The following is a 144,179-nucleotide window of genomic DNA, read 5'->3' on the forward strand; positions in this document are numbered from 1 at the left end:
CACTAGGCTTGATATTGCCTATGCAATAAGTAATTTAAGTAGATTTACAAGTAATCCTAATTCTGATCATTGGAATGAAATATTTAGAGTATTGAGATATCTTAGGGGTACAATAGATGGTTTACAATATTCTGGTACTTCTTCTATTTTTGAATGTTATTGTGATGCAAATTGGATATCCGATAAGGATTATAAATCTACAAGTGGATGGTTATTTACTTTAGGTGGTGGAGTTGTTTCTTGGTCATCTAAGAAACAAAGTTGTATTGCTATGTCATCTATGGAATCAGAGTACATCTCTATGTCTCTAGCAGGTAAAGATATCATATGGATGAGGCGATTATTGAGGAATATACCATTCCTTGAGAAACCTATACAACCTTTAACGTTATATTGTGATAACAGGTCGGCAATACATTTTGCGACAAATAAATGCTTTTCAAGCGAATCAAGACATATCTCAATGAGATATCATCATATTCGAAAGTTAGTTAAGAAGGGAAAGGTGTTGTTGGAATATCTTCCAACAAATCAAATGCTAGCATACCCTCTTACTAAAGCTTTACAAAGAATTTGAATATGTGAAACCTCGAGGGAGATGGGATTATTACCAGTAAGTAAGACACCCGAGTGAGATCCTACTCTCTAACCGTGATAGTTTTCAAATACAGAATGGTACGCGATCACTCTTCACATTAGGAGTTCAAAGGATATCACTAAGTGGTGCCTTGTTAGAAGTTTAGCGAGAGGCTATACTTCCAGTGCATTAAATATCATAAGAGTACTTCAGATGACTCTTATGAAAATCCCATTTCTGAGGTAAATGCACTCTTTACTTTCGCAATGGACGGCGAGGCTGAACTTTTAAAGTTCCTTACATACTTATAGATATGGTGGGGGCGAATAAATAGTTGTGAAAGCGCTCTTGATAAGTCTGCCTATTCAAGTGAGGAAGTCAGGGTCACTTCCAATGAACTAGACTGGTATAGTTCTAAAGCACTTGCGAAACGAGGTGAGCGCATGACCTAAGTAAATAGAACGCGCGACCGCCATGTGAACCAGTGCCCTTAATATATCACGTTATAACTGACCTATTACACTCCAATTGAGAAGATTAATTCTTATCACTCGGAGTGGTAGCTTCAGTTCTACTCGATATATTGCTTTTTATTTATTTTTATTTTTTTTAAAATAGTGGGGGATTAATAAAGAAAGAAGAGAAAGTAGGCAAGGCAAGCAAAAGGCTTTCTCTTAAAGACTTTAATTTCCCCACTTATGCAGGTGGCTACTAGGAAATAAGTCCCGAGGATACATGCCTACACTAAGAACTTAGGCTGCACCCCAAATTCAAAGCAACCAGTATTCCCTTTAGAGAAAAACAGAAATCGCAGAAAACAGAAGAGGGGACTGTTATTGCAGGGAAGAACAGAAGTTATTTTTCTCCACTGGTCTTTGTCGTCTTTTATAATATTCTAAAAGACATGAGACACCCCAAGAGTTTCTTAAGGCACCCCTTCCCAACGGTAGAAGTGACCATTGGACAAAGACCGTATCCCTTCCCAACAGTAGTATTGGCTGTTGGAAAAAGACCGTTATCCCAAAAGTTTATACTTGTTTTAGACCGTTGGGTTATGACCGTTGGTTCCCAACGGTTCTTACCCTTTAGTCTTTTTTATTATTTTATTTATTTATTTATTTCTTTCATATATATATATATATATATAAATATATATATTACCCTAGGCTAGCCTTATAGGCCATGACTTGAGGGCCTCACTCACATGAAGTCTTGTGTAGAAAGCAGAGGAGGAAAGATTTTTTTATAGCCTCTCACATTACCTCCAACTTTTCTCCCAACCGATGTGGGACTAAAGAAATAGAGTTTTGCTTTGTTACTTTTACTCTTTCTATAGTTTTTGTCTTCACATAGTTTTGTTTTATTCAAAACCACTTTTTGACTTTTTCTTTTACTTTTTATTAAAAAATATAACACAAATCACCTTGAACCCTGTGAAAGAATTCTAAGATACTTAAAAGGCTCTCCTGGTAGACGGATTTGGATGAAAAATAATTCACATGTAGATATTATGGGATATACAGATGCAGATTGGGCCGGAAGTAAAAATGATAGAAGATCTACAAGTGGGTATTGTATGATGGTTGGTGGTAACCTTGTTACTTAGAAAAGTAAAAAAGCAGTCAGTGGTTGCTAGATCCAGTGCCGAAGCTAAATATAGAGCTATGGCAGCTGGAACAAGTGAAATTATCTGGATAAAGTCTCTTCAAAACATGGGTTTTCATACGAAAGAACCCATTAAAATGTTTTGTGATAATCGTGCTACTATTCACATTACTGCTAATCCTATTTTTCATGAACGGACCAAACATATAGAGGTTGATTGTCACTTTGTACACGAGAAGGTTCAAGAAAGAATCATTAGCACTGCTTATACTCAAAGTGAAGACCAGCTTACAGACATATTCACAAAGGCAGTTTCAAAGACAAGATTTCAGCAGATTCTTTCCAAGTTGGGCTCCATTGATATCTTTGCACCAACTTGAGGGGGAGTGTTGGAGCGTGAGATGCTCTTGCCATTTGTATCCCTTGCCATTTCTGCATGTTTCCTATTCAGCCTCTTGCCATCTCACCCTCTTTACCGTTATGCCATTGTTGCCTTTGTTGGAGGATCTGATTGAGCAAGATCAGATTTGATTGAGCATGATTATTGTATCCATTTTCTATATAAGAGTGATGTATGTGTATGGATTTTATATGAAAGAAAAAACCAGAGATCTCTCTGTGGAGTAGGCATCTTGCTGAACCACGTAAATATCGTTTTCTTGTGTTGTTTCACATAATTACCATGATACAATTTTGTGCCTAAAATAGCTTTTTTTTTCTCTTACCCATTATACCCTTCATTATATTACCCTTACAAATCTCTAAAGGGAAATGATATTTTCCCCGCTTTGACGGATAAAATCCCCCCCTTTAACATTTTCGTGAGAATGGTTAACTCTTTGAAGATAAATTCACCCCCTTTAACGTTTTTCATTACCTATGAAAGTTAACGGATAACGTTGAAGGGGGGATTTTATCCGTCAAAGGGGGCGAAAATATCATCTCCCATCCCTAAAACCTGTTATGTGTATTTTCTTATGTTGTATGTGGGGTTAGTTAGTGCATAGTAGTGGGTATGTGTTTTAGTGTAATGGCCATTAGTTGTGGCTAATGTTTTTAGGGTAGTTGGAGTTAGTTACTTGTGATGTGACACTCCCTCTTACTTGTATTTATGTAGTAGCAATTCAATGAAAAAAGGAGGAGAAGATAATTTTACAACAAAGAAAACTTTGTAGGAGAGTCATGGTTCCTCTCGAATCGAGCCATTAGGAGGTCCGGTTGCCTCGAATCAACCTCTCCCTCCTCTTTTTTATTTTCTTTTTGTTTAATTTTGTTACGGCCAATTAGCCACGTAACAAATTGGTATCAGAGTGGTAGATCCTACGCCATGGCTGTGCCGTCAGAGATTTTGGAATCCCTACGCAATGATTTCCAGCAAATCAAAGTGCTTTTTTTTAATATGATGGAAGAACACCACCGATTTGCGGAAAGCTTGGAAAAAATCAGCAAAGAGATCAAAGAAATGTGTAAAGAAAGAGAAAAGTTAAATCTTGAAAGTGTTGATGTTCATGTGGAGAGAAATGTGAGAATCGATGGCGACAAGAATAGTTCTGTTGAAGACACCACCAAGGATCATCATGATCATTTCATCATTTTGAAGTGACTTCATGAAAAATCTTATTTCGTCACAACTTTGATCACGATGTGTTAGCCCAAGGGTTCAACAAGTACTCCCATTGAAATGTTTTGATGATTAACAAACTCAATTTGTTATAAAAAAGGTTTTATACACTAATCATTTTCATTGGCAAAGTTATTGTGTTCATAGCTTTAGCATCCTCGAGATTGAACGGCAAATGACAAATCATTCAAGCTCATAGGCATGAAAAAGGCATCACCATCACAAAGGCAATTCAAAGACAAAAGAAGACCAACACAAAGGCAAGTCAAAGGTATTCAAAGACAAGTTTGAACTCATGCTCAACAATGATGGCAATCAACTCAAAAGTTCAAGCTTGGCTAAAGCATCAATGGGGTTGAGCAAAGACATATCAAAGCCTCTACAAGGTGCCAACAAGATTGAAGACCTAGCAATTAGAATGTAAATGGTCTATCATGTATAGTCTAGGTCTAAGGCACAAAGGAGAGTTAAAATCAACATAAATGGAACTTAATGGGTTAGTGAATGTTCATAGTGGTGTCCCAACATTGTTGGACCCTCATGACATTCCATTTAACTTGATAAAATAAAGTTCCAAAAGCCGAAACAAAATCAGCACAAAATATAAGGAAAAACTGCTGTGTATAGGCTTCTCGGAACTTCGAGAATATTCTCGGAACTCCGAGAAAAGTCTCAGAGCTCCGAGAATGGTTCTAGGTTAAAAAAAATATAGGACTGCGGTCCGCTCCGAGCCCTGACTCCGAGAAGACCGATGAGGAGTTTTAAAAAAGCATATTTTCTCCCCTCTATAAATATGAACCTTGAGACTTTTGGGGAACCATCTAAGGAGTTTACAAAACATTCTAAGAGCACTAAAAGGCATTCATTCTCCTTCTTCTCAAGATTTTCACTCTCCATATCTCTCTTGTGCCTTTACCTTAGATTATTCTTGAGAGATTTTAGGGTTTTTCATTTGGTGATCTTTTTCTTGTGAGAGTGAGTGAGCTTTACATGTAATTAGCCTATCTAGAGGCAAGCAAGCTAAAATCTTTCATCTTCTTTGTATTTGGCACAAAGGGCGCCGTAGAAGACCCTTGGAGCTCGAAGCTCGATTTGTACAAGGCGGAAGGAATGCCGTATTTAAGTTCCTTGGAGAAGATAGTGGAATCCTCAAGGAGAGCAACTTGAGAAGAGTGGAGTAGGTCTTGAGCTAAGACCGAACCACTATAAAAATTCTTGTGTCAAAGCTTCTTTGTCTCTTCACCTCTTCTCTCATGTGTGGACCCCGATCCGTGATACGGTGAGGAAACGAGTTCCCCAACAGCCTCTGGATCATCCACATGAAAGGAGAGCTCTACCAAGGAACTCTCGAAACTGATGCCACCCTCATAGCATAGCACGAGTGGTGATAAATGAGATACCTCTTGATCCAAGGATAAATCCCTAAACCAAGAGGTACCTAAAATAAACTCAGAGTCGCCATCCATGAATAGGCCATGGAACCCCAAAACCAAATCCTCTGTGCAATGGATAACAAGAAATATATATGGGCTCGTGCCTGATTACGAATGGAGAAGGTCTGAAGAGAACCTCCAATTCGTCGGAGTGCAAGCACTTGGTCTCTTATGCCATTTTCATTAACTCCAAAGAAGTTTGGGTAAAATCATGTGAAATGGGAACAAATATCCCCGAGTGAACGTCTACCTAATCATGCATGACTCGGAGATGAAATAATAACCACATACAAAACAAGATAAGAAGATGTGTCACCTAATCACAACTGGGTTATGAGTGACATACCTAACTGGTGTTTATGTTCGAGTGGACGAACGCATGCATGCTATAGCTAAAGGTATAAGGTCTGCGCATGTGTAGACACCCCATTTTGACCGAACCCCATTTAGCCTCATTTGATTAAAACCTTATTAAACTGGTAGTTAGTATCACATTTTATTTTTTGTAAGGTAGGTCAGGTCCTAATAAGGAGTAGAAGTATGGTAGATTATCCAAGATGGGGGGCCCAATTAAAAGGAAGGGGAAAATATATTAGTTGCTTTATTAAAATTGTATGGAATTGAATTAGTGTAATAGGGGTTGTCCAAGGAAGAGTGGGACCTGCATTTATCATAAAAGGGGAGTGGTTTATCGAGACAAGGGTGTGCCCATGCAAATACTAGCTCATAAATTAGCTAATGAGGGCTGTCATTGGAAAAAGGGGGGGCGATTATATCATTTCCTTCAAAAGCCACCGAATTAGGGCTTTCAAAGGGTCCTCATCTCTTTTTCTTTTTTTTTGGGGTAGAAAACCCTAGCCGCAAGAAATAGCAAAGAGAAGAGGGGAAATGGCAGCTCCAACACCACCTCCTCCACCTACCTTCTTCATCCCTCACCACCACCATTATTTTGATCTTCAACCTCTCTAACCCTCATCTCTACAGAGAGCAAGCCACCTTCTTCTTCTCCACCCCCATCAACCATCTCCTCAGCCATCATCATCTCTGTCTTTCAAGCTTTTGAAACCCCATTTCTCTGCAACTCCGGCTACCACCTCCATTAAATCCGAGCACCATCACTCCCAATCGCCCATCGAAACCCTCTTCTACAATACTCCCGCCATTAAATCCGAGCTCCGGCTCCATCCCCATCGCTGCCACCATCATCTTCCTCCCCCTTTTACCTCTACTCCAAACCCATTTCATTCTCACCTCCTTCATCCGGCCACCACCTCCATTAAATTCGGTCTGTCACCCATCCAAATCATCCATCTCCACCCCCAAACCCTCTTCATCTTTGCCCAACTTCACTTTCTTCTTATTCTAATTTCTACTTCCTCCATACCCATTTTCCATATCTCTCTAACCCCATATCATATTCTCCGACCACCACCGCCATAGATTCCGGCCAACACCTTCTCGGCAAGCCCCATCGAAATCCTACCACCCAAACCTCTTCATCTCCCATGAAGAAACCCCCAACTACCAAGATCTAAACCCCTTTCCAACAAAACATTAAAACCTGCAAACCCATTCCACTTTCTAAAAACCCATCTTCTCCGGCCGGATTGCCGGAATCCGGCCAAGCCACGACCTCCATTTTCGTCTTGTTTATAAACCCAAACCCACCTTCAAACCCATTTCATTCCCCCCATCAACCTCCATTGAAAGCCACCTCCTCCATCTTCCTTTTCCTTCAACCACTATCTTTCCCACCTCTTAATTTCCAGCCACCAACTCTTTCTTCTCCGGTCGGATTCTCGCCGGAATCCGGCCACAACCTCCATTAAATCTGGTACCCCATCCCTTGCAATAACCATTTCATCTCTCAAACCCTCTTCACAAACCCCATTTCCCATCAGTAAAATCCGGCCGTGCCGCCTCCATCTTCACCTAAATCAGCCACCATGACCACCACCCCATCTTCCCTTCCCTTATACCTTCACTCCAACCCAAATCTAACCTTCTAATTCAACTCCACCATCAAACCCACCTCGCCATTTATTCTGACAGTCCTCATTCGGCTCCGCGCTACAAAAAGGAAAAGAAAAGCGATCTTGGACGTACATCCACGGCCTTAGAAATTCCATCGGAGTTGGAGGCAGAAGCTAAGAGGAGAAAGGAAGAAGAGGAAGGTAAGCAAAAAGAAATCTCAGATTTCGAGAATCTGCAAATTTGTACAAAAAGCAAGGATACTCAGAAATTTTCAGGTGCGTTTGTTATTTTTTTTTCAGCACATAAGAATCATCTTCAATCGAATAATCTAAGAAATTATGGTCTTAAGATGGTATTTGTAGAATTTATCGATTCTCTCACGTAGATGAAGTTGAATGAGATTGTTCTATTCAATTCTTCTTATCGTTCCAAGTTTTGGAACCAGTTTGTGTGAAATTCTTAAAATTTTGAAACATGTTCTACTACAACTGGATCATCTTTGAAATTGATTTTTAGTTCCTGCTGAAAGTTCAGCTTTGTCTTCGCGTGAATCTCATAAAGGAAATATATCAGTTTTGTTCTTACTAATGCCTATGTTGTAGTTGAGAGGAATTTTTTAGCCTTAAGCATGAATTGAGGTATTCTTTTTTTTAATTGTTGTGGCTGACATTAGCATGAATTCTGATTGTATTGATCCTGATTTTCTCCTCTGATTTTTAAAAAAAAATGTATTTAAGTAGAATAAGGTGGAGCGAGCGATGAGATACTAAATGAGTGATGAGTGGTAAGGTCAATTCGTGTGAGTATATGAAATCTCATTGTGGTCTCCTACCTCTCTGAATTATGAATGATGACTACGAGACTATGGTGTGCTCATTTGGTATATCTCCTAGAGGAGATGATTTTTCATGCTACAGAGCTAGCTCAACCGTGATTTTAGCATTCTAAAATCAGCCCATTTATTTGCAATTTAGTCCAAGTTCTCTGTCAGCTCAGCTACTCACAATTCAGCCAAAGGTTAGCCCCATGTTTTGGCACAATGTGAGCCCATGGTTCAGCCACTGTTAACACAATTCTGTCCACCAAATATGTCCTTGTTTTGGATTAGAATCTGTCCCTGTATAGCACAAATTCTGTCCACCAAATCTGTCCTCTGTTTGGCACAAGTTCTGTCCACCAAATCTGTCCCTGTCTTGGATTAAAATCTGTCCCTGTTTTGGCACAAAATATGCACAAATCTGTCAATCGGCATCGGCTCTTTCTATTTGCAAGTTCGTTCATTTATTTTTAATGGTACTAAGGAGAAGAGTTAGATTTATGGAAGAATATTTAGCTCAGTAGCACCAATAGATAATGCCTTTGTCTATTGGTGCTAATGCTCTTATCCTCTGTCCTCTATGAGTATCCTAAGCCTAGTTCTGGCTATTGGATTCAATTGATTTGAATTTTAGAATGGTTTTCATCGGTTGGAGCAGTATTCTATCATCTTCGTAATAGTATAATCTGCTTGTTGTGTTCCGTTGAATGTGTTTGTTAGACTCAAGCATCACCTGCTATAATTCTCTTTTGATTTCCAGTAGATGTATATGAGAAATTCCTTTTGAATGCAAAACTTCCTAATGTTACATGCAAAGATAAATCTATCTGGGGCATTGTGAGTCTATAGGCTGACGATCAGTTGCAGCATGTTGGGATTTCGGGCATTATTTCAAGTGAATTTCTTTGTGTCGAGCCACTAGTTCTCACTCAAGTTTAGTTTTATGCGCTCTTTGGCAATGTAGGTAAAAGTTTGCATCATAAGTGCCCCCAATGCAATTGTTTTGGTAGCATGGGTAAACCTGATTTTTAAAAAAAAGGATAATGAGGTGCTGCATCAAGTAATTATTGGCTTTGAATTCATAAGAGAATTGGAATAGCTTCATGGCTGGGGTCTTTCATTTCTTCGTTTTTAGTTTCACTCTATTGGGCCAATATATCCTTATTTGTTGCGCCTTGGTTACTTGTCGGTGGTTTCCATTGTATTTCGTGTATCGTCATAGAACATGCTTCAATTTTCAATACAATGGTTATTTGTATTGTTCTACTTAGGAAGCGCTCAACTTGCATCTTTTGAATATGGTATTGAGGTTTGGATCGTCACTCATTGTCTGAAAATCTGTTTTATTTTATTTTATTTTTCTTGTAAGAATTTAGGACATGTTTGAATAATGCTTGATATCAAAGCTCTTCAACTCTTTTCATTCTTTGGATCATGTAATCTGTTTAGCATCATGATAAAATCTGCGATCAGCTGAATGAGGGAATGGAATCACTCTATAGTGATTAATGTCTTGTTAGTTGTATTGTTATCAATGGAACCATGGGAATGGCGATGATCGGGATACTTTAAGCCCTCCTTTGTATATAGGAGACTTGCCCAGTCTCATCAAAACCATTGTTTACGTCATTTGTGTCTCAGAGACAAGCATTGTCTCATATAGAGAGTTTCCCCTTTAGAAGGCTTACCTAGCCTCATGTTAGAGTGGCCTCCTCTTTTAGAGCGAGTCTTTGACTTGGTAGTGTTATTAGAGAGTCTCTGACTCATCGGTACTCCCTCCCTAGTGTTATTAGTTAGGAGTTTTTCCATTAGAGACTAACTCAGTCATATAGAGCCTTCCCTGCTTGGGATCTTAGATTGTTTTCTCTGTTCTTGGGACACTAATTTGCTTGTTTTGGATCGTCTCTTTGAGACACTGGTTGCTTGTTCGGGGTTTTCCCTTTGGATTTAGGCTTTGCCCTGGTCTGTGGTGTTACTTGCGTGTTCCCTTTAAGAGTGAAAATATTTAAAGGTCCGAAACATTGAAAAGCTTTAAAAAAAATATTAGAAATTTGAAACTAAAAAAAACATTCAAAAACTTTAAAAATATCAAAACATTGAAATATCTTAAAATAAAAAGCATTTGAAAACCTTAAAAAATCTAAAAATGTTAAAGTTTTAGGAGCATATTAGGAGAGTTCGTTTCGAACTACGTTGGCTTGATCCTCTTCCACGATGTACGTAGTGCAGCTTGGGATACATATCCCAAGTCCAGCCAAACTTTGTAAATAAATCATTTAACCCTTTTAAAAATACCAAAAATCTTCCAAAACATTGTTTTCGAAAAAATCTTCCTCTAGAGTTAGGACTTTGTCCTAGAGAGAGAGTTTTTTTTTAGAGTTAGGGTTTAGCCTTTGATTTGTTGTGTGCTTGTTTGTGATTGTTTTAGAGTTAGGGGTTTGTCCTAGAGTTATAGAAGCGCCTCCGTCCGGTCAGTTAGCGATTCACATCGCCGACTGATGACTAGAATATGATGCGTTAGTCCACCATTTATTTTTCTTAGGGCATACAGCCTAGTTACACGTAGGTTGTAGGAATCACCTGCATTAGCTTAAGGCTAACTTGCATTTAGTTAGGGCATAAAGGGTGTCATAAAATCTACAATTCACTAAAATTTAAATAATCGCACAAGAAGCTTTAATAACTAGTCTGGTCTTTTAGGTCGAGTCTAGGATATAGGTCTAGATGTCTTAGGTATCATAGCTTAGAATAGGTGCGAAGAACTACGTTGCTTTGATTCTCGTGGAGGCGGGGATACGTAGGCTTCTTTGGATGAACATCAGACCATCCAAGGACTCGGGCTAAATCGTTTAGAGTCTTAGGATTTGTTGTGTTGTCATATTGTATATTTTTTTGTGTTTTCTTACTTTCTTGTGCAGACCCTATACCTGTAGCCGTAGCATGCATGTGTTTGTCCACCAGAACTTAGACACCAGTTAGGTATGTCACTCATAACCTAGTTGTGATTAGGCGACACCTTTTTTATTTTGTTTTGTATGTGCTTATTATTTCATCCCCTGGTCATGCATGATTAGGTAGACGTCTTCCCGGGGATATTTTGTTCCCATTTCACATGATTTTACCCAAAATTCTTTGGAGTTAATGAAAATGGCATAAGAGACCAAGTGCTTGCAATTGGACGAATTGGGGGTGCTCTTCGGACCTTCTCCATTCGTAACCAGGCACAAGCCCATATATATTTCTGGTTATCCATTGCACAGAGGATTTGATTTTGTGGTTCCATGGCCTATCCATGGATGGCGACTCTGAGTTATTTTAGGTACATCTTGGTTTGAGGATTTATCCTTGGATCAAGAGGTATCTCTTTCTTTTTTTATCGCCACTCGTGCTATGCTATGAGGGTGGCACCGTTTCGAGAGTTCCTTGGCAGAGCTCTCTTTCATGTGGAGATCTAGAGGATGTTGGGGGCTCGTCCCTCACCTCTCTCTCAGGATCGGGGTCCACAGCATGAAAGTAAGAAAACATAGCAAAACACACAATCATAACAAATCTTAAGACTCTAATGATTAAGCCCGAGTTATTGGATGGTATGATGTTCATCCAAAGAAGCCTATGTATCCCCGCCTCCGCAAGAATCAGAGCAACGTAGTTCTTCGCGCATATTCTAAGCTATGATGCCTAAGACACCTAGACCTCTATCCTAGACTCGATCTAAAAGACCGGACTAATTATTAAAGCTTCTTGAGCGATTATTTAAATTCCAGTGAATTGTAGATTTTAGGACACCCTTTATGCCCTAACTAAATGCAGGTTAGCCCTAAGCTAATGCAGGTGGTTCCTTCAACCTATGTGTAACTAGGCCGTGTTTCCTAAGAAAAACAAATGGTGGACTAACGTATCCTATTCTAGTCATCAATCGGCGATGTGGATCGCCGACTGACCGGACGGAGGCGTTCCTATAACTCTAGAATAGACCCCTAACTCTAAACAAGCACACAACAAACAAACAATCAAACAACCTATCAAGAAGAAACTCCTAACTCTAAAACTCTCTATCTAGGAGAAACTCCTAACTCTAGAGGAAGATCTTTTGAAAACAAGGTTTTAAAGGTTTTTGAAAGATTTTCGAAGTTTATTTACAAGGTTTGGCTGGACTTGGGATAAAGATCCCAAGTTGCACTACGTACCTCGTGAGAGAGGATCAAGCCAACGTAGTTCTAAACGAACTCTCCTAATTACTACTCCTAAAACACTCAACACTTTAGGCTTTTTAAGATTTTTAAATATTTTTGATGTTTTAAATTTCTAATGTTTTTGAGTTTTGAATGTTTCAATGATTTTTAGATTTTAAAGTTTTTCCAATTTTTTTTTTTGGATTTTTAAAGGTTTTCACCCTTTTGGTCAAAGACATAAGGGAATACACAAAGCAACACCCTAGGGCTAACAGGGAAAACCCCTAAACCAGATAAGCTAATTATGAAGGATAAGGACAACGATCTAAGATCCCTAACAAGCAAGGCTCTAATGAGACTGTGCTAGTCTCTAAAGAAGAAGAATAATAACAAGACTAAGGAGAAACTCCTAACTAAAAATACTGAAAAAGGGGGAAATGAGTTAAAGACTCTCTAATTCCGCTAGCAAAAGAGAAGGATGAATGAGTCAAAGATTCCCTGATTATACCACGAAAAGATGAATGAGTCAAAGACTCTCTAATAATATCGCTAAAGTAGACAACTGAGTCAAAGACTCCCTAACAAGGATAAATGAGTCAAAGACTCTCTAATAATACTGCTTAAATAAGACAACTGAGTCAAAGACTCCATAATAAGGACAAATGAATCAAAGACTCTCTAATAATACTGCTAAAAGACGAATGAGTCAAAGACTCTCTAATAATAACAAATGAGTCAAAGACTCTTTAATAACCACCTAAAGACAACTGAGTCAAAAACTCTCTAATAACAAAACCTGAAGGACGAGTGAGTCAAAGACTCTCTAACCATACTACCAAAAAGGGAGCTAATGAGACTAAGTAAATCGCCTGGACACAAAGGCGGGCTCCAAGTAGCCTAATCATCGCCCTAGCAATGATTAAAGGCATAGGCAACTAACATACCAAGTTGGTCTTCAACTAGCAAAGGTATAAGTTGGGATAGAACTTAGAGAGGGACTCTTTAAATGAGGTAATGCATGCCTCCTATGGGTACACTATCTATTAAGATCAAAGTAACCTCCCTGAGGGTAGGCTCTAAACAACGAGGCTCGCTCCTAGAAGAGAGCTGCCTAACGAGACAAAGCGCGTCTCCTAGAATGGAACTCGCTAATAAGACCACAATGGTCTCCTAAATGAGGAAGAGAAACTACCATCTAATGGTTTCTAAAAGACTAGAGAAGTCTACTAAATAGAGAGGGGAACCTTACTTGGACTAAACAAGTCCCCTGAGGTTGGGCTTGGGCTAACGCCTTCATCGCCCTCATTGAAGAAAAATCATTTTTCTCATAGCAAACATCACAACAAGGAACACTAATATCAAATCAATGCAAAGAAATTAAACTTAAATGAGAATCTCTACTAATCTGAAGCAAGCAAATGAACAAATAACATTTTTTTTATCATCACAATATGAAATATGAACATACAAGTCAATAAACAAGTGGCATTCTTTTTACCATCACAATATGAAATACGAGTATACAAGTCAATGAACAGGCGGTATTCTTTTTACCATCACAACATGAAATATGAGCTTACAAGTCAATGAACAGGTAATTTTCGTACAAATAATAATATCAAATCATCTCCAAATTGTGATCATAATATTACCCTAGCAAAATCAAGCTGATGCTCTTTCCCAAAGAAATGTGTACACTAATTTGCACATCATTATGACTAATAGCGCACTCATATAATGTCCCCAGTATCAAATTACATAATCAAACCATATGGACAAACAAGAAGCTATGACTTAAACTAATCAGGGAACTTGGTTCGACCTTCATACTTTACATTTTCTTATAAAGGAGTAAAATAATAACAACTACTCCAAAGACACACTCACAAGCATACTCCTTTGCATACAGATTCATTTATACCCAGCTACATGCACATTGATTCATATATATGTTCCTTCATACGCACTTACAATCACATATGCATGCATAGCTATGCACATATACTCTCTTAACAGAGTATTTCCCGCTTATCTTAACAGTGCTTATAGTGTATAAATCACCATAAGATGAGATGCCTTAAATGAAACAGAGCATTTATACACCCTTTAAAAAAAAAAAAAGACAACAATCATAGCAAGTTGACCTTATTAAAGTGAAAAGGCATAAGCATCAGCCCTCATTTTCATCCAAGTTGAATTTACTATGACAGCAACCATGCTTTCCATGAAATGGAGGATTGAAACATGAATTGAATTGAGTTAAAACTGGGAATGAAGCATGGACTTGCTGTGCCAACAAGAACCTGAACTGTAAACAGAATTGTGCAAGAAAACTGGGGCTAACTATGGATAGAATTGTGTCAAAATAGGGGTGAAACATAGACTGGATTAGTCAAAAGAAGGGCTGAATTTTGTCAAAGCAGGGGCTGATTTTGTAAAATAAGGAATGATTCATTCAAAGAGGAACTATATATGTGTAATTTCAAAGGCCAAAGTTTCCCAAGTTCCATGCTCAAATTCAGCTCGGTAAGCCACAAAGTTACCATGAATTTTGTGCAACTCTAAATATGTCCATTATTATACAAGTCATACTATTAGACATACATACACACATGTAGCCACACTTATACATATATACATAGCGCACTTATACATAGGCATGCACGAGTCAAAGCAAGGTGAAGATGCATATATCAAAGCCAAGTGAGTGCTACACATATTGTAATGAAGAGTCAGAATTCGTTCATTCTCCCAACACCAGACAGGTATGATGAGCTAAAATGCCTCAATTTAATACTGAATCTCATATCTAAACAGCCATCATGATTACTCCAAAACATGAACAAAACATATCACCTATTCTAATCTTGGTATCCATCTTATTGACATACTACCCTGCTCAAGTTATCCTTATAAATGATAAACTATTACATAAAACACACATAAACCTGCAGGGTCTTAGAGACACTTACCTATACACATACCCATTCGCACACATACTTATGGATATAGCCATCTGCACATATTCATATACACCCTCATATACACAGAAAAGAAGGTAAGGTAGTTGCAAAAAAACCCAAAGTGAAAAGAGGGGCTGCACATTATAAAGTGAAATGGGAAATGCCTAAGTGAAATGGGGGGCTGAGAAATGCCTAAGTGAAATGGGGGCTGCTATTGTGCTCTTTAAAAAGGTTCAAATATGAGAATCAGAAAAGTCTTTTATCAAAGATCATGAAAACATAAAGTAGTTCAATTACAAATGAGAAGATTAACTTCTGAAGGTGTATTACCAGATGGCTACTTGTCATGCATAGATAGGTAAGCAATTCAAACCACTGTAACATTGAAATGTATGGAATTTAAAAAAAAAACAGCTAGCCAATATGACTATTAAATCACATATCTGAGTAAAATGGGAGTCAAATCAAATTCTGAAAAAGAAAATATATATATATATATATATATATATATATATATATATGAGGAAAGTGAAGCTACACCGCCGGCTTAAAATACAATGGGCCCACATTGTTTTGGTGATCCAAAGAATTCATTTGATTGGCCCTCACATAGATAGGGTGTCCACCAAAAATCAGCTCCATAGGATCATCCCAACCCTACGATTTGTGGAGGCAAAAATGAACGTGTAAAAACCTTCACAAATTTGTCCATTTTTGCCTCCACAGTTTGAAGGGTTGGGATGATCCTATGGAGCTGATTTTTGGTGGACACCCTATCTATGTGAGGGCCAATCAAATGAATTCTTTGGATCACCAAAACAATGTGGGCCCATTGTATTTTAAGCCGGCGGTGTAGCTAAGTTAGCTACACCGGCGGTGTAGCTTCACTTTCCTCATATATATATATATATATATATATATATATATATATATATATATATTGAATGGCTCTAATTAATGATACCAATCTTGCTAAAAGCTCCATTTGATTAACATTTCAACAACAACATCCACAAAACCAAAAGAATATAACGTTCATAGTGACTTATTCATGATATTTTCAGAAAAATCTTTGTGTGCATAACTAGGACAGGTTTGTGTGCATAACTTCTGCCAAAATAGGGACTGATTTTAATCCAAAACAGGGCAGATTTGGTGGACATAATTTGGGGCCAAATAGAGGCTAAAATGGGGACTTGCATTGTGCTAAAAGGGACTGAACCACAAGTGTATGATATGACAATAGCCCAAATTGAAGAACATCATGCACAAGAAATAAATAATTAAAACCCAAAGATATCACAGCAACACCATTATGCCCGATAGCACATGACCAAAATCATCTTCAATGATCTAATGAGATAACTCTTACCAACTTGTAGAACAACACTCTTGATTTTATACAAACAAAAGAATACTGAGTCAAAGCAAGAAAGTTATTAATGAACTCCAGTAACATCCACTTCACATACGTATCCAAAAGACTAAGAAAGTGTCCACTGGATATCTGAGCTTATGAATTCTGGCTACAGCATTGCATCAGGTTTCATATTTCCATAATAAGGCCAGTCATTCCATTAGTCACAAAAACTTGTAAAAGACACATCAAAGAGGAGATCATGCATGTAGGGCTGAAAACTAGCATGCAGATCTAGGCAAATAGAACAAAGAATTCTCATACAAGGATCAAGGACATGACCATTTTGTTTGAAATTTTCCTTTTAAACTTTAAGGAAACTGACTTTAAAGAGAGGAAATCATCATTTTGTTTTTTTATGAGAAAATCTAATTATTAACTTGAAAAGACTTCAAATTCTCACACAAAACCAAAGCCATGTGCCACTTATCGCTCAGTAGAGAAGAATCACCACGGGCCATAAGAGAATTATCTCAAACCTTAGGTAAAAAATCATAACCATAATTTCTCAAATAATCATCTAGAACATCTATCACAGATTCATGAGAGGAGCATTATAAATTCCAAGCCAAGACCACAACTACACATCGTCAAGCAATTATTTGAACAAAACTATTACAAATCATGCAGAATCTCCAATAATGACCATCCAAGAAGAATCATCACAGGTCAACAAAATCAAGCAAAATTTAGGCAAAAGAAAAATTAATTACTTTTTCTTCAACATAATAATAAGCTGAGAATCACCTTGTAACTTGCTTAAGATGATCGAAGATGGGATTTGTACCAACAAGAGTTGAATCCGTACCAGCTGGAGAATTTCAGATCTGAGATCGGAACAGAAGAAATGGTCGGAGCTAGGCTAATGAGATGGATCCAATTCTTCTTCCCTTTGCCTTGTTCCTCCTGCGAATTAAGTGAGGATCGGATGACGTGGGAATGATAATTAGAGTTGCGCAGAGTTGCCGGAATTTAGAGGGCAGGATGCTCAGATTTCAGAAATGGGTTTCTAATTGGATCTAAGGGAAAATGGGTTTTAGAGTAATGAGAAGAGGGTTAGCAAGATTGTGGAGGTGGCTGTCGAAGGTGGATGGAGATGGGGTCGGAGATAGATGTTGGGGGAAGAGGGTGATAAAAATAGGTTTTAAGGGTTTGAATGGTAAAGAGGAGAGGTGGCTGAGAGATGGGGTTGTGGACGATGAAATGGGTTTGGATGTTAAGGAGATGGTCGGATTCCGACAAGATTGCCGGAATCAATGGAGTTTCTTGGAGATTGGGTTTTGGGTAAAGGTTCGAAGTGGGTTTGGGTGTTAGAATAAGATCGCCAAATAGAAGGGATAGGAAGAAGGTGGTAGATAGAGGCTAGGAGGTGGGTATGGGTCGGAGATCCGGCGGATTTGCCGGAGAAGAAGGTGCGAAGAAGAAAAAAAATGGCCGAGGCTCCTCTCTCTCTCTCTCTCTCTCTCTCTCTCTCTCTCTCTCTCTCTCTGTATGGGTTTCTCCCTCTCTCTGCTATTAGGAGCGAAAATGAGGCTCTCTCCTTCCAAACCCTAACCGATTTAGACTTTAAAGAAAATGGGCTATGATATATTCGACCCCCCTCTTGCTTCAAGGGACAACCACCTCTAGTGCATTTTTAATTTTATTTTTAAAGTTTTTACTCTACAAGGGGTGGCCCAAGTAGAAAAAGGGAAGTGATATATTCGACCTCCCCTCTGTTTCAAGGGACAGCCACCCTTAGGGTATTTGCCACCAACATTTCCAAAACAGAGGTGGTCCCGGATGAAAGCAAAGGGGGGAAATATTATGGAAAATATCTCTTTAGGAATTGATCTCAACCCTCCAAATCCCCTTTATGCTCAATGGTGAGGATTTGGGGCATTCTAACCACCTAGGAAGCTTCCCAAGATTCCCCTCTAACTAATTTTAGCCTTAAGCCACCAATAATCCGGATTAGGCTTTAATTGAGACTTGGGAAGGAAGAAAGGAATCCTTTCTCTTTCTCAACAAATAACACACATGAAAATTAGCATTGGCACCCACTTATTACAATAAACTCACCCCCCTTTTATAAGGAATGACATTAATTCCTTGATTATTGTACATGAAATTGGTAGAGACACACCCTCTTTATTTAAATCACACCCCCATTGCACTACACTATGCCACGACGCTCGTTTGCTCAAACACTCATGGATTCAGACTAAACTTCCGAGGGACTTAAATGAGACCCTAACCTATTCTAAAAAAATAGATTCGGGACTCTAAGACACTAGTCTAATAGGGTTTTTAATTGAACGAAGCTATTTGGGGTTCGGTCAAAATGGGGTGTTTACATCGTGGTAAGCATTTTACTCTTGCTTTGAATCCTATTTTTAATTTTCTATTCAATCTAAAACTAGTGCAATCAAAGTTTTCAAAATCCTTAAAATTTGAAAAGACACCCAATTCACCCCCTCTTGGGTTGCTAAGTGGAATTTCACTTGGTATCAGAGCATAGGCTCTTACATAGGACTTCTCTTTGAAAACCTACAAGGGAAAGATCCAAATGACAACCTTTTCTCATAGCAATGAGGGGCAATCCACTACTAGACCTCCCTTCTTCAATGGCTCAAACTATCCATATTGGAAAGCTAGAATGAAAGTGTATTTAAAATCTTTAGATTTTGATGTTTGGAGAAGCATCCAAAGTGAATATAAAGAACCTAGTACTAATATGGACCTATGGGATAAAAATGAAAGAAAAGAGTCCACTATCAATGCAAAAGCAATGAATGCCTTAATTTGTGCCTTATCTCCTGAGGAGTTCAATCGAGTGTCTACTCTTGAAACCGCTAAGGAGATTTGGGATATGCTAGAGGTAGCTCATGAAGGGACAAATCAAGTGAAAGAGTCCAAGATGAATCTTCTCTATAGAGAGTATGAACTATTCATGATGGACCCTAATGAAACCATTGCGAAATGCATAATAGGTTCACAAACATAACAAATGGTTTGAGATCATTAGGTAAACAATTGTCCAACAAGGAATTAGTTACCAAAATACTTAGGTCTTTACCTAAAGATTGGGATTCCAAGGTCACCGCCATTGAAGAAGCAAGAGACTTATCAAGAATGGGCTTAGAAGACTTAATAGGTTCTTTGATAACTTTTGAAATGATTTTAAAAGGAAGAGAAACCTTAAACAAACAAAAGGATGATATAAAAAAGAAAGGAATAGCTTTTAAAGCAAGAGTTGAGAGTGAAGAAGAAGAGAGTGAAGAAGACATACAAGATGATGATCTTGCTCTCTTCACATAGAGATTCAAGAAATTTCTTAAGTTCAAGAGAGGAGGCAACTCTAGCCAAGGAAGAAATAAGCCTTCAAGCAAAGAGGAGATGGGATGCTATAAGTGCAACAAGGTTGGTTATATAAGGCCAAATTGTCTACTCATCAACAACAATGACAAGAATAAGAAGAATATAAGAAGTGGCAAAAAGACTTTGTGTGCAGCGGCTTGGGATGAAGGAAGTGCTTCATCTGGAAATGAATCCAATGGAAAGGATGAAGATGACCTTTGATTCATGGGACTCGCCGATGTGACACAAGACATCTCTGTATCCGAGGTAAATGATGTTGATGATATGTCTCATGAATTCTCTAATGATGAACTATTAATTGCTTGTGAAAAACTTCATGAAAATTTGGATTTACAACTTGCCAAAAATAAAACCATGAAAAAATTCTTGCAAGATATAACTAGGGATTTTGGGTTCTTGAAAAATGAACTTGATTTGAAAACCAACACAAGCGAAAAAATGATTTTGGAAAACAAGGCCTTAAATGAAGAAGTAGACAAATTAATTTTCGAAAATAAAAGCTTGAAAGAGGAAAATGAGAAACTCATTTTGAAATGCAAAGAACTTGATTTAACGTTTAGAAAATTCTTATATGAAAAAAATAAACTAGATGAAATTCTTGAAAATAAGCTTGTTTCTCTAGAAAAAGTTGGTCTTGCATACCAACCCCTTTCTAAAGGAGAAGCCTCATTCAAGAATAAGTTTGTAATGCATTCTTCTCACATGCATGCTAGCACTAGTGTATTTGTCCCTACTTGTCACTATTGTGGTAGAGTATGACACTTAAGGTTTGCATGCAATGTTAAGAAATCAAAAGCGTCTAAGTTTATTTGGGTTAGAAAAGATGAGCTTTATGATGTTGCTAACCTTGAAGGACCAAAGAAAAAGTGGGTACCTAGAACTTCAACATGAGCTTTGATTCTTGTAGGTGTGCTTGAAAGGAAAACCCTCAAAGGACAAGTGGTTCTTGGATAGCGGTTGCTCAAGGCACATGACGGGAGACGTAACCAAGTTCGTCTTCGTCACCATGAGCCATCAAGGAAATGTCACATTTGGGGATGATACAAGAAGCAAAATCATCGGTGAAGATACCATCAAAATTAAAGATATTAAAGTTGAACATGTTTTGCTTGTTGATGGTCTTTCATTTAATTTGATAAGCATTAGTCAACTATGTGATCTTGGTCACAAAGTTCTTTTTGAAAAAGATAGATGTAAGATTTTGAATGCTAAGACTAATGAAGTTAAATTTGTTGCATATAGAGATGGTAATATGTATTCATTAGCATTAGAAGACCTTCAAAATCAAAACATCCAATGTCTCTCCACCATGGATGATAACCCTTGGTTATGGCATAGAAAACTTGGTCATGCTCATATGGATTTGATTTCAAGATTATCTTCTAAGAATCTTGTGAGAGAGTTACCTAAACTCAAATACATTAGAGATAAAGTTTGTAGTGCTTGCATTCAAAGAAAACATGTTAAAGACTCTTTTAAACCCATAAGTGTATTATCTACCTCTTGTCTACTACAACTCCTTCACATGGACCTATTTGGTCCCATGAAGACTCGTAGTAGAAGAGGAATTAGATATGTATATGTGATTGTTGATGATTACTCTAGGTTTACTTGGGTGTTGTTTTTAACTAGTAAAGATGAAACCTTCAAGAAATTTGTCAACTTGTGCAAGAGAATTCAAAATGAACAAGGGGTTTTCATAAATGAAATTAGAAGTGATCATGGAACCGAGTTTGAGAACATTGAGTTTGATATCTTTTGTAATGAAAATGGAATCAAGCACAATTTCTCGGCTCCAAGAACTCGCCAACAAAATGGGGTAGTTGAAAGGAAAAATAGATCGCTTATTAAAATGGCTAGAACCATGTTAAATGAGCACAATGTTCCAAGAAACTTTTAGGCGGAAGCCGTTCACACGGCTTGCTATATTTTAAATAGAGTGCTCATTAGACCTCACCTTAACAAAACACCTTATGAACTATGGAGTAGAACACCCCTTAAAGTTAGCTATTTCAAAGTTTTCGGTTGTAAATGTTTTATATAAAACATGAAAGACACCTTGCACAAGTTTGATTCAAAATCCGATGAAGGTATCTTCTTAGGCTATTCAACCCATAGTAAAGCTTATAGAGTCTATAACAAAAGAACTCAAATTATTGAAGAATCCGTGCATGTCAAATTTGATGAGTCATTTGAACCTCCCAAACTCATTAATGAAGATGATGATGGTGCCAATCTTCTAGAGCGTCATAGTCAAGTAGAGTCCATTGTTCAACCCTTAGAAAATCTTGATTTAGAAGGTCAACCTATAGAAGAGCTTGAAGTAGAAGGTCTTCCCAAACATAGTAGAATCATGTCTAGTCACCCTTCTACTCAAATCATAGGTGAAACCTCACAAGGAGTCAAGACAAAATCTCACTATAGGAATGTTTGTGCCAACATGGCCTTTACCTCCCAAATAGAACCCAAGTCCATAAAAGAAGCCGAAAATGATGAATTTTAGATGGTTGCTATGCAAGAGGAACTAAACCAATTTGAGAGAAACCAAGTATGGAGGTTAGTTCCTAGGCCTAGTGATCACCCGGTTATTGGGACTAAATGGGTGTTTAGAAACAAACTCGATGAGCATGGAGATATTCAAAGGAATAAAGCTAGATTGGTAGCCCAAGGTTACAACCAAGAGGAAGGTATTGATTATGATGAGACCTTTGCTCCGGTTGCTAGATTGGAATCCATAAGGATGCTACTTGCATTTGCATCCCATAAAAACTTTAAGTTGTATCAAATGGATGTGAAGAGTGCATTCCTAAATGGGTATATTATGGAGGAAGTTTATGTTGAACAACCTCTCGGTTTTGAGGATTTCAAATATCCTAATCACGTATATAAGTTGGACAAAGCCTTGTATGGTTTAAAGTAAGCTCCTAGAGCTTGGTATGAGAGGCTTAGCTCCTTCCTATTAGAGAGTGGCTTTCAAATGGGCATGGTTGACAAAACCTTGTTCATTAAAAGAAAAGAAAAGATAAGCTTATTGTTCAAATCTATGTAGATGATACAATATTTGGTGCTACTAATGATAAGATGTGTGAAGAATTCAAACAATCCATGCAAAAAGAGTTTGAGATGAGTATGATAGGAGAGCTTACCTATTTCCTAAGACTTCAAATCAAACAATGTAAAAATAAAATTTTCATCAACCAAGAGAAGTATACTAGGGAACTCCTTAAGAAATTTGGTATGGATAGCTCACAAATCAAGCCAACTCCTATGAGCACTTCCACCAAATTAGAAAATGATGAAATTGGCAAACCGGTTGATAAGAAGAAGTTTAGAGGAATGATAGGTAGTCTATTATATTTGACAGCTAGTCGGCCGGATATAATGTTTAGCGTTTGTATTTGTGCTAGGTTTCAATCGGCTCCTAAAGAGCCTCATTTTAGTGCTGTTAAGAGGATATTCAAATATCTCAAAGGAACTCCTTCTCTAGGTTTATGGTATGAACGATCGAATGAATTTAACCTAGTAGGATATTCGGATGCCACCTTTGCCGGTTGTAGAATTGATAGAAAAAGCACAAGTGGCACTTGTCAATTTCTAGGAAATCTCTACTGTCTTGGTTTAGTAAGAAACAAAACTCTGTAGCCTTGTCTACTTCCGAAGCTGAATACATTGCGGTCGGAGCTTGTTGTGTACAAATCCTATGGATGAAGAACACTCTCATGGACTACAATCTTGCATTTAGTAATGTTCCAATCCATTGTGATAATACAAGTGCCATCAACTTGACAAAGAATCCAATTCAACATTCTAGAACCAAGCACATAGAAGTAAGGCATCATTTCTTAAGAGATCATTCTCAAAAAGGGGATATTAAAATTACATACATCCACACCAATGAACAATTGGCGGATATTTTCACAAAACCCATTAATGAGGATAGATTTTCTGACCTTAGGGGTGAACTCAACATTTGGAGTTTGGATCAAGTCAAAGAGCTTGCACATGAAGCATGAATAGTAGACAATATTCCCCTTGTATGTATATATATCTCTTGGCTTGATAATGACTACATGGTTTAAGATGATCCAACCCTAGCTCTAAAACTCACTCAATTAGTACCCATAGCCCACTTCATTTCAAGGGGGAGTCGGTACCATCACCCTTAATTAAGATACCTAAACCTTTGGCCATGTGCCATCATCTAAACTTTTGGTAAGTCATATGTGTGATTCATGCATTGGATCATGGTTTGAATTTGCAATGTCACCTATATACATATCTATCTATGTGTATGTGTGAATAGTGTTATGCATGAGTGTTAAGAAGGACCCCATGTGTGTGTCTATAGTGTTATGAGTGAGTGAATTTGAAATATCACCTATAAACATATGTAACTATATCCTCTATACAAAAAAAAAACTCTAGGAACTCTGAGAATAGGGGCAGAGGGAACCTGGAAAGGTTCTCTGAGCTCCGAGAACATTTCTCAGAACTCCGAGATTTCGTCCAAGTGCTTCCTCGGAGCTCTGAGACAATTTCTCGAAACTCCGAGAATTGAAACAGAACAAAGTAAAAAAAAAAATATCCGTGTTCTCGGAACTCTGAGATTTTTCTCGGAGCTCCGAGAATCGGGCCAGGGCGGTTCAAAACCTTGGACCCGGCTCATTTTTTTATTTTTTTTCTTTCCTTTCCCTCTTCCTTCCACTTCTGTTCAAACCCTAACTCTCTTGGTTCCTTTTTTCCTCATTTTTTACCTCACCCTAACCCTCATCCACTCTCTTCTCCCTTCCAAACCCTCATTTTTCCATCACAACCTTGTTTCTTTCTCCAAAACCCTATTTTCTCCCTTGAAACCCTAGGATTTCGTCCTTTTTCCTCACACACCTCTTTTCTTCTCTTTTTACTTCCATTTTCTCTTGCTTATCTTCTTTCTCTTCCATTTCCCTCCATCTTCCTCCATTTTCTTCCCTTCTCTTCCCCTATTTCTCTTTTTTCTTCCCTTTTAAGGCCATCTTTTTTTTCTCCACCCATATTTCCTCTCACCATGCCTCCTAAAACTAAAAATCTCAACATTAGAGGCTCCTCCCAAGTTGCCGAACCCGAATACGATCCCGAAGAAGAAGGCCCTTCACGGAAGAAGGCAAAGGGCCAAGGTTGTGGTAGGCGAGGTTGTGCCAAACTTCTTCTTTACTGGGGATAAGGCCAAGAAACTCTGGGCCGATGTCGGCACTCGGGGTGTCTTAACCAGTAGGTACATTGATCCCCCTGTCCTTCAATACTTTGATTTACAAGCCAAATTTGATGCTCTCCATTGGACGCCCATCCTTCACATCAACGAACCAATTTATCTTCGCTTGGTGCATCTCTTCTACGCCAATCTCACAATTTCCCCTTCCTTCTTCAAAATCGAATCTAAGGTCAAGAAAAATGTCATTAAACTCAACTATCACACGTTTGCCACACTTCTTGGGATTAGCCATGAGGGCTTATTACACTATTTCTGGCCAAAAGATGGGACCCATTCCCTTGATGATCTTACCCATGACACTGTCTTTGGTAGGATTGTCTACCGCTACAAACCCAATATGGCTGTGCAAGCCTCCGATCTCATCCCGGTTGGGCACATGCTCCATAATTTCATATACCACATCTTCACCCATCGTGCTGGCATGCGCGAAGCCCTACGACCCTTAGAGGCCTATCTCATCTACTGCATCCTCGAGGGTCGCCAGTTCTGTCTCCCCTACATCGTGTTTCGATACATGTTTCAGAAACCTGGCCGCTACCGCTCTTCCTTGCCATATGGCATGATTCTCACCCGTGTCTTCTGCCACTTTGGCATCACCTTGGATGGAGAGATGACCATGACTCCTACTGCCCCGTTTGATAATCAGACATTTAAACGTATGGCCCTTAATAAAGCAGTGGTTGAAATTCACTCTGATGAGGCCGATTCTGACGCTGGCGGCGGAGACGAAGCAGAGGACCAGGCTGCACCAGCACCCCAGCCATCACAGGATACCTCTCAGTTCTGCACCCGACAAGATTTGGCTCACATGCAGGAGGCCATTGAGCAATCCATGGCCTCACAGTTTGAGCGGCTGTAGACACCCCATTTTGACTGAACCCCAATTAAGTGATTTAACTAAAAACCTTTTCAAATTAATGATCTAGTGTCCCAAATTTCGTCCTAGCGTAGGTTAGGGTCCCAATTAGGTCCCTATAAAATTTCGTGGAAATCCGCCGCGGTTTGCCTAGCAAACGAGCATAGTTTGTGAGATAGTGTAAACATAGTGTAGAAAGATGGGAGTGGTTCATCCAGTTAGAAGGTGTTCTACTTAGACTAATTTTGCAGTCAAGGGTTGTCCTAGGTAGCTTAGAAGGGCTGAATTTTTTGAAATTTTCATTAAGCCATTTTCCTTTGGACCACCCATTTTAAGCCAAGCCAAGTTAAAATATCCTATTTTGAGGCTGTCTTAGCAAGTTGAGGGGCAATTAATTAAGGCAAATTCCTATAAATAGGAGGTTAGAGTCTCATTTTTTCTAATTTTATAGTTATTAGCAAACCCTAGCAGAGCTTTAGAAAGAAAAACCCAAATTCTTTTTCTCCCCGATTGAAACCCTAACCCTTCGTATCTTCTTTTCCGGTCAATTCTGTAAGATCTCCGGCCAGATTCTGGCAAGTTTTCATCATTTCTCGTTGCTTTTCTCTTTACAGGTCATTAGATCTCTTCATTCTCATACTCTTCGTACTTGAAACCCTAGTTTTGCACTTTTCCTCTTTAAAACCCTAATTCAATTAGGGAGAGAGAGAGAGAGTGAGGGACCTAGTGAGAGGAAGTAGATCTAGCTTTCTTCTCCGGCAAGCTTCGTCGGATTCCGGCCAAAATTTATCCATCGCTGGTGATTCTCCGGCAAGTCTCTTTCCCATCGGTGCATCCGAGCTTCGGCAAAGATTTCGGCTACACCTTTTTGCAACGATCTAATCTTCATCATCATCATTCAGAGGATTTCATTGAGGTATTTATCTAAAGAAAGCTTAATTCAGCAGTCTATACCTTTATTTTTATCAGGTTAATGTGCACTAATGATAAATATTTCTGTTGTATGTGTTTGATAGTTTCGATTATACAATTTTTTATTTTATTTTATTTCATAGTACTGTAATGAGATGTTCATTGTTCGTGTCCATCAAATTTTTTAAGATAACAGTTTTCTTTTGTTGCCGGATTGTTTTGGTGAAAGAGTAATGCTCTGTACATAATTAGCTGCATGAAAAATTGATGAGTAGTGCTTTGGATCTAACTGTTTTGTGGAGATGGACGTGTGATGCATTGTTTTTATGAGAATTAGTGTATGATACTTTAGGTTTAATTATTTTCAAGAAAATAAAGAATAATGCTTTAGATTCAGTTGAGTCATATGGAAAATAGATGACATGTCGTCTTAAAGCCATATCTTTTGAACGAACTTGTGTCTCTTATTCTTGTTGAAGTTTTTATTTCTTTTGGATTAGTATGAAAATCTGTATTAGGCTAGTAATACTCTTAATTATCATGTAGTGAGGATAACATTGCTTTATGATTTGGCATTAGTATGAGTCATTTTATTTTTACTAGGTGCTGGCTTTATCAGTAGGTGAATAGTGGAATCCCTCAATCATCACTTAAATTGATCTACATATTCCGTTGCATGATTGAAATTAGTTTATACATTTGTTTTTCCTACTGTAACGTGATGAACGTTTCAAAATTTGGTTGGTTAAAAGAGTTCACTCTTACTATCTTGTGATGGCTGAATTTAGAGGAAATTTTGAACATAGCTTGAAATGTAATCCACTTTATCTAAACATATTGTGAGCAATTGGAATTAATGTCCTCCTGATGCAATTCATTTAAGCTTTCACCCCTTTGTTGGCTCCTTAGTTTGGATTTACCTAAAATCTGTAATTCCCGCCACAAGCTTCTGCACAGTTTTTAAACCACGTTTTTGGGTTAGTAAATGGCAGAATTAGGGAAAATGATAAACTACAAAGTTTTAGATCTTTTTGAGATCTTTCCAACAAATACTTATGGTTGAAATTTGGAGCAGCGGTTTAAAAGTTATGGCCGTTTTAGTATGTTGTGTCTGTTAGTCCTAGGCTAGTTAATGACAAAATCAGGTTTTGACAGAATCATGGTCAGTTTGTATGCCCTGTTTTGAGGTTTTCTTTAGAACTGTTTGGAAATGGCAATGATGTTTCACGATTTATTTTTTAACGAATGACAAAATGATTTTTAGTGGCATAGGGTCAAGTTCCATCCATGGCAAAGCTCATTATGTTGTGACTTTACTAGCCTAGCATAATCTGTGTGCGTGTTTGAGTCAGGTTCAACACTACTTCATGACAACTAAATTTCCCCTATTTGACTGAAGTATGAAGAAGAATTTTCTTGCATGCATCTACTCATACATTCCATAATTCATTAGGAAAGTGTATAGCAAAACAGTAGAAGTGCTTACATTGTGATATTACCCCTCCTTTGTCTTTTAGCTTTACCTGTGTTTGTGAACAATGTTTATAAAATAATGATGCTAATATTATTGTCGCATTGAACCTGTTTAAAGGGTGTGTTGAATGGATAACAATAATGTTGCTAGGTTTTATTTAACAGTGGATGACCCCAAGTTTTGGAAAACAAAATATTTTTTTTATCTTCGAATTTTCAATGAGCAGCAACATCATGTTTATAAAAGTTGAGGGTTATCATAAGTGTAGGAGTTCAAGTTGTTGGATGGTGAACTATGAAGATTTAGCAATGATATGAATCGGTGGTCATTTACATTCAAAAAAAAAAAAAAAGCTTTCATTTTTCAATAGTTGGCCTTCAAAATTATTTCATATATGTAGTAGTGGTGGTGTCATTTCCAGTTTCACTAAGTATTGATACAAATTATGAGGAAACAATTTCACTCCTAGCTTTGAAATTCACATTGATAATTAGTTTTGAGTGGTATAGGGATTATGTGCTTGGTCCCTCGCTTATTTTGACATCATAATATTTATTGCTTGTATTCAAAAGATGAGTATGTTCAAGGGTAGGTGTGATAGTACTTAATCTTTACTTTAATTACTTTTGCTTTGAACTTTAAAACTATTGTTGCCCTAATGTATTTACATGAGAATACCAGTACAACCATGTTTTGTTGTATGCACCATTTCAGTTTTTTTTATTTTTGAAGGAAATTATGGTTGTATAATTCTTTTTCACAAGAAATAGGAAGGATACCTTGTTGTTATATAATTGTGTTGTTAAGTTTTTCCTTTCTTCATCACTAGGGCGATGAAGGCGATAGCCCAAGCCCATCTTTAGGGGACTTGCTCAATCCTAGTAGCACTCCTCTCTGTTGTTTAGTAAGCTTACCCATCCTTTTAGATGTTTTAATCATTTTTTTTAGAATCCTTCTCTTTGCGAAGGCGATGAAGGAATTATCCCAAGCCCATCTTTTAGGAGGACTTGTTTAAATCCTGTGTAGCATCCCTTTCTTTTCATTTTAGAAGACTTTACAAGTCTTTCAAATACCCCCTTTAGACATGTTTTATATGATTGACATTTCACTTGTTTGTGATCATGCTAGTTTACTTGTTTGTGACCACCCTGGTGTACCTGTTTGTGAGCACGCTAGTTTACTTATTTGTGAATCACACATGTTCACTTGTTTAGCATCTTTATTTCGGAATATTTTCCGAACTACATTGGCTTGATCCCTTTCCATAGGGTACGTAGTGCAGCTTGAGATCCACATCTCAGGTCCAACCAAACCTTTAAAAATAAACATTTCAAATTCTCCAAAAATATAAAATTCTTCAAAACATTTTCGAAAAGATCTTCCCCTAGAGTTAGGAGTATGTCCTAGCTATTTAGGGTGCTTTAGAGTTAGGAGGCTGTCCTGATTTGTATTGATATGGTGTGTCCTGTCGTGTGAGTGTCCCTAGAGTTAGGAGGCCTCAAGTCGATCGGTTAGATATTTAGTCGAACCGATGACTAGACTATGAAGCATATAGTCAGCCCATGGTTTTCATTATGTTGCACAGCCTAGTTATACATAGGATGTAGGGCCCACCTGCATCAGTTTAAGGCTAATCAACTTGCATTAGTTAGGGCATATAGAGAGTCCTAAAAATTACAATTCACTTGAACTTAAGTAAATTGTGCAAAAACTTTAAATATCAGTCGAGTCTAGTGGATCAAGTCTAGGATAGCGGTTCTAGATGGTTAGGCATCGTAGTTAGAATAGGTCATCGAACTACGTTGACTCCGATTCTTCCCAAGGCCGGGATACGTAGAGCAGCTGGGATGGACGGCCATCTCGGTCTGAGTCAAGTCCTGCATTAGAGTTTTAGGATTTGTCTTGTCCAGTCATGTATAGAGTTGATTTGTGTTGTGTGTTTTGCTGTATTTTCTTACTTTCTTGTACTGATCCTATACCTTTAGCTGTAGCTTGCATGTGTATGTCCACTAGAACTTAGACACCAGTTAGGCATATCACTCACAACCTAGCTATGTTTAGGTGGCACAATTCTTTCATTTATCTTTTGTATGCTTATTATTTCTAGAAATGCATGCTTAGGTAGACGACTCCTGAGGATTGTTCCCATTTCATATAATTTTACCCAAAATTCTTTGGATCTAATAATAAATGGCATAAGAGACCAAGTGCTTGCACTCGGACGAATTGGAGGCACTCTTCGGACCTTCTCCATTCGTAATCAGGCACGAACCCATTCATTTCTGGTTATCCATGGTATACAGAGTTTATTTTTTTAGGATCCATGGCCGTATACCATGGATGGCGACTCTGAGTTTTGTTTTGTTTCGAGAGTTCCTTGGTAGAGCTCTCCTTCACACGTGGATGATCCAAGAGGCCGATGGGGGCTCGTCCCCCATCCTCTCTCCCGGATAGGGTCCACAGCGGCTGTCTACTCATGTCGACTCTGAGATCTCCACTCGCTTCCAGACTCTTACTACCCATGTTGATGACCAGTGGGCCGCCTATTACCACTACATCTCCAGTGGCCAGTGGGGCCAGCAGCCGAGCAGTTCTTCTCATCAGCCATTGCCTCCTCCAGAGCAGTAGATGGCTTTAGTTCTCCGATACTGGACATCATTTTGATCAGATTTCTCTTATATCTTCGGCTTATATATATGTTTGTATTTAGCTAGGTTGTATTCGGATCATTGGTTGTTTGTATGGATTCTATTTAGATGGATGCTTTTATGATAGGTTGGATCTTTTTGGGTTGTATTAGGTTTATATTTCTGTAGATGTTATGAGTATGGTGGATGATATGTCCTTTGAATGGTTGTATACACTTCTCTGTGTGGCATTTCACATCATCTATATATATATATATATATATATATATATATATATATATATATATATATATATATATATATGGTTTGCTGTGCGATGTGCTTCTCCGTTCTATTTCCTATTGCTCGCATACCTTGTACTCCCATTACTTTCTCTATTGCATTGCCCTTTCATTGTCTCATTGGTTCTCACATGCCCTCGTTCCTTTTGTTCCACCTTTTTTGTGCTAACAAAAGGGGGAGAATATTTGAGCTCCCAAGTCATAATATTATGCATATATCGAGGAGGAGCAAAGCTCCATGCTTAGAATTTTGCAATAAATTTTCATCATTAAAATTAATGCTTTAAATGTTCAATTAAATCAATCTCTTAGGGGGAGCAAAAATTGTTCTATTCATCCCTCAAGAGGAAGCTCCTACCTTAAAGCAAATTGTGTTTGTCATCATAAAAAAGGGAGAGATTGTTAGCCCAAAGGTTCAACAAGTACTCTCATTGAAATGTTTTGATGATGAACAAACTCAATTTGTTATAAAAAAAGGTTTTATACACTAATTATTTCATTAGCAAAGTTATTGTGTTCATAACTTTAGCATCCTCGAGATTGAACGGCAAATGACAAATCATTCAAGCTCATAGGCATGAAAAGGCATCACCATCACAAAGGCAATTCAAAGACAAAAGAAGACCAACACAAAGGCAAGTCAAAGGTATTCAAAGACAAGTTTGAACTCATGCCCAACAATGATGGCAATCAACTCAAAAGTTCAAGCTTGGCTAAAGCATCAATGGAGTTGAGTGAAGACATGTCAAAGCCTCTACAAGGTGCCAACAAGATTGAAAACCTAGCAAAATTAGAATGTAAATGGTCTATCATGTATAGTCTAGGTCTAAGGCACAAAGGAGAGTTAAAATCAACATAAATAGAACTTAATGGGTTAGTGAATGTTCATAGTGGTGTCCCAACATTGTTGGACCCTCATGACATTTCATTTAACTTGATAAAATAAAGTTCCAAAAGCCAAAACAAAATATAAGGAAAGACTGCTGTGTATAGGCTTCTCAGAACTCCGAGCTCGGAACTCTGAGAAAAGTCTCGGAGCTCCGAGAATGGTTCCAGGTTAAAAATATATATAGGACTATGGTCCGCTCGGAGCTCTGAGCCCGGACTCCGAGAAGATCGTTGAGAAGCTTTAAAAAGGCATATTTTCTCCCCTCTATAAATATGAACCTTGGGACTTTTAGGGAACCATATAAGGAGTTTACAAAACATTCTAAGAGCACTAAAAGGCATTCATTCTCCTTCTCCTCAAGATTTTCACTCTCCATCTCTCTCTTGTGCCTTTACCTTAGATTATTCTTGAGAGATTTTTGGATTTTTCATTTGGGGATCTTTTTCGTGTGAGAGTGAGTGAGCTTTACATGTAATTAGCCTATCTAGAGGCAAGCAAGCTAAAATCTTTCATCTTCTTTGTATTTAGCACAAAGAGCGCCGTAGAAGACCCTTGGAGCTCGAAGCTCGATTTGTACAAGGCGGAAGGAACGCCGTATTTAAGTTCATTGAAGAAGATAGTGGAATCCTCAAGGAGAGCAACTTGAGAAGAGTGGAGTAGGTCTTGAGCTAAGACCGAACCATTATAAAAATCCTTGTGTCAAAGCTTCTTTGTCTCTTCACCTCTTCTCTCGTGGTAAGCATTTTACTCTTGCTTTGAATCTTATTTTTAATTTCTTATTCAATCTAAAACTAGTGCAATCAAAGTTTTCAAAATCCTTAAAATTTGAAAAGACACCCAATTCACCCCCTCTTGGGTTGCTAAGTGGAATTTCACGATGGATTTTGGAGGCGAGGTTCAGCTGATCGCGACCATTAAGATTTGGGACCCTGGTGGAATAAGTTTTTCTCCAATAAATCAACCTTGAGGACAAGGTCGTTTGTAAGGGGGAAGGAATGTTATGTGTATTTTCTTATGTTGTATGTGGGGTTAGTTAGTGCATAGTAGTGGGTATGTGTTTTAGTGTAATGGCCATTAGTTGTGGCGAATGTGTTTGCTAGTGGGAGTTAGTTACTTGTGATGTGTCTTGTTAGTGGGTAAGTGCGCTTGTGACGTGGCACTCCCGCTTGCTTGTATTTATGTAGTAGCAATTCAATGAAAAGAGGAGAAGAAGATAATTTTACAGCAAAGGAAACTTTGTAGGAGAGTCATGGTTCCTCTCGAATCGAGCAATTAGGAGGTCCGGTTGCCTCGAATCAACCTCTCCCCCCTCTTTTTTATTTTCTTTTTGTTTAATTCTGTTACGGCCAATTAGCCACGTAACAAAATCTCTCCATCACTAAAGCATCATTAAATCCTCTCTCTCTCTCTCTCTCTCTCTCTCTCTCTCTCTCACGCAAGATGAAGATGGTGTAAGCTCCAACAGACCATTGCGATTCAAAAAGTACTATATGGACCACACCGTTGGATGCGTCAATTTGATGGTACACCATAGTATGATCCAACCATCTATTTGATGGGCACACCGTTGTATGATCCCAACCATCCATTTGATGAGCCACATCTTAAATAGATTGTGGCCCAAAAATTACTTCCAAAGGATGATCCCAACCATTAGATCTATAGCAGTTTCCATAATATGCAGTTCCTCTATAGATCAGAGTGTTGGAATTATCTTATGGAAAAGATTTTTGGGCCACATCCTATTTACATTGTTGCCCATCAAATGGATGGTTGGATCCTACTACTGTGTGCCCATCAAATGGATGGTTGGATCCTACTACTGTGTGCCCAACAAATGGACGGTTCGCATCATCCCACAGTGTGGCACGTACAATACTTTTTGACAAATAATGGACTATAGGGGTGCAACTCGGGTCGGGCGGGTTTTCATTTTTTAGCGTAGGATAGTAACTAATTTTAAAGATTGTAGAAAAAAAAATCAAATCTTCACACCCAAAATCTCTAAATTTATGTCATCATGTGTATAAATTTAAGGAGGACACTATATTTTTACATAACAGACATGATCACCTCAATGAAATTAATTGTAACAATATTTTGGAAAAGAATTCCCAATGTTATTCAAGAGATATTTAAGAAAGTCAGAGTACACCCATAAGAGTCGGGTCAGGTCGGGTTTCGGGTTTCAGGTTTTTTTCCTTTAAACCCGCCCCTATCCAAGATTGAGTCGGGTTTTCTAATTTCAAACTCGACCCTACCCAAGACCCATGATTTCTAAACCCGGCCCATGTTATTTTCGGGTCGGGTCGATGTGGGTCGGGTTTTACCTGACCCAAGTTGCAACCCTAGGCATACACCATATAAAACCTTACAAGAGAGATGTTGCCTTCATAAGAGAGATATTTAGGCTTGCCTTTATTGGTGAAGTGAGAGATTTTAGGGATTTCTAAGTTTTTTTTGGTCGATTTTAGGGATTTCCAAGTTATCTAGAACTAAGGGGTCAAATGGATAAAAGGAAATTTTGAGGCGATTCTTGGATAGACGTTTTTATCCAGGAGAGTGATCAATCGACTCTCATATATCTTAAATCGACTCCATGTGTCTATCTCTCTTCTTTTTGTCTCTCTAACCCAGAGGAGAGAGACACATAGGGAGTCGATTTATCACTGCCCGGGTTTCTAGTGGTTTCCCCTTTTTCGATGAGTAAGGCTGCTGATAATTGCATTACCGTGTTTTGATAATGATACAAAGTCTTTTCGCCCCCCTAAGGATTATGCGACCCCCTTTCTTGTAGAGACGTTTTTATCCATGGGTTTCTAGTAGTTTTCCCTTTTTTGATGAGTAAGGCTACTGATATTTGCATTACCGTGTTTTGATAATGATACAAAGTCTTTTCGCCCCCCTGTAGGATTATACCCCCCAAATCACGTTAACAGGGGGCACATAATCCTACAGGGCCTTATGCAAATTAACCTTGTCTTTTCTTTTTTAATCGGCAGCAGATAGCTTTTTGGGGATTGTAAGAGCTTTTGACAGCTGGTTAAATTATAAGAGGAATGCTAAACTCACAGGAGCCCTTGCAAAAAAAGGGGACAAGCGCTCTCCCATTGGTCGATTTTGGCTTTTGACAGTAATGATTGTAATTTTCTGTGCCATCATAGATGGAAATCGACCAATAGGAGCCCTTGTACCCCTTTTTTACAAGGGCTCCTGTGAATCTAGCATTCCTCTATAATTTAACTAGCTGTCAAAAGCTCTTACGATCCCCAAAAAGCTCTCCGCTGCGGAGTAAAAAAGAAAAGACAAGGTTAATTTGCCTAGTGCTCCGTTTGGATGCCAGAATTATTTTGGTTCTTGGGACTTTTGTGGAACAAAAAATTTCCTGGGAGATTGGTGGGGAAAAAAAATTCCCTAGAAGTATCCTAGTAAAATAAAAATCCCATGTTTGGTTGACCGGACTATGGTGGGAAAAAAAAAATCCCGGTAAAATAAAAATCCCATGTTTGGTTGCTTGAACTGTTGGGAAGAAAAAAGTTATTCTTTTGGTTATTTTGGTTCCTCGGATTTCGTGCGGGATTATTTTGGTTCCTGAGATTTTTTTTTTCCAGCTTTGGGTTTCGTGCGGGGTTATTTTGGTTTGTGGGATTCTTTTTTGGCCCACTATATAACTAGCAACCAAACGTGGGTTTCCTGTGGAAATTCCACAAAAGTCCCAAGAACCAAAACAGTTCTGGCATCCAAACGGAGCACCGGGAGATGATAAAGCTCTTACAATCCCCAAAAAGCCAATTAAAAGGAGATGATAAAGCTCTAACAATCCCCAAAAAGCTCTCTGTGGCTAATTAAAAAATAAAAGACAAGGTTAATTTGCATAAGGGAGATGATTTTTTCGCCCCTGTAGGATTATGAGCCCCCATTTTAACGTGATTTGGGGGCGCATAATCCTACCTGGAGGGGGGGGGGGGGTGTGAAAAAAAAAATTTGCCCTTTGAGTGATTATAAAAAAATGGCAATGCAAATTATAAGATATTCATATTTGAGACAGGCAAATTATATTTAATTAAAATTATCTTTGTTCTCAAATGAGCTGATCCTCTGCAAATTATATTAACTTTAAATTATCTTTTTCTCAAATGAGGACAGACGATGGTGGTATGCAAAGGTGCTCTTAGTATTTCCTACAAATTTTTTTTAATGAAGAGAGATATTCATGTTCGGAGAAAAAGTATCTCACAGATTCGCATCAAAAGGGAGAGAGGACCTAGGATTTAGCCAATTGGTCGGCAAGATCATTGACACATCAGATTCAGCCTACTTCCTATGCTTTGGAAATCAATATTTGTTGCAATTACCTCCTCTCTCTCTCATACAAAATGAGCATGAGCATGAGCATGATTGACGTATTTTTGCATCCAAAACTCAAATCCAAATCCAAATCCAAATACAAAAACATGAGGTATGGCCTAAGAAAATTTGTTTAGATATGGGAAATGATCACCCCTTCTCTTTACATGGGACAGTCAACACGTGGCAAGGGCAAATATATCACTTCCCAGTTCCCTCAGATATATGTAGTTGACTTCTCTCTAGTTGTTTTGGTATGGGTCTAGATTAGCTTGGATTGGGCCTTAGGGGTTTCAGAAGAAGTGAAAGAGTGAGTTATCTATTTGATATAAAAACAAGTATTTTTTTGAAACCAATGAAGAAACTTGTTCCAGAGAAAGAGTAAGAGTGCCTTTGCTCGCAAAGGAGGACAAACCCTACCCTCAAAGTGGGTCAAGAGGCTGATCTTAAAAGGAAATCTAGGATAGAGACAAGTCCATCAAATAGGAATTAGTGGGAAACACATTTTACTGTTGCAAAGCTTCCAGTTAATCGGCCTTGCTTTGGACCTCAAATAGCCCAAAAAATTCAAGCCAAACATTGGATATTACTAACATGCAATCATATGCATTTTTGTTGTCAAATGTGAATTGTTGCTTATCAGTTACGGTTTGACAGTCAATGTTCATTGACACAAAATATGCATTATCAGGATTTCAAATTCAGCTGATGTAATTTTTAGTATATAGTAAATCAAAGCAAGTTCAGATCAAACAAAGGTGGGACCTGCCTTAAATTCTGGAAAAAATGTTTTGGAACTAACAAAGGTGGGACTAAATAAAAGTGGGAACTTTGAAAGTCTGTTCAATGAGCAATACCTAGTGCCAATCAAATTGTTAATGCACTCACCATGTCACTCAGTCACTCAATACAAAACATCATTTGCTTTAACACTACAAGATTACAATGAGATTACCATCATTTCACCAACAAGGGTTTGTTTAAGAGAGGTAAGGTAATACTAATAGTACGAGCTTATCATCATATAACATAAGACAGTTCTCTGCACTCATTTGTCTTCTACTTTCTCGCCTGCTAATTTGTTGGTTACAGATAGACCATGCCACAAATTTTCTCCATAGAACAATCCCAATCCTTCGGTAATTAGACCAATATTAAATTGAAAAACTAAAAACTAAAAAAAAAGTGGAGAGATTGCAAGGCTTACTGATATTCGAATTACCATGTTTTGAAAATACACATTGAGTGCTTGTATGGCAGCATAGAAATCAATTCAATGAAGAAAAGTCAGGCTATTCATACTAGTATTATCATGTTCTGATAACTGCACTAACACATGGTCTTTTATTGTTTAACCAGTTGTCAAAGGTTAATACATCTCCCCAAAAGCTCTCAGAAGCCAATTAAAAAACAAAGGACAAGCCGCAAATATTAAATCATGTTAGTGCCAATATCAGTAGCCAAAAACAATAAAATCACTCGGGAGGGTATGAGAAGAACAGATTTCCAGAGAAACAAGAGGGTGCAATCTTGCTGACAAGAATACAATTGTGGCTTCATAAGGTGGGTTTACCTCCACTGCATTTTCAGGCATTTTCTGCCCAAAAGTCAATTTACCAACTTTTCACACACTACAAAGTGGAGCAACACAAAATATGTAGAAACAATTTCTGCAATATCCATTCAGCACTTTTCGTTTCCTATGTATACATATATATATATAAGTTGGTTCAAGCAATAAGAAAGAAGAGAGGTAGGACAAGCTTGGTATCTGGCCATGGACTCTACAAGCATTCAATGACATCGACAGGAAGGAAGAAATATTTTATTTTTTGAAATGCAGAAAGGTATAAATAATCTAACCATGAAACACCCATTGCAGATTTAATTCAAAACTTGGCCTTTCTGTGAATGAAATAGAAGTTCTGGCCAACAAAGAAAAAAATAGCATATGGGGCTAGATTTTCGTCCATTTACGAAATCACCTCTATTTGGTTGATTCATAGCTAGATTTTCGTCCTCAACTTTCCATTTCCTCATCGAGATAGGCAACTGATCTACAAATGAAAACAAACAAAGATTAATAAAACAAGGGGAGTGATAAATCGACTCCCAAATATGATAAATCGACTCCCCATGTGTCTTTCTCTCTCATCTGGGGTTAGAGAGAGATAGACACATGGGGAGTCGATTTATCATTTTGGGGGGTCGATTTATCACTGCCCTAAAACAAGCAAACTTATAAATAGAGGAAACCCAACTAACCATATCCCCGCCTCCCCCCTGCTCTAAAGGAATGAAGTGAAGGGGAGGAACTCCGTGAAATCAATGGACCAGGTGAAATAGGAAAATATCTACCAATTAAGTATAAAATAATTCTAAAAGTACCGATGAGACTCAATTTGAAAATTCTACCTTTACGAATGCAATGGAAAATACACTGGTCTCTCTCTCTCTCTCTCTCTCTCTCTCTCTCTCTCTCTCTCTCTCTCTCTCTCAAACCTTTTTTTTTTTTAAACATGACTTATTTGTAAATGAAAAAAATGCTGTCATTTGATTGAACTTCAGACCATATTTAGGTAATTTGGTTATCTCATAACTAATTCTTGGAACTTTTTCATTTTCCTTTTTTTAATGGTACTTGCAGCTGCATTTTTTTGAGATTTTATCATATCTATTCCTACTTTTGAATTTTTTTTATTTACAAGTAATTATGTATAGATTAGACTTGTTAAATTTTTTATAAGTAATAGGATTTAAATTAGGGAAGTGATATATCCGTCCCTTTCCATTACTTGAGACCATAGTTGCCGGAAACTCCTTGGGTGGGTGGGAAACCCGTTACCCATAAAATGCGTTTCTCGCGGTTGGGAAACTCGTTTCCCCTAAAATGAGGGAAACACGTTTCGAAAATGTTTCCAAAATATGATACAAAATTGGAGAAATGTTTATGAAACACATGGGAAGCATATGGAAAACTTATGTGAATAATGTGTAAACGCATGAAAAACGTATGCAACACTCGTAGAAAGTGCATATGAAAAATGTGTGGAACTTACGAAAATCATTTTGGAAAAAACACATCATTTCCTAAGACGTTTCTCATACGAATTTCTATTGTTTCTCGTTTCCCCAGTATTTTCTTTCATGCGTTTCCCGTTTCCGTTTCATGTTTCGTTTCACGAATTCATTTCCGACCCTGGTAACTATGCTTGGGACACACCAATCTAGTGTATCTATGACTGGCAGAGGACCAGACTGACGTCATGGGGGAAGTGTTCAACGGTCCAAATTTCCCCGTACACAGATTTCGGGTGTCCCAACAATGAAAAGGACCGGATATATCACTTCTCTTAAATTATACTAAATAGATGAGTTTTTAAATGAAATTCTTAAAAATATTGGAATACTAGACACAGGTTTCAATAAAAATTACCAAAAGTTCCAAAGATCGTAAGCCATTTTTGGTTAACCACATTGAGCTTTACTTATTTACACAAACATAATGGTATTTTTGTTAAATAAAATAAGAAAGTTAAATGAAATAAGGTCATTGTAAGGTCTCAAAGTTTTTTTTTTTTTTACTTTAAGCATATCGTTTCAACGTTTGTCAATTAAAAACTCATGGAAGATAATTCAAGCCCAATTACTTATTGATTCTTTTTTAAAAGAAAAAAAAACTACTAAATTACAGCCACCATTAAAAATAAAAATACAATAACTTGACTGTAATTTGAGCAAAATACCCCACTATGATGTGAAATAGAAGTAAATTAGAATATTTATTTTCTGAAAAAATAGAGAAAATGAGACAGAAGAAAGAAGGTGAGAGAGAGAGAGAGGGACCGACATGGAGATATGTTGAGTAAATAAAATGTTAGATAAATAAGAGAATATCGTATAAGTCTTCAAATAAAGTAACAAAATAATTTTCAATGCATCAAGAAGAAGGGCAGAATGATCTTTTTCTTTGTAAAACATGTGTCTTAGTTTAATTTGATTTCAAAGAGTCTGATCAGTAGGTGCAACCGTGCAATATTATAATATACTTAATTAATTTTTTCGCTATAAATATATTTAAAAGAGAATTTTTCCTAGCCACCCATCTCCACTAACTTCAAAGAGCTCTTCACCCTTTCCGTACACCTCAGATACTCCTATTGGACCTCTTCACTCTCCCATTGATGCCTCTTTTCCTGCAATAAGAAGATAGTGATTTTCAGCTTCTAGTATGAAGATAGCTGTTGTTGAGATCTGTTGTCTTGTAGTATGAAGAAATTAAGAAGTAAATTTCCAATTAAACCCCAAGAAACAAATTAAACAGTAATAACTTGTTGCAAAAGCAGATTAAATAACTAGATCAATAGACTATACAAAGGCATGCATCAAGAGATCTACAATTAAACCCTAATGCATTAGTAGTGATTAACACAAGATTGCCTCCAGCTGAAGAAAAGGAATATAGCAAATAACAAAGATATTTTTTGGAGATAATAACCAGCTATACAACTAAACTAAACTCAACTAAGCCTTTTTCCCAAACTAGTTGGGGTTGTCTAATGAATCCTTTAGAAATTTTCATGAAGAAGGTGAAAGGATCTACCTGGATCAAATTAACTAAAGTCTAATCCTGACACTAGTTGGGTTCGTCTACATGGATCATTTTCTTCCATTCTCTCCTATCCACAGTTATGTTCTCTATTATGTTCCTAGCCCTCACTTCTTCTCACTGGAGCATCCAAAGGCCTACGTTGGATATGCCCAAACAATCTTAAGCGGTGCTCTATCATCTTCTCCTAAATTGGTGCCACCCCCACCTTTTTACGGATGTGTGGCTGCACATCCATCTAAGCATTCACATCTCCGCTACACTCATCTAACCTTGTTGGTAATAACCATCTATACTCAACTCAACTAAGCCTTTGTCCCAAACTAGTTGGGGTCAGCTATCATGTCAAAAAAAATATATAAAAATGATAGATCTTGGATGATATTATAGGTAAATCACTTGGAAGATAGTACAGATCTAAACAGATCTGTTTGTTTTCAGCAGTGAAAGGCCTCTAAACAAATCCGTTTTTTTCAGCAGTAAAACACCTCAGATCTAGATACTAAACAAATCACTTAATAATAGTAAGAATATACAAGGATGGTTAAAAAAAACAATTCTGGGATGATATAATAGGTTTTCAGATCCAAACAAATCACATAAAAAAGGTAAAAATATACAAGGATGACAAATAAACTATTCGATTGAAAGATAGTTCAGATCTAAGCAGAGATCTAAGCAGATCCGTTTGTTTTCAGCATCAGATATAGATCGATACTAATCAAATCACTTAAAAGGATAGCAAATTACAAGGAAAATTACAAGGATCACAGTTCAGATCTAAACATATTAGTTTTCTTTTTAGATACCAAACAAAACACACACGAAAAAAAAAAAAAAAAAGGGCAAGAAGAGAAAGAGAGATGCTTTTTGAAAAAAATGTAGAGAAACAGAGAATTTTCGAACCTATGAGAAAAGCGAGAGTAGACGAACGATAGAGATGGATTGGGAGGGTTTTTTATTTTTGAGGCAGACGATTTGGGGGGGGGGGTTATAGCCCAAAATTAGGGTTTCACACAAAGTGCGAAACAGAATGTTCCCGGTTCTCGTCTAAATTACGAAAATGCCATTATTGTTTAAACGGGGCTGATGATTGCACTACCATTTTTCATAATAGCACCAACTCATCTTGTCTTTTGCATTTTAATTGCCTTAGAGATTTTTCGGAGAGGCTGCTGCTATGGAGCCCAAAAAAAAAAAAAAAACCAAAATATTTGCAATTTAAAGCCCAAAAGAGCATGCTATTTGTTCAGTTCACTTTGCCCAACTTGGTTACCATGTCATTATTTATGACCATTGATTTGACTTTTCAAGGTGTATTTATTGCCTTCAGCGGATTTGAGCCCGAGAAAAGTACGGAACGCGGGCATTTATTGCAACATAGTACTGAAACGCACTCACCTTTCATCTTATCAATGAAAAACGGACGATTCTTTAAAAAACAAGTGGAAAACGGACCCCAGTGCCCGTATTTGGTGCAAGATAAGACACCTCAATCATTCTATTTGCAGCCCCATTTTCATTATTTTAGTATTTCTTAATGAGAAAATAGAGCTGCATTTAATGCACTTCTCGTTGCCCATTAATGCATGGAACGCTGACGGAATTGCACAAGTAATCCACGCTTTTCTCTCCATACTTATCTCTATACACATCAAATAATGGGGATATTGCTCGTATAAACGTTATTTCACATAAAGTGCATGTGAATTTTAAAGATTGTCTAGAACCTTGCCGGTATTCAGTTTGTGTATTAACTCCTTTGAGTCAAGCCATCGGGTTTTTTATAGCCCAAAATTAGGGTTTCACACAAAGTGCGCAACCGAATGTTCCCGGTTTTCGTCTAAATTACAAAAATGCCGTTATTGTTTAAATGGTGCTGATGATTGCACTACCATTTTTCATAATAAGCACCAACTCACCTTGTCTTTTGCATTTTAATTGCCTTGAGAGATTTTTCGGAAAGAGTGCTACTACGGAGCCCCAAAAAAAGAAAAAAAAAACCGAAATATTTTCCATTTAAAGCCCTGCTATTTGATCATTTCACTTTACCCAACTTGATTACCATGTCATTATTTATGACCATTGATTTGACTTTTCAAGTTTTATTTTCTGCCTTTAGCGGATTTGAGCCCGAGAAGAGTATAGAACTGGGGCATTTATTGCAACATAGTACGGAAATGCACGCACCTTTCATCTTATCCATGAAACACGGACGATTCTTAAAAAAACAAGTGGAAAAAGGACCCCAATGCCCTTCCTGACATAATCAAAGTGTATTTCGTGCAAGACACTTCAATCATTCTATTTGAAGCCCCATTTTCATTATTTTAGTATTTCTTAATGAGAAAATGGACCTGCATTTAATGCATGGAATGATGACGGAATTGCATAAGTAATCCTCGCTTTCTCTCCATACTTATCTCTATAACACATCAAATAAAAGGGATATCGCTCGTATAAACGTTGTTTCCCATAAAGTGCACGTGAATTTTAAAGATTGTCTAGAACGTTGCCGGTATTCAGTTTGTGTATTAAGTCCTTCGAGTCAAGCCATCGGGTACGCCCTTGGAATCTCGAATACGCTGCCAAAATTTATGGGTTCAAACACATGTTTAAACATATCAAGTACGCCGCCGGAATATAGAGTACGCCATAAGAATATCAAGAATGCTGCAAGAATTTTTGGTTTCAAACATATCAAATACGCCGTCGGAATATTGAGTACGGTGCCAAAATTTCTGGGTTCAAACACATGTTCAAACATACTGAGTATGCCGTTGGAATCTCGAGTACGCTACCGGAATATCTCTAGTACATTAAAATATGTCTACTTGTCAAGGATACAATGGTCTCTGCTTATGGGTGACAGCCAATATTTAATTGAATCCGAGGTTCTCTGGGTTCAAACACATATTCAAACAAAACCAAATTCAGCATTAAAGAAAGACGTCACCGTTCAATCAAAATTTGTCCACGTGTCAAGGATCCACCCGTCTGCTTATTGTTGACAGCGAAGATTAAAACAAACCTAAGGTTTTTTTGGTTTCAAACATATGTTCAAACAAATTAAAGGATAACAGGTTTTTTTAGTGAATGTTAAGATATTTGGATCTGACATATGGATTGCATGATGGTAGACTAGGTAGTTGGGTTAGATTAGGAAGCTTGATTGGATTAGGATGATATCCTCCTAATCATATTAAATCTTATCCCTATCTCTATCTATGTTTATCTGTGAATGCTTATTTAAGCATCATTTACTCATTAATGAAAATATCCAGAAATTAGTGGAATACTGTAATTTAACAGTGAAAAGGGTGCCTGCAAAGAGAATCATTCCAAGTACCGCCTTCCCCCAAAAATGAGGAGCTTATCTCGGCTTTGATTATATCAGGAAGGGCATTGGGGTATTTTTTTCCACCCATTTTTGAAGAATTGTGCGTGTTTCAACGATAAGATAAAAGGTGTTCGCGTTCTATACTACATTGTAATAAATGCCTACGTTTCATACTTTAGCACCCTTCCTCGATAGGATAGTGGGTCCCACTCTCAGTTGATGCCCTTGCTTAAGATTTTCTACGAGACAAAAAAAAAAAAATCATGTTGACAATCCAATCCTGACCCTGAACGGTTTACATTTCGTGAATAAAAACATGTTAAGATTACTCGATTCGTGTAATTTTTGTGCGGTAGATCTGAAGTGAGATGTATCAAATGGACGGCTCAAATCAATCAAACGTAGGTCGCACTATGAGGTAAATGTGCAATTATTTAAGGGTTTTGTTAGAAAATGTAAATCTACAATAATTTACAAAGCGATTAAGAGTTTTACATGGCTTTTGAGTCTTTTTTCTCAAACAATGTGTATATTTACATTTCCAATGCACCTTAACGATTGCCCCCGGTGCACTCGTTAACAAAAACCCAATATTTATTGTTAAATGTAGGCCTTTATGCATTAATTTTCCCACCATTTACCGAAAATCATTAGTACAAATGTTCGATCAAAAAGTTATGGCCGATATCTATGGCCCACCCGATCAATGGTGACTCATAGCATATATCAACATGGTATCATGGTAACAGGTAGAGATGATCGAGAGAGTACTCATTCAAACGCTTGTTGGAATGTCTATCTTCATTCTATGAAGATGCCATCATCCTATGGAGATGATTTATGGGTTACAACCTATTTACATCGTGGTAACAGGTAGAGATGATCGAGAGAGTACTCATTCAAACGCTTGTTGGAATGTCTATCTTCATTCTATGAGGATGCCATCATCCTATGGAGATGATTTATGGGTTACAACCTATTTACATCGTGGCCGTTCGAATGAATGGTTTCAATCATCCCGTGAAGTAGGCCCCACATGACCTTTTATAATTTAACCAGCTGTCAAAAGCTCTTACAATCCCCAAAAAGCTCTCCGCTGCCGATTAAAAAAGAAAAGACAAGGTTAATTTGCGTAAGGCAGATGATTTTTTCGCCCCTGTACGATTATGCGCCCCTTTTTAGCGTGAATTGTTGCGTCAAATCACGTTAAAAGGGGGCGCAAAATCCTATAGGTGGCGAAAAAAAAATAATCGCTCTTGGCGTAACTATCAAAAAATGGCAATGCAAATTCAGGAAAAGGTATATGAGGTATCGCGCAGCCTGAGCAGCCCTCTATATACGCCATCTGTAAGACCCAACATAGGTATGGTGTCCTTAAGAAATCATGTCCATAGGATCACCATAGGATCATGGTATCTGTTGATTTGTGGAGTTTTAGAATAGACGGCTAGAAAATGAGCTTCTACAGATCAAGTGGTTAGGATGATTGTATGAAGATGGTTTATAGTGGCCTGCTCAAGCTGCGCTAGCTTAGAAACCTCACCCCCATGGAAATTATAAGATACTCATATTCGAGACAGGCAAATTATATTTACTGAAAATTATCTTTTTCTCAAATGAGGACAGATGATGGTGGTATGCAAAGGTGCTCTTAGTTATTTCCTACAATTATTTTACGAAGAAAGATACTCATATCAAAAAGGATCTTACAGATTCGCATCAAAAGGGAGACAGAGTAAACGGAGTCCCTCAGACATGTGTAGTTGACTTCTCTCTAGTTGTTACTCTAAGAGATAATGCTCCAGGGTCTAGATTAAAAACAAGTCTTTTTTTTTTTTAAACCAATGAAGAAACTTGTTCCAGAGAAAGAGTGTCATTGTTCGCAAAGGCGGACAAACCCTACCCTCAAAGTGGGTCAAGATGCTGATCTTACAAGGAAATCTAGGGTAGAGACAAGTCCATCAAATAGGAATTAGTGGGAAACACATTTAACTGTTCCAAAGCTTCCAGTTAATCAGCCTTGCTCTGGAGCTCAAATAGCCCAAAAAATCAAGCCAAACATTGGATATTACTAACATGCAATCTGATGGGGTGCGAAAAAGCAGCAGCCTGTTAGCTTCCAACACGTGGCTAGAGGAGGGCCCACTGCAGAACCCACGTCAGCAGGGGTAGTTTGGTAATTCCCTCGGGTAGGTGAACCTGAACCTATAGCTGGTCGACACCTGCTTTGGGGGCATTAACTCCCCACCTACCCCAAACTTTCCTTATAAAAAGGCTTCCAAAGCTCATAAATCGGGAGATTGAATTCTTACCCACTACTCTAAAATCCACCCCTTCACTCCGGCTGTTATTGACTTGAGTGTCGAAGGGTCTGTCCGGAGTACACTCCGGGTCGGCCATTCTGACCTCGTTTGCTTCTGTGCAGGGCACAGTTAATCAGGACTCTACCCTCCGTTTCACCTCACTCGAGCCCCCCAGCTCGGCTCTTACGTCACTGTCATATCTGTTAACCAATTTCGGGCCTAACAGATTGGCGCCATCCGTGGGACCTCTGAACTAAAGGTTGTTCCAACCACTTCACAAAAATGGCAGGACGCAAGAGTGTGCGGGTGCCAACCGCACGGACCACCCGAGCCGTGCTACCCGGCAGGACTCGAAGTGAGCGACTCGCCTCGCTGATAGTGGCAGCTTCCGCCACGGCTGAACAGAACCAGCCTCGCTCCGTAAACCTTAACTCCATGCCCACTCCGGAGCAAGTCCAAGCTCTCTTTCAACAGATGACCGCCCTCGTTGGTCAGTACCAACAGCTGCTCCAGGCCCCCCCCCCCCCCCCCCCCCCAATCTCCTCCGGAAGTTCCACAACCTGTCCTAGAAAGGCCAGAAATCCACAGGGGAGAGTCGTCGCGCCGTAGTGAGGACCAGACTCACCATTCCCCCGGACAAGTCCGTTACCCCATAGCCAGGCATGCGCAGACAGAGCCGCACCGCCGTCGGAGGTCTAGGTCTCGCTCTGCGCCAAGGCGCCGAGCTCACGAAGAGCGCGCGCCACAGGCAAAATCAGGGTCCCGTCGTCGGAGTCCGGAGAGCCACTCCGGCTCCGCAGCAAGCCAATCCGTGGGGAGAAACAGGTCACCAAAACATAAAGATGACCCGATGATGCGAAGGATAGAAGAGATGAGTCACAGAATCGAAGAGCTGGCTAAGGATCAAAGCCGGCCTGTGTCTAGGGCGTTCTCGAGCAGAACGCCGTTCACCGACGATGTGATGGGCGCCCCGGCACCCAGGGGGTTTAAAATGCCAGCTATCCCGCAGTATGATGGGACCACTGACCCCGTGGACCACTTGGAGACGTTCCGGACATTGATGCTCCTCCACGGTGCGTCAGACGGTTTCCTCTGTAGAGCATTCCCGACGACCCTGACAGGTGCAGCTAGGGATTGGTACTCAAGGATCCGACCGAACTCCATCAACAACTTCGATGACTTCGGGGAAGACCTGGTCCGCCACTTCATGAGCAGCCGCAGGCCAAGGAAAACAACAGCATCCCTGATGACCTTGCGGCAGGAGGATAATGAACCTCTCAAAGCCTTCGTCAGCCGCTTCAACAGGGAGGCACTCCAAGTGCTAGATTTAGACCCCTCGGCCGCTACGAACGCGCTTCTCGCGGGTGCTAGATCAAATGATTTCCGCCGAGCAGTGGCCTGCCGGAATCCTCACTCCCTAGCAGACCTAATGGCCGGGGCAGAGGAGTACATATCTGTAGAAGAGACACTGGCAGCTCTGGATTCGAGTCGGAGGAGAACCTCTGATGACAAGAACCAAGATAGGCACCATGCTAAGCAGCGCAGGGACGATAAGGTTGTCAGAAGGGACAAATCCCCACAAAGGAGGGAGGAAAACTTCACCCCTCTCAACACCTCCCGAAGGCATATCCTGGCGGCCATCAGCGGAGAAGAGTTCATAAAATGGCCAACTCCAATGATCTCCAAGGGAAACAGGAGAGACAAGTCGAAGTACTGCCGGCTCCACAGGGACCACGGACACGATACAGACAATTGCCGACAGCTGAAGGAGGAGATCGAGCAGTTAATCAGCAGGGGCTACCTGAAAAAAATATGTCCGGAGTGACACCCGCGGAAGTGACCCCAAGGAGAAGGGCCCCCAGGGCCGAAGCCCTCGGCGGTCTCAACCGCCCCCAGTCCGAAGACAATCTCCATCGCCGCCCAGTCCACCGCCAGAAGCACACTGCTCCCAACCAAGAGGAGTCATTGGCACAATCATGGGCGGTCCGGCGGCTGGAGGCACCTCCTCCGCTGCTCGGAAAACATATGCACGCCGAGTCAATGCCGTGCACGCATGCAGTAAGAAAGCAAAGACGGAGAATGAGATCTCCTTCTCGGACGCGGACCTCGACGGCCTGATATTACCACATGACGACGCCCTAGTCCTGACTATGCTCGTCGCAAACTGGGAGTTGAAGAAAATCCTGGTAGACAACGGGAGCTCAGCCGACATTCTATACTATTACGCCTTCGAAAGAATGATGATAGGTGACGACCGCTTAAAGCCGGCGAACTCAGATCTCTTCGGCTTTTCAGGAGAAGTAGTCAAGGTTGAGGGACAAATCGAGCTTCCTGTCCTCGTCGGAGAGCCGCTCTGCCAAGCATTCGCAATGGTCAACTTCCTAGTAGTGAGGGCCACCTCGGTCTATAACGCTATTTTAGGACGGCCTGGCCAGAACCTGATCCGCGCCGTCGCGTCTGCTTATCACCAGAAGATGAAGTTCATAACGCCCAATGGCGTGGGAAAGTTCGAGGAGACCAACCGCAATCTAGGGAATGTTATGCAATGGCGCTTAAGGGCAGAAATGCGACGGAGTCGTTGCCAATCGAGCTACTAGACCTGAGGGACGAAGCTCAGGGAACTCAGCCCGCCGAAGACCTTGTCTCCGTCCCCCTGTGAGAGAGCGATGATGAAAAGGTAGTCCAGATCGGCTCCTCTCTTGACGACGGCGCCCGGCACAGCCTCACCCAGTTCCTCCAGGACAACGCGGATGTCTTTGCATGGGCCCCCACGGACATGCCCGGCATCAACCCGGAGGTCAGTTCGCACAGACTAGGTGTCGACCCGACCTGCAGGCCGGTGAAGCAGAAGAAGAGACATTTCGCCCTCGAAAGGCGGATGGCGATAAGAGAAGAGGTGGAGAGACTCCTAAGAGCTGACTTCATCCGAGAAATCCAATACCCGGACTGGCTGGCAAACGTAGTCTTGGTGAAAAAGGCCAATGGGAAATGGAGAACCTGCGTCGACTTCACGGATTTGAATAAAGCCTGTCCCAAGGACAGCTACCCGCTCCCAAAAATCGATCAACTCATTGACGCCACCGCAGGCCACGAATTACTCAGCTTCATGGACGCCTTCTATGGACATAACCAGATCAGAATGTATGAGTCAGATATCCCGAAGACCTCCTTTGTAACGGACCAGGGGACCTACTGCTACCGTGTCATGCCCTTTGGCCTGAAAAATGCTGGGGCCACGTATCAGAGGCTTGTAAACAAACTCTTCCGGAATCAGATTGGCCGCAACATGGAAGTATATGTCGACGACATGCTGGTCAAAAGCCTAAGCTCGCAAGATCATGTCTCCGATCTAGAAGAAACGTTTCAAGTCCTGAGAGACAATAAGATGAAGCTCAATCCCACCAAGTGCACTTTTGGGGTCAACTCGGGAAAGTTTCTGGGGTTTATGGTCAGCCAGAGAGGGATAGAGGCCAATCCAGAAAAAATCAAGGCCGTGGTGGAGCTCGCTCCGCTGAAAACCATCAGAGAAGTGCAGCGACTGACAGGGATGATAACCGCGCTGGGGCGCTTCGTCTCAAAATCTGCAGAGAGGTGTCTCCCTTTTTTCAACGCAGTCAAAGGACTCAAAACCTCGCCCTGGACAGAGGAGTGCCAAACCTCCTTCGAGGAGCTGAAGCGATATTTGTCCTCCACCGCTATTGACAAAACCGGAGCCCGGTGAGGAGCTAATCTTGTATCTATCTATAAGCCCCCTGGCTCTGGTTGCGGTCCTAGTTCGTGAAGAGCGCAGCCAACAAAAACCGGTCTACTACGTTAGCAAAGCCTTGCACGACGGTGAAATAAGGTACCAGCGGGTCGAGAAATTGGCTTACGCGCTGGTAATGGCGGCCAGGAAGTTGAGACCATATTTTCAAGCTCACACGATAAAGGTCCTAATTGACCAGCCGCTTAGACAAGTCCTCCATAAGCCAAATACTTCGGGACGACTGGTTAAATGGGCCGTGGAACTGAGTGAATTTGACATCCGGTACATGCCCAGGCCCGCGATCAAGGCTCAAGTGTTGGCAGATTTCGTAGCTGAATGCTCCATCCCCCAGCAGATCACCGAACCTGAAATCGCCCAAGCCCCAGCAGCGAAAGGTGCTATTACAGCCGGAGAACCAGCAGAAGATGGAGCCAGAGCAGGAACCATCCCCCTGCCACCAGTTGAGCATGATCCTTCAATCGCCGAATCACTTTGGGAAGTGCACGTGGACGGATCCTCAAACAATGCTGCTTCCGTCACCTCCTCCTTCTGCGCAGCCAGCTGAGCGGCAAAATCCTCTCTCAGCCGCTTGATCTCGTCGGCAGATTTTTCGACGGACTTCTTCAGCTCCTTCGCCTCCTTTTTCAGCTTCCCATTCTCCTCCTCATACTTGGTTATAGCATCGAAGAATTTCTTACTCTTCCCCCGAAGATCATTGAAGTATACTCCGATCTATAAAATATAGATGAGCAAGTGTTAACACAAGCAAACGAAGTAGAAGGCGAACAAAGAATGAGCACACTCGTCAGCCATCTTACCTGATAAAGAGAAGAAAATACGGCCTCTTCGGCCGTAGCTGGCGGCTCGTGGAGAACCTGTTGCTTGTCTTTGTCAAGAATACATTTACTTTGAATCTCTACAGCCACCCGGCTCTCTCCAAGGCCAGTATTAGTCTTTTGGACGGCCCAATTTGGCCGAAAAACGTTATCTCCGGACCTCGCCGGGGGCGGGAGGGTGCCAGCGGATGTCGCCACGGTCCTCGAGGACCCTGCACCCCGGCCGGATGAACTCACCAGTTTCACCGAACTCTTGGCCTTGGGCGGGAGTGGCGCGTCCTGGGTTGGAGCCGGACTCGCCACCACCGGGGCCTTCCTTTTCTGACCCTGACGGACCGTCCCGAAGGCCCCCTTCCCCATCTTATCGACTAACGACTGCTGCTGCATCTCTGAAAGATAGACGAAAACAAAACCAGTCAGAGACAAGAAAAAGGAGAGACAAATTTTAAAGGAGGCTATCTACGTACGTGCCCGGGTCGCAGTACTAAGGCCCGGGTCCAGCACCTCCCGAAGTAGAGCGAGGGTTCTCGCATCTACACTCTCAAGGAACGGCTTGCAACTCATCGCGACTGTATCCGGGGTTCCCCATTTCAAATGGACCGGCCAAGGCTCGCTGGACTCCGCGTCCTCGACATAAAAGAACCTGTTCCTCCACAAGTGTATGGAGGAGGGAATGCCAGTGATCATTTTTATCTCCGGACGCTGGCTAATCCGGCCCTGAATGAGGTATACAAACCCCGTCAGCAGCCTCCATGAGTTCGGCGCCACCTGGGCCGGGGCCAGCCTGTAATGCTGAAGCACCGAAGCGAAGAAGGGGTGCAGAGGAAATCTGAGTCCGGCCCTCAGTGACTCGTCATATATGCAAATATCGGAGCTTTCATTACAGGCTCTATCTCCCTCCATCGCCTCCCTCAGTCCAAACCTGGATGGGATGCAATACTTATCCCTAATCACTGCCATGGCGGATTCGTCCAGGTAGTTCTCCTCATTGAGAGCCTGTATGTTGTATTGGCATCCATACGGGCCCGTGCCACGACCTCAACGGCCCGGCCCGGGTGAAACGTTGTGGACGCCTCGCCGGCGTCACTACCAACACTTCCTCCTTGTGGGACGTGGCTATCCGTCAGAAGCAGAGCGGTGTTCAAGTCCAATATTGCCTCGTCCTCCACCTCCTCATCACTACCTATAACAGTCACACTCACCATTTTCGGGGCCGGTGACCAGGTAGGCCTATCCTCGGTCCTAATCAACGATCTAGACCCTGAACTACTAGAAGACGACTCCCCCGAACCGGACTCAGAACTAGAGCTACTAGACATGAAAGCAGGAAAAGAAATGAATGAGACGCGCTCAAGAAAAATTACCGGATCACACTGAATGCTCCTGAATCCACCGCCGTTCACAAAAACTACACGATCCGAACTGGGCTTCGCCGAACCGACAGAGAGAAAAAGAGGGGGAGAAGGAGGAGAAGTAAAAAAGTGAAAATGAGAAGGTAAAACCCACTCTTATATAGATTTCTCGGAGGCGGTGTGAATTAAATGAAGGGCACACGTCTCGACAACGCCCGAGTGGTGCCACGTGTCTTTTATTAATGGCGGGCACAAACTTCGAGACAAGAGCGTAAGCGAAGATACGCGCGTACCTCTAAAAAACCAAGGGGAGTCATACAAGTGCTCGTGCGGAGAAAAGCAGTCCGGCCCAAGCCGGACTGGATATAACGCGTTCCGCAAAACGACAAAAAGCAGTCCGGCGCAAGCCGGACTGGGTGGCTAAACGACAAAAAGCAGTCCGGCCCAAGCCGGTCTGGATATGACGCGTTCCGCAAAACGACAAAAAGCAGTCCGGCCGAAGCCGGACTGGGTGGCTAAACGACAAATAGCAGTCCGGCACAAGCCGGACTGGATATGACGCGTTCCGCAAGACGACAAAAAGCAGTCTAGCCCAAGCCGGACTGGATATGACGCGTTCCGCAAAACGACAAAAAGCAGCTCAGCCCAAGCCGGACTGGATATGACGCGTTCCGCAAAACGACAAAAAACAGTCTGGCCCAAGCCGGACTGGGTGGCTAAACGACAAAAAGCAGCCCGGCCCAAGTCGGACTGGATATGACGCGTTCTGCAAAACGACAAAAAGCAGTCCGGCCCAAGCTAGACTGGGTGGCTAAACGACAAAAAGCAGTCTGGCCCAAGCCGGACTGGATATGACGCGTTCCGCAAAACGACAAAAAGCAGTCCGGCCCAAGCTGGACTGGGTGGCTAAACGACAAAAAGCAGTCTGGCCCAAGCCGGACTGGATATGACGCGTTCCGCAAAACGACAAAAAGCAGTCCGGCCCAAGCTGGACTGGATATGTCGCGTTCCGCAAAACGACAAAAAGCAGTCCGGCCCAAGGCGGACTGACAAAGATCCGGACTGCTCCAAAATCCGGATTGCCCCCAGAATCCGGACTGCTCCAATTTCCGGACTGCCCCAGATTCCGGACTGCTCCAATTTTCGGACTGCAGATTCCGGACAGCCCCCAGAATCCGGACTGCTCCAAAATCCGGGCTGCTCCAATTTCCGGACTGCCCCAGATTCCGGACTGCCCCCAGAATTCGGACTGCTCCAATTTCCGGACTACCCCAGATTCCGGACTGCCCCAGAATCCGGACTGCTCAAATTTTCGGACTTGGCCTGTGGCATTCCTGAATATGAAGCAGTCCGGAAATTGGAGCAGTCCGAAAATTTGAGCAGTCCGGATTCTGGGGCAGTCCGGAATCTGGGGTAGTCCGGAAATTGGAGCAGTCCGAATTCTGGGGGCAGTCCGGAAATGGAGGCAGTCCGGAATCTGGGGCAGTCCGGAAATTGGAGCAGCCCGGATTTTGGAGCAGTCCGGATTCTGGGGGCTGTCCGGAATCTGCAGTCCGAAAATTGGAGCAGTCCGGAATCTGGGGCAGTCCGGAAATTGGAGCAGTCCGGATTCTGGGGGCAATCCGGATTTTGGAGCAGTCCGCCTTGGGCCGGACTGCTTTTTGTCGTTTTGCGGAACGCAACATATCCAGTCCGGCTTGGGCCGGACTGCTTTTTGTCGTTTTGCGGAACGCGTCATATCCAGTCCGGCTTGGGCCAGACTGCTTTTTGTCGTTTAGCCACCCAGTCCAGCTTGGGCCGGACTGCTTTTTGTCGTTTTGCGGAACGCGTCATATCCAGTCCGGCTTGGGTGGCTAAACGACAAAAAGCAGTCCGGCCCAAGCCGGTCTGGATATGACGCGTTCCGCAAAACGACAAAAAGCAGTCCGGCCGAAGCCGGACTGGGTGGCTAAACGACAAAAAGCAGTCCGGCCCAAGCCGGTCTGGATATGACGCGTTCCGCAAAACGACAAAAAGCAGTCCGGCCGAAGCCGGACTGGGTGGCTAAACGACAAAAAGCAGTCCGGCACAAGCCGGACTGGATATGACGCGTTCCGCAAGACGACAAAAAGCAGTCTAGCCCAAGCCGGACTGGATATGACGCGTTCCGCAAAACGACAAAAAGCAGCTCAGCCCAAGCCGGACTGGATATGACGCGTTCCGCAAAACGACAAAAAACAGTCTGGCCCAAGCCGGACTGGGTGGCTAAACGACAAAAAGCAGCCCGGCCCAAGTCGGACTGGATATGACGCGTTCTGCAAAACGACAAAAAGCAGTCCGGCCCAAGCTAGACTGGGTGGCTAAACGACAAAAAGTAGTCTGGCCCAAGCCGGACTGGATATGACGCGTTCCGCAAAACGACAAAAAGCAGTCCGGCCCAAGCTGGACTGGGTGGCTAAACGACAAAAGGCAGTCTGGCCCAAGCCGGACTGGATATGACGCGTTCCGCAAAACGACAAAAAGCAATCCGGCCCAAGCCGGACTGGATATGTCGCGTTCCGCAAAACGACAAAAAGCAGTCCGGCCCAAGGCGGACTGACAAAGATCCGGACTGCTCCAAAATCCGGATTGCCCCCAGAATCCGGACTGCTCCAATTTTCGGACTGCCCCAGATTCCGGACTGCTCCAATTTTCGGACTGCAGATTCCGGACAGCCCCCAGAATCCGGACTGCTCCAAAATCCGGGCTGCTCCAATTTCCGGACTGCCCCAGATTCCGGACTGCCTCCATTTCCGGACTGCCCCCAGAATTCGGACTGCTCCAATTTCCGGACTACCCCAGATTCCGGACTGCCCCAGAATCCGGACTGCTCAAATTTTCGGACTGCTCCAATTTCCGGACTGCTTCATATTCAGGAATGCCACAGGCCAAGCCTGACCACTTCCAATCGGAAACGTACTCTACCACATTTCCCCAAGTCACCATAATAACTTCGAGAACTGGGGGGCAACTGATGGGGTGCGAAAAAGCAGCAGCCTGTTAGCTTCCAACACATGGCTAGAGGAGGGCCCACTGCAGAACCCACGTCAGCAGGGGTAGTTTGGTAATTCCCTCGGGGTAGGTGAACCTGAACCTATAGCTGGTCGACACCTGCTTTGGGGGCATTAACTCCCCACCTACCCCAAACTTTCCTTATAAAAAGGCTTCCAAAGCTCATAAATCGGGAGATTAAATTCTTACCCACTACTCTAAAAACCACCCCTTCACTCCGGCTGTTATTGACTTGAGTGTCGAAGGGTCTGTCCGGAGTACACTCCGGGTCGGCCATTCTGACCTCGTTTGCTTCTGTGCAGGACACAGTTAATCAGGACTCTACCCTCCGTTTCACCTCACTCGAGCCCCCCAGCTCGGCTCTTACGTCGCTGTCATATCTGTTAACTAATTTCGGGCCTAACACAATCATATGCATTTTTGTTGTTAAATGTGAATTGTTGCTTATCTGTTAGTCCATGTTCATTGACACCAAATAAATATGCATTATTAGGAATTTAGATTCAGCAGATGTAATTTTTAGTATAATATGAGACAGTTGTCAATATAAGTGGGAACTTTGCGTGTCACTCAATACAAAACATCATTTGCTTAAACGTCACAAGATTACAATGAGTTTCTCATCATTTCACAAACAAGGGTATGCTTAAGAGAGGTAAGTTAATACTAATAGTACGAGCTCATCACCGTATAATATGAGACAGTTCTCGCCTGTACGAAAATTTTCTCCATAGAACAATCCCAATACTTCGGTAATTAGTCCAATATTAAATTGAAAAACTAAAAATAAAATAAACAGGAGAGATTGAAGGGGTTAGGATTGCACTAACGCTTCACCGTCTTTTATTTTTTAAACAGTTGTCAAAGGTTACTGATATTCGAATTACCATGTTTTGAAATACACATTCAGTGCTTGTATGGCAGCATAGAAATCAATTCAAAGAAGAAAAATAAGGCTATTCATACTAGCATTACCATGTTCTGATAACTTCACTAACACATGGTCTTTTATTCTTATTCAAAGAAGAAAAATCAGGCTATTCATAGTAGCATTACCATGTTCTGATAACTGCACTAACACATGTTCTTCTATTGTTTAAACAGTTGTCAAAGGTTAATACATTTCCCCAAAAGCTCTCAGAAGACAATTAAAAAAAGAAAGGACAAGCTGCAAATATTAAATCATGATAGTGGCAATATCAGTAGCCAAACAAATAAAATCACTTGGGAGGGTATGAATTCAGGAAGAACAGATTTCCAGAGAAACGAAAAGGTGCAATCTCGCAGAGAAGAATACAATTGTGGCTTCATAAGGTGGGTGTACCTCCACTGCAGCACTAGCATAAAAAAAGATTTCAGACATTTTCTGCCCAGATCCAATTTACCAACTTTTCACACACTACAAAGTGGAGCAACACAAAATATGTAGAAACAATTTCTGCATTCTCCGTTCGACACTTTTCGTTTCCTATGTATACATATGTATAAGTTGGTACAAGCAATAAGAAACAACAGAAGTAGGACAAGCTCGAGAATATTAGCTTGCTATCTGGCCATGGACTCTACAAGCATTCAATGACAACGACAGGAAAGAAGAAACAATTTTTTTTTGAAATGCAGAAAGGTATAAATAATCTAACCATGCAACACCCATTGCAGATTTAATTCAAAACTTGGCCTTTCTGTGAATTAAATAGAAGTTATGGCCAACATAGGAAAAATTAGCATATGTTCCTAGATTTTCGTCCATTTACTGAATCACCTCTATTTGGTTGATACATAGCTAGATTTTTGTCCTCAACTTTCCATTTCCTCATAGAGATAGGCAACTGTGATCTACAAATGAAAACAAACAAAGATTAATAAAACAAGCAAACTTATAAATAGAGGAAACCCACCTAACCATATTAATGTTTCGGAAGAGAAACTCCGCTTAAGTCCCCGCCTCCCCCTGCTAAAGGAATGAAGGGAAAGGGAGGAACCCCGTGAAATCAATGGACCAGGTGACATAGGAAAATATCTACCAATTAAATATAAAATAATTCTAAAAGTACCGATGAGACTCAATTTGAAAATTCAACCTTTACGAATGCAATGGAAAATACACTGGTCTCTCTCTCTCAAACCTTTTTTTTAAACATTATTTATTTGTAAATGAAAAAAAATGCCGTCATTTGATTGAACTTCAGACCATATTTAGGTAATTTGGTTGTCTCATAACTAATTCTTGGAATTTTCCATTTTCCTTTTTTTAATGGTACTTGCAGGTGCTGCATTTTTTGAGATTTTATCATATCTATTCCTATTTTTGAATTTTTTATTTATAAGTAAGTATGTATAAACTAGACTTGTTAAATTTTTTTATAAGTAATAGGATTTAAATTAGGGAAGTGATAAATCCGCCCCTTTCCATTAGTTGGGACACCCCAAGTAATATCTATGACTGGTGGAGGACCAGACTGACATCATGGGGGAAGTGTTCAACGGTCCAGATTTCCCCGTACACTGATTTCGGGTGTCCCAATCAATGAAAACGGGCGGATATATCACTTCCCTTAAATTATCCTAAATAGATGAGTTTTTAAATGAAAATTTTAAAAATATTGGAAAACTGGACACAAGTTTCAATAAAAATTACCAAAAAGTTTCAAAGATTAACCACTCTTGGTTAACCACATTGAGTTTTACTTATTTACACAAACATAATGGTATTTTTGTTAAACAAAATAAGACAGTTAAATGAAATAAGGTCATTGTAAGGTCTCAAAGTTTTTTTTTTTTTTGAAACTTTAAGCATCTTTTCAACGTTTTTCAATTAAAAACTCATGTAAGATAATTCAAGCCCAATTACTGATAGATTTTTTTAAAAAAAAGAAAAGAAAAAAAAACTACCAAATTACAGCCACCATAAAAAAAAAAAAAATACAATAAATTGACTGTAATTTGAGCAAAATGGGCACTATGATGTGAAATAGAATTAAATTAGAATATTTATGTCATTTATAAATTAAGTTACTTTCTTAAAAAATAGAGGATATGAGACAAAAGAAAGAAGGTGAGAGAGAGAGAGAGAGGGACTGACATGGAGATATGTTAAATAATAAAATGTCAGATAAATGAGAGAATATCGTATATAAGTCTACAAATAAAGTAACAAAATAATTTTCAATGCATCGAAAAGTGCAGAATAATCTTTTTCTTTGTAAAACATGTGTCTTAGATTAATTTGATTTCAAAAAGAGTCTGATCGGGAGGTGAAATATTATTTTATACTTAATTAAGTTTTTCTCTATAAATATATTTAAAAGAGATTTTTCCTAGCCACCCATCTCCACTAACTTCAAAGAGCTCTTCACCCTTTCCGTACACCTCAGAGACTCTCCTATTGGACCTCCCCTTGATGCCTTTTTTTCCTGCAATAAGAAGATAGTGATTTTCAGCTTCTAGAATGAAGATAGCTGCTATTGAGATCTGTTGTCTTGTAGTATGAAGAAATTAAGTACTAAATCCCGAATAAAAGCCCAAGAAACAAATTAAACCCTAATAAGCTGTTGCACAAACAGAAGAAAACTATATCATTAGACTATACAACAGCACGTATCAAGAGATCTACAATTAAACCCTAATGTATTAAGCTGAGAAGGGAACCAATTGCACACGAGAAAGAAATTTTATAAAAGAGGACAACTGAGACGTTAATAGAAACTCACTTATACTTGAAGGGGTCAGATGATATGGTCGGAAATTGAAATTTACACATTTCTGACAAGAAATTGCTAATTGAAGGCTCCAGCTTCAGTTATAATAGGAATCAAATGATAACGATTCTCCTGAGATATATTTTGGTGCTAATAACCAGCTATCAGTTAATAGAAATCAAAGATATCTTAGACGAAAGGGAAGAGAAATCCAGGAATCCTAGAGAAATGAAGAAGAAAGCAAAAAATGAGATATTTTTTCGTGCTAATAACCAGCTATCATGTCAAAAAATATAAAATGATAGATCTTTGATGATGATATTATATGTAGATCACTAGGAAGACAGTTCAGATATAAACAGATTCGTTAGTTTTTCATCAGTGAAAGGCCTCAGATCTAGATACCAAACAGATTGCTGAAAAAAGGTAAGAAAATACAAGGATGACAGAAAAACTATTTTAGGATGATATAATAGGCATATCAATTGAATAATGGTTCAGATCTAGATCAAATGAAATATAGTTCAGATCTAAACAGTTCCTTTTGTCTTCAGCAGTGAAATGCCTTAGATCTAGATACCAAACAAATCACTTAAAAAAGATAAGAAGATACAAGGATGACAGAAAATATATTCTCCGATGATATTATATGTATATAAATTGAAAGATAGTTTAGATCTAAACGAATCCATTTGTGTTCAGCAGTTAACCGCCTCAATTCTAGATACCAAAAAAGTCATCTAAAAAGGTAAGAAAATACAACGAAGCCATAGAGGTTTTTCTTGAATGGTATAATAGGTATACCAATTGAAAGATAGTTCAGATCTAAACAGATTGCTTGTCTTCAGCAGTGAAACTCCTCAGATCTAAGTACCAAACAAACCACTTAAAAAAGATAAGAAGATACAAGGATGACAGATAAAATCAAGGAAGCATGAATCTCTACTCATTTCGGGGAATCACGATTCCCCGAAACGCTATTCAGAAACGGGAATCTTCTCGATTCCCCAATTTTTGGGAATCCTGTTTCGGAAACGTGGGAAACACGATTCCCATTCTATGGGAAGCGCGTTTCCTATCTACCCTCCTTGTCTCTTGCTAGTCTTCTTCTCTTCTTGGTGGTCCATTACTTAAGATTTACATGTAAATAAGGGAATAACCCCATTTAAATCTATTAAAAATGAGAAATTATATGGTGGACGCCCTTTACATATAAAGGGCAGAGAGATAGAAAAAATTAACCACGTTGATTTTTGATCAAGTTAAAAGTAAAAAAGGGGAGTTTGACTTGGATCAAAAATCAAGTGGGAGAATTTTTCTCTCTGCCCTTTATGTTTGGACTTTGGACGGTCGGTCACCATATAAAAACTCATTAAAAATAGTTTCAAGACCCAAATCTAAAAGGATCAAAAGTCAACTTTTCAGTTCTAGTACAAAATTCGAAAAAGGGGTCAAAACCTTAACTTCTCCGATGGAATATTTTTCCAATTTTAAAAATTCATAAATTCTATCATGTCCAAACATTATTAAATCTCAAAAGTCAATTAAAAAAATCTCATAATTTGGTTTCTAAATTTTTTTCATTTTGTCAGGCACGGGTCAACATAGGCTAATAGTGATTTTCCTTTAAGTAAATGCTAAAACTTTTCATAAAAAAAAAATTCTCTTACACTTCCTGCTCTAGCAACCTTGGATAAAATATTCTTGAATGGCATAATAGGTATATCAGTTTAGATCTAAAAATATCCGTTTATTTTCTGCAGTAAAACGCCTCAGATCTAGATACCAAACAAATCACTTAAAAAAGGGTAATTAGTGGCATTCTCTTACCGAAACTATTTGATATCCGTATATCAAGTGAAATATAGTTCAGATCTAAACAGATCCATTTGTTTTCAGCAGTGAAACGCCTAAGAACTCGATATCAACCAACTAAAATTACAGAAAAGATGTAATAGGTTTATTAATTGAAAGAAAGTTCAGATATAAACAGATTCATTTATTTTTCAGCATAAAAAAGTTAACAGATTAAAATGATAATGAGAAAGATTTTCTTGGATGAATTGAAAGGTAGTTCAGATCTAAACAGATACCAAACAAATCACTCAAAAAAGCTTATGAAAAGGGGAAAGAGAAAGAGAGAAAAGTCGAACCTACGAGAAAAGAGAGTGTACAAGAACGCCAAAAGCCAATCGAAAAGTATATCTAGGGTTTTTCATACCACTCATCTAGGGTTTTTATAGGCCGGAATTAGGGTTTCATAGTTCTTGAGGCGGCACAAAGTGCTCAACACAATGTTCACGGTTTTTGACCAAACTACGAAAATACCATTATTGCTTAAAGACTCTTGATAGGGAAATGTTATCAGCAGTACTGTATTTTGACGACCGCACTCCTCACTTTATTAAAAGTACGGTATGGCCTGCACCACAGGATGATCCAATAGATGGGTCGGAGGGTTAGGATCAACCTATGGAAACCATTTTTAGGGGAACAACCTATTTAACATGTGGCCCATCTAATGGACGGTTTGTATCATCCTATGGTGCGGGTCATTCCGTACTTTTAATAAAGTTAGAGTGCCATCATCAAAAGACAGTAGTGCCGAAAACATTTCCCCTATTGATAATGCCAATATGTTGTTTCAATAATGGCACTAATATCTGGCTCTAATATCTTTAACGGCTACGGCTGTTTAATTATAAAAGGCAAGATGAGTGATAATGCCACTATGTTGTTTAGACACAATTCTCCCTGGTCTTTCCTTAGGAAAGGCTCTCACACATCTGGCTTGAATCGAACTCTCTTCTAGCCATCAACATCATCATGAATTTGGTAAACTGCCCATGGAAATAAAAAAGAGACAACTCTTGCCCGGATTCATCACATTCTCGGAGTTCCAACACCGGAAAATCTCCCACACTTGGAGAGAAGCAAATGAAGAAGCTGATTATCTTCCGAAATCAGATTGCCCATGTAAATTTATGATCCCTCTTAAAGACTCCTGTGGAGCCCAATACTGCAGTTTGTAAGATTGTAGCAGTCTTCGGCATGACCTTTATTGTCTTCGCTTGTTTTCTTTGCTGCCTATTGGGCCCTCTTATTGTATTTTCTTTCTTATTTAATATATATGGTCGGGGTCATGCCTAACCCTAGCTTACTCATCCAAAAAAGAATTGTAATAAAGTGTGGTGCGCCCCACAACAGGATAGTGGGTCCCACCCTAAGTTGATCTGACATCTGAGCCATCTAGTTGATGGGCCCTGTTTTAGATTTTCTATGAACAAAAAATCATTTCAACGATCCAATTCTAACATTGAACGGTGTACAATTCATGAATAAAAACATGAGTAGAAGATCCGAAGTGAGGCCTATCAAATTGACAGCTCAGATTAAACAAAGGTAGACTCCACTATGTGGGGGTGCAACACATTACATTAAATGTGCAATAATTAGCGGTGCAACTTGGGTCAGGTTCAACCAGAACCTGATGGGTTCAACCCGATTTAATTTCATGTTGGGTTAGGGTTCAGGCCTTGGCAACTCGAACCCAACCTCTACTAATTTTATCTTGATTTTCTTTGATTATGTTTTTTCTTGTATTTTTTTGTTTGACCCAACCCAGGTCAATCCAACCCGATCTGGTGAGAAGACGATTAGAAAGGTTGGGTTAGGGTTGAGATATTTAGAGGCGGGTTGGGTTAGAGTTGGCCATCCTCGGCCTGATGCTCGGGTTACGGTTGAGGGAATGCTATCTCGGGTTGGGCTAGGGTTGGCCTCAACCCGATCCAACCTGACCTGAGTTGCACCCCTATCAATAGTTTTTTGTTAAATGTGTGACGTTATGCATTGATTTTTCCACTATTTACAGAAAATCATCAGTACAATACTACAATGTTTGATCGAACGAGTTATAGCCTATATCCACATGGTGGCCCACCAGATCAAAGGTGAGTTATAGCATATATCAACATGGTGGCCCACCAGATCAACGGTTATAGCATAGAACAGGTGAGTTACAGCACTGATTCAAACACTTGTTGGTAAGTCTAGCTTCATACTATAAAGAGAGGCCCAAAATGGCCTTAATGACCCTTTTGCAAATAACTGTTATAATAGTTATTTATGAGCAATGCTAAACTCACAGGAGCCCTTGCCAACTGAACGGTTTGGATCACCCTCTGAAGTGGCCCCACATGGCCTGTTGAAAAAATACTGCGCCTTGATGTCCCATTTGAAAAAAGGTACTGGCATTTGAACAACCATGTTTTTCATAGGTTAGTTTATGCAATTATCAAAATATGGTAGTTCAAATATCAGTAACCTATGCAAATTAAATTAAACTTAAAAGAGGAATGATAAATTGAAGGCCGCCCTTGCAAATACCAGCTACAAGGACGCCCCCATAGGTCAAAGCCACCAAAGTGCATTTATAAGGGCATTTATAAGGGTCTCAGAAATGTATGATAATGGTGCAGAGAAACAAAACAATGAATGTACTTTTTGAAAACCACCAATAGGATCGCCCTAGTAGCTGGTTTTTTGCAAGGGTGGACTCCGGTGTATCGTTCCTCTTACCAAAAGGTGTTCATACAAGCTTATATGTAAAACCAAGAATATATCAGAAAAGTACAACACTTGATATTTCAAGTCTCTCTGGTGCAACAAGCATCGACCAATGAATCTGCAACAGCATGCTTGAATATATTGTATTTGTGAGTGATTTCAATACGGTTAGATGTCGATGTTTCAAATTTAATTTTGACGGGTGTATGGAATTTAAATCCGAGAATGTCATTGTCCTAAAGGTTCGACAGCAGTCTTAAAGAGAAGAATGTAGACCTTATCAATGGAGAAATATAAGAAACCTCCCAAGGAATGAGTGACATACGAACCGAAGCTCGTCCCCACAATGCAGTGCCAAGCTGGACCATAGAATGAATCGAATTCCTGTGAACAAACAACAAAAGAAAAAAGACATCACAATTGATCATAGCCCGGGAATAAAGTAGAGCTTGAAACAATTTTAATGAGTATAGGCTAAGGCAAAACTGAATGACATTGTGTGCAGCAATAATCACAAATAGGGAAAAGCTCGACAGTATAATAACAAATATCTCAATGCCCGGTTATGTGCGATCATGTCAGAACTGATAGGGGACAAGGATTTTAGCCATTGTGATGTGTTTAGGAGGTGGGGTTGGATTTGACTAGTTGCGGGTCCCTTGGATCATGGGCCACAACTACTTGGGTTTAGACTGCTGAACATCATTTGGTTGGACCGAGGCTATATGAGCATAGGCCTTTTGACAAGCATCATTTGATTGGGGGCAGAGGCTTCCCCCTAGCTGAAGTCCAAATATTGTTACCGTGATGTCACAAAGACCATCCTTGACTATAGCTTTTAACATTTTCTAAATTAAATATTCCGAGTTTCAAGCCAAATATGAATACAAACATAAAATAAGCTAATTTGTATATTAACTCCCACTGTCTGAATTTTTTGAGAACTACTTGTGCATTCTCTGCCCTGAAGTCACTCCCACTTAGGTCCTTGCTTCATACCAGTAAAGGAGAAGCAGGTGGGATGACAAAAAAATTTAACCACATGTCTCGATGTTTTTTCTTTCCAATAGGATACATTCTGAGGTATTCCATGTTCTAAGGATCTTTCATAAGCAAATGCTTCCCTGAGGACCTATTTTTTTTGGAGGAAATGGAGAACAACAACAGTAGAATTGCAGATAAATTGGTAATTGACTCTGGCAGAACAAAGAAAAAAGAGAACAGAAATTAGAAGAGAATGGTTGTGACTTGTGCCATCTCAAACAGAAATCAAATACAGAGAATATGCTCGCCACAGAACAAGTGAAGGGAAAGAAATAGGTTATGTGATGATAGACTTGTGAAGTCAATTATGAGAATCTCTAACCCCACAATTGTACTCATTATCCATGCAATTCAAAGAAAAAAAAATATTCAGATGCATGCAACAACCATTAAAAATTTAGTTTGAAGCTACATGCAATGTTTTAAAACATGGATGTGGGACAAAATGCAACCAAAGCAAATCCTAGTTGACTAGGCGCTATGCGTCCGAATACTCAGTTTATGCAGTTATAATTCAGGAGAGTTAAAAATTCAGACAAGGCAAAAGGGGGCCGACTTGGGCGAGTTGACGATTGACAGAGTTTTGAAAGAGTGGCTACATGACAGTCTAGGAAACATGTTGCTTCTGTGTAACGAACTTGTGAAGTATACACCGAAGAAAACAATAGCCCAACACCCCAAATTTTTTTCAACTCTACACAACTAGAACTAGATTTTCAAGGAACATGGACCACAACAACCTTAATGGCATGATGAAATAACATTATGCTGACCATTTACATCTAAATACAGCAGACAGTACATTAGTAACAAAATGGAAGTGGAAACCTTTAAAATTTAACCCAATGAGAAAGTGCGTAAAAAATCCAAATTGCAAGACTAGCCCAGTTTCTAGTGAAGTTCCATAACTGCTAAACAAAAGGGTGCGTTACATGTATTTATTTTTATTTTATTTTTAGAAAAGAGGGTGCATTACATGTTATGAGCACAAAATGGATGCGTTAAATGTTACAAACAAGTCATGCCCTAAACAGCAAATTCACCTGGTAATAATGGTTGCAGGCAGTTCTACAACCATGTTTCCGGCTATCATGACATAGGTTAATTAGAAGCTGAATAGCAAGTGTATAATGGAAATAATAGTTAAAGTTGAATGAGCTGGCGTTTTAATCAAAGAATTCATATGAAACACCTAAGGGAAGAAAGAAATCTCCAGCACTGTTATCCTAAACGATTCATTGAATTAGAAGGAAATTTAGACTTTCATGCCAAGGGAAGGTAACTGAGCTGCGCACTCCAACGGAGTATTTACCATGACTTTTAACTCTTTCTCCGTCTCGGTCGACTAGAGAACCTTCTCTAGTCCACGGACCAAACACACAGTGGGCCCACATTATTTGGATAATCCAAAACATTCATTTGATAGGCCCTGGCATAGATAGGGTGTGCCCAAAAAATCAGCTCCATAGGATCATCCTAACCCTTCGATTTGTGGAGGTTAAAAATGGACCGATTTGTGGAGTTTATACAAATCCATTTTAACCTCCGCAAATCAAAGGGTTAGGATGATCTTATGGAGATGATTTTTTGGGCATATCGTATCTATGTCAGGGCCCATCAAATGAATGCTTTGGCTCATCCAAACAACGTGGGCTCACTATGTTTTTAACCTCCACTCCCCATTTTTAACCTCCACAAATCGAAGGGTTAGGATGTTCCTATGGAGCTGATTTTTTGGGCACACCCTATCTATGTTAGAGCCTATTAAATGAATGCTTTGGATCATCCAAATAATGTGGGCCCACTATGTTTTTGGTCGGCGGACTAGAGAAGGTTCTCTAGTCGACCGACTAGAGACACTTCTCTCTCTCTCTCTCTCTCTCTCTCTATATATATATATATATATATATATATATATATATATATATATATATAGAGAGAGAGAGAGAGAGAGAGAGAGAGAAAACAGCTCCTACACACATGTGTAGATAAGTTATCTACACACTAGCTTAAAATACAGTGGGGGCCACATTATTTGGGTGATCCAAACCATTCATTTTTAAGGCCCTCTCATAGATAGGGTGTCCACAAAAAATCAGATCCATAGGATCATCCTAACCATTCGAACTTTGGAGGCAAAAAATGAACTAATTTTTGAAGGTTTAAAGACATCCATTTTACCTCCACAAATCGTAGGGTTGGGATGATCCTATGGATCTGATTTTTTGTAGACACCTTATCTATGTGAGAGCCTTTAAAATGGATGGCTTGGATCACCCAAACAATGTGGGCCCCCACTGTATTTTAAGCTAGTGTGTAGAGAACTCTCTACACATATGTGTAGGAACCGTTTTCTCATATATATATATGAGAAAACTGTTGGTGAGCTTAAGCGCACCAAACCTATGGTGCGCTTAAGCTCCCCAATCACATGGGGGCCCACTTTGTTAGGTGATCCAAAGCATTCATTTTAAAGGCCTTAGATAGATAGGGGGTGTACCAAAAATCAGCTCCATAGGATCATCCTAACCCCTTTATTTGTGGAGGACAAAAATGGGCAGATTTGTGTGTGTCCATTTTTGTCCTCCACAAATGGAGGGGTTAGGATGATCCTGTGGAGCTGATTTTTGGTACACCCCCTATCCATGTAAGGGACTTTAAAATGAATGCTTTGGATCACCTAACAAAGTGGGCCCCCATGTGATTGGGGCGCTTAAGCTCACCAAAAGTTTGGTGAGCTTAAGCGCACCAACAGTTTCCTCTCTATATATATATGAGGAAAGTTTTCCTAAGCTATATATGAGGAAAGTTTTCCTAAGCTATAGCTTATCTAAACTTATCTAAGCTATAGCTCAAAAACACATGTGACCCCACATTTTTTGGGGGATCCAAAGCATTCATTTGGAAGGCCCTTCCATGGATCGGGTGTGTACAAAAAATCAGCCCAATAGGATCATCCTAACCCAATCAAAGGTGGAGTGGAAAATGGACAGACACTGTGTGTCCATGTTTCTGCCCATTTTTTCCCTCAACAGATGGCAGGGTCAAGATGATCCTATAGGGCTGATTTTTGGTACACACCCTATCCATGGAAGGGCCTTCCAAATGAATGCTTTGGGTCCCCAAAAAATGTGGAGCCACATGTGTTTTTGAGCTATAGCTTAGATAAGCTTATCTAAGCTATAGCTTAGGTACTAAGTCAAAACTGAATGACATTGTGTGCAGCAATAATCACAAATAGGGAAAAGCTCGACAGTACACTAACAAATATCTCAATGCCCGGTTATGTGTGATCATGTCAGAACTGATAGGGGACAAGGATTTTAGCCGTTGTGATGTGTTTAGGAGGTGGGGTTGGATTTGACTGGTTGCGGATCCCTTGGATCATGGGCCACAACTACTTGGGTTTAGACTGCTGAACATCATTTGGTTGGACCGAGGCTATATGAGCATAGGCCTTTTGACAAGCATCATTTGATTGGGGGCAGAGGCTTCCCCCTAGCTGAAGTCCAAATATTGTTACCGTGATGTCACAAAGACCATCCTTGACTATAGCTTTTAACATTTTCTAAATCTAAATATTGTGAGTTTCAAGCCAAAATATGAATAAAAACATAAAATAAGCTAATTTGAATATTTACTCCCACTGTCTGAATTTTTTGAGAACTACTTGTGCATTCTCGGCCCTGAAGTCACTCCCACTTAGGTACTGGCTTCATACCAGTAAAGGAGAGGCAGGTGGAATGACAAAAAAATTTAACCACATGTCTCGATGTTTTTTCTTCCAATAGGATACATTCTGAGGTATTCCATGTTCTAAGGATCTTTCATAAGCAAATGCTTCCCCGAGGAGCCATTTTTTTTGGAGGAAATGGAGAACAACAACAGTAGAATTGCAGATAAATTGGTAATTGACTCTGGCAGAACAAAGAAAAAAGAGAACAGAAATTAGAAGAGAAAGGTTGTGACTTGTGCCATCTCAAACAGAAATCAAGTACAGAGAATATGCACGCCACAGAACAAGTAAAGTGAAGGGAAAGAAATAGGTTATGTGATGATAGACTTGTGAAGTCAATAATGAGAATCTCTAACCCACAATTGTACTCATTATCCATACAATTCAAAGAAAAATAAATATTCAGATGCATGCAACAACCATTAAAAACTGAAAATCCGATATAGGGGGTCCCAAGTTGAATTAGAAATGGCAACTATGAGGAGGGAGAATACGGTTGTTTAAGAAAACTAGAATTTACCAATTTGAAAAACTTAAACCGATTAAGAGATCAAAAACAATATTTTAAGCATACAAGTTAAATCTAATGGTGCAATGCAAATGAAAGAGCAAAGAGATAGAAAGAGTGCACCCGAGATTTAAAGTGGTTCGGTCCTCAAATCCGAGGCCTACTCCACTCCACCAACCAAACCCGTTGATGGCTTCACTATTTGATCTTCTTAACCTTGGCGAAGATCGAATGCCAATTACAATAGCTTTAACTTTGGTGGCTATCCTCACCCCAATAGCTTTAACCTCGGTGGCTATCCTCACCACGGAGAATGGGCTACGCTTCTCCGAATACTCGCCCGAATACAACACTCGAAGGTTGAAAGAAAGAAACGAAAAATCCCTCACAAGGGTTACAAAATGGATGTACAAATTTGAGCCTATGATCCAAATCCTAAAGATGGTGATGAGAGGCACAATTGAAGTTTGATTCACTCTTGGATATTCAAATGAAGTTTTAGAGTGTTAGGATTGATGGTTTGTATGTTTAGAACACCCATATTTATAGGAAAAACAAAATATGACCGTTCAGTGGCATTACGGTAATTCCAGCAAAATTCCAAACGGCTCTTTTTCAGACCGTTGGAGTGTTCTCGGAGTCCGAGAATAATTCTCGGAGTTCCGAGAAAAAATCTCGGAGTTCCGAGAAGCCACACAGAAATTGGAAAAAGTCTACTGGACCATTTCTCGGAGTTCCGAGAAGCCTATGCAGAGCAGATTTTCAATTCTGTTTTTGGGCTTCCAGTTCTCAACCAAGATGGGATTGCTATGAGGGTTCCAAGGTGTTGGAACTCCACAAGTACAATCACTTGTTTATTTAGGGTGTGTGAGATTACTTTAATTATGCCTCTAAAAACCTAATCTAGGTTTGGATCAATTACATTTAAGAAATGGTCTTCAATATTAATTTCTTCATGTCTTCAAGTCTTCATGACTTCTTGCTTGATGACTTTGGCCTTCCAATTAGTGGTCCAATGTGGGCTTCTTGGCCTTCAATCCAAGCATCCTTGATCTTACTTTATCAAGATCTACAACTTAGACAAACAAACACATTAGTGATAAATGATCACTTGTGTATTGGAATCATCAAAACAAGATGGGAATGCCAAGGTAAAAACCATTGGGCTTACAAAAACTTAGTTTGAAGCTACATGCAATGTTTTAAAACATGGATCTGGGGCAAAATGCAACCAAAGCAAAATCCTAATTGACTAGGCACGATGTGTCCGAGTACTCAGTTTATGCAGTTATAATTCGGGAGAGTTAAGAACTCAGACAAGGCAAAAGGGGGCCGACTTGGGCGAGTTGACAGAGTTTTGAAAGAGTGGCTACATGACAGTCTAGGAAACATGTTGCTTCTGTGTAACGAACTTGTGAAGTATACACCGAAGAAAACAATAGCCCAACACCCCAAATTTTTTTCAACTCTACACAACTAGAACTAGATTTTCAAGGAACATGGACCACAACAACCTTAATGGCATGATGAAATAACATTATCCTGACCATTTACATCTAAATACAGCAGACAGTACATTAGTAACAAAATGGAAGTGGAAACCTTTAAAATTTAACCCAATAAGAAAGTGCGTAAAAATCCAAATTGCAAGACTAGCCCAGTTTCTAGTGAAGTTCCGTAACTGCTACAAAAAGAGGGTGCATTACATGTATTTATTTTTATTTTATTTTTAGAAAAGAGGGTGCATTACCTGTTATGAGCACAAAATGGATGCGTTAAATGTTACAAACAAGTCATGCCCTAAACAGCAAATTCACTTGGTAATAATGGTTGCAGGCAGTTCTCAGCATGTCTCCGGCATCATGACATAGGTTAATTAGAAGCTGAATAGCAAGTGTATAATGGAAATAATAGTTAAAGTAGAATGAGCTGGCATTTTAATCAAAGAATTCATATGAAACACCCAAGGGAAGAAAGAAATCTCCAGCACTGTTGTACTAAACGATTCATTGAATTAGAAGGAAATTTAGACTTTCATGCCAAGGGAAGGTAACTGAGTTGCACACTCCAACGGAGTATTTACCATGACTTTTAACTCTTTCTCCGTCTCGGTCGACTAGAGAACCTTCTCTAGTCCGCCGACCAAAAACACAGTGGGCCCACATTATTTGGATAATCCAAAACATTCATTTGATAGGCCCTAACATAGATAGGGTGTGCCCAAAATATCAGTTCCATAGGATCATCCTAACCCTTCGATTTGTGGAGGTTAAAAATGGACAGATTTGTGGAGTTTATACACGTCCATTTTAACCTCCACAAATCGAAGGGTTAGGATGATCTTATGGAGATGATTTTCTGGGCATATCCTATCTATGTCAGGGCCCATCAAATGAATGCTTTGGATCATCCAAACAACGTGGACTCACTGTGTTTTTAACCTCCACTGTCTATTTTTAACCTCCACAAATCGAAGGGTTAGGATGATCCTATGGAGCTGATTTTTTGGGCATACCCTATCTATGTTAGAGCCTATCAAATGAATGCTTTGGATCATCCAAATAATGTGGGCCCACTGTGTTTTTGGTCGGTGGACTAGAGAAGGTTCTCTAATCGACCGACTAGAGACACTTCTGTGTGTGTGTGTGTGTGTGTGTGTGGACACACACACACACAAAGAATAGTGTTCCTGCGCGGCTGCCCACACACACACACACAAAGAATAGTGTTCCTGCGCAGCTGCTCAGATAGCTTATCTGAGCAGCTGCTTCAAAAACTCTTGTGGCCCACATTTTTGGAGTGATCCAAAGCATTCATTTGAAAGGCCCTTCCATGGATAGGGTGTGTACCAAAAATCAGCCCTATAGGATCATTCTAACCCAATCAAAGGTGGAGGGGAAAATGGACAGACACTGTTTCTGACCATTTTTTCCCTCCACAAATGGTAGGGTTAGGATGATCCTAAATGGCTCATTTTTGGTACACACCCTATCCATGGAAGGGCCTTCCAAATGAATGCTATGGATCACCCAAAAATGTGCGGCCACATGAGTTTTTGAAGCAGCTGCTCAGATAAGCTATCTAAGCAGTTGCGCAGGAACACTTTTCTCACACACACACACACACACACACATATAAGATCAATCCAATTTGCTGACAAATTCCCCAATGAAATTAAATACAAAAAGCAACTACAAAGATTTCTCAGAAGTCTTAATTATGTCCGCAGTTTCTTTCCAAATTTAAACATACTTTATGACAGACTAAAAAAGAATCCTCCTTTGTGGACGTCTGGTCATACAAACTATATATATATATATATATATATATATATATATATATATATAGAGAGAGAGAGAGAGAGAGAGAGAGAGGAAATGGTTTGTGAGCAGTTGCTCGGATAAGCAGAGCTCACAAACATAGGCGGAGGGGGGGCACATTGTTGGATGATCCAAAGCATTCATTTGATAGGCCCTCATATAGATCGGGTGTGCCAAAAAACTCAGCTCCATAGGATCATCACAACCCTACGATTTGTGGAGTTAAAAATGGACATGTATAAACCTTCACAAATTTGTCCACATTTTGCCTCCACAGTTTGAAGGGTTAGGATGATCCCATGGAGCTGATTTTTTGGGCACACCCTATCTATATGAGGGCCTATCAAATGAATGCTTTGGATCATTCAAAAAATGTGCACCCCCCCCCCCCCCTTCTCCCCCAATGTTTGTGAGGTCTGCTCAGATAAGCTTATCTGAGCAGCTGCTCACAAACTATTTCCTCATATATATATATATATATATATATATATATATATATATATATATATATATATATATATATATGTATGGTATAGAATTGCTCAAGCTTCACAAGATGAGGGTAATAGGATATTTAGTTCTTAAAGTGCTTTGGTTAATATTCCGTCTCGACAAATAATGCGGTTAGCATAGTGTAACACTAGAGAAGAGAAACCCCCACTAAAACAATTGATTCTGCCCCTTATTCAGGGACACAAAATCCCTACAATTGAGTACCAACCGAATCTACAGTGGCCAACACTAATAAATTAGAACTCCAACGGTCCACAAATGAAATTTGAATCTTTTCGCGGGAATTATTACAATGCCAAAAAGGCAGTCTAGGGTGTTCCTGACTGCATATAGAAGCCATAGATAGTCTGTTCCTTTGCAGGCATCCATGATGTCATACACCACAAAAGGAAATACCTAGATTGTTCCATAAAGCTAAAACCATTCCCCTTGTGCTCAGAACTCAAAGTAGAAATACCTGTTGGCGTTTCATTGTGTGGCCCACATTGACAGGACCCACTATAAAGAAAGAAACGTTGGTTTTTCTTTGACATTGTGTTGTATTAAAAAAGGGAATCTTAAGAGATAAGTCCCAAGTGTTTTGAAACTCTAAAACACGTGAGTTTTAGAGGTGTGGAAGGACACAAACTCTTGTGATCCGAAATCTATAAATATGGGTTGCGTTTGATTGGAACACTCATACGTTATAGCTAAAGTTCCATCATAAAGAGGGTCCCTAATCTGAGAGGAAAAATGTGTGCCTGCGATTCCATCATCGAGCCTTAAGGTCTTCTCAAGATTAGAAGATCTCTCTTCTCTTGTTTGAGTTGCGCAGCGGAGATCGTGGTTCGTGTTCGTGGTTTGCCAAAGCTTGAGGGATACGTGATCTTTGATTCTAATCGTCATGGCCGGAGGTATTGAAGTAAATAAAGTCTAACAGTTGGTATCAGAGCAGCCTTTGGGCTGTGACGATTGATCAAGAAAGGATCAATTCCTTTGGATCATGAAATTCAAATTGATTTATATCCATCCGCTCTTCTATATTTAAATCGGATTGCGATTTAATAAAGTTTAGAAGTTCGGATGATATGAAAGTTGATTTGAATCATAAGGAAGATGATTCTGGGATATATCAATCCCTCCGTGTTGTTATGGCGAAATCGCCATTGAAGTATGTATATTTAAAGTTTATGTGATACTTTAACCCGGAGATAAAGAGGTCTAACTTGTGATCGGATTATGTGATTGTGGAGTGGGCAGTCCCACGGTTCCAACGCCACCAACGGCGGGTCGATCTGACGATTAGATCAAAACCTATAGAGGCCCAAAGTTTCCCAGAAAACAATTTCAAAAGGGGTTTTCGACTGAAGACGAAGATGAGTTGGTGATGCACTCCCTACCATTGTAAAAGTGTGAGTGCGTCACTAACGCACCTTAATAAAAGTAATATATAAATATATTTATATATTAAATTTGGTTCGTGCATCAATTTAACCCCTTAAATTTGAGATTCGTGAAAAGTAGTGAACTGTAACCTATATTTTTTCGGTGTTCCGGACACAACAGTACTGGTTTCGGAACAATCTGAGACCTATAGGTTGCTTTTCTGCAAATCTCCGTTTTTCTTTGGTACTGGATATTCCAACTTTTCTTGGGTTTAAGATAATAATCAGAAAAAGTTCTGAAGTGTACCCTAAAGTTTTTTAGCGTTTCGGACGCAATGGTATAGTTTTCAGAACAATTCGAGATCAGCAAGTTGTTGTTCTCTTTATTCCTACTTTAAAAGGGCTTCGAGTTTTGTCCCTAGGGTTTGGGAAACACTCCCAAATTTTGATAGAATGTTTCTAGCACCCTAAGGTACTATGTGTATCAATTTCGGAACGATTGGATTAATGGATTTCAGTTTTGAAGAAGTTTAAGCTGTTTGTGATCAATTTTGCCTTACAGCCTAAAGGCTCTTAAAAACTGATTTGGGTTTTCCATTAAGATAATCTGATCAATCCAAAACTTCTATATTAAAGTTAATAATTGCTTAAAATTATACAATCTGAATTTAAAGTGTTTTTGCTTAAGTTTTAATTTATATGCATATTTCTTTAAATTCAGTTGTGGTTATTGTTTGCAATTCCTTCAGTTGTATTGGATGTTTGCAATTATGTTAATCATACGCCATAAAGTAAAATGTGGTAATATGACATAAAGACCAGTCATACTCCCAAAGATACCATTATAAAGAGGCATTTGATTTGTCTGGGAGGGCCACAACATCCCATGACTATGAGGATACCAGTAACAACTGGTGCATTTATAGTGCCCATTGACACATAAAGTGCAACTTTTCAGTTGCTTTGCTCTAATGGTATCTAAGATTGCAATGGATTTATAGTGCATAGCCGTTTGGCCCACAGGAAAGCGATTGTGTATTGTAAATTGATTGGAATCGTGAGATCAATGAAGTTAGATGAAGGTTCTTATCATAGGCTCACAAGTATGGAGAAGTGACCAAATTCTAATTTAATTGATCGGTGCGATTACTAAGGGTAAATCTAATGCGTCCTGTAGCTTGGCCCACAGGAAGGTTATAGTGATGCGATGCGTTTACAACCAGATATGTCAATATGAGTTGGCATTCTGGTATTATGGCTTAATTGGAATTTAGCGCGTAGTAAGCATGTGTTTGTCTTTTATATTTTGCAGCTAGTGAGTCAATATTTTGTATCCTGAATCTATTAGGATCCCTTTCCATACCGGGGATAATTTTCTGAGTGGAAGGATAGGGTTATGCTCATTTTCGGCTGGATGGACATTAATCTTCCTCTCATAGTGCGTGAACCACCCACTTCTACAGATGAGAGTGCATAAGATGAGAATGAGCTCCATAAAGAGTGGAAGAGATCGAACCGCTAAAGCTTGTTGCTCATTCAGAGTCACATTGCTCAAAGCATCAGTACATCTCTCCCTAGGACCACCAATGCTAAGGAGTTTATGTAAGCTGTTCAAGAACAGTTTGTTAGTTCAGATAAGGCATTGGCTGCTACCCTTATGAGCAAACTCGTATCTCTGAAGCACACTGCGGATAAAGGAGTTAGAGCATATCATAGAAATGCACAACATTAGTGCGCAATTGCAGGCTCTAAAAGTTGAGATCTCCGAGTCATTCCTAGTATTCTTTATCCTCAACTCCCTCTCTGTTAAATACAGGCAATTTAAGATTGGCTACAACATTCATAAGTGCAAATGGTCTCTCAATAAACTTCTGACCATGAGCGTATAGGAGGAAGGGAGGTTGAGACAAGAAAAGCTGGAAACAGCCAATCTTGTCGTTCGAGGAAAGAACAAAGGAAAGAAAAGCAGAAGTGTTCATATGAAGAAGAAAGCAAATAACTCGTCAGTTAACCAAATTGACGTTAACGATACTAAAGTATGTAAAGTGACTCAAAAAGGGAGATAATCTCATTTCGTTTGCATGAATCTAATATAGTTTATGTTCAAAATGACACGTGGTGGATTGACTCCGGTTTTTCAATCTATGTTGCCAACACCTTATAGGGATTAGTTAGTCATCCGACACCGACGGAAAGTGAGCGTTTATCTTCTCAAGAAACTAGAAACGCTCACGGGTGGAAGATATAGGGACCTAACAGCTTGAGCCATCTACATGATTTGTTTGACGGGACCTTTTACATACTTTTATCTATTTTAGACTTTTGGATCATGATAAGAACCTTGATTTCAATTCTTCTTCCCTTCATATAATTAAGGATTCTATCATTAGTATTGGTACCTTATTTTGATTGCCTAAATCGTTTGAACCTAAATATTTTTCCTCAAAGTATCCTAACTTTACAAGATTGTGTTGGCATTAAACGTAGTCATGAGAATATGGAATCCTCTACATTATGGCACAGGAGAGCAGGTTACACTTCCACAGATTGCAATAAAGAATACTGAATGTTGCAATCATAGAGACTCTTGATTTTACGAACTTTGGAACTTGTGTGGACTACATAAAGGGAAAGCAAGCAAACAAGTCCAAGAAGGGTGCCAAGGAGTTCAGAAATTAGAAGTCATACATATTGATATTTGTGGGCCAATCCAACTCCTTGTGTGAATGGTCTAAGGTGTTTTACCCCTTTATCGATGATCTTACAAGTTACTTGTATCTCTAACTTCACTTTGAAAAGAGTGAGACAATAAGTGCCTTTAAGATTTACAAAGCAAAAGTAGAGAGACAATCTGGAAAGAAAATAAAGATCGTTAGATCAGATAGAGGAGGTGAATATTACGGTAGATACACTGAAATGGGATAAAGGCCAGATCCATTTGCGGAATTCCTAAAGGAAGAGGGCATTGTTGCTCAATATTCCATGCTGGAAACACCTCAACAAATTGGTGTGGCTGAAAGGAGGAATCGGACGCTAATGGATATGGTTAGAAGTATGATTACTCACTCGACCCTCTCATTGAATTTGTAGAATGAAGCCTTAAAGACAGCTGTATATATGTTTTAAATAGGATTCCCAGTAAGGTAGTTCCTAAAACTCTATTTGAGTTGTGGAAAGCTTGAAACCCCCGTTTAAAACACTTAAGGATATGGTGGGTTGTCTAGATGAGGTTAAAGTATTCAATCCACATGAGAGGAAATTGGACCTAAAGACCGTTAATAGCTATTTTATTGGCTACGCTGAAGGGTCAAAAGGTTATAGGTTTTATTGTCCTAATCATACTACCAAGTTTATTGAAGGAAGGAGTGTTGCCTTTCTTGAGGATTGTGACAACAGTGGGAGCGAACCAACTCGACACTTAGTTTTCGAGGAAGTGCAGACTCCAGTTTCTATATCTGCACCTTAGGATCAATTGGTCGGAATTCATGACCCTCCACAGGATATGGTTATGGAGGACGAACCAATAGATGGTTTGTCATCCCTAAAGGATGTTGTCATTGAAAATGGCAACCGGAATCCACATGAAGTGGAGGATGCAGTGGCACTAAGGAGATCCTCAAGAATAAGTAGGCCAACTATCCCTTCAAATTATATCGTGTATCCTCACGAAGTTGACCAAGAGTGTGCGAAAGATGGAGACCCTTTGACGTTTTCACAAGCTATGAGTGGTGAAGACTCTAATTTATGGCATGAAGCCATGAAGGATGAATTAGAGTCTGTGGCTTAGAACCAAGTCTGAGATCTTGTCGAATTGCCTAACAGAGCTAAAGCCATTGTCTGTAAGTGAGTCTATAAGATTAAAAGAGACTCTACTGGCAATATCGAAAGATATAAAGTGAGACTTGTAGCTAAATGATTTACTCAAAGAGGGCGTAGATTATCATGATACTTTTTCTCCAGTTTCGAAAAAGAACTCATTAAGAATTATAATGGCCCTTGTAGTTCATTTTGATTTACAATTACATCAAATGGATGTGAAAACAGTCTTTCTCAACGGTAGTTTAGAGGAAGAGGTTTACATGAGTCAACCTGAAGGATTTTGTTGGAAGTAGTAGTCATACAGTTTGCAAATTAAAGAATAGATATGGACTAAAGCAGGCCTCCCGCATTGGTACCTCAAGTTTTCTGACATGATTGAACAATCTTAAAGTCAGTGGGAGTAAATTTTATCTGTTGGTCCTATCTGTAGATGATTTTGCGGGCTACTAATAATTTGGAATGCTATGAAAAGTGTAACAGTTCCTAACTCAAAACTTTGATATGAAGGATATGAGTGAAGCGTCATATGTCATTGGCATTGAGATTCACAGAAATAGATCTCAATGTATATTGGGATTATCTCAGAAGGCATACATTAACAAAGTTTTGAAAAGTTTTAGGATGCATAACTGTTCGCCAAATGTATCACATATCCTTAAAGATTATAAACTCAGTGAGAAACAATCCCTTAAAATGATTTGTAAAGAGAACCGATGAAGAATATTTCCTATGCTTCAGCGATTGACAGACGATGTGAGCACAGGTCTATATTATACCTGACATTGGATAAGCTGTGAGGATGCTAGGAAGATATCAGAATAATTCTGGGATGAATCATTAGATAGCTACAAATAAGGTTTTATTGTTCCTTCAGGTACAAAGAATTACATGCTTACATACAGACGGTCGGATCACTTAGTGGTGATCGGATATTCAGTTTCTGACTTTGCAGGTATCTTAATACTAGGGAGTTGATATTGGGGTATATCTTCCTACTGGAAGGAGGCATTATTTCGTGGCATAAAGCAAAAATAGATAGCTTCTTCCACTATAGAGACAAAGTTTGTTGCGTGCTATAAGGTAACTATACAGGCGTTATGGTTGAGGAATTTAATCATAGGGCTTAGGATTCTAATTTCTATCTCCAAGCCGTTAGTGATAATTCTGTTACGGTATTCTTATCTAACATGGAGTTTCTTAAACTTAGAATTTTCTGAATCATTGAGTGACTATTAAGCACATTCTACTTTACAGTTGACAGTGGATCCCATGACTAAGGATTTCCGCCTAAGTTGTATGTGGAACATGTGGATCATATGGGTCTTGTAGTATCTGGTGCTTAAGAACATTGATGTCACTTTTGGTTGCAACATAAAGTTGATGATTCTATTTATATGTTTTTTACATATATTCTGTCTTATATAAAGTGTATATACATCAATGTTTGATAAGACAGGACTGTCCATGAGGGCAGATAAAGTTGGACCCGAATAAGCATTAGTGGGCTTATTCAATAAAGTTTTAAACCACACAGAAAGTGTACATTAGTGTGAATCGGTGTATGTGATACATAGAAGGTAACATTTCCGGTTGGAGGTGTATGCCGCTATGATTCGTACATTTGAGACATACTATAAGGGTGTACAATAAAGATAAGAGTTAAAGATATTTGGGATTGATGTTTTTCTAATACAATGGTCATAAAGTTTTAAAATAAATATCTTAAGACTCTAAGTTATTTTGAGGATATACCAATGTGGACCAAGTGGGAGAATGTTGGCGTTGCATTGTGTGGCCCACATTGGTGGGACCCACTATAAAGAAAGAAACGTTGGTTTTCCTTTCACATTGTGTTGTATTCAAAAAGGGAATCTTAAGAGATAAGTCCCAAGTGTTTTGAAACTCTAAAACACGTGAGTGTTAGAGGTGTGGAAGGACACAAACCCTTGTGATCCGAAATCTATAAATATGGGTTGCATTTGATGGGAACAACACTCATACGTTATAGCTAAAGTTCCATCATAAAGAGGGTCCCTAATTTGAGAGGAAAAAAGTGTGCATACGATTCCATCATCGAGCCTTAAGGTCTTCTCAAGATTAGAAGATCTCTCTTCTCATGTTTGAGTTGCACAACGGAGATCGAGGTTCGTGTTCGTGGTTTGCCAAAGCTTGAGGGATACGTGATCTTTGATTCTAATCGCCATGGCCGGAGGTAAGTTTCACATTATTTAGAATTAAATAAAGTCTAACAATACCGCCTCAAGCAACAATGGAACCAGTCCCAACTCCCACCTAAAATCATTAGTAGAGAATATCCAGGAGGCCACTTGATATGAATGAAATTTAAAATTTGCCATTCTTCACATGTTTTCAGCCAGTATCACATTTTACCATTCTTTCGCAAGACAAAGAAGCTCCACAAACATCACAAGAAAACACCAATTACTCAATAACCAACTTTATTGTCAATGAAGAAACCAAAGAAACGACTTACATTTGGTACTTTCTTGACCACTTTGCTCTCTGTCCATCCTAAAGCATTCCTCTTAAATGATGTTAAAGATTTTTTTTTTTTACCTTGGTAATTGAACTGTTTTCACGAGGGAGGCTTGACATTGCCGAAAATACAAAATAAGGATACTTCACATTACACTAAGTGATGCCGGACCAAATGGGAGGGAAATTTAATAGAAAAATTGCAGAACCTGATCCAAGAAAAAAAAATTGATCGTGAGCAAGAATTAACAGGCTCATTTTTTAGAGGAACTAAAATCAGGTTCAATCTGAACTGGTTAGGGTTATTGGCAACCTTTTAGGAAGATTGTCCATCTAGAACATTCGCTTCGGCCAACTCGTCAAGCTCTTCGACCAAGTGTACATACCTTCGGTTTGGGCATTCCGAAACTACATGGCCGAAACCCAAGCACATGAAGTACTTAGGTGTCCTGCCGGTCTTTAGCTTGCCAGGGGGATTAGAGTTCTGTCCAACATCCCTTTAGTCGTCATTCCATTTGCCACGTTCTCTACAATCATTTTAGCCACCTATATGATCAAAATTCACCGTAGCCTAAGTGAAAATTAATTGATTTCCCAGTTGATATTGTATTTCGGAGCAAGTTCTCGAGCTTAGCCATCGTCGGACGCCTTGAGTGCCACTTTTGTTACTTTTCGACATTGATCGTCAACTTGTACACGTCATTGTAACTCCAATAACGTTGTAATGTCACAACAACCTGAATCTACTTCTGTAAGCTTCCCAAATAGTGGACAACAGTTTGCTCTTCAATTTTGATTGCTACACAACACACTGTTGAAGATTATACAGTTTCAAATAGTTGTCTTTTTTTTATAAGAACTTCAACTCCATCTTCTCCCACAAACTCTTCGTTTTTTCCAATCTTTCTCTATGGATCTTTAACTATTCCCACCAAGTTGAGGGATGATTTTTCAACTTGATAGCCATAATTTTTGCCTTGTGATGATCCGGAACCTCTTTGTGTTAGCTTTATTTTTAATTCGAAATTAATGCAGAACTTACCTCCGGCCATGGCGACTAGAATCAAATATCACGAATCCCTCGAGCTTTGGCGATCCACGAATACAAACACGATCTCCACTGCGCACGAACAAGAGAAGAGAGATCTTCTAATCTGTAGAAGACCTTAGAACTCGATCGATGGAATCACAAGCACAATTTTCCTCTCAAATTAGGGACCCTGATGGACTTTAGCTATAACGTATGAGTGTTGTTCCCATCAAACACAACCCATATTTATAGATTTCGGCACACACGAATTTGTTTCTTTCCACACCTCTAACACTCATGTGTTTTAGAGTTTCAAACACTTGGGATTTATCCGTAAGACTCCCTTTGTGAATAGAATACAGAGTGAATAGGAAAGCCAACATTTTGTCTTGAAGTGGGTCCCACCAATGTGGGCCACACTAAAAACGCCAAACATTCTCTCACAGTCCACACTGGTATATCCACAAAGGAATCTAGAGTCTTAAGATAATTATTTTGAAAACTTTATGGCCATTGTTTTGGAAAAACATCAATCCCAAATATCTATAACTCTATCTTTATTGTACACCCTTATAGCATGTCTCAAATGTACGAATCATAGCGGCATACACCTCCAACCGAAAATGTTACCTTCTATGTATCAAATACACCGATTCACACTAATGTACACTTTATGTGTGGTTTAAAACTTTATTGAATAAGCCCTCAAATGCTTATTCGGGTCCAACTTTATCTGCCATCATGGACAACCCATCTTATTAAACCTAAATGTATATACACTTTATATAAGACATAATATATGTAAAAATATATGAACAGAATCATCTTTATGTTGCAACCAAAAGTGACAAATGTAACTAAGCACCAAATACTTCAAGACCCATATGGTCCACATGTTCCGCATACAACTTCAGTGGAAATCCTTTAGTCATGGGATCCACTGCTAACTGTAAAGTAGAATGTGCTTAATAGTCACTCGATGATTCACAAAATTCTTTCTAACTTTAAGGAACTTCTTGTCAGAAAAGAATACCATAGCGGAATTGACACAGTAAACCACTAACGGCTTGGAGATGGAAACCAGAATCCTAAGCCCTGTGAATAAATTCCGCAACCATAATACCTGCATAGTTACCTTATAGCACGCAATAAACTTTGCCTTTATAGTAGAAGTTATCTATCTTTGCTTTATGCTTTTCCACGAAATACTAGCTCCTTCAAGTAGGAAGATATGCCTCAATATTAACTTCCTAGTATTAAAACATCTAGCGAAGTCAAAAACTGAATATTCGATCACCACTAGGTGATCCGACCGTATATATGTAAGCATGTAATCCTTCATACCCTGAAGGTATAGTAGAACCTTATTTGCAGCTAACTAATGATCTATCCCAGAATTATTCTGGTATCTCCCTAGCATCCTTACAGCATAACCGATGTCCGGTCTAACATAGACCAGTGCACACATCAAACTGCCAACTGCTGAAGCATAGGGAATATTCTTCATTTGTTCCCTTTCCAAATCTTTCTTTTTGGGGATTGTACCTCACTCAGCTTATCACCTTTAAGAATAGCTACACTAGGTGAACAGTTCTGTACTCTAAACCTTTCCAAAACTTTGTTAATGCAAGCCTTCTGAGATAGTCCAAAGATACCTTGAGATTTATTTCTGTGAATCTCTATGCCAATGACATATAAGACTCCACCAACATCCTTCATAACAAATTTTGAGTTAGGAACTGTTTCACTTTTCATAGCATTACTAAATTATTAGTAGCCAGCAAAATATCATCTATATATAAAACCAAAAGATAAATGTACTCCCACTAACTTTAAGATATGTTAAATTATGTCAAAAAACTTTAGGTACCAATAAGGGAGGCCTGCTTTAGTTCATATATAGACTTCTTTAATTTGCAAACTTTATGACTACCACCTTCAGACGAAAATCCTTCAGGTTGATTTATGTGTATCTTCCTTCAAACTTCCATTGAGAAAGGCCGTTTTCACATCTATTTAATGTAACTCTAAATCAAAATGAGCTACAAGGTCCACTATAATCCTTAACGAATCCTTTTTCGAAACTGGTGAAAAAGTTTCATGATAATCTAAGCCCTCCTTTTGAGTGAATCCTTTAGCCACAAGTCTCGCTTTATATCTTTTGAATATTGCCAGCAGAGTCTCTTTCAATCTTATAGACCCATTTGCAGCCAATGACTTTAGCCCCTTTAGGCAATTCGAAAAGATCTTACACTTGGTTCCTAGCCATAGACACTAATTCATCCTTCATGGCCTCATGCCATAAACTAGAGTCCTCACCACTCATAGCTTGTGAAAACGTCCAAGGGTCTCCATCATCCGCACACTCTTGGTCAACCTCCTGAAGATACACAATGTAATATGAAGAGACAGTCGGTCTCCTTATTCTTGAAGATCTCATTGGTGCCACTACATCCTCAACTTCTTGTGGATTCTGGTTGGCATTTTCAATGACAACATCCTCTTGGGGTGGTAAACCATCAATTGGTTCGTCCTCCATAATCACATCCTTTGGAGGGTCATGAATTCCGACCACTTGATCCTGAGGTGCAGATGTAGTAATTGGAGTCTGCACTTCCTCGAAAACTAAGTCTCGAGTTGATTTGCTGCCATTGTTGTCACCGTTCTCAAGAAAGACAACATTCCTTCCTTCAACGAATTTAGTTGTATGATTAGGACAATAAAACTTATAACTTTTATACCATTCAGCGTAGCCAATAAAATAGGCACTAACGGTCTTTGGGTCCAATTTCCTCTCATGTGGATTGACCACTTTAACCCAAGGTTTTAAATCTCGGTTTCGGTTTCGGTACGAAATTTCGGACGAAATCTTGTAAAAATTTCACCGAAATTTTGTACTTCACCGAAACGTTTCACCGAAATTTCCGAAACGTTTCGGCGAAGTTTGGTACTTTTCCGACTCACAGTGAATTTCATTTTGGTTTCCACCGAAACCGAAATTTAAAACCATGCTTTAACCTTAACTGGGCAACCACATATCTTTAAGTGTTTTAAACTAGGTTTCCAACCAATCCACAACTCGAATGGAGTTTTAGGAACTGCATTACTTGGAATCCTATTTAAAACATATACGAATGTCTTTAAGGCTTCGCTCCATAAATTTAATAAGAGAGTTGAATGGCTAATCATACTTCTAACCATATCCATTAGAGTGTGATTCCTCCTTTCAGCCACACCATTTTGTTGTGGTGTTCCAGGCATGGAATATTGAGCAATAATGCCCTCTTCAATGAGAGAGTTGCATGGCTAATCATACTTCTAACCTTATCCATTATAGTGTGATTCCTCCTTTCAGCCACACCATTTTGTTGTGGTGTTCCAGGCAGTGTTCAAAAACTCCTTGACTCGACAAGGAACTCCCCCGAGTCGACTCCTTTTTGCCTTGGCCGCGTTCCGCATTGCACCACATCCGCATTCCGCGTTTTGCCCTACATGGTCATTAAACTCCTTCGACTCTCCCAAGTTATGACCGCGCCAACCTCGTCAACCGCATTCTTGGCCGCGTCCGCGTTGAGTCGACAAGGATTTTTCCTGGCCGCGTTCCGCGTCAAATCCGGGTTTTTAAACACTGGTTCCAGGCATGGAATATTGAGCAATAATGCCCTCTTCCTTTAGCAATTTCACAAATGGACCTGGCCTTTGTCCCATTTCAGTGTATCTATCGTAATATCCGCCTTCTCCATCTGATCTAACGATCTTTATTTTCTTTCCAGATTGTCTCTCTACTTTTGCTTTGTAAACCTTATAGGCACTTAATGCCTCACTCTTTTAAAAAAGAAGATAGAGATACATATATCCCATATGATCATCAACAAAAGAGATGAAATATTTTTGACCACTGACACAAGGAGTTGGAAACAACCCACAAATGTTAGTATGTATGATCTCTAACTTTTCTGAACTCTTGGCACCCTTCTTGGACTTGTTTCTCTGCTTTCCCTTTGTGCAGTCCACACAAGTTCCAAAGTTAGCAAAATCAAGAGTCTCTAGGACCCATCTTTTACCAACCTTTTAATACGCTCTATAGAGATGTGACCTAATCTCCTGTGCCATAGTGTAGAGGAATTCATGCTCTTATGATCACGTTTAATGCCAACACAATATTGCACAGTTAGGGTATTTTGAGGAAAATACTTAGTCTCAAACGATGTAGGCCATCAATTAAGGTACCATTACTAATAATAAAATCCTTAATTATATCAAGGAAAGAAGGATGGAAATTAAGGTTCATATAATGGTCTATAAGTCTAAAACAAATAAAGGTATGTAAAAGATCATGTAAAACAAATCATGTAGATGGCTCAATCTAGTAGTAGGTCCCTATATCCTCCACCCGTAAGCGTTTCTTGTTTCTTAAGAAGATAAACCGCTCACTTTCCGTCGGTGTCATGACTAACTGATCCTTATAAGGTGTTGGCAACATGGATTGAAAAACCGGAATCAATTCACCACGTGTCATTTTGAACATAAACCATATTAGATTCATACAAACTAAATGAGATCAACTCGCTTTTGAGTCACTTTACGTACTTGAGGCAGTCTTCCTTTATGTGTCCCTTCTTTCTGCAGAAGAAGCACTTTACTTGAGTATCCTTGCGTCAGTTTGGTTAACTGACGGTTTCTTTAATTTCTTCTCCATAGGAACACTTCTGCTAATCTTTCCTAGGCTCTAACCATAAATGACAAGATTGATTGTTTCCAGTTTCTCTTGCCTTAACCTCCCTTCCTCCATTACGCACATGGTCAAACACTTGTTGAGAAACCACTTGCCCTTATGGATATTGAGCCAATCTTAATGATTGTATTCAACATGGAAGGAGTTGAGGATAAAGATCACTAAGAATGACTCGGAGATCTCGATTTTCAGGGCCTGCAATTGCATATCAATATTGCTCATTTCCATGGTTTGTTCTCTCACTCCTTTATCTGCAATGTGCTTCAAAGATACGAGTTTGCCCATAAGTGTGGCCGCCAATGCATTATTTGAAACGACAAATTGTTCTTGAATAGCTTCCATAAACTCCTTGCCGTTTGTGGTCTTGAGGAGAGATGTCCTGATGCTTTGAGCAATATGACTTTGAATAAGAAGTAAGCTCAAGCAGTTTGATCTCTCCCACTCTTTATAATGGTCCTTCTTCTTGCGTACTCTCATCTGTAGGAGTGGGTGTTCATCCACTCTTAGAGCAAGATCAAGGTCCATCCAGCCTAAAGTGAGCATAGCTCTATCTTTTCACTCAGAAAAATTATCCCCAGTAAGGAAAGGGATCCTAGTAGATTCAGAGTTCAAAAAAATTGATTGATTTGCTACAAAAGATAAAACAAAGAACATGTTTACTACGTGCTAAATTCCAATTAAGACATATTACCAGAATGTCAACCCATATTGACATATCCGGTTGTATATGCATTGCATCACTGTAGCCCTCATGTGGGCCAAGCTACAACACGCATTAGATTTACCCTTAGCAATCACACAGATCAATCAAATTAGAATTTGGTCTCTTCTCCATACCTGTAGGCCTAGGATAAGAGCCTTCATCTAACCTAATTGATCTCACGATTCCAATCGATTCACAACACACAACCGCCTTCCTATGAGCCAAGCGACTATGCATTAAAAATCCATTGCAATCTTAGATACCATTAGAGCAAAGCAACTGAAAGGTTGCACTTTATGTGTCAATGGGCACTATAAATGCACCAATTGTCACCGGTATCCTCATAGCCATATGATGTTGTGGCCCTCCCAGACTAGTCGAATACCTCTTTATAATGGTATCTATGGGTGTATGACTGATCTTTATGTCATATTACAACAATTTACTTTATGGGGTATGATTAACTTAATCGCAAACATCAAATACATCTGAAGGAATTGCATACAACAACCACAACTGAATTTAAAGAAATATGGATATTAATTGAAACTTTAGCAAAAACCACTTTAAATTCAGATTGTATAATTTTAGGCAATTGTTAACTTCATTTTAAAAGTTTGGGATTGATCAGATTGCCTTAACTGAGAAACCAAATCAGTTTTTAAGAGCCTTAAGGTTGTAGGCGAAACTGACCACAAACAGCTTAGGCCTCTTCAAAACTAAAATCCATTAATCCAATCAATCCGAAATTGATACACATAGTAACTTACGGTGGCTCGTAACATTCTAGCAAAATTTGGGAGTGTTTCCCAAACCCTAGGTTCAAAATCCGAAGCCCTTTTATAGTGGAAACATAGAGAACAACGACCTACTAATCTCAGATTGTTATGAAAACTATACCATTGTGTTTGAAACGCCGAAAATTTTTAGGGTACAGTTCAAAACTTTTTTCTGTTTATGATCCTAAACCCAAGAAAAGTTGGAATATCCAGTGCCCATGAAAAGAAAAGTAACCTACAGGTCTCAGATTGTTCCGAAACTAGTATCATTGCGTCCGGAAAGCCGAGAAAAGGTAGGATGAAGTCCAACACTTTTCCTGAATATGTCTTTAAAGGGCCCTAAATAGTGCCCAAAGGTAAATCTAACAAAAAGACAAATTTCCTTTTACACGTTAGATGTGCTAACTGTGACATGTGCATCATCATGACCAGTGTTGTGTCACGGTGACACTTGAAAAGCACCTTTTTGCTATATATATATATATATATATATATATATATATATATATATATATAGGGAAAATGACAAAGCCCAAAGAGATGTACCGAAAGAATTACGGCACAGGCCACCAATACCCGCCGGACCACGATTTCCGAAGCTAGACCGATCAAAGTTAACTTTCAGACAACCAGATGGAGGAGGGATTCACTTTTGCACCACCTTGTGACAAGATAACTTCTCCAAGCAGGTGATACTCCAGCCTTCCCATAAATCATAGGCGGATACAAACTGAAAAGAGGGTAAACACCTGACCCTAGCAATAACAGAGGCAATATTATTAACATAAACTCGTTGTGCAGGCTTGTGAACACCTTCAAAAACTCTAGCATTCCTTTCCTTCTAGATCTCCAAAAACGTAGAAAACAAACACAAATGCCACAAAATTCTCCCTTTTTTCTTCCACGTCACTCCTTCCTAAGCTTCAAGTAAATCCAAAATTGGGAGGGAAATACCCAGCTCAAACCGAATCTAGCCAAAATCATACTCCACACAGATTGAGCAAAACTGCAATGCATGAAAAGGTGACTAGCTGATTCCCTGTCCAAAAGGCATAAAGGGCAATGATCAATCAGGATCATCCCTCTTCTCCTAAGGAGGTTTATGGTTTGAATCCTATCCCTAGATACCGCCCATCCAAAAAAACAAACCCTAGGGGGACAAAGAGATTTCCAAACCTTTGCCAAGATAGAAGGATTAGGACAAATACGAAGGTGTGAATAAAAAGACTTAACAGAAAAGAATCTGGACTTGTCCCATAGCCAAATTCTCATATCAGCCCCAGATCTCTTTAAATAACACGACTCTATGGTTTGGAAGAGATGAGTCAGTGCCTCCAATTCTCTCTCGAAGAAATTTTTGCGGAAGGTTGGCATCCACAGCACTCTCCCATTCTCCCGCACAAAGCAATCTTTGACCAGAACCTCCTTATTAAGAGTCACCCTACATAATGCCGGAAACAGTAAACTCAAAGGCTCAGACGCGCACCAGGCGTCCAACCAAAATCTAACTCGATCCCCTGAGTAAACCTTGAATCTGGTACCCTTGACAAATTTAGGCCAAATTTTCAGAATATCCCGCCAAACAGTTAACCCTTTAGAAGAAAACAAATCTCCCGAATCCCACTTACCAACCTTAGAACCATACTTGCTACTAATAACTTTAACCCATAACAGATCTTTCTCGATACCAAACCTCCAAAGCCATTTTCCAAGGAGAGCCTGGTTAAATTCTTCAATTTTTCGAATCCCCAACCGCCCATTTTTAAAAGGATAGCAAACCTCCACCCATTTTACAAGGGGTATACTTGCAGAATCCCCGGAACCACCCCACAGAAATCTACGCTGGATAAGTTCAATCACTGTTCGTATTTTATTGAGGACCGAATTACCCTTCCTACCCATTCTTCCCTCTGACAGACATCTTTTTCACCTAATAAAAAGCATTCCCCCCCCCCCGCCCTTGAGGCTGTAAACGTTTAAGTGTGACGTATATAACATGTTTCCCAACTTTTTACCTCTCTCTCTCCCAACAGCAACCGTTGGTGGGCCCATCATTTGAACCCTACCCATACTTTTTAAAATGAACACAACGCCATAGGATGATCCAAACCGTCCATTTGATGGGCCACAAAGGTTGCATCCCAAAATATCATTTCCATAGGCTGATCCTAGCCCTTCAATCTAAATAGAAACTACATATTATGCAACCTCTATAGAATGGAGGGTTGCGACGGGTTGCACCCCAAAATATCATTTCCACTGGTGGGGCCTACAATTGGGCCTTAATGTTACTGTACGACCCTCGCCATAGGATGATCCAAACCATCCATTTGATGGGCCACAATGTAAATAGGTTGCGCCCTAAAATATCATTTCCATAGGATGATCGCAACCCTCCAATCTACATAGGTTGGATCATCCTATGGTGTGGGCCATACACTTTATTTTGAAAAATATGGGTGGGGCCTACGATTGGGCCGTAATGTTACTATACGACCAACTCCATAGGATGATCCAAACCATCCATTTGATGGGCCGCAATGTAAATAGGTTGTGTGCCAAAAATCATTTCCATAGGATGATTGCAACCCTCCAATCTATAGAGGTTTTATAATATGTACTTTCTATTTAGATCGGAGGGCTAGGATCAGCCTATGGAAATTATATCTTGGGACGCAACCTATTTACGGTGTATCCCATCAAATGGACGGTTTGGATCATCCTATGGTGTGGCATTCATTTTGAAAAGTATGGGTAGGTTTCAAATGATGGGCCCACCAACTGTTCCTGTTGGGAGAGAGAGAGAGAGAGAGAGAGAGAGAGAGAGAGAGATAAAAAGGTTGGGAAATGCGCCATATACGTTAAGTCTAACGTTTAGCCGTCAAGGGAGGGAAATAGCCTCCAAGGGGGGGGGGGATATCAACGCCCATTTTTTATCCCTTTTGCCTTCTTCCAACGTCATTTTCACCTAACAAAAAGCTATCATCTTCAACTTCTACTCTTTTGCCTTTTACCTCCTCCCATTAGAGGCGTTTGAAGATTACTGTATATGTAGTCTCTCTCTTTCTCTCTCTCCATTTTTCATTTTGTGCTTTGTAGTGGTTGAGGTAAATCCGTTGGGTTGAGGTAAACCTTATTCAGTGGTGGTGAAACGGTGTATGTAGATTTGTAGAGGGTTTTATGAAAACCTATTGATTTGTGTTATAGTCAATCATCAAACATGTGTTACAGTCAATCCTCAAGCACTATTAAAGTTGTTCAAATGTTGTTCATTGGATTGGATTCCATCTAGTAGATATTGTGTCATTGGATTGGATTCCATCTACTTTAATAGTGTTTGCTGTCAATAGTGGGTAATGTGTGTAAGTAGTTGTTCAAACTCTTCCCACACTGGTTCGGGGTTGTTCGAATGTTGATGATTAGATTGGATTCTATCTAGTTCATATTGTGTCATTGGATCGGATTTTAGCTACTTTAATAGTGGTTGAGGATTGTTGGAATAGTGGTTAAAACTGTGTGTTCAGAGTATGAATAATGGTTGCAACACTGTCAATAGTGGTTAATGTGTGTAAGTAGTTGTTCAAACTTAGAGTAACACTAGTTCAGGGTTGTCCAAATGTTGTTCATTGGATTGGATTCCATCTAGTTCACATTGTGTTATTGGATTGGATTCCATCTACTTTAATAGTGGTTGAGGATTGTTGAAATAGTGGTTAAAATGTATAATTAGTGGTAGAAAGGGTATGAATAGCGGTTGTAACACTGTGAATAGTGGTTGTGTGTCAGGAGTTGTTCAAACTCTTCCCACACTGGTTTAGGGTTGTCCAAATGTTGTTCATTGGATTGGATTCCATCTAGTTCATATTGAGTCATTGGATTGGATTTCATCCACTTTACTAGTAGTTGAGGATTGCTGGAATAGCTATTAAAACTGTGTAATTAGTGGTTGAAAGGGTATCAATAGTGGTTGCAACACTGTGAATAGTGGTTAGTGTGTATAAGGAGTTGTCCAGATGTTGTTCATTGGATTGGATTCCATCTAGTTCATATTGAGTTATTGAGTGATTGGATTTCATCTACTTTACTAGTGGTTGAGGATTGTTGGAATAACAGTTAAAACTGTGTAATTAGTCGTTGAAAGGGTATCAATAGTGGTTACAACACTGTGAATAGTGGTTAGTCTGTATAAGGAGTTATTCAAACTCTCCCCACACTGGTTCAAGGTTGTCCAAATGTTGTTCAATGAATTGGATTACATCTGGTTCATATTGAGTCATCGGATTGGATTTCATGTACTTTACTAGTGGTTGAGGATTGTTGGAATAGTAGCTCAAACTATGTAATTATTGGTTGAAAGGGTATCAATAGTGGTTGCAACACTCCAGAGTCAACTTTGACTCTACTGTTTCAAAAAAAAAATTACACTTTAAATTGTGTCTGAATTACATTATACAAAGTGATTCGTTTACAAGGTCGTTTACAATCAGTTACAAAATTTCAAGCCCATTTCCAACAATAAGTACAGAGTACGGTTTTCAACTACTATTTCAACTAATTTCAACCACTAAAACAGATTTCAACCACTAATTCAACTAATTTCAACCATTAAAACAAATTTCAACTAGTAAAACAGAATTCAACCGCTACAACAGATTTCAAACACTAATTCCTCACTACAAAGAAGACACAAAGAACAACTAAAACAGATTTCAACCAAAATTTCAAGCCCATTTCAAACAATAAGTACAGATTACAGATTTCAACTACTATTTCAACCAATTTTAACTACTAAAACAAATTTCAACCACCAATTCAACTTATTTCAACCACTAAAACAGATTTCAACCACTATTTCAACACATTTCAACCACTAGAACAGTTTTCAACCACCAATTCAACCAATTTCAACCACTAAAAGATTTCAACCACTATTTCAATCAATTTCAACCAGTAAAACATAATTCAACCACTATTTCAACATATCTCAACCACCACAACAGATTTCAAACACTAATTCCTCACTACAAACCACTGATTGAACTCAATCTCCACAGAGAAAAACTTTAACAAAGCTTTTGCAAAACCCTAACAAAACCATAAAGGAATAATACTCGAAATTAGATTTCAAAAACCCTAAGTACTCGAAATTGATTTTGCAAAACCCTAACAAAAGCCTAAAATAGTGGTGCAAATTAGTTTAGCAAAACCCTAACAGAATAGTTGTTGAAATGGGTTTAGCAAAACCCTAAATAGTGTTTGAAATTGGTTTTGCAAAACCCTAGCTAACAAAACCCCATGAAAAAAGATTTCCAAAAGCAATGGAAGATGAGAAAAGATGAGAAGAAAACATACTTCAAGTTCCTTCAACTACGGCGGCCGATCTTTAACGGGATTCACCGGCGTGCAAAAGCGGTTCAACGACGTGAATAAAGTTTTTGCGAAGTGAAGGATTCACCAGCATGCAAATAACGAGGGATTCACCGACGTGCATAAATAGGGTTTTCTTCTCCGTCAAAGGGGATTCAACGGCGTAGCGAAATGGGGTTTTCTTCTCCGTCGAATGGGATATAATTTCCATAGGCTGATCCTAGCCATCCGATCTAAATAGAAACTACATATTATGCAACCTCTATAGATTGGAGGGTTGCGATCATCCTATGGAAATGATTTTTGGCGCACAACCTATTTACATTGCGGCCCATCAAATGGATGGTTTGGACTTTGGACCATCATATGGAGTTTGTCGTACAGTAACATTACGGCCCAATCTTAGGCCCCACCCATATTTTTCAAAATAAAGTGTACGGTCCACACCATAGGATGATCCAACCTCTATAGATTGGAGGGTTGCGATCATCATATGGAAATGATATTTTAGGGCGCAACCTATTTACATTGTGGCCCACCAAATGGATCATTGGGATCATCCTATGGTGAGGGTCGTACAGTAACACTAAGGCCCAATTGTAGGTCCCACCAGTGGAAATGATATTTTGGGGTGCAACCTGTCGCAACCCTCCATTCTATAGAGGTTGCATAATATGTATTTTCTATTTAGATTGAAGGGCTAGGATCAGCCTATGGAAATGATATTTTGGGATGCAACCTTTGTGGTCCATCAAATGGACGGTTTGGATCATCCTTTGGCGTTGTGTTCATTTTAAAAAGTATGGGTAGAGTTCAAATGATGGGCCCACCAACGGTTGCTGTTGGGAGAGAGAGGTAAAAAGTTGGGGAACATGTTATATACGTTACACTTAAACATTTACAGCCTCAATGGGGGAAAATACTTTTTATTAGGTGAAAAGATGTCTGTTAGAGGGAAGAATGGTTAGGAGGGATAATTCGATCCTCAACAAAATATGAACAATGAAAAGCAATTCATTTTGGTCGTTTTCAACTCTCCACTGCTTTTTGAATAATAGTCCAAAAAAGACTCTTTTTGTCATTTTCCCACATATATATATATATATATATATATATATATATATATATATATATATATATATATGAGGACAGTGTTCCTGAGCTCGAGCTCAGATAAGCTTATAAGCTTATATGAGCTCGAGCTCAAAAACACAGGTGGCCCCACATTTTTTGGGGGATTTAAACCATTCATTTGGAAGGCCCTTCCATGGATAGGGTGTGTACCAAAAATCAGCCCTATTAGATCATCATAACTCTGTCATTTGTGGAGGGAAAAATGGGCAGAAACATGGACACACAGTGTCTGACCATTTTTCCCTCCACCTTTGATTGGGTTAGGATGAACATATAGGGCTGATTTTTGGTACACACCCTATCCGTGGAAGGGCCTTCCAAATGAATGCTTTGGATGCCCCAAAATGTGGGGCAACATGAGTTTTTTAGCTCGAGCTCAGTTAAGCTTATCTGAGCTTGAGCTCAGGAACACTTCTCTCTCTCTCTCTCTCTCTCTCTCTCTCTCTCTATATATATATATATATATATATATATATATATATATATATGTGTGTGTGTGTGTGTGTGTGTATATATAGTTTTTCTGTCACCGTGACCCATGTGGCGTCACCCTCATTGTTAGCGCAAAACGCACCCCGTCATCTTCAACCTCTTGAAAACACAGAAACCCACTTCGTTTTTTATATTTCTGGAAAATTTCAAGTTGCCTTTAAAGATTTTTTTATGAATAATCTCTCAACGCTTTGGACGGAAAAGATGGGAAATGATGTGGAAATGACCAAACTACCCTTAGAATGCAAGAAACCCTGAAAAATTCTTTCTGTCTTTCTAAGGTTTTCGTAATGATTCATGCTCTTGAAGGATTCTAGGGTATTCCAAAGGATCCATGGAGCGCCGTCAGAGGCGTTGGACTCCATGGATCATGGGCAACGATCCCATATGATCTGATCGCGGATTGGTCCTTTTTATTGCCAAAGTTATTTTTCACTCGAAACTCAAAACTTAATTTTGCTAAGAAACTTTAACGGGGTGCACGCCATGACTGCACAGATTGTTTTATCCCAGTTGCTTATAATTTATGATTTAAATCAATTCTTCATCATCTACCCTCTCATAGATAATAAACCGAATTCAAAAGGATAGATTTATGGAAAAAATTGATTTGAATTTCCTTTCAAAACGAATTGATCTTATCTTGATCAATCGCCACAGTACGAAGGCTTCTCTGATACCAACTGTTAGCTTTATTTTTTAATTTGAAATTAACGCGGAAGTTACCTCCGGCCATAGCGACTAGAATCAAAGATCACGAATCCCTCGAGCTTTAGCGATCCACAAATACGAACATGATCTCCATTGCGCACGAACAAGAGAAGATAGATCTTCTAATCGATAGAATCGCAGGCACAGTTTTTGTAATCCCCGGCCCCACTCCTTTCTTTTATGATTTTTTTCTACATTATATCTTCTTTATTTGGTAATAGGTGTGTATCTTCAATCTAATTGGTTGAAAATCAACCGATGAGATACATCTTGGGGTTAGGGGCATTTCAGAAAATTGCAAAAACTAGTGGCCTTGGTGTGAATACTTGGAAGTTCATGGGGGTGATTTAAAGGGAAAGGATTTGGCAGAGAGAAAACGCGATTTAAAAGGGGATGTGTGTTTTGCATCAAAATGGAAGGGGGGTGTAAATGGGTACTTGTATGTTGTAATAAAAAGGGATGAATGGGATTACGGTTTTGCAAAAACCGTAAGAAGTGTCTTAACTCGACGACTCTTCCTTCATCCCTATTTAAGGAACCAAATTACCCCTTACTTTCCCACTTTTGTTTTGTTGTGGAGAGAGAGAGAGAGAGAGAGAGAGAGAGAGGAGAGAAAACCTAGGAGAAAGAGAAGGAACGAAGGAAGAGTACTCGGATCGATCGATCGATTGGAAAGCTTGATTTCACGAAGACGTGGGTGAATCCTAACCCACTAGTTTATCACATTAATATAATATATTACCCTATAGGGACCTCTTCTCAATATTTTCGAAAATTATAAGATATTTGATTTTTCCATCGTATATGGAACCGTAAATTTCTATCCTTAAGTCTCTTTGAAAAGCTTATATTAGGGAAAAATAAATTTTGTCTTCCCTAATTTCTCTTTGCCATATCATCTAAGACCAATACCTGTAAAATGAATGGTTTATAATCATCCTAAGATGAGATCTATTTTACCATAATAGATGTGCCATTTTATTACATTAGAATGCCTACCATTACAATACATGTTTTGATTCTGTGGGTCCCTACCATTTTACGCCATGGGTCTGTAAGGCCAATAAAACTATTTTACCCTAATATTAGTGCTAACAGTGATGTGAGGTCCACCCTCTCTGTCGACAAACATGCATATGGTAGGCCAACCTTTACACCATGTGATTTAATATTGTGGGGTCTGACCACCATTTACACCATGTTTTGATGGTGTTATGCCTACTATTTTACATCCACACATAACATGGGTATTGAATGCTACTGTGTGGGTGAGTGTATATATAAATATAGTAAATATTTACATATAAGAAATGATATCAGTACTAACATGTTTTGATAGTAATTTATACTGATGAATCTTGTCTTTTAGAATTTAAAGATCATAAGAAATGATATCAGTGGTAACCATGATTTTAAATCTCGACTGAAATTTCGGATTTCGGTGGGGACCGAAACCGAAATTTCCCAAAATTTGAAATTTAGCGAAATACCAAATTTCGGCCCGAAATTTTGAGAAAATGGCATTTAAAAAAATAAAAAAAAGGTGTTACAAAATTTCGTCCGAAATTTCAAAGCTTAATACCAAATTTCGGATTTCGGTGGGGTCCGAAATAGGTACCGAAACCGAAATTTAAAACCTTGGTGGTAACATGTTTTGATATTAATTTACACTAATGAATATTGTCTTTTAGAATTTAAAGTTATGTCAAAAAGTTATTACAGTTCTCTAATGCCAATTAAAAAGAAGACATGATGGACCATACACCGATTAAAACATGGTTGTGTTGATATTATTTGCATACATATATATATATATACACACACACACATATACAGACACATGCACCTATACATATTATGGCTTCTAAGAATGGTTTTCAATATATATATATATATATATATATATATATATATATGTGTGTGTGTGTGTGTGTGTGTGTATTAATTATAAAGAAATTATATTTCCACCCCTACTTGTAAACATTTAATGAGGTGGAAATATAAAAGAAGTTATATTTCCACCTTATAGCACATGTACCCACCGTAAGGGTAAGAATAATAATAGTTTCCAAGTAAGTTAAACATGTGTAGTTTTCTTGGAATAGAAAGATACCGTTGTTATATGTAAAGGGCTGAAAGATACCCTAACATAACACTTTGGTCGGGTTAAAAGATACCTTGATACGCTTGTAAAGGGTTCAAAGAACCATGAGACCTAAAAGATCTTCCAAAATTAATTATAATCTCCGAATATAAATTTACCCCAGTTTTAGTATGGAATCGTCAGTATGATTGTGTTTCGCTGATGTGGTAACCACCACCTATCAACGGGTCTGTACGCTGGACATGATCACATCGATCATGGTCGAGATGGAGCCTATAACGTAGCTTGGGCCTCGGTGATGGATTTCGCTGGTTTATTTGTGTCCTTTGTCATAGACGATGGATTTCGTAGGCCACCACTTATAGATTTCAGGGTGAGGACAATTGTTTATATATACTTGCGCGCACTTGGGACTACGGTCCCGTGAACATTGGTCACTGCAGTGTGGCCTCATTCGTTTGGGTACTTGCTTATTAATAAAATGTGACATTGATCTCAAAGAAGGCTAGTAAATCCTTGGATAATGACTTTAAACTAAGTCACGAACTTGAAAACCTCAAGTGGAATCTAGCATCGTAAGTTGCTTTCCAAATGATCTTTTTTTTTTAAATATTTTTTATTGAAAACATGAAAAGCATGTCATTTATAGTAATTGCATAAGTCAAGATTCAAACAACACATCGTAATTGTATAAGTATGTGTGCATGATTGTTTTGGTTTATCTGCTGGGTTGTTGTGCTCATTATGTTGATTACCATTTTCAGATCCTGAGGATCACCTGTAGATCCGTTGAGCTATGGAGATTAGTATTGCTGGTCAGGAGACACCTTCAATCACTTACCTGTTAAGTTTAATGTTTCTTTGTTGAGGGAATAATATTGATGTATTGAAAGACTTCTATTAGTATCTGTAATTTGAGATGTTACTTATTTTATTTAAGTTAGCTTCCGCATTAGTTTGATTAAAGTGATTGTGATATAAATAAATTGAGAAATTTTGGAAGTCGAGCCTTGCATGTTCGTGGTGGTAACTCTACAGATATTGTGGCGGCTGTTACGGGCACCGACCTAGGAATACGGGTCAGGGCGTGACAGTTAAAGTGGTATCAGAGCATGGTTTTACCAATGCGCGTGGAGCAGACTTTTGGCTATCGGAGATTTGAGATCGACAATAGCTTTCTTAATTTTGTGTGACTATCGAGTTTTAATATGACAAATGTGTTTTGTTTGTTGAATTAGGATTATGGACCGCTTACCTGAGATTGTTGGCGTCCCAGTTGAGGGGCAGGTCCCTATTCTGCACGACCCCGTACCAACTCCTGTGCAGCCTAATCCAGCACAGGCAGAGTCACACCAGTCAGCGGCTCACGTTGAGGAGGGGGGACAGAGGCAAGAGGTCGAGGGTATTTCTAGGCTTGAAAGGATGATTGAAGGCCTGGTGAGGGTGGTCACCTACCAGCAACAGCAGCAGGTGCAACAGCAACAACTGATGTAGCAACAACAGGTTCAACAAGAGAAGGAGAGGGCTGAGCCCCGACAGTCGAGCCATACGTCAGAATTTCAGAGGACGACTCGTACTTTTGTGGGGACCACTGATCCTATAGAGGCAGAGGAGTGGATTTTGGATACCGAGAAGGTGTTCGAGTCTCTAGGGATACCAGAGCAGGAGAAGGTAGCGGCAGCTACCTTATGTTGAGAGGCAGTGTAGACTACTGATGGACGATGGAGAAGAGGCTGTGTGGGGATGATGTGATGACTTGGAGGCAGTTTTCGATGGCCTTTTATGGCAAGCTCTTTCCAGTCAGTATGAAGAATATGGAAGGGGAGTTTTTCAACCTGCGGCAGGGGAGAAAATCTGTGGCAGAGTACGAGGCTGAGTTTGACCGGCTCGGGAAGTTTGCACCGGCCGCATTGATGCAGGACGACAGAGTTTTAGCTCGTCGGTTCCAGGAGGGCTTGAGGGAGCTGATCAAATACCAAGTCAAGAACTTCCAGCTCCGCACATATTCTGAGGTTGTTAGCAAGGCACTCCAAGTAGAGGAAGGGCTGCTGAAATACCAACTGCATGAAAAGAGGAAGAAGAGGCCGAGGCCAGGGCAGCAAGAGGGCCAGGGTTCTGCCCAGCAGCCTAAGAGGCCGGATTCCCATCGCCCAGGTGGAGGGGCGGCTTCCAGAGGAGAAATGGTGGGGGTCAGAGAGGAGCGGCACCGGGACTCGTAGAGCGATGTAACAGATGTGGCCGACCGCCTCCCACTCAAGAGTGTCCGTTGATCACGGGTAGATGTTTTCGTTGTAGGCAAATCGGACACCGTGCTGCGAATTGCCCCACCCTTACTCAGCCCCAACCCCAGCCTGCGGCAGCAGTGGTGCCCAGAGTCGCGCCACCAGCGCAGAACCCTCCAGTCGGGCAGGATCATCAGACCGCTCAAGGACCACGCACAGCAGGCCGTTTTTACGCCCTGACTCATCAGGAGGCACAGACATCTGGAGGAGTGGTGACAGGTATAAATTAAAATTTATTGATATGATTTCTATTTGCTTGCATGCCGAGATATTTAGTTCTCTTATATAATGTAAATTGTTATTGTTAGGTATTGTTAGAATATCATCAGAACCTGCTTGTGTATTGTTTGATATCATCTATATGAACCATCCAACTTATGGGGGGAAAACCAAGTATCTTAACTATGATATTTCCTTTTCTCTAGTTAGCAAGATATTAGTATCAAGGGATTTTAGGATATCTTTAAGTAAAGAGTCTTGCCTTTTTTAATTCCTATATTTTGGTAGTTAGGAGTTTTCCTTTGGTGGGATTTTATCTTGTACTGAGAGAAGTAGGTGACCCTAAGAAAGGGGGATTTTTGGAGATTTGATACATATTTTGCTTCTTCTTCTTCTTATCTTCGTGTGTTATGGATTTGTAAAAACCGTAGACAGAAGTGGGTGAATGCTATTTGGTTTTCAGTGTTGTGATTTTCTTCCTTTGTTGCACTAAGTTGGTATCAGAGCCACCATTGATCCTTGGCGTTTGTCATGAAGAAGATACTACCATGGTTAACAATCATTGATGTGGTCGAGGTGTTCGTATGGAGGCTCCTCATTATGATCAACAAGCCAATGAAGTCGAATAACTAAGGAGGCAAGTCTTACAACTTACTGAATGTTTAGCATGTTTTGAAACAGTAAATATGACGATAGTCTCATCTCGGAGGATGTTAGCTCTTTATCATCTTGCTTCGCGGAGTGAGACAGGTGAAAAAGGGAGCTCCATATCAGTCCTAATCAGCCCTACCATGATATTGATATGAGGGTGGATATATTGGAGTTCGAAGGGAAGATTTGACCTTGATGAGTATTTTTTTTTTAATGATAAAACCTTGATGACTATTGATTGGCTCAACGCGGTTGATTGAGTATTTGGTTACAAAGTGTTGGCTTTTTTAGTGTGGCCCACATTGGTGGGACCTACTTGAAGACAAAACGTTGGCTTTCCTATTCACTTTGTATTCTATTCACAGAGGGAGTCATACGGATAAATCCCAAGTGTTTTGAAATTCTAAAACACGTGAGTGTTAGAGGTGTGGAAGGACATAAATTCGTGTGCCGAAATCTATAAATATGGGTTGCGTTTGATGGGAACAACACTCATACGTTATATCTAAAGTTCTATCATAAAGAGGGTCCCTAATCTGAGACAAAAACCGCCACGACCCGCCCCGTATTCCTAGGCCAGTGCCCATAACAGCCACCGCAATATCCGTAGAGTTACCCCCACGAACATGCAAGGCTCAACTTCCAAAATTTCCAAATTTACTTGTAGCATAATCACTTGAATCAGACTAATGCGGAAGTTAACTTAATTAAAATAAGTAACATCTCAAATTACAAATACTAAAAGAAGTCTTTCAATACATCAATATTATTCCCTTAACAAAGAAACATAAAACTTAAAAGGTAAGTGATTGAAGGTGTCTCCCGACCAGCAATACTAATCTCCATAGCTCAGTGGATCTATAGGTGATCCTCGGGATCTGAAAATGGTAATGATCATAATGAGCACAACAACCCAGCAGATAAATCAAAACCAACCAGCTAATAAGGAAAATCATGCACACATACTTATATAATAACGATGTAATGTTTAAATCTTGACTTATGCAATTAGTATAAATGACATGCTTTTCATATTTCCAATCAACAATATTTTAAAAAAAAAATCATTTGGAAAGCAACTTACGATGCTAGATTCCACTTGAGGTTTTCAAGTTCGTGACTTAGTTTAAAGTCATTATCTAAGGGTTTACTAGTCTTCTCTGAGATCAATGTCACATTTTATTAATAAGCAAGTACCCACACGAATGAGGCCACACTATATTGACCAACGTTCATGGGACCGTAGTTCCAAGTGCGCGCAAGTATATATAAACAATTGTCCTCACCCTGAAATCCATAAGTGGTTGTCTATGAAATCCATCGTCTATGACAAGGGACACAAATAACCCAGTGAAATCCATCATCGGGGCCCGAGCTACGTTACAGGCTCCATCTTGACCATGATCTACGTGATCACGTCCAGCGTATAGACCCGTTGATAGGTGGTGGTTACCACGTCAGGGAAACACAATCAAACTGACAATTCCATACTAAAACTAGGGTAAATTTCTATTCGGAGATTATAATTAATTTTGGAAGATCTTTTAGGTCTCATGGTTCTTTGAACCCTTTACAAGAGTGTCAAGGTATCTTTCAACCCGACCAAAGTGTTATGTCAGGGTATCTTTCAACCCTTTACATATAACAAGGGTATCTTTCTATTCCAAGAAAACTACATATGTTTAACTTACCTGGAAACAATTATTATTCTTACGCTTACGGTGGGTACATTTGCTATGAGGTGGAAATATAACTTCTTATATATTTCCACCTCATTAAATGTTTACAGGTAGGGGTGGAAATATACTTTCTTTATAATTAATACAAACATATATATATAGAGGAAAATGATTGTGAGCTTGAAGCTGATATAGCTTATATGAGCTTGAGGGCCCAAACACATGGGTCCCACATTTTTTGTGGTGATCCAAACCATTCATTTGCAAGGCCCCATCATAGATAGGGTGTGTACCAAAAGTCAGCTCTATTGGATCATCCTAACCCCTCGAAAAGCGGAGGGCAAAAATGGGCAGATTTGTGGCAAACGGTGTCTGTCCATTTTGCCATCCACTTTTGGATTGGTTAGGATGATCCAATGGAGCTGATTTTTTGTACACACCCTATCTATGTAAGGGCCTGTCAAATGAATGCTTTGGATCATCATAACAATGTGAGCCCACATGTATTTGGCCCTCAAGCTCATATAAGCTATATGAGCTTCAAGCTCACAATCATTTTCCTCATATATATATATATATATATATATATATATATATATATATATATATATATATATATATATATATATATATATATATATATATATGTGTGTGTGTGTGTGTTTAAAACCATGCTTGAAAGCCATAATATATATAGGTGCATGGGTGTTTATATGTATGCAAATAATATCAACACAACCATGTTTTAATCGGTGTATGGTCCATGATGTCTTTTCTCTTTAATTGGCATTAGAGAACTGTAATAACTTTTTGACAGATCTTTAAATTCTAAAAGACAATATTCATTAGTGTAACTTAATATCAAAATATGTTAGCACTGATATCATTTCTTATGCTCTTTAAATTCTAAAAGACAAGATTCATCAGTATAAATTAATATCAAAACATGTTAGTACTGATAACATTTTTATATGTAAATATTTACTATATTTATATATACACTCACCCACACAATAGCATTCAATACCCACGCTATGTGTGGATGTAAAATGGTAGGCATAACACCATCAAAACATAGTGTCAAGGTCAGCCCACCCTATGCATATGTTTGGACAGAGAGGTGGACCTCACATCACTACTAGCACTATTATTAAGGTAAAATAGTTTTATTCGCCTTACAGACCCACGGGGTAAAATGGTAGTGACCCACAGAATCAAAACATGTATTGTAATGGTGGGCATTCTAATGTAATAAAATGACACATCTATTATGGTAAAATAATTCTCATCGTAGGATGATTATAAACCGTTCATTTTACACGTATTGGTCTTAGATGATATGGCAAAGAGAAATTAGGGAAGACAAAATATATTTTTCCCTAATATAAGCTTTTCAAAGAGAGGCTTAAGGATAGAAATTTACGGTTCATATATAAAGGAAAAATCAAATATCTTATAATTTTCGAAAATATTGAGAAGAGGTCCCTATAGGATAATATATTATATTAATGTGATAAACTAGTGGGTTAGGATTCACCCACCTCTTCGTGAAATCATGTTTTCCAATCGATCCGAGCACTCTTCCTCAGTTCCTTCCTTCTCTTTCTCCTTGGTTCTCTCTCTCTCTCTCTCTCTCTCTCTCCACAACAAAACAAAATTGGGAAAGTACAGGGTGGTTGTTTCCTTAAATAGGGATGAAGGAAGAGTCGTCGAGTGAAGACATTTCATACGGTTTTTGCAAAACCGTAATCCCTTTTTTATTACAACATACAAGTATCCATTTACCCCCCCCCCCTTAATGCAAAACACACATCCCCTTTTAAATCATCTTTTCCCTCTGCCAAATCGTTTCCCTTTAAATCACTCCCATGAACTTCCAAGTATTCACACCAATGCCACTAGTTTTTGCAATTTCCTGAAATGCCCCTAACCCAAAGATTTACCTCATTGGTTGATTTTCAACCAATTAGATTGAAGATACACCCCTATTACCAAATAAAGAAAATATAATTTTGAAATGGAAAAAATCATAAAAGAAAGGAGTGGGCCCGGGGATTACATTCTCCCCTCCTTACAAAAATTCCATCATCGAAATTTACGTATCAGAAGACAAAGGCACATACTGAAACAAAAAGGGATACTTTCTCTCACTTCCTCCAATTCCTAGGTCGCCTCACACTCAGAGTGGTTGCTCCACCGGACTTTGACGTAAGGAATGGTACGCCTCCTGAGAACCTGATCCTTTCGATCAACGATCCGCATCGGGTGCTCCTCATAAGACAGGTCCTCACCGAGCTGTATCGAGCTAGCTCCATTATACAATCTGGATCTGGGATGTACTTCCTTAGCGAAGAAACATGGAATACATTGTGGACTCTGGCCAATCCAGGCAGTAGCGCCACTCTATAGGCAACTGTTCCAATCCTCTCAAGCACTTGGAATGGTCCAATATATTTAGGACTCAACTTCCCCTTGATGCCGAACCTAAAAACTCCCTTGGTCGGCGAGACCATCAGGAATACATGGTCTCCGACCTGGAATTCAAGCTCTCGTCTCCTACTGTCAGCATAGCTTTTCTGTCTGCTTTGCGCTGTTTGGAGACGCTCTCTGAACAACCTGATCTTCTCCTCTACCTGCAATACCAAGTCCGGTCCTAGTAATTGCTTTTCTCCAACATCATCCCAATGGATAGGCGATCTGCACTTCCTCCCATAGAGAGCCTCATATGGTGCCATCTGAATGCTGGACTGGTAGCTGTTGTTGTAAGCAAACCCAACCAACAGCAGTTGTCTGTCCCAAGAACCTTTGAAATCCAAGGCACACGCCCTCAGCATATCCTCTAAGATTTGGATCATCCTCTCAGACTGTCCATCTGTCTGCAAGTGATATGCTATGATGAAGCTCAATCAGGTCCATCTCTGTGCAGACTTCCCCAGAATTGAGACACAAATCTCGGATCTCTATCTGACACGATCGACACAGGCACTCCATGAAGCCTGACTACCTCACCAATGAACCATTCTGCCATTTGTTCTAGTGTCGATCCCACTATGTACGCCAAGAAATGTGCCGACTCAGTCAACCGATCAACAATCACCCAAATGGCATAATTCTTCCTCAACGTTTTTAGCAATCCCGTAACAAAATCCATGGAGATATGCTCCCATTTCCACTCTGGGATAGGGAGCGGATCTAACAACCCTGCTGGTCTCTGGTGCTTTATCTTCACTTGCTAGCAGACCAAACATTTAGCTACAAACTCTGCAATCTCACGCTTCATGTTGCTCCACCAAAAAGTCTCCCTGAGATCCTTGTACATCTTGGTGCCTCCAGGATGCACCTAATATCCTGAATTGTGAGCCTCATCCATGATCTCTCTCTTCGGCTCTGCATCAACTGAAACACACACTCTGTTCCCAAATCTCAGGGATCCATCTGTGTGTACTCTGAAATCCGACCGAGAACCAGCCTCAACCTCCGACCTGAACTTCTGAAGCTTCTCATCTGTAATCTGGGCCTAGTTTATCCTTTCAAGTAGAGTAGGTTGAACCCTTAAGTTTGCAAGATGCACCCCCGGTTCATGTTTCCTCACATCTATACTCAGCCTCCTCAGGTCCTCTATAATCTGTCTTTGCTCAGAGATTAAGGCCAAAATCTTCCCTTGGGATTTTCGGCTCAAAGCATCTGCCAATACATTAGCCTTCCCTGGATGGTAGCTAATGGTCAAATCATAATCCTTAAGAAACTCTAGCCACCTCCTCTGGCGCATATTCAACTCCTTTTGGGTGAACACATACTTTAGGCTTTTGTGATTTGTGAACACCTCACATAGCTCACCGTAAAGATAATGCCTCCAAATCTTTAGAGCAAAAACTACGGCTGCCAACTCCAGATCATGTGTCAGGTAATTTTTCTCATATGGTCTCAGCTGCCTCGATGCATACGGCATACCCCACCACCTTACCATGCTGCATAAATACGCATCCCAGACCGCTCTTAGAAGCATTGCTGTAAATGGTAAACCCGCCACTGCTTGCTGGAATGGTCAAAACCAGGGCTGACACTAATCTTTGCTTCAATTCCTGGAAACTCTACTCACATTTGTCTGTCCAATCAAATTTGGTTCTCTTATGAGTCAGTAGGGTCAAAGGTAAGGCAATCCGTGAGAATCTCTCAACGAATTTTTTGTAGTACCCTGCAAACCCAAGAAAACTCCGGATCTCAGATACATTGGTTGGTCTATTCCAAGGCAATCCGTGAGAATCTCTCAACGAATTTTTTGTAGTACCCTGCTAACCCAAGAAAACTCCGGATCTCAAATACATTGGTCGGTCTATTCCAACTCACCACTACCTCTATCTTCTGAGGGTCTACAGACACACCATCCATTGAAATGACATGCCGTAGGAAAGCCACTCGATCTAACCAGAACTCACACTTCTTGAATTTCGCATAAAGTTTCTCATCTCTCGGGATCTGAAGCACCTGCCTCAAGTGCCTCTCGTGATCCTCCTCGCTCCCGGAATAGATCAAGATGACGTCTATGAAAACTACCATGAACTAGTGAAGGAACGGCCTGAACACTCGGTTCATCAAATCCATGAATGTTGCTGGTGCATTGGTCAACCCAAATGGTAGCACCAAGAACTCGTAGTGACCATAGCGCGTCTTGAAAGCTGTCTTCTGCACATCCTCTGGCTTGATCTTCAACTGGTGATTTCCCGAGCAGAGATCGATCTTCAAAAATACTTTTGCTCCCTGCAATTGGTCAAACAGATCATCGATCCTGGGCAGTAGGTACTTATTTCTGATGGTCACCTTATTCAACACCCGGTAGTCGATGCAAAGCCTCATACTACGGTCTTTCTTCTTCACAAAGAGAATTGGTGCTCCCCAAGGCGACACACTGGGTCTAATAAAACCCTTGTCCAACATGTCTTGCACCTGGCTATTCAATTCCTTCAACTCCGTCGGGGCCATCCGATAGGGAGACTTAGAGATCGTACCTGTGCCAGGCACTAGGTCAATGGAGAATTCAATCTCCCTATCTGGTGGTAACCCAGGCAGATCCTCGGGAAACACATCCGAAAACTCTACGACCACAGGAATGTCCTTGATCTTTTTCTCCTCCTGCTTAATTTCCGAGACTGATGCCAAATACCCTTGACAACCTTTCCGCAACGATCGGAAGGCTCAACATGCAGAGATGAACTGAGGGGATGTACTCACCATACTACCCCTGAAATTAAATTCTAGCTGGTCCGGAATTAGAAATGTAACCACTCGATCCCGGCAATCTAGCCGAGCATGATAAGCTCCCAACCGGTCCATCCCTAAAATGACGTCGAAGTCCTTCATCTCCAGGACAATGAAGTCAACGGCCAGTCTCTTACCATCAATCTCTACCTCACAATTCTTGTAGACTCTGTCTGCAATAAGAAGACCTCCAATTGGAGTGTCTACACCCATCTCAATCTCCATCTGATCACAAACCCACCCATGATCTCTAACAAACTTTCTAGACACAAAGGAGTGCGATGCTCATCCACCAATACAATGTATGCAAGTCGCACCATAAAATGGCACCATTAAGTCTCTCCAAGACCATTTCTCATCTATCTAAAGGGGGAAAAAAAACCCCTAGTTGAGTTCCTAACTTCTAATGTGCCACACCCAAAAGAGCAATTCACAGAGCATGTAAAATAAGAAGCAAGAAAATCCCAAACTAAAACAAGAAGAAAGAAGAAAACCCACAAAGCTCAATAGACAAAAATCAAATAAAATTTAACAAACAAATGGAGCATTGAACTGCAACAACTCTAATCCCATCATTCAAGAACATTTTTCGGTTTTTGGGGGGCTTACCTTTTTCAAGGAGAGGGCGAGGCTCATGGTGTCGAGCTTAGGCATGGAGTCGAGGGAGTCACGTGCGCATCGGAATGCACGGTTTTGGTGGGCCAGGGGCATGTCTGAAGCTCCGACTCGGACGTTAAGACATTCCTTCTGTTCTTGTTCCTCGTTCGCCTTTTTCTTCTGGATTAGGCTATTCAGGAATTTGCTCCTCCTCTCTAGCTCTTCTTCTGCTCCTTCCATCTCTTCTTCTCATTGCAACTTCTACTTCTGTTCCTCTTCTTTTCTTATGCTCTCAACCTTCATTTGAAGTTTTGATCAAAAAGAAGGAAAATAAGTAGAGGCGTATGAAATGGGAAAGAGAGACAAGGCAGAAGACAACTAAAAGGACGTATCCAGTACATTATTCTTTTCTTGTAACATTTTTTGGTGCGCTGTCAGCTCACCAACACTTTGCTCTTTTTCAAAAAGTACTGCAAGGGTCATACCATAGGCATAGGATGATCCAAACCATTGTGCTAAAGAATCATTTTCATAGGATAATCCCAACCCTCCAATCTATAGAGGTTTCGCAGTTCCTTTGTAGATCAGAGGGCTAGGATCTTCCTTATGGTAATGATTTTGGAAAAACTACCAAAAACCCCCTAGATAAAACCGTATCTTTCATAATCACCCTAAAATATCCTTAATTACCAATAGTACATTGATAGCTTTTAATTTTTTATTTTATCCATTCTACCCTTGGCTCTGTTCACTTGTTTTCCTGAGAAAGGAAAAGAAAAGGTTTCCCATGAATCTTATGTGGCATTAGGCTCTGTTCACTTGCATTCCTGGGAAAGCAATTCCCTGGAAAACAACATATTTTTTTCCTTGACAAGACCTTGATAGGACAGAATTATGGTGTTCACTTGCTTTCCTGAGAAAGTAACAAGCCTAGGTGGATAATGTCAAATAATGATATGGAAATTGCCAAAAATGATGTGTAAATGTCTCTTTTCTCACAAGTGTAGGAAATCAAATCCCACTATTTTGGTCGGATTTGCTTTCCCGGGAAAACTAGTGAAAAAAGGTGGGCAAGCAGTTTCTCGGGAAACCTTTTCCTGCACCATTCATGCGCACGTGAACAGGCGCGGGAAACCTTTTCCTACACAGTTTCCTTGGATTTCTTTTCTTAATGCCACGTCAGATTCCCGGGAAACCTTTTCTTTTCCTTTCTTGGGAAAACAAGTGAACAGAGCATTAGGAAAAGAAATCCAGGGAAACTGTGTAGGAAACGGTTTCCCGCGCCTGTTCACGTGCGCAGGAATTGTGCAAGAAAAGGTTTTCCGAGAAACTGCTTGCCCACCTTTTTTCACTAGTTTTCTCGGGAAAGCAAATCCGACCAAAATAGTGGGATTTGGTTTCCCACACTTGTGAGAAAAGAGACATTTCCACATCATTTTTGGCAATTTCCATGTCATTATTTGACATTATCCACCTAGGCTTGTTACTTTCTCGGGAAAGTAAGTGAACACCAGAATTCTGTCTTGTCAAGGAAAAAATAGGTTGTTTTCCAAGGATTTGCTTTCCCGGGAATGCAAGTGAACAGAGCCTTAGTTGTAGACAACATGGAAATCTATAAAATCCCTCACTCTATCACTGAATCGGCTAAATCTCTCTTATAAAGGCAACTTCTTTTGTGAGATTTTATACTGTGTAAGCCGGTTTAGTCAATTATTTCTCAAAAATTAGGATGATCCAAACCGTCAATTTGAACGGCACACTGTAGGATGATCCAAACCGTCAATTTGATGGGAACATTGTAGGATGATCCAAACCATCCATTTGATTCGCACCCCGTAGGATGATCCAAACCGTCCATTTCATAGGTATACCGTAGGATGATCCAAACTGTCCATTTGATGGGCCATAACTTAAACAGGTTGTAGACCAAAATTCATTTCCATAGGATAATCCCAAGCCTCTAATCTATACATCGAGGAACTGAATATTATGGAAACTTCTATAGATCAAACTGTTGGGATCATCCTATAGAAATGGTTTTTGGGCCACAATATATTTACGTTGTGGCCATCAAATGGATGGTTTGGATCATCATATGGTGTGGCATGTAAAGTACTTTTACATTGTAGCCCATCAAATGGATGGTTTGGATCATCCTAAGGTGTGGCCCATACACATACTTTTTGAAAAATAATGGACTATACGAACTTACCATATACAATCTTCTTAGAGGGAGATGTTTCCTTTATTTGAGAGTTGTTAGACCTAAAATCGGTAACATGTACAGCAGTGATGTAAGAGCTGAGCTGGATGACTAGAGGAGCTGAGTCCTGAAGGACCGGAGTGAACGAGGAGTGAGGTGGTCGAGAGAGAGTCCTGCTATGAGGGCTGAGTCCTGCACAAGGCAAGCGAGGTCAGAAGACCAGACCGGGTTTTACTCCGGACAGGCCCTTCGACACTCAAGTCAGTATGAGCAGGAGTGAAGGGGAGATGTCTGAGAGTTTAGGGAGAGAAGGGATTTTCGCATTACCCATTGGTTTGAGCTTTGAATCCCTTTTTATAGGGAAAACCTGGTGAGGTGTCCTGGACAGGTGTCCAGGACAGATGGCGGCCTGTAAGAGGCTGGAGTTCACCTACTCCAGGACAGGTGGCAGGCTGTGAGTGGCTGGAGTTTACCTACTCTGGGACAGGTGGCAGCCTGTGAGTGGCTGGAGTTCACCTGCTCTGGGACAGGTGGCAGCCTGTGAGTGGCTGGAGTTCACCTGCTCTCGGACAGGTGGCAGCCTGTGAGTGGCTGGAGTTTTTACACCCCATCAGTTGCCCCCCAGTTTTCCAAGTCATTGAGTGACTTGGGAAAGTGTGGTTGATCGCTTATCTGGATGGACAGGTGTTGTGTGGAAGTGAATCGGAGGGTTCAGTCTGGAGGTCCAATCCGGAGTCCAGCTGGAAGCGGAGTCCGGAGATCCAGTCCGGAGTCCAGCTGGAAGTGGAGTCCGGAGGTCCAGTCTGGAGTCCGGCTGGAAGTGGAGTCCGGAGTCCAGTCCGGAGTCCGGCTGGAAGTGGAGTCCGGAGTCCGGCTAGAAGTTGAGTCCGGAGATCCAGTCCGGAGTCCGGCTGGAAGTGGAGTCCGGAGGTCCAGTCCGGAGTCCGGCTGGAAGTGGAGTCCGGAGATCCAGTCCGGAGTCCGGCTGGAAGTTGAGTCCGGAGTCCGGCTGGAAGTGGAGTCCGGAGTCCGGCTGGAAGTGGAGTCCGGAGGTCCAGTCCGGAGTCCGGCTGGAAGTGGAGTCCGGAGATCCAGTCCGGAGTCCGGCTGGAAGTTGAGTCCGGAGTCCGGCTGGAAGTTGAGTCCGGAGGTCCAGTCCGGAGTCCGGCTGGAAGTGGAGTCCGGAGATCCAGTCCGGAGTCCGGCTGGAAGTGGAGTCCGGGTGTGGACTCATTTTTTGTCGTCTAGCGGCCAGTCAGGTTCGGACCGGACTGGTTTTTGTCGTTTTGTTGAAACGCGTTATATCCAGTTCGGATTTTCCCGGACTGATTTTTGTCGTCTTGCGGCCAGTCCGGTTCGGACCGGACTGGTTTTTGTCGTTTTGTTGAAACGCGTTATATCCAGTTCGGATTTTCCCGGACTGATTTTTGTCGTCTTGCGGCCAGTCCGGTTCGGACCGGACTGGTTTTTGTCGTTTTGTTGAAACGCGTTATATCCAGTTCGGATTTTCCCGGACTGATTTTTGTCGTCTTGCGGCCAGTCCGGTTCGGACCGGACTGGTTTTTGTCGCTTTGTTGAAACGCGTTATATCCAGTTCGGATTTTCCCGGACTGATTTTTGTCGTCTTGCGGCCAGTCCGGTTCGGACCGGACTGGTTTTTGTCGTTTTGTTGAAACACGTTATATCCAGTTCGGATTTAAAGATCCAGTACGGAGTACGGAGCATGGAGTGCGGAGCAAGTAGTACGGAGCATGGAGTGCGGAGCATGTAGTACGGAGCGGAGATGTGATTTTCATGCACGTAGGAACACGCGCGTGCTTGATCGTATTTTTGAGTGGGAGAATGTGTCCGTCATAAATATGGGACACGTGGCGCCATTCGAGTGTCCTCGAGATGCGTGCGTCGTATTTAATGCCCCACCGCCTCTGAAAAGCTATAAAAGGAGGTTTTACCCCCTTTCATTCTCTACTTTTTACTTTTCATCTTTTCTTCTTTTTCTTGCTCTGAGAGCTTCGACTTCTCAGTTCTCAGTTCGCAGTTCGCAGTTCGCAGTTCGAGTTGCGCAAGGACTTGACGAGCTCCACTCACCGGTATTCCTCTCAGCCCTTCTCTTTACTACATGTCTGATAGTAATTCGAGTTCCGAGTCCGGTACGGAGTCCTCCACTAGCAGTAGTTCAGAATTTAGGCCGCCGCAGGAGCCTGTAATGGCTAGGACGTCCGCTAGAGTAGATCTTGTAGATAGTGACGACGAAGGGGACAAGGAGGAGGTGTTTTTAGACTTAAACGCCACTCCACTCCCCACTGTTAGTCTCTCCCGAGCAGAAGGGAGTGTTGAAAGTGACGTTGCTGAGGCGTCTACAACATTCCCTCCTGGTCAGGCGGTGGAGGTAGTCGCTAGAGCGCGGATGGATGCCAACCCAAAATACAACCTGCGAGCTCTAGTCGAAGAGAACTACCTCACCAGGTCCATGCTAGGCGACATTAGGAATAAGTACTGTGTGCCTCCAAGATTTGAACTGAAGGCAGCTATAGAGGGAGACAGAGCCTGTAACGAGAGTCGAGATCTCTGTATTTATGAGGAGTCGATGAGGGCGGGACTCCGATTTCCTCTGCACCCATTCTTCGCAGCGGTGCTTCGATACTATGGACTGGCCCCAGCTCAAGTAGCTCCGAACTCATGGAGACTACTGACTGGGTTCTTGTATCTTGTCCACGGCCGGTTAGAGAGGAGCGTGAGCTTGTCGCTATTCCGTGCTTGTGCACATCTGAAGAGGCATAAGGAAGGGGGCTGGATCTACATCAGCCAGCGCCCTGAACTCAAAATCATCACCGGTATCCCCTCGTCAATACATTCATGGAAGAATAGGTTCTTCTACGTCGAGGATAAGGAGGTCAGTGAGCCCTGGCCTGTCCCTCTAGTGTGGGACACTCCGGACACTTCCAAATTAAGTCGAAAGCCGCTCCTCGAGAGTGAGGACAAAGAGACTTTCGCCTTGATGCGGAAGGAGATTGAGCAATCAGGCCTTATCCGCTGTGCAGAGTTCTCAAGAGAGGAGGTGCTAGTTGGACTGGGCGTGAGTGCCGCGACTCCAGAACGTATGTAGCTAGACTTGTCTTTTAAAATATGTTTACTTTTATATGCTTGCTTCTGACTGCTTGCTTGTCTGGCAGAAATGAAGAAACAATCGACTGTCGAGAAGATAAGACAGGGAGCCCAGCCACGGGCACAGGAGGGTGCTGCACAGGCACAACAGGAGCGCCAGAAGAGAAAGGCGACTGTACTGGGGAGTCCGGCCCCGTCACAGGGCACTCCACCCCCATCCCAGAGGCCCAAGACTACGGTGAAGCTAATAGGCCCCTTTGCTCAGGGCGGTGGCTCTTCTAAGTCCGGTGGTGCTTCTACCGGAACCGGTTCTGGGGCTCGTCTTCCTACGGGGCTTAGTGAGCACGTCTTTCGACCCAATTGGGCCGTTCTGAAGGATGACACTGCCCTAGGCGAGAGCCGAGTAGCAGCAGAGCTTATGAGCAAGTGTTTGCTGCGGAAGGACAAGCAACAGATCCTTTACGAGCCGCCAGCTACAGGAGAGGAGGCTGTGCTATCCTCAGCTTACCAGGTAAGGAAGTGGTGATCCGTTTGCTAACTTTCTGCCCATTTCTTCCTTTCACCATACTGATGTCTGTTTCTTTCTTCAGATCTTGTTCTACTATAATGACCTCAAGGAGAAGAGTAAGAAGTTCTCCCAAGCCATTACTGCATCTGAAGAGGTGAACGGAAAGTTGGCCGCTGAGGTGCAGGAGCTTCAAACGAGCATCGGGCGAATAGAGGAGGAGAGGAGGTTGTTGAAGGAGGATCTGGCCGCAGAGAAGAAGAAACTGGTCAAGGCTGCTGAAGCCATGGAGGCTCAAAGAGGAAGAGCCACTGAGAGGCAGGAGAAGGCAGTGAAGGAGGCCACAGAGGCGAAGGAGGCTGAACTTTTCAGCCTGTCGAGCGAGGCTTATAGTCTTGGATACTACGACTGCCTCCAGGAGCTCCAGGCCTGCAACCCAAACTTATTGATGCAGAACATGACTCTCCCTGCCAGGCCGAAGATTACTGATGAGGAGCCAGATGCTCCTGCTGATGCTCCTGCTGACATCACCTCTCTTCCAGATGCTTAGTATTTTATTTTATTTTTGTTTGTTTTGACCTCTTTTTGTAATGGTCCTTGAGACCCTACAGCTCTTACCAGCCTTTTTAAAGTGAATTTTGTAATGGCCCTCGAGGCCCCACATATTCTGATCAATGAAATCACATGTCTGTCTCTGATACTTCTCAACTGAGTGATTTGCTTGACTGTCTTTTTAATTTTGATAACCTGGGACTGAGGCTGTTGATAGTCGAATTGTGACGAACTGGTCTTTTAACAAGTACCCAAGTTCAGGAACAACAAGTACCCAAGTTTTGTGAACTGGGTTTTCAGTAAGTACCCAAGTTTTGTGAACTGGGTTTCCAGTGAGTACCCAAGTTTAAGAACTGGGTTTCCAGTGAGTACCCAAGTTTTGTGAACTGGGTTTCCGGTAAGTACCCAAGTTTTGTGAACTGGGTTTCCAGTGAGTACCCAAGTTTTGTGAACTGGGTTTCCCGTAAGTACCCAAGTTTTGTGAACTGGGTTTCCAGTGAGTACCCAAGTTTAAGAACTGGGTTTCCAGTGAGTACCCAAGTTTTGTGAACTGGGTTTCCAGTAAGTACCCAAGTTTTGTGAACTGGGTTTCCAGTGAGTACCCAAGTTTAAGAACTGGGTTTCCAGTGAGTACCCAAGTTTTGTGAACTGGGTTTCCAGAGAGTAAGAGTGAAACAAAGTCTGCAAAAAAGATTATTTATTTATAACAACAAATTGACAAATTTACAAAGTCACCTTTTTACGCTGTACATTTTGTCTATTGATAATATCTCCTGAGATTTTTGGAGTTCCAGGCGTGAGGTAATAAGTGCTCTTCCAGTGTCTCCAGTTTATAGCTTCCTGGCCGGATAACTTCTTTCACTCGATATGGCCCTTCCCAAGTCGGGGAGAGTTTCCCGACTTTCGTCGGTTGGGAGACGGCTGCCTTTCTCAGGACTAAATCTCCTGTCCTGAATTCTCTGGGGCGAATCTTGGAGTTGTGATAATTTGATACCCTCTGCTTATAAGCGGCGACCCGGATTCGAGATTCTTCCCGGATTTCTTCTAGTAAGTCGAGATCGGCACGGAGCCCGTCGCCGTTAAGCTGCTCGTTGAAGCTGGTGATTCGGGGAGACGGAGCGCCTATATCGACTGGTATCACAGCCTCAGTACCAAAGGAAAGGTTGAATGGCGATTCACCAGTCGTCGTGCGAGGAGTAGTGCGGTAAGCCCACAGAACGTGATAGAACTCATCTGCCCAACGGCCAGCTTTTTCGTCCAGCCTCTTCTTTATCCCCTGGAGCAGGATTCTATTAGTTACTTCCGTTTGCCCATTGGTCTGGGGGTGTGCAACCGAAGTAAATCTCTGTTCAATTTTTAGGTCCGAGCAGAACTTTCGAAAGTTCCGGCAGTCGAACTGTTTGCCGTTGTCTGTGATCAAGATACGGGGAATCCCAAATCTACAGACTACTGCCTTCCAGAAGAAGTTCTGCACATTCTGCTCAGTGATCTGGGCCAGAGGTTCTGCCTCCACCCACTTAGTGAAATAGTCGATCGCCACTACCACGAACATGCGCTTTCCAGAGGCCGGTGGGAAAGGGCCTAGGATGTCCATCCCCCATACTGCAAAGGGAAGCGGACTAATAATTGGAGCCATTGCTACGGCAGGCTGGTGGATGGTAGGAGAGAACTTCTGACACTTCTCACACCTTTTAACCAGATCCAGGGCATTCTGCCTGATAGTAGGCCAATACAGTCCTCTGAGCAGCACCTTTATCGCCAGGGCTTTGCCCCCCAGATGTTCTCCGCAAATTCCTTCATGAGTCTCTTGTAGTGCATACGCGGCGTCGCTCGGCCTCAGACACTTCAGATATGGGAGAGTATATCACCTTTTGTATAGATTGTCACCACTGAGGGAGAATCGGGCAGCTCTCTGTATCACCTTACGAGCTTCTTTCTTATCCTTCGGGAGTCTAGCATCGCGCAGATAACCCACGATCTCATCCATCCAGCACGGCTCATCTTCCACCTGCATGACTTCCATGGCTTTACTGTCGATGCTGGACCTCTGTAGAAACTCCATGTGTATGCTTCCGAGAGTGGTATATCCAGAGGCAGCCAGTTTTGACAGCACGTCAGCTTTGGCATTCTCCGTTCTTGGCACTCTGATGACCTCGAAACTTGCAAACCGGCTGGAAAATTGGCGAACCTTGGCGAGGTACTTAATCATACGCTCGTCTCGGGCTTCGTAGACACCTTGGATCTGGTTTGCTACCAGCTGCGAGTCGCAGTATGCTTTCAATTTTTGGGCGCCGGTCTGAATTGCTAGGCTCATTCCGGCAAGGAGGACCTCATATTCCGCCTCATTATTTGATGCACGGAACCCGAATCTCAGGGCGTAATCCGCAGTGAACTCATCAGGCCCAGTGAGGATGAGGCCAGCTCCACAGCCGTTTTTATTTGAAGATTCGTCGACATATACTTCCCAAGTTGGTGTGCTGGTTATGGAGTCCTGTCCGGCTGAAGGTGGCCTGATTTCTGTCCGAATTTCCTCTGTCATACGCTCTTCAGGGACTACTTTCTCTATAACTGGGAGCTGCAATGCTTCAGGGTCGACGACCTGCTGGGGGATAGTGCACTCTGCTACAAAATCTGCCAGTACTTGGGCCTTGATAGCTGGCCTGGGTGCGTACTGAATATCGAACTCGCTTAGCTCTACAGCCCATTTCACAAGTCGCCCGGAGATATCTGGTCGATGGAGAACTTGTCGAAGTGGCTGATCAGTCAAGACCTTTACAGTGTGAGCTTGGAAGTACGGCCTTAACTTCCTGGCGGCCATTACCAGCGCGTAAGCCAATTTCTCGACCCGCTGGTACCTTGTTTCTGCGTCGTGAAGAACCTTGCTAACATAATAAATTGGTTTTTGCTGGCGGTGCTCTTCACGGACGAGTACAGCTGCCAGAGCCGTGGAGCTGATGGAGAGATACAAAAATAGCTCCTCGCCCGGCTCCGGCTTTGTTAATAATGGCGGAGAGGACAAATATCTTTTTAGTTCTTCGAATGCGACCTGACATTCTTCCGTCCAGGGCGCGGTCTTGAGTCCCTTGACCGCGCTGAAAAAGGGGAGGCACCTTTCCGCTGATTTGGAGATAAAGCGACCCAACGCCGCTATCATTCCTGTGAGCCGCTGGACTTCCCTGATGGTTTTTGGGGCAGTAAGCTCCATGACGGCTCTGATCTTTTCTGGATTTGCTTCTATCCCTCGCTGGCTCACCATGAATCCTAAGAACTTCCCCGAGCTGACACCAAATGTGCACTTGGTGGGGTTAAGTTTCATGTTGTGCTTCTTCAGGACCTGGAATGTTTCTCTGAGATCAGACGCATGATCCTGCGCACTCTGACTTTTGACCAGCATATCGTCTACATAGACTTCCATGTTACGGCCGATCTGGTTCTGAAAAAGTTTGTTCACAAGCCTTTGGTAAGTGGCTCCGGCATTTTTGAGGCCGAAGGGCATAACTCGGTAGCAGTAAGTCCCTTGATCTGTGACGAAGGAGGTCTTTGGTATATCCGACTCGTACATCCTGATCTGATTGTATCCGGAGAAGGCGTCCATGAAGCTCAACAGTTCATGACCCGCTGTGGCGTCAATGAGTTGGTCGATCTTCGGGAGTGGATAGCTGTCCTTAGGACAAGCCTTATTCAGATCGGTGAAGTCGACGCAGGTCCTCCATTTCCCATTAGTCTTCTTGACTAGGACTACGTTTGCCAACCAGTCCGGGTATCGAATCTCGCGAATGAAGTCAGCCTTCAGAAGCCTCTCCACTTCTTCTTTTATTGCCTGCCGCCTTTCGAAGGCGAAATGTCGTCTCTTCTGCTTCACCGGTCTGCAGGTTGAATCAACACCGAGCCTGTGTGTGCTGATCTCTGGATCAATGCCGGGCATATCGGCGGGAACCCATGCAAAGACATCTGCATTGTCCTGGAGAAAGTTGGTGAGCTGGTGCTGAATGTCGGTGCTGAGGGAGGAACCGATCAGAGCGACTTTCTCACTGTCCTCTGGGCACAGTGGGATGGAGAGGAGGTCTTCAGCAGGTTGAGTCCCTCTGAGCTCGTCCCTTACATCGAGCAGTTCAATTGGCAGTGACTCAACTGCATTTTTGCCTTTAAGTGCCGTTGCGTAGCACTCTCTGGATTGAGGCTGATCCCCTCGAACTTCCCTCACACCATTGGGGGTTATGAACTTCATTTTTTGGTGGTACGCCGAGGCTACTGCACGGATGAGGTTCTGGCCAGGCCGTCCCAAGATAGCATTATAGACCGAAGTGGCCCTTACTACTAGAAAGTTGACCATGGCGAAAGCTTGACAAGGTGGATCTCCGACAAGAACAGGGAGCTCGATCTGCCCCACCACTTTCACGACCTCTCCGGAGAAGCCAAATAAATCTGAGTTTGCCGGCTTCAGACGGTCGTCGCCTATCATCATTTGCTCAAAGGCGTGGTAGTATAGAATGTCCGCCGAACTCCCATTGTCTACGAGGATTTTCTTCACCTCCCAGTTGGCGACGAGCATGGTTAAAACCAGTGCGTCGTCGTGGGGCAGGATAAGATTATCCAGATCTGCATCTGAGAAGGAGATCTCATTCTCCGTTCTCGTCTTTTTGCTGGTTGTGTGCACGGCGTTAACTCGCCGTGCATATGCTTTGCGGGCGGTAGAAGAGGTGCCCCTAGCTGCAGGCCCACCCATAATTGTACCGATGACCCCCCTTGGCTGAGGTTGGGGTGCCTCAGGCTGCGCATTGCCCAGCTGAGGGGTTTTGTCCCTAGCAGGCGGCTGCTGTGATCTTCGAGGGCTGCGGCCCTGGGGGCTCTTTCCTCTGCGCTCTTGGTTGCGGCTGTCAGTTCGGATATACTTTTTCAAATAGCCCCGGCTGATGAGTTGTTCAATTTCCTGCTTGAGTTGCCAACAATCATCTGTGTCGTGGCCGTGGTCCTTGTGGAACCGGCAGTACTTTGAGGGATCTCGCCTGTTTCCCTTGGAGATCATTCTAGCAGGCCACTTCACGAACTCTTCTTCGCTGATCGCCGCCAGTATGTGCTTTCTGGAGGTGTTGAGAGGCGTGAAGTTTTCTTCTCTTCTCTGAGGAGGTGGAGACTTCTCTCTCCTGGGAGGTTTATCCTCCCTGCGCTGCTTAGGGAGATTCTTCTCTTCAGAGGTTATCCTCCGATTTGAATTAAGAGCTGCCAGTGTTTCTTCCACCGTTATGTACTCTTCTGCTCCGGCCATAAGATCCGCTAGTGAGTGCGGATTTTGTCGAGCCACCGCTCGACGGAATTCATTAGACCTGGCGCCTGCGAGGAGCGCATTCATTGCTGCTGAGGGATCTAGATTTGGCACTTGAAGTGCCTCCCTGTTGAATCGACGGACGAACACCTTCAGAGGCTCGTTGTCGTCCTGTCGCAAGGCCATCAGGGAAGCTGTTGTTTTCCTTGGCCTGCGGCTGCTCATGAAGTGGCGGACAAGATCCTCTCCAAAATCATCAAAATTGTTGATGGAGTTCGGTTTGATCCTGGAATACCAGTCTCTTGCTGCGCCAGTTAGCGTCGTTGGAAACGCTCTGCAAAGAAAGCCATCGGAAGCTCCGTGGAGGAGCATAATTGTTCTGAACGTCTCCAAGTGGTCCACGGGGTCCGTAGTGCCGTCATACTGAGAGACGGCGGGCATTTTAAACCCTCTGGGTGCTGGGGCACCCAGAACATCATCAGTGAATGGCGTCCTACTTGAGAACGCCCTGGAGACGGGCCGGCTCTGGTCCTTCGCCAGTTCCTCTATCCGATGGTCCATCTCCTCCATTCTCTGTAGCAGCGGATCCGTCCTGTGGTCCAAGGACCTGATCCTTTCCACAGACTGGCTCGCCGCGGAGCCGGATTGGCTCTCCCGACTCATACGACGAGGTCGAGGTTTCGCCGGTGGCGCACGATCTTGATGAGCTCGGCGCCTCTGTGCGGAGGGGGACCGCGACCTTTCACGGTGATGAGGCTCTGTTTGGGCATGCCTCGTCGTGGGGTGAGGGACTTGTCTGGTGGAATGATGAGTTCGGCCCTCACCATGGTGTGATGACTCTCCCCTGTGGACGTCTGGCCTTCCTTGGACAGATCGCGGAGCCTCTGGGGGAGGTTGAGGGGGCAGTTGAAGTAGTTGCTGGTACTGCCCAACGAGGGCTGTCATCTGCTGAAATAGAGCTTGAACCTGCTCCGGGGTGGGCAAAGGATTCAGATGTTCTGAGCGAGCCGGGCTCTGATCTGCTGTAGCAGAAGCTGCTACTACTAGTGATGCAATTCGCTCGCTCCGGGTCCTGCGGGGTAGCGCGGTTTGGGTAGTCCGCGCCCGCGCAGTAGGCATCCGCGTACTCTTGCGTCCTGCCATTTTTGTGAGTGGGGTGTAAAGACAGCTTTTAGTTCTGGGGTCCCACGGATGGCGCCAATCTGTTGGACTTAAAATCGGTAACAGGTACAGCAGTGATGTAAGAGCTGAGCTGGATGACTAGAGGAGCTGAGTCCTGAAGGACCGGAGTGAACGAGGAGTGAGGTGGTCGAGAGAGAGTCCTGCTATGAGGGCTGAGTCCTGCACAAGGCAAGCGAGGTCAGAAGACCAGACCGGGTTTTACTCCGGACAGGCCCTTCGACACTCAAGTCAGTATGAGCAGGAGTGAAGGGGAGATGTCTGAGAGTTTAGGGAGAGAAGGGATTTTCGCATTACCCATTGGTTTGAGCTTTGAATCCCTTTTTATAGGGAAAACCTGGTGAGGTGTCCTGGACAGGTGTCCAGGACAGATGGCGGCCTGTAAGAGGCTGGAGTTCACCTACTCCAGGACAGGTGGCAGGCTGTGAGTGGCTGGAGTTTACCTACTCTGGGACAGGTGGCAGCCTGTGAGTGGCTGGAGTTCACCTGCTTTGGGACAGGTGGCAGCCTGTGAGTGGCTGGAGTTCACCTGCTCTGGGACAGGTGGCAGCCTGTGAGTGACTGGAGTTTTTACACCCCATCAAGAGTGAAAGATTTCCAAAGATTTAATGTGGTCTTTAGTGATGGAGAGATTTTAGGGATTTGTAAGGATAATAAAAGGAATAGGCAAAGGAAAAAAATAAAAGCAATTTAAGGCACAAAACGTTGGTAATTATGAAAAGTCGGGGGGATTCTTGTAGATATGTTTTGATCTATGGGGTTTCTAGTAGTTTTCCCAATGATTTTTTGGCACAATCAATTTATTGTACAATGATTTGTGTAAAATAATGGACTATAAGAGCTTACACCATATAAAAACTCATTCGAGTCCATTATTCTTTGGAAAATGATTTCAGCACTCCAATGTTTTTGATAAAAATGCACAAGGCATCTCGTCGCGTAGTATTTAAAGGGCTTAAGAGAGCTTTTTGAGAACCGTAATATTCTACTGAAAACCCTTAAATACTACACCACAAGATACCTCGCGAATCTTTATCAAACATGGAGCACTCAAATCATTTCCCTATTCTTTTCATTCCCTCTCAGATTTTATATGGTGTAAGGATGTGTAGTCTAATATTTTTCAAAAAGTACTGTACGGGCCATATTATAGGAAGATCCAAACCATCCATTTGATGGGCCACAAATTTAATTGGTTGTGGCTCAAAATTATTTCCATTTGATGATCCCAGCCCTCCGATATAAGGATGTTTCCATAATATGCAGTTTCTCTATAGAACGGAGGGCTAGGATCATTCGATGGAAATGAATTTTTGGGCACAACCTATTAACAATGTGGCCATCAAATGGAAGGTTTGGATCGTCCTTTAATATGGCCTGTACCGTACTTTCTGAAAAATATTGGACTATACGGGCATAAACCATATAAAAATCTTTGTAAAATATTATACTATACTAGCTTACACCATATAAAATCTTTGCATATGGTGTGTAGCCGTAAATGTTGCATTTTCTTTGAGAAAAATTACAAAGTGGTGATTCTTTTTGTCTTCTTATGGTTTTGTCTCTTTAGAAACCACTTTATGTACTTTTTACTTTAGTGGTCTATATAGCCAAAATTTGAAGTTCCCTCCAAATCTCTAAAGTAAAGTGACAAACCTTTAGTCCCACATGTAGGGGTAGCAAAATTGGCCGAACTAATCCGGAACCTAGCCGAAACCGAATATTCCCAATGATTATGAGTAAGGGTGGCAAAATTGGCGGAACCGAACCGAAAATTCGGTTTCGGTTTGGTAAAACCAAACCGATTCAAATTTCGGTTCGGTTCGGTTTATGGGTCGAACCGAATCGAAACCGAACCATTGCCACCCCTACCCACATGCGAAGTTTGAGGGGAGGCATATATATAGATCCATTTCTTCTTGTTTTGTGAATGAGAAGAGGAGAAAAGGGTTCCTACGCGCATGGACCACCCATTAAGCTTGGTGGACTTTTGGACTTACCACACACGCGCAAGCCCGACCGACCCCGTGTGGGCCCAAGTTTTCTTTTCTTTTCTTTTTTATTTTCTCTAATTTCCTTTTAGCATATCTTTTCTTTTATTAACGTTGTCTTTATTTTTGTTACCGTTTGAAATAGGCATAAATATGGTTTAGTAGCCATTAGGGAAATGTCTTTTATGCACTAAAGGGTGCTTTAGCCTTCTTTTTTTTATTTAATCGGCTTTGAGATTAGGCAAGAGATATCCAAAAGGAAAGCTCTCTGTCATTTCTTCCTCGTTCTTCTGTTTTCTGCTATTTTCGTTTTCCCCAAATCTTTTTGATCGAGGCTTTTGGTAAATATAAGCAAGTTCGATAGGCGTCTAGGCTGCGCCAGTGCACACCCCTGGAGCGAGAGTTGTTGTATCCTGGAGGCATACGCCATAAATCCCTTTTGCACCGTTGATTAGTCATAATGGGGGCGAAATTTGCCTTAAAGACAACAAGTACCTTCGCGCCTCAACTCGATAAGTGATATCATCCTCTCTTTGTTTTACTTACAACTTGCTGGATCTTTGATTTGTTGATTTTAGTTTGATCTTCTATGGCACTCTAATTAGCGGTATATTTCGGATCCCAAACTTATAGATTTTCTCTAACAGTGAAGTCCAATATTTTTCAAAAAAATGGGAAAATCAAAACCGTCGATCATGTGTGAGGCCATCCATCTCTTCCGGATCCAATCAGAATTGGGCATCCCATACAAAAGATAAAAGGCACTACAAAATCAAAGAGACAAGAATTCATAAATCAAGAGCTTAGGATCATCCCACCAAGGTGTTCTCAAAGACGTTTGGCCATAGTAGGATCCGGCTAAGTTTTTTAACAACAGATAAATGATCGTTTATGGCAAATATGCCCTTAATACAAAACCCGAAGCCAGGCTAAGTTTTGCATAAAACCCGAAGCCCCGTTCATTTTAGACTTTGAGAAAAAGTAAGCACATTTTTGCGTCCAATAATTAGTTTCAGATTCTAAACAATTCTCAAAATCCAGGATCAACTGAAGAGAAAAAAACCAACTGCAACTCATTTACACTACGTATGATGCTAAGGCCATTTTCATTTAAGATTTTGAGAATTGATTTTGAGTTCAAAGCTGATTATTGGACTCGAAATTGTATTTAATTTTTAGCCCAATAAACGGTTACAGACTTGATCAATTCTCAAAATCCAAAATGAACACGGCCAAAAAAATCCAATCACCAATTTCAGTCTCACATCAAGTGACTATCAAGGCAGTTCATTTAAGATTATGACAATTTGAGTTTGAATCTATTTGGATTAAGAAGATTAGAAGAGCAGAAAGCCAGCTGATACACACACCACCATGTTTTGATAAAGAGGCGAACTCACCTTGTCTTACATAGTTTACTAGGCTTACTTGCAATTTTGAATCCAATAATCAGTTTTGGACTCAATTTTGAGTCCAATAATCAGTTTTGGACTAAAAATCCAAAATGAACAGGGCCTAAATGAAGGGCTTGATAAGCACGACCGGGAGCAGCCCAGTCTGGTGAACCCACATCTCTCAGCCCAAACTAGCTTTGTAAGAAACGGACCAATATGGATTATTTATTGGGCTGGGCCGGAACTAGTAATAAGCTTTAAAGAGAAAACTTTGACTAGATGAGCCTAAAATGGGCTTAAAATGGGCAACACATGGGAATCAGTTGGGCCTCATAACCTATTCCGAACGAGGAACCCTTTAACTTCACTCTCATTAGGCTCCGATTTTTTCTCATTGTCCGGTTCGGATTGTCTGTTTGTAGGACATGTCACAGTCGTAACCCTCGGTCCGAGGACTCTTTTAAGTTACTGAAACTCCATGTGAATAGGGTTTCACTTAATCAGATTTTACTAGTCATAAGATCCACCATTGGATTAGGTGGGGCATGTCACGAATGGAGAATTTTAATAGCAAGATCATGCTTCTTAGTATCTTGCTTAGGCCATGGACCCGCTTTCATCACCATAGTTGACAGCGGGCCATGCCCAAATACTAATTGGGGCTACAATTTCTCCTGGATTTGGATGTGATCGGATTAGGGCTATTCAGTTTTAGCTAAACTTATATTTGAGCTTGAAAAATTGATGCCCATATGTTTTCACATCATTTTTTTTTGAAATGATAAAATTTCATTAAGAACAAGAAAAGGTTAAAAAAAAACTATACAATAGCTTGGGGTGACAAAAATAAAAAATCTCTAACGACGATATAGACACTCCCACACGGGCTAGCCGATCCCCCAGCCATTAGCCGCTCTCCTGATGTGCTGGAATCGCATCAAGCGACCCTCACACTGTCAAAGATCTCTAACTCTGAAAATCTCCAAGGGTGTGAAGCTCTCCTACACATGACAAGCAGAATGATCCAAACCAACTATGGCTGAAACTTATGTGACACAATGCCAATCTATCAGAAACGAAGACAATTTATGCATTATATACCCTCTAAAAATTTATGCATATAATCTTATGTGCACATAATCTTGTTGTGCATTAACTTAAACTATCTTAGTTAATGGCTTCCAAGGTGACCTTACCATTTCATTTGCGAATAAGATTAACTTTAAAATAACTCTATTTTCAAATAAGAAGTAATTTTAGTGTTACCCAAATAAATTCATAATTACTGATCTAAACAGTCAATTTGTCATCTATATCACCCATGCCCCGAATTTGGATCGAAAAATTCAGTCCTTCAGAGTAGTTGAATTTTTGTCCATTGAATGTAGATTGTTGGTGGCTAATCAATTCACAAATTCTCTATCGAATGATTGGGATGATCTAACTAAAGAGATTCTATAAGCTGAAAATTCGGACTGCCCACCTGGAAAAATCCAGATAGATCCAATAAGGGAAGTCTAGCTTAGAGTAGCTACTAGCATATTCTTGGCCCATGCTACTCAAGGGTGTAAAATTATAGGTCCCAGCCCATCAAAACATGAAGTAAAATGGTGGCCCCCACCCAATGTATGGGTTTAAGTAGAGTTCATGGGACCTACCCTAATAAAAAGGGCTGTAAAATGGTGGCCCCCACCATAAGCAGGGATTTAGGTAGAGATTGTGGCCCTACCATATCAAAATATGAAGTGTAAAATAGTGCGCCCCACTCATGTCGTGGGTCTGAAATGATGGGCCTCACCTTATGTTGTAAAATGATGACCCCTACCCATGCTAGGCATGAAGTGTAAAAATTCCACCCTAGAAAAAAATGTTATGTCAAGCAAGGCTTGCTTGAAGCAATACACCCTAGGTATCTAGTTTGGAATACCTAGCATGCTGCCCTCCAGCCCCTATATATAGAGATACACTAGAGTTAAAACAAGTTAATGGGCTCTAGCCCATGTAGGCCCACTACACCGGTCCATTATCCATGGGGCATATATTAGAACATAAATAGGGTTATATTATATACCCAACAATCTCCTCCTATGGTCTACATATAGCACAAACCAGTGGATAGATAATGTAATGTCCAAACAAAATATTGAATCATCCATATCACAATATAAAAAAAGATCCATAATCCAACAGAAAACAAAAATAATTTTAAGAATAACTAAGAGTTTTAGAAATAATCTAAACTCAAATAAAGAAGTTTCACATGTAAGTGAACTATTTATTCAACTGAAAAGAAAATAATAGTATCCTCATGGCTCTAGAGGAATTCATTCATCATAATCCAAATTGAGGCAAGCTCCTCTTTTTTTGCCAATTCCTGTAAATTACCAAATATGAATTTCATGAAAATGAATCCAAACATTGGTGTAAAACACTAAAGTATCTAGTTCTACCAGGAGAACTTAGTACAATATCATATTGGCTGAAAAAACAAATATCAGTATCAATAAGCATTATTGTCAAGTTTTAATATAAGAAGAAGACCTAAATAGTTTCTTTTGCAAAGAATCATTCCATTTTTCCATTTGGAATGTTACGGTCGTCATGTCCAAATTTGAGTTAAGTTGTATTATCAAGTTTAGAATGAATCAACTTTCCAAAAAAAAGGACATGTCATCAAATGTAGAATGACATAAAACAACTGTAAACATCATTAAAACATATAAAGTGCTTATCTTGGCCAAAAAGAGAGATTAAAAAATTCAAAATAACATGGATGTAGGTTAATACCTGTCTATACAGTCTTTAACCCCATCTCCCCCACAGTTTTGAATATTCGATCTTTGTTCAATCATTTTGTGAGAGCATCAGCCATTTTATCCTTCGATCGCACATCGACCAAAGTGATTATACCTTGTTCTATGAGATAATTCAGCGTGGCATGTTTCACCCTGACATTTCTCCTCTTACCATTAAAGAGTGATTTCTTTACAATCGTAATTGTAGCTTGATCATCACAGAACAAACTTAAAGAGTTAATCTTTCAATGGGTCAGTAGAATGTCCATGATCAGATCTCTTATCCACTCTACTTCATCTCCTCCAGAAGTTAGAGCATAAAGTTCTGAGTCCATAGATGACAGAGCAATGCAAGGCTGTCTCTTTGACTTCCATTCAATAGCTGCTCCACCCAGTGTAAATATATAACCACTGGTAGATTTACTGTCACCTAATTCTAATTCTGAGCCCCACGATGCATCAGAATATCTTTCCAGGATAGGAGGATGACCACTATAACATAGAGTAGGGCTGCAACCGGGTCAGGTTGGGTCGGGTTTTTCAAAACCCTAGCACTACCCTGGATCCCATTATCTCGGCCCTGACCTTGAGTCAGGGCCAAAAAACCTCAACCCATGGCCCGCCCTACAGGGCTCAGTGCTGGCCCTGGCCTGCCCTGATTGGCCCTGATTGGGCAGGGCCCGGCCGGGCTAGCCCTAATTGACCCTAGTGCAAATACCTGTTAAGAGTGCCAAAAATAAAGCAACCACTTATCATATAGAACAAAATGATCAATAAACAGAGAAAGGGAACAAAATAAGACAATATGAATCCAACAACATGACGGGCAACAGAGACAATTAATAATAATAATCTAAAGAAACACCAATCCAAGATAATAGAAAACATTAGCAAAAGAAACATGCATGGATGGTTCAATTCTATAATAGAAAACTTAGGGTCGGGCCGGGTCACGGTACCCGACGCATTAACCCAGAACCCGACCCTACCTGAGTTAGGGTCTAAAAAAATGAACCTTAACCCGCCCTCGGGGTTGGAAAATCCAGCCCTGACCCTGTTCGGGCTCAGGGCGGGTCAGGGCTGACAGGGGCCAAATTTGCACCCCTAACATAGAGCATAATGTAGAGTACTCTTAAGGCATCTCATCAGTCTCATGAGGCTAGTCCAGTGCTCATGGCCAGGATTACTAATGAAACGACTCAACATGCCTACTGTAAAGGCTATGTCTGGTCTAGTGCAACTCATCGCATACATGATACTACCAATCAGTTTAGAATAATACAACTGATTCATACTGTCTCCTTCATTAGGTCTCAACTCTTTGGTATAATCAAATGGTGTTTCAATCGGTTTACACAAACTGTATCCCCATGTAGAAAGTAGTTTCTCAATGTAATGGGCTTGGCTAAGAGTGATCCCTTGCCTATCAAAACTTACTTTCATACAAAGAATGGTGTTTACCACACCAAGATTTTTCATGTCAAATTCTTTAGCCAACATTGATTTCACATCACTCGCTACAGAGAGATCGGAACCAAGAATCAACATGTCGTCAACATACAAGCAAATAATTGCAACCTTATTCGACATAGAACGAAAGTAAAGGCATTTATCGGAGTAACTACTTTGAAAACCAAAGCTCTTTACTATCTTGTCGAATTTTTGATGCCACATTTTAGGTGCTTGTTTAAGACCATACAAAGATTTGTTTAATTTACAAACTTTATTCTCCAAACCTTCTATGATAAACTCTTCAGGCTGGTTAATGTAAATTTTCTCTGTGAGGTCTCCATTAAGGAAAGCCATATTTACATCCATTTGATGCACAACATACTTCTCAATAGATGCCAAAGCAAGAAGAATTATTATCGTAGACAAATGACAGATCGGTGAGTAAACATCAAAGTAGTATATTCCATTGAGTTGAGTATAGCCCTTAGCTACTAAACGTGCTTTATACCGAGCTTAGGATCCGTCAGGATTAAGTTTCTTCTTTACAACCCATTTACAGCCTATAGTCTTAGCCCCTCTTGACAAATCGACTAGCTGCCAAGTTTGATTTTGCAACGGAGAGCTCATTTCATCATCAATGGCTTTTGCCCATAACAAAGAGTCCCTATATCTCATTGCTTCCTTATAGGTTGATGGATCATTATCTAAATGGTAGGTCACGAAGTCCTCACCAAAATTCTTGGGTACTCGATCTCTTGTAGATATTCTTAAAGGTTTTGATTCAGAAATCAATGTGAGACGAGCGTCAGAAGTATTATGTTTAGATTCTACAGACGATTCTATAACCACCTCTGTATAGCCTGGAATGGTCAAGCCATGATCTCTGAGAAATTTATTCTCAAAGAATACTGCATCTATAGATTCTATAACCATATTGGTAGATAGATCCAAAAATAGGTCAGCATCAGTATCTTCTGCACCATCGAGATACACACGTGTTGGTTCTAAGCCCCACTGTAGGTCTCATAGGGTCTTGTATCCGTACATAAGCAATACAACCCCAAGTCTTAAGAGTGACAAATCTATAAGGATGTTTATGCCATAACTCATAAGGAGTGGAGGTTAATTTAAAGTGTGGCACTCTATTCAGGATGTGATTAGCGCTCAAAGCTGCTTCTCTCCAATAACAATTAGGCATGCCAGCTGTCAATAACATAGAGTTTAACATTTCTGTTAACGTCATGTTCTTACCTTCAGCTATGCCATTAGATTGAGGCGAGTAAGGAGTAGTAGTTTCAAGTATTATGCTCTAAGAGGCACATAATTTCTTGAACTCTGTCATAGTGTTTTCTCCTCCTCTATCACTCCTAAATCTCTTAATATTCAAGTTCAATTGATTTTTAACATGATTCTTAAAATTTTTAAATTTATCAAAAGCCTCATCTTTCGATTTTAACAGATAAATATGACAATATTTGAAAAAATCGTATATAAAAGTGACTAAATACTTCCGACCACCTCTAGTAGTGAAATTTTTAAAATCACAGAGGTCAGAATGTATTAACTCAAGAAGTTGTGTGCTTCTAGAAACCGAACGAAAGAGTTTTCTAGTGATCTTGGTTTGAGTACACACTTCACATCTGTCAAATTTAATCGACGCATTTAAAGGTATATTATGAGATTTAGCAAGTTGGAGCATTTTCCTATAGTTCACATGTCCCAATCTATTATGTAATATTTTAGGATCAATCATAGTTGAACTAACCTGGCTAATTGTTTCATTTGCTGAACTAAATATTTACATACCATCGATCAAGAATGCGCAGCCAAAGTAATAAGCGTTAACAAATAAAGTTACTCTATCACCCAAAAAAGAAGTGCACATACCAGTATTGTCTAAAAGACTAATGGAAATTAAATTCTTTTGAAGAGCAGGAACAACTTTAACATTTTTCAGAGTTAGTAGTTTACCTGAAGAAATGACTAAGTTCGCAGTTCCAGTATGAGTCACCTCCGCCTCTGCTCCACTAGCCACTGTAACAGCCTCTTTCACTTCAACAACATCAGCAATTAGTTTCTTGTTGTTGCAAACATGACACGTGGCTCCTGTATCTAACCACCAATCCGAAGAAGTACTAGCCTTACCGTTGCCCAACATAGCAACAAAACTATTAGGCTCAGCCTTGCCCACCAGCATATGAGCTTCCTTCTGTGGTGTGTCAGATTTAATCTTCGTAGGTAGCTTACAATCTGTTGCAAAGTAACCCCATTTCCCACAGTTGTGGTACTTGCCCTTCTTTTTCTTAGATAGAGTCTTTTTGGCCTCCAACTTAGGTTCACTTTTAGGTGACTTGGATTTCTGAGAAAATTTCTTGGGATTTGTTACCGCGTTAGCAGCAGACTGTTGCTGTCTAACCATCTCCAAGTTATTCCTGGCTCGATTCTCATCTTCAATTCGAATGAATCGTTTGAGATCATCCAGTCCCACTTGCACCTTTTTCCTATACATTTCAGTTTTAAAAGAGTGCTATGTAGATGATAACTTATATATGATTGCACCCACAAGATAAAGGATCACAGACAATAATTTGCTCATTGTTCAATTTAGATCTCAAATTCTCAAGATCAGTCACTTGAGGAGTGATTTCCTTGTCTTCCTGAAACTTAAAATCCATGAATTTGTCTACAAGATGAGTCTTGGACAATTCCTCCTCCTTTTTGAATTGAGCATCTAAATTATCCCAAATTTCTTTAGCAGTGTTAAATTTGCTATAGGTTTTGGCAAGACGGTCAGAAAGACAATTTAACAAGTAGTCTTTGCAAAAATCCTCATCCCTAAGCCATTGAGATTCATCAACATCTTCAACCGTATCAGCAAAGGTACTTAAAATAGTGTAGAAACAATTTAGATATTTTAGACCGAATTGAGTATTTTGCTTCCATGAATTAAATTCAGACCCATCAAAGGATTGAAGTTTGATAATTTCAAACGGAATATAATTCTTATCCATTGTAGATAATAGATGAAAGTAAAAAATTGGATAGAGTGCACCTAATCGCGAATCGCGAGAACCGAATCCAAGACTCGAACCATGAGACGGCGATAGAGATTACTTTCTCACTCTCCTTCCTCTACAGTGACGGTGGGAAACTCAGGTGTGACCTGAAAATTCTTCGGGTTCTTTCCTCTCAACCCAAACCCAACCTGAATTGTCGAACTTTAAATCCAAGCTGTGAAAGTTCTTTTGGATTGAACACAACAGATTCAGAGCCTACCTGAGTTGCACGCCTAGGCCTCCACAAGATTGATCGTTTTTGTTCAAAAGGAGTTGCCAAAATTTTTAATTGGGTGAGACCGTGTGTTAGATGGCTGCAAGTTGACTTTGCAGAGAGAGATCCATTCGCCTCTAATTGGAATACTTGGTGTGGGAAGGGGAAATTGCACACGAGCAAGAGAGATTTGGCACACGTCCCTTTTTGATCTTTTATTCCATTTCTTCCAAGCAAGCAAGTAAGCGAGAAGAACAAAACTCACACAAGCGAGAGAGAGAGAGGGAGACAAACACCCTCTTTTTAGGGAAGAGGCAAACATCTTCTCCTTGTTGAAAGAGGCAAAACGTCTTCTTTTTGTTGCTATTTTGGGGTATTGCTTCAAGATTGTTATGTCAAGCAAGGATTGCTTGAAGCAATACACCATATGTATCTAGTTTGGAATACCTAGATTGCTGCCTCCAGCCCCTATATATAGAGATACACTAGGGTTAAAACAAGTTAATGGGCTCTAGCCCTTGTAGGCCCACTACACCGGTCCATTATCCATGTGGGCTTATATTAGAACATAATTAGGGTTATATTATATACCCAACAAAAAATACCAGTAAAATATATACTCTACTAATAGTCAGATCGATCAAGGGCTTGAAAATTAGGTCAGCAACAATAGATCATGTCTCCTTTGCATTGTGTTGGTTCATTCCCTCTGAACTCTATATCACGTCTCCTTTGCATTAAGTCATTGAATTTTGAATTTTAAAAATTTAAGATAGTTAACATGAGAAGTGATGGCCAAAAAGAAAAGATTTGCACTCAATTGAGTTCATTGAATCTGCTAAGTTTGTGTTAAATGGTGATTTTGAGTCAACTTCAAATTAGATTTAATTCGTGCATTTGTATAATGCTATCACAACAGATTTGGCGACATCAATTTCCTTTGGATGTGGGTTTGAATTTAAAAAATTAAACTCAAAAGTCAAGAATTCAATTAAATCTTAAATCCTAGCAATAAATTTTGGGTCCTTCATGGGACACTGTGTGATCGAGACCATTGATATTGTGAACCATGGTGTGACAAGCCACATTGTTTTGGTTGCATGCCTAACAAACTTTTGCCAAAAAAATCAAGGCCAACAAAATTCAATGCTTTAGCTCTGCGAAAACCCTAATCCCTAGTTGAGTCCTTATGGATCAAGGGGCTTGGATGTGACTAATGCCAATGGGACAGACTTAAGTTCACTAATTGGATCATCGAAGCTAATCATGTCTGTGTGGCGATTATGGGACCACAGGCGATTGATTCGCTTTATAGCATTTTTTGGTTAAAAATAATGAAAATCGTTTGCTGTCATCTTTTATTTAATGTTTTCCTCTCAAAACTTACCCTTTCCATCTACCTCATCTCTACACATTTGAAGAAATCTTCATTGGGGGCAATGGCTCAGCTTTACTTAGTACTGAAAGGAGCAGTTTACGTTTCGTTATAGAAAAATGATACATATTTTGTAACCACGAAAAATTATTCTATGGAATATTCGTGGACCCAACTTGTGTGAGTAGGGGACAAGAAGGAAGAAGAGGGAGAGAATTGAGTGGTAGGAGTAGAGATTGTTGGCGTTTTATTTAGTGTGGCCCACATTGGGAATTACACATAAGGTGGACGCACATATTCTTCTAGAAGACTTATCTACTTAGAGTTGTATTTACAAAGGGAGCTTAGGGATAAATCCCAAGTGTTTTGAAACTCTAAAACACTAAGGTGTTTGAAGTGTGGAAGGACACAAATTCGTTTGTGCCAAAATCCATAAATATGGGTTGCGTTTGATGGGAACAACACTCAAATGTTATAGCTGAAAACTTAGAGAGGAGCAAAAGATACAAACCCAAATCACAAAACAAACCCTTGCTTTGATCTTTACTATTGGTGTCTTTAAATAGACACTGTGGATACGTTCCAATTAGCTGGTATATCCCTTGGTTGTAGGGAATCTATAATTTACACAATAAATATAGAAAAAGGAATATACAGAAAGGGAAAGGGAAAGCTGTGTGAAAATTGCTTCCCTAATTACAAATAGTTGCCTATGATAGCAAGATCTCCTTTGTGGGAAAGGTCTCGCTAATATGCCCCTCAAGCTGATGGGGGAGGGGACGAACCCAAAGCTTGTCACGTAGAAAGATGAAATGTACGGCAGTAAGCCCCTTAGTGAAAATATCGGCAACTTGGTCTTTGGTGGAGATATATCGGACATGAAGCTCTTTACGAACAACTTTCTCTCTGATGAAGTGGTAATCGACCTCGATGTGTTTAGTGCGTGCATGGAAGACTGGATTAGAGGCAAGAGAGATGGCACTGATGTTGTCTCACCATACAACCGGAGTTCGAGTGGGAATACAAAGGTCCCTGAGGAGAAACTGAATCCAAGTTAACTCAGCTGCAGATTGTGCTAAAGAGCGATATTCAGATTCTGTACTTGAATGAGAAACTGTGGGCTGCTTCTTCGCACTCCAAGATACTAAGTTTGTGCCAAGGTAGACACATAGGCCAGATGTGGACCGACGATTGTCTCGATTACCAGCCCAGTTGTGGACCCCGATCTCGAGGACGGTGAGCGAGGGATGCGAGATCCCCCGTCAATCCTCTAAGATCTCCACAATGTGAAGGAGAGCTCTACCAAGGAACTCTCGAAATAATGCCCCTCACAGCATGAGTGGCGATATGCGGGATACCTCTTGATCCGGAGACAGGAGCCTCGAAACCAAGACGTAAATAAAATAGCTCAGAGTCGCCATCCAAGGTCATTACCCCTATTTCTTGCTGTTGGGTGTGGTTTCTCATCGCCATAAGGCGTTCAATACTCGACGAGTCCCATGGATGGCGCCAATATGATGGCGTTTGAATCTGGGTCTATGATCGCACGGTTGGTAGAGGGCCTCCGCGGGGTCTGCAATCACAAACAAAGGGGGTCAGGGGGGTCCGGGGTGGGTCCCGGACGATAACTTCGACACCCAAGTCAGATCCTTCGACCAATCAATATAAAGGACAGCGATAAGAGGAGAGGGTTCGATCAGGTTTACCCGGACCAAGGCGCAGGTTCTTTTCTGGGTGTACGGATGGATGGGTCGGAGGGGACTAATAGGGAGAGTGGGATTAAGTTCACAGTCTCCTCTGTCGTTGCCTTGCCTCTTTTTCCGGTTGTTTTGTGGGAGCTGAGAAAAAAGGATAGCCTCCCTCTCTTCTTCCCCTCTCTTTCTTTTTAAAGGGTGGCGTGCGGACTTTTTTATCATTATGGAGAGAAAACCTTCCTTGGCGGGATTGGGCCGTTCCCCTGTCTGGACGGCGCGTGTGGTTTCGCTCGATAATCCCTTTCATAATTTGTGATCATGAGGTTTGGACGGCGAGAAGGTGATACGTGTCGTAATCGCACGGTCTTGCCGTTTCCCCGCGCCTTTCTTTGGTTAGGTTTTATCGGTGCATGGACGACACGTGGCGAGATTTGGGAGTGGCACCGTATTTATGTCGCATCACACCTTGCTTCCCCCTGGTTAGCCCCTGGTTAGACCCTAGCTAGTCTCGGGTTTGCCCCTAACTTAGACCCGACTCACTTTACCCTAACCATTAATCCAATCCAATCCAACCTAACCATTAACCCCACCTAAGCCCGAACCCGCAGCTCGTAATCCGAGCTCATAACCCGACCCCACATCAACCCCTCACAAACCCTTACCCCACTTATTCCTCACTCGGCAACCCCCAATCCCCATTAGCATTCGGCTAACCCAATACCACCTCGCACTAACATTAGGCTACCCTGCCTATGCCATGTCAAACACACATCCACTTTCACACCCCATCCCAACCGAACCTTGTCCCCTCCCACTAAATTTATAACATGTTTACATATCCCACATCATCATCCACACATCCACTTTCAAAGCCCATCCCAACCGAACCTTGTCCCCTCCCATTAAATTTATAGCATGTTTACATACCCTACATAAATACAACCTAATACCCATACATCTACACAACCCATATAAATTTAACTCACCCATAGCCCATAATTAACCCTTTTCCCAACCGGACCCACTCCTGACTTATCCCTCACCTCATCAACTCCCATAGGCATGCCGTCACTCCCTTGGCCATGGACCCCATATCCCATCTACAATCATCCCCATATATTCAACTGACCATACATCAGCCATACCTCCTTTAATTTTATCATAACCAAAGAAGCCATTCCCACCCTCCCATCCAACAGCCCATATTAACATACGTATCATCCGTCTGATCATGACCATTCTGCCACCTATATACCACACCATATCACCCATAGCCATCCACAGCCGTATAGCCCATCCCCATCCCATATCCACAACCATAGATAAGCCGCATAACTCATACCCCATCCATCCTTGTCTAATTCACTCGACCAACGTATTCCAATTACCCATCCCACACCCCATCTGTCAACCCAACATGTAATCATACCCATATATACTAACACGGATCAGCCATGACCAAAGCCGACTCAACTTGACCCAACCCGAGTCAATCCGGGTCCAGCCCCAGCTAACCCGGGTTCAACGTGAGTCAACCCGAATCAGCCCTTTCCGACCCAAGTCAACCCAGGTTCAACCCGAGTCAGCCCAAGCCAACCCAAACCAACCTGGTCCGGCTCAATCCGATCGGTCCATCCCGAACCTAGTCCAAACTCAACTCCGACCACAAACCCAACCCTAACCCGTACTGAACCCGAGCCCGATCTCGAATCCAACCCAAGCTCAACCCTGAACCCAACTTATCTCAACCTAGAACCCAATTTGAGTCAACCTTACTCACAACCAAACCACACCCTTTAATATTGCCTGAGTTGCACCTACATTCCCAATCAAGTTGCATCCTTTTCTTAACCAAGTTACACTCATTGCCCCATTCCAAACCAAGTTGCATTCCTATTCCCAACCCAAGTGGCACCCCTATATTCTCGACCCGAGTTGCACCTCAACACAACCCAAACCCCATTCTACCCGAACCCAACTCACTCGGCGGAATTTCATAAGCTCATCACTTGGTCCCCAAATCCAATTCTTTGAATATAGATGATTCGTTTTCTAATTCTTTGAATCCCAATTCCACACTGAAATCCGAGGAGTAACCCGGTTTGGCAACCTAGAGGGGGGGTGAATAGGATGTTTATAAAACTTTTGCCTTTCAAAAACTTTTACTAATTTCACCCTAGTTTTATCCCTTGTTTAATTAAGTTTGAAATGGTTGAACTTAAAACAATATTACAAATTAATTTAAGTTTAAAACCCTTGTTGATTAGCAAACTTCATTAAGTGATTAAGGTGGCCAATTTTGCAATGTAATGATATTCAAGTTTTAATGCCAATGCTAACTCACTCAATTTTAAGTAAAAATGTAAGCACAAATAAGAGAGTGAGAGGGAGAGAGAAATACCAATCACACAAGTGAGACAAAGATTTATAGTGGTTCGGCCAACGGCCTACTCCACTCTACTTAAGGTTGTACTTGAGGATTTCCACTATTGAGACCTCCATGATGCCCGGCTCCGAGGCAATTACACTCCAAGGGAATTAAATAAGGATGCCCTTCCACCTTTTCAATGACTCTCCTTCTCCGCCGAGTTCTAAGCGTTTCATCAAAGGAAATTAAACACGGATGCCCTTGCCACCGATCGAATGAAGAAGAAGAAGAAAGCTTTGCCTCTAAGTAGGCTACATGTAGACACCCTATTTTGACCGAACCCTAAACCTGTCATTTTGAATAAAACCCCTATCAAATGAGTGAGGTAGAGTCTTAAATTTTATCCTAGAGTAGGTTAGCGTCCCAAGTAGGTGTCTGAAATTTTTTAGAAAAATCCGATGAAAAATGTTAAGTCAAGTTTGTGTTGTTATCAAGCTTGTAGAAGGGTGTGTTATTGAGGCAAGGGAGTGCACATATCAACCCTTAGGTCAGCCAATCAAAGAAGAAGAGACAAGATAAGTTGTGTAAGTACCAAGACATGGTTGTGATAATTAAAGAAAGGAAAAGTGGGTGAATTATCAAAGATGGGTAGTGCAAGTAGCAAAATATGGTCCTATTGATGTTAGTTGTCTTCATTACAAAAAGAGGAGGGTGAATCATCCGGATAGGGGAGCACCCATGATGTAAAGGGGTTAAGTATACCATGATATTTCTTCCTCCTACTTTTGATTCTTTTTATAATAAATAGGGAGCATGTAACATGCATCAAGCACCGAAGTTTTAAAAGGGATGGAAAATGTGACAAGCATAGTGTTTTCATTAGACCCCATTTTACCTTGGGCTACCCTCTTGTACAAAGAAAATATTGACATGATACACTGAGAGGGGCTGACCAAGGAAGAAAAGAAAGCCAATATATCATTTCTTTTTACTTGCCCTTTTATTTTACTAAGACCCCCTTTATAGTATAAAATGGGTAGTTGAAATTTATTTGAGGTGGCTGTACATGGAGGAGTAAGGGGGTGCTAATTTAGCACTTCTTATAAAGCCATATGTTAGAGCTGAAGTGGGGGAAGGTCTTCATTTTTAAAAGAAAGGGAGAAAGCCCACGTATATAAAAAAAGTAAAGAGGGAGGAAGTGCGATTACCAAAAGGAAGGTGTGCTAATATTAGTACACTCCTTTTTTATAAAAGCCTTAACCGGCTATGAAGGAGAGGGGTGGTAGATTAGCATAATAGAGGGAGTGCCCAATGACCATGGAAAAGGCAAAAAAAAAAAAGAGTGTAATTAATAAAGCAAGGGGGTGGCTGTTGTGGCAAGGGGGGCAAAGTTTTTTTTTTTTTTATACTTTATCTATAAAAGGGTGAAAGAGGGATCGAATAATAGGGGGTCCTCATTTTTGTAAAAATCTAAAACAAAGAGAGAGAGAGAGAGAGAGAGAGAAAGAGAGAGAGAGAGAGCAAAACCCATTTTTCTCCTTTTCTCATCTTCTCCGATTATTTCTCCGGCAACTCGTCGGAGTTTTGGCCGGATATTTTTCTCCGATCACTTCTTTGCCCCTCCTAGCTTTGCTTTCTTCCTTTTCTCTCATTCCAAACCCTAGCTGAAACCCCTATTCCCCTTCTTCTCTGCCACCGATCATATTCTCCGGCGTGCTAGCCGGAGCTCCGTCAAACTCCGGCTTATTTCTCTCTAGCAAGATCTTTCTAGCCTACACTTTCTATTTCTTTTGATCTTATTTGAGACCTTGAATTCTCTTTGTTAGCCTCAAAACCCTAGATCTGATCTTTTAGAACTCTAATTCAATGTCTAACTACAAAAACCTCAGATCTTTCCATTTCTTAGCTCAAAAAAGAAAAAAAAAACTTTAGGTTGTTCCATTTCTTTGTGCTAAGTTTTAGATCTAACCAGTAATCTTCATAAATGTGTAGCAATTCTGGTAAGAATCGTTCTTGCTGGTGAGATCTGTTCGGGTCGATCATTTTAAAAAAAATTAGGGAAGAGAAATAAAGAGGGTTGAGATCAGAGAGAGTGGATCTGCAATTTGTCTTCTCCGATATACTTTCGCGCTCCAACTCCGGCAACAATTCTTATAAAGGCATTTTCAATTTAGGTATTTTTTTTAATCTTTTAAATATCATTGATTTGCATTTTCAGGCATGAATTGGTGATTCTGTTGTGTACTTAATTAAGTATTTGATTTATTAGGATCAGATTTTATGAAATTCCTTTTAATGCTTGAAGCCTGTGATGTTTAGGATGCTTTCAGGGCACATGTGTAATGAAGGCTGATTAATCACTTATTATTTGCATGTTAAAGTTTATTAAACACCAGTTAGAAGTGATAATGCAGGTAACAATAAAGAAGTAATATATTAGTCCCTTGGTTATTTCTTGAGCCGAGTCTTGCAATGGCGTCCATGATTTCATTTTCATATTGTGAGCAGATGGTTTGAGTATTATGTTCAGTTGGATAGTTTTAATTCTTTTAATTCCATGAGAACCCCAACTTGACACTTCCATCATCAAATTCCAATAATTGAACTGGCTTTCCTTGTTTGCCTCAATAGACTCTTCTAGAACCATGGATGATAAGATAAGACTGATGTAATTTTATTTTATTTTTTGTGTGGAATTACACTTGTTTATGAGTCATTCTCTTGACAATTGCTTAAAAAAATGATGATTTGCTAATTGCATGAGATACTTTAATCGACCTTTTCTCTGCATCAGATAAGATTTTTCTACTTGGTTGGATTACTAGAAATGGTAATAAATCCTGTAGCAATTCAATGGCTAAGAATAAATTGGGACTTATATGGCTGTTGAAGTGAAATTCCTCTTGTTTAAGTAGAAATGATTTGGTGACCATTTCTTTTTGTTGATAAAAATGAGTTTCAAATTTTATCATTGAGCAATGAAAGGTTTTGGCTTTACCTGGTAGGGAATATTATCAGTATGATCATCAATTGTTAATTGCTTAAGTCAAACATGTTCCTTTGGTAAGGTAACATGCTATATTTGGGGCATGGGAAATACCTTCAGTGTAATGGTGCTTTAATGATGGAAAACTCGTTTATTTTCTTTGTTTGCTTGGTTCATAAGAGTCTTTTAGGGGGCTTGCTTAGATCATATAGCAACCTCTATTCCCTCTTCTCTCTTCCCTTGTATAGAGACTAATTTAGTCTTTTAGATGTTTTCCTTGTTATTCATTAGCATTTTCATCGCAAGGGCAATGAAGGCGATAGCCCAAGCCCATCCTTAGAGGACTAGCTTAGTCCAAAGTAGCACTCCCCTCATTTACTTTTAAGACTGGCTTAGTCTTTTAGGTACCCTTAAACCTTAGGTCCCTTTCATTGCAAGGGCAATGAAAGAGACATCTCGAGCCCACCCTTTTAGAGAGACAAGCTGTGTCTCAACAGAAAAATCAACCCCTTTTAGGAGACAAGCTATGTCTCAGCAGAAAAGTCAAACCTTTTGGAGACAGGCTTTGTCTCTTTGGTCATGGTGTTCTCTTTTTTTGGAGACTTTTCCAGTCTCACTAGCATCCTTCTTTATCTCCATTTCTTTTAGAAGACTAACCTAGTCTCATTAGCACTCCCCTCTTAGGGTTGTGCGCTAGGAGTCAGTCCTTTCGTATATGAGTCAGTCTTTAGCTGGAGAGTCTATCTTTTAGTTAGAGAGTCAATCTTTCAAGAGTCTGTCTTATCATCATAGGGGTTAGGATTCTGCCCAACCTCTCATCAAGTCATGTGTTTTTTATCCGCTCTTGCAAGGTATAGGATGCTGTCCAACCCTTGCAGAGTCGTGATTCTGCCATTTTCCCCCGCAAAGCATAGGATGCTGTCCAACCTTTGCGGGATATCAGGAGTCCGTCTTGCCCTTATGATGATATGAGTCCGTCTTCTTGAGTCAAAAAGAACAAAAACACTTGAAAACAACAAAAATACTCAAAATATATGAAAAATCCAAATTATCTCAAAAATCTCGAGTCATTGGGAGAGTAGGAGGAAAATCTATTTCCGAACTACGTTGGCTTGATCCTCTTCCACGAGGTACGTAGTGCAGCTTGGGATCCACATCCCAAGTCCAGCCAAACCTTTAAAAATAAACATTTCAAATCTTCCAAAAATACAAAAATTCTTCAAAACCTTTTCAAAAAGATCTTACCCTAGAGTTAGGAGTCTGTCTTAGCTGTTTTGATTATTTTAGAGTTAGGAGTCTGTCTTGATTTGTTGATATGGTGTGTCCAGTCGTGTGAGTGTCCCTAGAGTTAGGAGGCCTCAAGTTGATCGGTTAGACATTTAGTCGAACCGATGGCTAGACTAGGAAGCATATAGTCAGCCCATAGTTTTCTTTAGAATGCACAGCCTAGTTACACATAGGATGTAGGGCCCACCTGCATTAGTTTAAGGCTAATCAACTTGCATTAGTTAGGGCATATAAAGAGTCCTAAAAATTACAATTCACTTGAACGTAAGCAATTGTGCAAAAAGCTTTAAAAATCAGTCGAGTCTAGTGGATCGAGTCTAGGATAGCGGTTCTAGATGGTTAGGCATCGTAGTTTAGAACAGGTCATCGAACTACGTTGACTCCGATTCTTCCCGAGGCCGGGATACGTAGAGCAGCTGGGATGGACAGCCATCTTGGTCCGAGTCAATGCATTAGAGTTTTAGGATTCATTTTATCCAGTTATGTTTAGAATTGATTTATGTTGTATGTTTTGCTGTGTTTTCTTACTTTCATGTACAAATCCTATACCTTTAGCTGTAGCATGCATGTGTTTGCACACCAGAACTCAGACACCAATTAGGTATGACACTCATAACCTAGCTATTATTAGGCGACACTTCTTTTATTTCTTTTATGTGTGCTTATTATTCATCTCCGAGACATGCATGATTAGATAGACGTCTTCTCGGAGATATTCGTTCCCATTTCATATGACTTTCACCCAAAACTCTTCAAAATTATTAAGTAAATGGCATAAGAGACCAGGTGTTTGCACTTGGGCGGATGAGGTGATCTTTAGACCTTCCGAATTCGTAACCAGGCACGAACCTTCTTTTATATCTCTGGTTATCCGTTGCAACAGAGCATAGTATGGGATCCTTGGCCCACTTCCTTGGATGGCGACTCTTCTTTATTTAAGGTACGCCTCGAATCTGGGCTAGTCCCCCAATCGAGAGGTATCTCACCTTTTATCGCCACTCATGCTGTGAGAGGCACCTTCTTTCGAGAGTTCCTTGGTAGAGCTCTCCATTCACGTGGATGATCCTGAGACTGCTAGCGTGGGGGCTCGTCTCCCCGTCGCCTCTCTTGGATCGGGGTCCACACTACAATGCACAATGAAGCTCCTAATATACTCTCAAAGATAAACAAGTTTAAGCCTAAGCCAATCTCAAATGATTTTCTCAAATCAAGGCACAAGAGGTTGGTGAGAGAAATTAACCCAAAAATAGTTCACAAATGATTTCCTAGGGTTTGTTGAAGTTGGACAATGTTCATCACTTGTTTTACACCCATTAGATGGGTATATATAGTGTCCCAACTCAATATGACTGTTTCAGGGGTAAAACGGTTATTTTCGGGTCAAACAGTCAACTAACCGTTGGACCACAACGGCTATTTTTTTGAACAAAAACACTTCTCTGAGTTCCGAGAATTCAAACAGAGTATGGGATTTTATTCCCTGGACCATTTCTCGGAGCTCCGAGAAAATTCTCGGAATTCCGAGACTGGTTTTTCAGCAATTACCTTCTAACTTGTAAAATTCATATCTCCCTCATTTCTCGTCGGATTTTGACGTTCTTATACTCTAAGGAAATGAGAAAAAATGAGAGATATCTGTTAAAAATATTTTCAAAAATATTTGAAAATATTTTAAACAAGGTTTGATGGGATTTAGTTGCTGGTCCAGGTTATTTCTTCGGAACTCTGTTTTGTTCAATGTTGTGTTGAATGCCATATGAGTCCCAACATGTTGGTACACCACCATGGCCATTCACTTATCCATTTAAGTCCTTAAAAGGTGTGTTAGTATCTTTGAAAAAATATATTTTTAGGGGTTTTAAGATGTGCTTTGATCAAGAGAAAACATAAGAGAGAAAGGTGATACATACTACCATTCTAAGTACTCTTGAACTTCTCTTGAGCCAATCTTCATTTGATCTTCAATGTGGTGCTTGGCTTGCTTTGGGATCTTCAAAGTTAAGCTTCTTTCTTTGATACCTTCCAAGGATGATGCAACAATTTGGTTCAAACTCCTTTGTCCTTTGCATTACTTGTTGATCCTCTAGCTTTGGCCTTTCTTGATCTTTTCCTTTCTAGCTTGATGCTTTGAGATGATGATGATGA

General features: G+C 40.6%; 2 protein-coding genes and 1 long non-coding RNA gene across 14 annotated transcripts; 1 reads left to right on the forward strand and 2 right to left on the reverse strand.

Moving 5' to 3' along the window:
• Positions 1 to 37,785: 37,785 nt before the first annotated feature.
• LOC143874009 (uncharacterized) lies at positions 37,786 to 42,181 on the reverse strand. The gene is made up of 2 exons (XR_013248750.1): positions 42,110 to 42,181; positions 37,786 to 40,790 (listed from the first exon to the last, which is right to left on the reverse strand). It is a non-coding gene; the product is annotated as an uncharacterized LOC143874009 (long non-coding RNA).
• Positions 42,182 to 45,167: 2,986 nt separating this feature from the next.
• Positions 45,168 to 108,974, reverse strand: LOC143874112 (dynein light chain 1, cytoplasmic-like). Of its 12 annotated transcripts, none has more exons than XM_077376885.1 (5): positions 108,625 to 108,974; positions 64,350 to 64,457; positions 59,149 to 59,222; positions 57,572 to 57,645; positions 45,168 to 45,639 (listed from the first exon to the last, which is right to left on the reverse strand). In XM_077376885.1, the coding sequence occupies exons 1-5, from the start codon at positions 108,850 to 108,852 to the stop codon at positions 45,557 to 45,559; spliced, it is 567 nt and encodes a 188-aa protein (XP_077233000.1). In that variant the 5' UTR covers positions 108,853 to 108,974; the 3' UTR covers positions 45,168 to 45,556. The 12 variants fall into 12 exon arrangements, 5 of the variants coding, with proteins under 5 accessions (XP_077233000.1, XP_077232992.1, XP_077232982.1 ...); XM_077376877.1 differs by lacking the exon at positions 45,168 to 45,639 and adding an exon at positions 56,799 to 57,138; XM_077376867.1 differs by lacking the exon at positions 45,168 to 45,639 and adding an exon at positions 56,799 to 57,146.
• Positions 108,975 to 113,021: 4,047 nt separating this feature from the next.
• LOC143882171 (uncharacterized) lies at positions 113,022 to 115,777 on the forward strand. The gene is made up of 4 exons (XM_077385627.1): positions 113,022 to 113,204; positions 114,186 to 114,431; positions 114,511 to 114,852; positions 115,772 to 115,777. The coding sequence occupies exons 1-4, from the start codon at positions 113,022 to 113,024 to the stop codon at positions 115,775 to 115,777; spliced, it is 777 nt and encodes a 258-aa protein (XP_077241742.1).
• The last annotated feature ends 28,402 nt before the right edge of the window (positions 115,778 to 144,179 follow it).

This window comes from Tasmannia lanceolata, unplaced genomic scaffold (genome assembly GCF_043159265.1).
Source record: "Tasmannia lanceolata isolate RefF3 unplaced genomic scaffold, GAP_Taslan_0.1 ptg000002l, whole genome shotgun sequence".
NCBI classification, from domain to species: Eukaryota; Viridiplantae; Streptophyta; class Magnoliopsida; order Canellales; family Winteraceae; genus Tasmannia; species Tasmannia lanceolata.

Bases quoted from the DNA above. Each gene is read 5' to 3' on its own strand.
- LOC143874112 (XM_077376867.1), bottom strand. From the start codon at position 108,852: ATGGAAGGAGCAGAAGAAGAGCTAGAGAGGAGGAGCAAATTCCTGAAT. The intron at 59,223-64,349 runs GTCTACATTCTT...TTCTTATTGCAG, and splicing joins TATATTTCTCCATTGATAAG to GAAAAAAAGGCATCAAGGGG. The intron at 57,646-59,148 runs GTTAGTGGAGAT...TTTCATTTGTAG, and splicing joins AGGGTGAAGAGCTCTTTGAA to ATCACAGTTGCCTATCTCTA.
- LOC143882171 (XM_077385627.1), top strand. From the start codon at position 113,022: ATGGCTAGGACGTCCGCTAGAGTAGATCTTGTAGATAGTGACGACGAA. The intron at 113,205-114,185 runs GTAGTCGCTAGA...CCCTTTGCTCAG, and splicing joins CTCCTGGTCAGGCGGTGGAG to GGCGGTGGCTCTTCTAAGTC. The intron at 114,432-114,510 runs GTAAGGAAGTGG...TTCTTTCTTCAG, and splicing joins TGCTATCCTCAGCTTACCAG to ATCTTGTTCTACTATAATGA.